General features: G+C 28.6%; 1 protein-coding gene across 10 annotated transcripts; it reads right to left on the minus strand.

The window, feature by feature from the left end:
• Positions 1-5,401: 5,401 nt before the first annotated feature.
• LOC111685494 (putative uncharacterized protein DDB_G0286901) lies at positions 5,402-61,080 on the minus strand. Of its 10 annotated transcripts, none has more exons than XM_046951531.1 (6): positions 58,529-61,080; positions 21,236-21,277; positions 11,501-11,646; positions 7,478-7,703; positions 5,929-6,170; positions 5,402-5,859 (listed from the first exon to the last, which is right to left on the minus strand). In XM_046951531.1, exons 1-6 carry the CDS (start codon positions 59,433-59,435, stop codon positions 5,773-5,775), a joined length of 1,650 nt encoding a protein of 549 aa, XP_046807487.1. In that variant the 5' UTR covers positions 59,436-61,080; the 3' UTR covers positions 5,402-5,772. The 10 variants fall into 10 exon arrangements, with proteins under 10 accessions (XP_046807487.1, XP_046807486.1, XP_046807479.1 ...); XM_046951530.1 differs by having other exon boundaries at positions 5,929-6,185; positions 11,492-11,646; XM_046951523.1 differs by having other exon boundaries at positions 11,492-11,646; positions 58,337-61,079.
• Positions 61,081-116,116: the final 55,036 nt, after the last annotated feature.

The following is a 116,116-nucleotide window of genomic DNA, read 5'->3' on the forward strand; positions in this document are numbered from 1 at the left end:
CGGTTTAATAAAGTGACTCTGTATCCAGATTCGAATGTTGTACCATCTCATTTTGAGATTAAATTTGAGATCCGATAAAAAAGAGGTTGACTACAGTTTCGTAAGATTCAGACGAATCTAGAGCATGTATAAAGAACAGCGAAAATCAAGAGCACTTTCTTTGACATTGACAGGCTTTCAGGCCATAATTAGAAGTGATATTATTCCGGATGTAACATCCCTCACCAACACTGATTGACAAATTTCTAAGAATAACATCCAGGAGTTTCTGAACATCGGACGATAATACTATATAAGGTTTTGTTGTTTACCAACAAAAATTTTTCAATGAAAAGAAGCACTCAACAGGGGCAATAGTGACTTTGGTGTATTTCTTCCGATTTGTTTTGGTATACATCCTTCTATCAACCTATCCTGACTTAACTTCTGGCACGATAGAGAATGTTTTCAGGGACAATAATTGTTAGGTCATCTTTGAAAATATAAAATGATTACTTTTAAAGTTCAAAATTCAGTTTAAAGTCAGTCACAGCATTTTTTTTAAACATTTAAAACATTTAAAAATGGAATGTTTTTAGCTTTGAAATATAAATACCGTTAATGAATCTTATGAGCGAATCCTCTGAGTAAAGTAATTTAAAACTCGATTTCACCGAGATTTTGCGAAAACAGGACATAAACCAAGAAACTAACGTGTATTTCAATATTAATGATTAAAAACAATAAAAAAAAACGTTAAAAGAGGCATAACTTTACAATTAACATATTGCTATACACAATGTATAGCAACATGTTGCCAGGACTAATGTGACTAAATTATGTTATGTTAAAATAAAAAAATACAAAAACGCAATTTTCGGGAGTTTGTGTTTTTTTGTTCAAATTACAATATTTTTTTATTATTTTCTGTTCGGTTTTTCTATTTAACAAAAAAGAAATAATAATAGTTACTTAATAATATTTAAACAAAATAATAATAATTAAAAATAGTTTTAATTAAAAAAGAAAAACATTTCGGTTTTTTTTTTTACTTTTAAAGTTTAACTAAATAAAAATTACTAAAATAAAAATAATATAATAATAATTAATAAAAACAATTAATTGAAAAATAAAACTTTTCTAAAATACAAACTAACAACAAACACTTGCACTACTACTCACTACTTTGATTAGGCTTAATTAAATATTTAATTAATTAATTTATTTATTTATTTAAAAATTATATTTTTTTTTGTTGTAATATTTTTTATAATTGTTTATAAACAATATTTATAATTAAAGAATTATTATTTATTTTGCTTTTCATAAGGAAATCCTTTAAAATTAAAAGTTAAGAAAGAAAATTTTTGCAAAAATTAAAAAAGTTTTTAAAAAATAATTTCAATTCATATTAAAAACTAAAGAAAAAATATTTCTATTTTTCATTTATAACAGAGGTAAACTAAGTTTTTTTATATATTTAATTGTTAAAAAAATAAAAAAATTAAAAGAAAAGTTTAATTATTATTTATTAAAAAAAATTATATATTTGCAACATTTTATGTTTCTTGTATTGTATCGTATTGTTTGTAATAACTAAGGTACTTTTTTTAATTAATATTGTTTTTAGTGTTTCTTTCAACTTGTTTTGGTAAAATGTTGCTAAACATTTGTTCCATGTTTTTTTCTTTTGTTGTTTTAGTAATGAGGTCCTCTACACTGCTAGGCGTTGTGTATGTGTGTGTGTATTTTTTTAATTTAGTTAATTTTAGTTTTTAAATAAAATTAAATTGTTTATAAGCTGGTATTTTGTATTTTCTTTTCTTGTTAAGTATTGCTGTTTTTATGATTTTGTGTTCTTTTTTTGGCAATAAATGTTGCAGCAGTTTGTTTAATAAAAGAAAACGTTTTAAAGGTTAAGGAAAAATTCTATGCAAAGCTATAAGTTTAAATTCTTTTAAACCTGTGTCTGAAATTTATAGTTCTAAAAGTCTTGGCAACATTGTAGCTTTGCAACAAAGTTGTTGAACTTAATTTTAAAGATAAGAACATTTTAATCATCAATATATCTAAACATGTTTTGTATTCTTATTGCAACAATGAAGTTTGATTTTATTCTTCTGGAAACAATAAAGAATATTTAAATTGAAGTTATCTGATTGCTTTTATTTCAAAAACCTTCAGAAATTTAAATTTTCGTTTTGCTAAACATGATGCTAAACATTTTGCTTGTTTAATAAATATCATTGCTTAAGGAATAGAATAATGATATCCAACTAAGAGAGAAAGAGAACATAAAAGAAACATGTTGCTAGTTGTATTTATTTAGCAACATTTTAGTTCTATGTTTAGATTCAGTGTATTGACACAAAAGTTAAAATTTTAAGCAAAAAAATAATGTTGCTGTTTTTTGTGGATTTTTGAAAAATTCTTCTTTGAAACATGTTGCTAAGAAGATATTTAAAAACACTCCTGGATAACAATGCTGCAATAATTTGTATTAAACTTTCAAAAGATTTAAATGTTTGCAACATTGTGCGAATACATTTTCTCGCCTTGTATTTTAGCAGCAATGTGTATAAACATGTAATTGTTGCCAAAAGAGACACCTAGAGAGATTTTTTGATACCATTGTTTTATATAAATGTTGACAGCAATGATGCATGTTTCTAAGCATAAACAGTTTAAAAACTCCAGTTTTAAACAATAATTTAAAAGGATTATTAGAACGATTTTTTTTAAATTTATGTTGTGCATTACTTTTCAGTAATAATTAAAAAATTAATGTTTCGAAACAAGTTGCTGAAACTTAAAAACTGTGCTGTTGTTTCTTTTGGATTAATTTAAAAAATCTTATTTATTTATAGTTTTTAAGATAATTGTTTTAATTTTAATAATCCATACGATTTGCTTTTAAAGCTCTAAGGAACATTTTAATGTTGGCAACAATGTTGCCAATAATTTTGAGAATAAACTATAATTATAACATTAAACAAATGAAAGTTATATTGGAAAATTTCTTAATTTCTCCCCTGATTCATCTTAGCAACATTGTTGTGATGGTGTAAATGAAAAACATATGTTGCTGCAGATGTTGCAAGTTTTACTTACAAAATACAAATGTTATCGACTTTTTTACTTATTTTAGAGACGATACATTAAACCTGTTGCACTACTTTGTTAAATAAACAATGTTGCTGACTTAGTTAAGATGTTGAAAGTTCTACTTATAGAATTAAACTAACATGTATAGTGTTTCTCTTACATTTTGTAGTTTAAAAGTGAAAAGTTGCACAACAAATGTTTCTACACCGTATGTCAAAACCATATTGCAGACTTATTTCAATCTTTCAATCAAAATTGTTCCCATAATCTATGGCTGTTTTTGCAAAATTTTTAGATTTTTGTAAAAAAATTCGCAGTTTTATATCTCTAGCAACAAAGTTGCTCAATATTTTGTAAAGTTTTTAACAGTATTACTTTATTTGCCGTAATTGCTGTAATTTGATTTAGAAACAAAATCATTTGCAAAATGTGACTAACATTTTTGGTCACAATGTAGCTAAACATAAGAAAACCTTAAAACAATACTTGGTTTACTTAAAAGGCCACTATGTGGTTAAATGTTTTTAATCTCTGTTGTTAATATAAAATCAAAAATAAAGCAACATTGACCTTAAGTTTTCATTAAGATGTAAGTTTTTAATATATAGTTTATTAAGCACCTTTTTCAAACAAAATTACTATAATTAATCATCAGAAACTTTAGGAATATGAAGGCAAACATTTGACTTCTGTTTTAAACTTATTTAAACTTTTTATGTTGCCATAGAAAGTTGCTGAAAATTTTTGAAACGCAACATTGTTTTTTCTTTATTTGGCTGGCGATTGTTTTAAATGTGTATGTATTTTGCTATGATGTTGGTTACTATTTAGAAGTTTAAAACTTTAGACTCTTTTAAGAGAGTTGGAAATATAGTCCCTTATACTTTTCGATACATTTCTTTAGCAACAATGTTGTTTAAGAGTTTTCTAAAGTTATTTTCCACTTAAAGTTTAAATAACTTAAATTAAGCTAAAACAAGTTGATAACATGGATTTTAGAATTATTCCTTTCATAATGTTTAACAAAAATGTTGCAATGACGAGTCTTTTTCAATTTTAAATAAAAAACTTTAGCGTTAAAAAAGAAACGTGTTTAGCAATATTATTGCAAATAGTTTGAAACTGGCAATTCCTCATTTTTCTTAAGAAAGGAATATAAATAAAGTTTATAAATCAAACATTTATATATCAACATTTAGTTGTTTTTTAAACATTCATTGCTGTAAATGTTTAGCAACAAAATTGACAAGTCAACATTGAATTTTTTTTTTTTCATTAAACATTTCTTTTTAATATTATTTAGTAGCTAATGTTTAACAGTTTGTTATGAAAGCTTTTACACATGAACTGTTATAATGTTTAGCAACAATGTTGCATACATCATTCGTTTTAATAATATTTAGAAACAATTTTATTAAAGTAGCTAATGTTTAAGGGTTTATTATGATACCTTTTAGCTATAAACTTTTACAATGTTTAGCAACAATGTTGCGGCTTGAATTAAATCCTTAGCTTATTAGAAAATTTCCATAAATATTTTAAAACTGTTTTCTTTTCCACTTATATTTCAATTTTATATATATACAATTAATACACTTACATATATGTTTATATACTTTGTATATTAAGTAACACATGTTGCTGCAACATTTATTTTATTTTTCTTGTTTTTTTTTTCAAATTAAATAATTTTTCAGTATTTTTTTTAAATATTTTTTGCTTGTTTTTTTTTCTTTATTTTTGTTTATTACACTAAATAACTAAATAATGTTGCTGTAGTTTTTGTCTCTTAAGTATTAAATTTTATAATGTTGTTTTTTTTTTGTTTTTTTTATAATAATTTCTTAATTCTTGGTTTTGTTAAACATATACCATAATTATATCAATCAGTAGTTTAATTTTATTTTTAGTTTTCAAAAAAAATGTTTCATCAATTTTATTTATAATTATTTAAGTTTATAATTAAAAACTCCAATTATTTTTTTTGTTAAATTAATGCAAGTTTTGTTTGTTTTCAACTTTATATAAAACCTTTAATGTTTCCAATAACCTTGTTTTTTTTGTTTGTTTATAATATAATTTTTTTATGCATTTTTAGTTTGTGTTAATTAATTAATTAATAATAATTTTAGAATTCATTTTAATGAAACTTGCATTGGTTTTTTGTTTTCTTAAATTTTTATAATTAAACTTATTTTTTTTTGTTTTTAAATTTCTTTAAGTAATTTTCTTAAAAGAAAAAGATTTTAACAAAAATAAAAATAATTAAAAAAACTATTGCAGTTTTTGGGTGTTGATTTAAAAGAAAAATATAAACTAAATTTATAATTGAGTTTTTATTTGTTTGTGTAGCTGGTAATTTACAGAGATGGGGAGAAAAATTATTGCTTGGGGAATATGAGGGGGATTAAAGGGGAAATTAAATTTAAGTTTTAAATTACATAAATTTTTATATGTAAAAATGTTTGTTTGTTTTTGTAAGTGTTTAAAAAATATTATTAACAATTATATGTGTGTGTTTTTTTCTTTTGTTTCTTAAAAAAAATATTTAAAACTTTGTTTTAAATTTAACAAATTTTAGGAGGTGTTTTGTTTTAATTATTGAAAATTAAAACAAGTTTAAGAAAAAAAATGTAATAAAAATTATTAATTATTTAGTAACAAAGTATGAAGAAGAAATATTTAGCATTACACATCCTGGAATTTTGAGAGACGTGCACGTAAGTCCATGTTCTCCTGTTTTAGCTGCTCTACCTCTTGGTGTAATGTAGCATTCTAGTAGCAAAACAAAAAAAGGGTTAAATTAAAAATACATCAATTTTTTTTTTCTAAAAAAAAACCTACTTCTTTTTCCAAATATCGCGCCCTCATGGCGATTTGATTCTCTTTTTGTCGTCTGGCATCTCGTGAACGTTTGGCAGCAATGTTGTTCTTTCGTCGACGGGCCCAGTATTTGTCATCCTTAAGTTCATCTGGAACAAATTGTTTGCGTGATTTTTTTATCATGGGTTGCGGTTTGAGCTCTTCATCGGAAAATGCTCTAGTGCGCGGATCGAAATCCCGCCCCGATGATGCAAAGGAAAATGCTGGAATATCAAATACTAAATGTTAACAATGTTTCACAAACTGTCCATTTAAAAACTAAAATAATTTTATTTTTTTTTTTGCAACTTAAAGAAAACAACAAAAAAAGAAATGCATTAAAAGAAAAAAACAACTGAACTAAACATGAAAAAAGGAAAAGTATAAATGTGTTAAATTATTAACATTTAAAAAAAAGTAAGGAGAGAAATTTCATGAATTTTTAAAAGTAAACATTTTTTGTTAGCAAAATGGAATTTTTAAACTGAAGAACAAAATAAAAGCTTAAAAATTCACTTATTAAACGAGTTTAAAAAAATTGTTGCTGCATCATGTTGCCAAAAAAATATAAAGCAAACTTTAATATGTTTATAAACAAATCTTAAAAAAATCTCTTTAAATCTAATTAAATGGACAGTATTTGTAGCAATTTGGAGTTTGTTTTTACTCAATTTTCCCCGTGTTTTTTTTGCAAAGACAACAACTGTATATTTAATAAAATTTCTTTTAAAAATTCAAACACAAATGTTGCTGTATTACTTTTAATAATATAAAACTCTCTAGCAGCATTTGTTCTTTTTAATAAATGTTGCAGCAACATGTTGTTTAAAACACAAAATATTTCATTTATTTTTTTTCTTTTTTTTGTATTATAATCAAATGATATGGACACAAATCTTTTGGTATTTATGTATATATCCAAATAAAATTCATTAAAAAAACAGTTCTTTTCTTTAAAAAAAAAATAATTAAATATTTTTTTCTCGTCTTGTTTTCTTGATTTTCTTTAACATTTAGCATTTGATTAATTCAGTATATTACTTGTCAACAAAATTTGTTTTTTTTTTTTCAAAACTTAGAAGAACACAAACATAAATATATAAAATATGTATAAATAATGATTTTTTGATTAATAACAAAACTACATATTTAAACTAAAAAATTCAAAAAAAAAAAAATAAATAAAAAAAAACCAAAAATTTTTAAGTTAAAATTAATTGTGTCCATACCAATTATGTTTTTTTCATAATTATTTGATAAGAAAAAAAATGTTATAAAATGACCAAAAATATGTGGGTTAATATTTTTTTAGTTTTTTTCAAAAATTTCCATGAATTTAAAATAAAAAAAATAAAACAAAAAAAATTTCAATACTAAACACAACAAAATTTTCTGACAACAAGCAAAATTTTTAACTCCATTGCCAATATCTCTCTTTTTGCTTAAATGTTAATTTTTTATGTTTTTGTTCTCATTGTTGTTATTGTTGTTGTTGTTCTTTTTGTTGTCTTTTTTTTAAACTATTACTCACTTGATTCAGCTGGTGATGGTGGATTCAAGGTATCCGGACTAATACAATCTGAAGGTGATGGTGATCGTTCGCGTTTTGTTGTTATATGTCCAAGTCCCAGTGACAGACCAGCTGCATGACTCAGGGAATCTGAACGATGACCCAAACTACTTGAATGTCCCAAATGGGTACCAGGCAAGCCATCAGGTATATTATTTTCCGATAAAAATTCATCTAAATCGGCATACTGTGTTTGAAGAAGATAGAAATGAATTATTAAAAAAACATTACTCAATAATTTGATTATTTTAAACGTATTGTCATTTATTCTAGAGAACATGAATTTTGAGTGTAAAACAAAGGCATGCTGCTGTATGTATAGGGTTTGTTTGGGTCTTATAAACTTCTTGGATATATGTACTTCATAACTTTTCAATAGATTTCTAGAAAAATTGTTTGGCAAAGAGATTGTAACAACAGGCTATAAACAGTTGTGGTTTAATGGTTTCCTCTAGGGTATAAAATTTTGAGTATTATGTGTTCTTCCCTAATAAAACATAACCTCACTTTGAGGCAAAACGAAATCATGGGTTTAATATAGACAACGTATAACTGTTTTACTACACCAATACGAACGAGAAGCAAAACTGTTGAAAATCAGGCAACAAACACAAGCCTAAACGCGGAACTACACTCGGGACTTGTTCCCCAACTAACATCTGAATGACGAATGTATATGGCAACATATCAGCTTTAACTTTCTCATATATTGCGTTAGGGGTAATGAATTGAAAACAGCAGACGTGAGTTTTCATGGAAAAGTATTTTCTAAAGTTGGGGACAGCAGTAATCAGACGAACCTATAATGAGTTCAATCTACAACTTATTATAAAGAAACTACTCAATTTTTTGCCGATTAACTTAAGACTGACAAATATTATGGCAATTATATATAAAACAACCTTCACGAGATATCGTGTATCTACAAAAACAGAATCAAATTGCTAAATTTAGGAGGGAAACTCTAAATAAACCTAATCACAGACACCAGCTGTCTCACGTTGAGTCTATTTTCTTATAGAAATCGGTTCAGAACTTATAAAAATATCGATATTTTTAAAAGTTATTTAATTTTTCTTGTTGCAAAAAGCCTTTACATATTTTTAAAGCCCTTAAGATCAAATTCGGTCGATGTAGAGGACAATAGTTGCGGATCTTGAATGTTGACCGAGAACTGAATCTTTTGAGTATGATTTGAAACTGTTGACTCAAATTAAATTTTGACAACGAAAGAAATGGTATTTGGAATGGTAAATTGAAACTTTCTGTTCTGGAACTCTTGCGTTAAAAAATAGAATAAATGTCTTAAGATCTGAGTGGAAATCATATCAATTATAGTTGTTTGATTGTTTTATACCTGTAGCTACCACTACTAGTCATATAGTATCGAAGAGACTCCATTTTGACAGGACAACACTACTAGATATTCTCTGGTTAAACTCTGTAACCGTTAGAAAGCTTAAATGTTCATTGAGAGCATTCATCGTATGATCGAATACCAGACACAGAATATCTCGGAAACTTTGAATCGCTGATCCCAGATAGAATGTCTTGGGAATCCGTTGTTACACGGATGGCTCTAAATTGTGGAATAAAGTGGGCCTGGGATTCTATATTGAAGATCCAGAAGCAGACATATTGCACCGTTTACCAAATCATAACACAAGCTTCCAAGCAGTAGTACGAGCAATAACGGAATGCGTAAATTGGATTAGAAAAAATATTGCGCCCACAGCGCTTAATATATTTACCGACAGCCAGAAGGCAATTAGGGCTATTGTATTGGATGGTAAGAAAGCTTTAACAGAATATTCTCCCAGAGGAAAGGTTCACATCATATGGGTACCAGCCCACTAGGGAGTAGTCGGTAACGAAAGAGCGAATGTAATAGCTTTAAAGTGAAGGGAGCTCGAGACAGTTAAGCTGACAAACGCAAAACCATTTGACGCAACAAAAGCTGAACTAAAAATATGGGTGATAGGATCCCATAAGACTTCTTGGAATAATAAAACAGTGGGTAAAACCACGAAAATCCTATGGCGTGACCCTGATGAGAGCATGACGAAAAATTTCCTCAAAATGAGCAAGTCTGAAGTATGTATGTATTCTGAGTGGACACACAGGAGCGAGCACATTTATGCAATATTGGACGTGCGGATTCAGGCGTATGTAGAGCATGCGGAGAGGATAGTGAAACTCTGGAGCACTTTCTGATTAGCATGTTTATATCTCTCCTAATTTCATGCTATTGCCGCCAGCAACCTCTGTAAGTACGTTTAATAACATCCATATTAATATACGGCAGAATTTCATCGGATACCAAAATATTCAAAGCAAGTCCCGTTCTTTATATCTAGTCCAACAATTCATTGCCATAGTAGTCGTACGATACACATTGTTTCGGCTTCTTTACGATTACGCAATTTCGAGTACGATGTAATGTATCAGTTCCAATATTGGAGGTAATGATTACATTTTCACTTACAATTACATATGAGGTAATTGTAATTGAAATTTTGTCAATTACAATTACTTGTAAGTGAATCGAAGAATTTCCAATTACAATTACATGTAATTATGAATTTCGTTTCATATAATTACATGTAAATTTGTAATTAGTGATACCTTTATTACAATGAAAAGTAAACTTTAATTACAATTAGAAGTAATTGTAATTGGTTATTGCTCAATAACACGTTACTAGTAATTGTTATTGATAACGTAATGAATTTCAATCTAAAATCATTACATCCCAAGCCTGATCAGTACGAGTGTGAAAACTAGACTCTGTACAACTGTGTGTGTACTTGTCCGTCATACTGTCATAACATTTGACATATCTAAACACATTTTTCTCTAAACTTTACTTTAATCGCTAATGTGTGCTAAAAAGCTTTCAGCGATAGAAGAGCTCCTTATTTCGCTACTCATGAGTCACAGAGAATTCATAAAAAAATCAGTAATACTTCTGTTTACAAAATTCACAGAGATCAAGCTATTTCCATATTATCTGATAGTTTCTTAATGGTTTTCAATATAAATTGAATTGTTGAAGGATCATGAAAGAATAGTGTCCTTATTCTGGCTTTAGTGTGCAATAATATATTGGGAAAGTAAAAGCTTACATGATGAAAATTAAAAAAGCTTTTTTTTTAAAAAACATTCTTTAAAATTAACATACGCAACAACTTTATCTCTTGCAACATATTTAGTACTTACTTAACTTACATAGACGCAACTAAGTAATAAATATGTTGCCTGACAACTAACTTATATAAACAAAAAAAATTACTTAAAATTTACATATTTTTTTCTTTCAACAACTTGTTGATTTCATAATGTTTATAAACATTTCATAAGTTAAAATTAATTGGAGGAAAAGATTTCCTTATGTTTTGCCAAACATTTTTAAGAAATAATTAAAATATATCTTTCGCAATATAAATTTCTTTTTAATTTCCAAGTATTTTATAACAACACCCAATCAAATTTGTTGAAATTAATTGAAAGCATTTAAAAAAAGAATTAACAAAAATATATGAGATTAAATGATATTGCCACTACAACAAGCTTTAAATTAATAAAAAAATACAATCATCATCTATGAAAGTAGTAAGTTTTAGTTAAAAAAAATATAGTGTATAAAATGTATGATTTAAGAATCTGGAAAAATATACACTGAGAAAAAAATATTGTAGTATGATTTTTTCAATGAAACACACACAGCCACATACTTTGGTTTGTTTACACTGAAAAATTTATTTTGTTCGTTTGTTTGTTTGTTTGTTTTCTTTTCATAGACTTATTCAGCGACACTTTAAGAATGAAAAATTAAAATTTTTTTTTTGAAAATGTTACTGAATAAATCTAAGAAATGATTAAATGACATTTTGTGTAATATATATATAAAAAATGTAGTTTTTGGTTTTTGTTTTTTGACGCAGCCACTACAGAGCGAGATGATGTGATACTAACTTGTGTTACCTTAAGATCAGCATCATACGGTAGGGCTTTCTCCCATAGATTGGGACCCAAAAAGGCCGTTTGAGCCTCAACATTCCAGAGATCACCTTCTTCTTTGTATTTGTCATCGGGACAAATTACTTCTTTACTATTCGATGTGGATTTACCTGAAAATAAAGAAAAGTAAAAAAAAGTATTTAATACATTTTTTATAAAAACTTTTTAAAAAACAAAATTTATTTATACATCTGTTAATTTTATTTTATATAGTGAATGTTTTATTTGTTTATTTGTTTAATAGTTTTTTTCTTATAAACAATATTTAATATTATTTTAAATTTATTATTATATTGTTTTATTTAAACAACTACAATTGCTCAATTTAATTTAAAAACGTTGACTTCATTTTATTAGGGCTATTAACAGTTTGTGGCAAAAGTAAAATAAATTTCATAGAGTTTGTTTATATCATGTTTTCAAATAAATAAATAAATAAATAAATAAATAAATAAATAAATATATAAATATATTTTTATCCGTCTATTAGATTTCAATTCCCAATTCTTGCCCAAATCTATGATTAGCCCTAATGTTTTCTTATCATTCTTTTTTACAAATCATTCTTTAAACAATTTTAGGCGTCTTTATTATAAATTGCAGTTAGTTATTTTTAATTTCATTTTTTTTGCCCCAAGTGCCGAGGCGCCTTGATAATATATTTGGTATTATTGCACTTGATTAAACATTTTGTTGTAAAAACTAATTTAATTAGTTAAAAAACAAATAAATAATGAACAAAAACAGAAATTTTATTTGCTAAGCATGTGACAAATGTAACTGTAATGATAGAATGAATAGATACTTTGAAATGTTGGGAACAAATTTAAAAAGTAAAATTGAAAATATCTTGACTGCCAAGAACTGCAAAACTTTTATTAGGGTTTATGGGAGACCCTTTTCAGGATAGAGACGACAATATCTCTCACATCTGTTTGCAGCCCGGAAAGGCCTAACTTATCTGGATGTTTGGATTTGAAGAACATGCTTGAACTGACAATCGAACTTAATTATCTCAAACACGGACTTCAATAGAATTTTTAAAGTCAGAGTTCATTCTAGGAGCGAGTGATGTAGGGGCAATCTGTCAGGGAATATAGCATATCTTGGTTCTGGTGTCTTCTGTGAAGAAACTTCCCAATAAATGTAGTGTTTTTATAAAAATTGTCAGGCTATCTCAATATTCGTGGGAACATAGAAATTTTTGACGACAGTCAGTCGGTCACTTCTTTCTCTAAACTAAAACAATAACACTTCCCTATTAGTTAGTCAATACTTTTTCTGGGAAGTAACGACAATATCTGCCATATTTGCTTACAAGGCAAAGAGGCTTAAGTCATCTGTCAAGAACTTATAGACATGCTAAGACATTAGTCCTACGGCCTTCAATCTTGAAGCAATAATCCTACTATATTACCGCACAGATGGATAGACAGCCAGGCGGACAAACGGACGGACATGTCTTAATAGACTCAAAAAATGATTCTGAATCGATCGGTATACTTTAAGGTGGTTATTGGACCAATATTTATGTGTGTTACAAACATCAGCACAAACGTATAATACCTCCCCACTGGTGTAGGGTATAAAAATTTAACAACAAATTTTCTATAAAAAAGTTTATGTAAATAAAATTTATCGGAATCGAATGTTGGCAATCAAAAGAAATTTTTATAAAAAGTTTATTTATAAAGAAAATCAGTCTAAAAAAATTTGTATTTCTTTGCTAAAATCTTTAAAACTCAATAATTATTTTCAATCGCTCTTTATTATAAAACATTTTAATAATAATATTAATTATCAAAATGTCACCATAAATAAATAATTGAAAAATTGTTAAAATTAGACCAGACATAATTATCAAAATTTATAATGTGTAAAATTATAAAAAAAATTGTAAAACATAGTGAAATTGGGTTATAAAGTTTTTCCTAGTTTTAATAAAACAGAAATTAAAAAAACAATGTTATTAAAACAAATAGATAATTGTGGAAAAATAAAACAAAAGCAAAAAAAAAAAAAAAAATAGAAAGAAAGAAAAAAATGCTATAAAAACAATAGTCTATAAAAATAAGTTTTTGCAAAAAAATATTAATAAAAGAAAATTATTATATAAATAAAAAAATCGCAACACGCAAAGTCTAAGTTATAAATAATAATATAATAACAATAAAACAAAAACACATATACAATAAACATACATACATATGTATGTATATATGTACATATTAATAGTGAGTGCATAAATAGTAAAACTTTGTAATAATAGTTTTTTTAAGAGTTAACAATTGAGCGTTTTTTTTTAATTTAAAAATAAAATAAATTATAATTACTTGTTTGAAGTCTTAAGTTAAATTCAATTTTAAATACTTTTTTAGTTTTAGAACAGTAGGCATCACTTTTTAATAAATTTTTTACTTTTTTTGTTAAATTAATATGTATTTTTTACAATTGTCATAAATATGACATGCATACAGACACTCCTCCATCATTGTTTGCCCTCCTCTCTCTCACTAACACTTATCACAACTTACAATAAAAATAAAAACCAACAAAAAAAAAAAACTAAATTACACATGCAAAGTCATAGAAAAGTCACAAAAAAAGTCCAAAAGTCATGAAATTTTTGCACATTATTTCCGTGTTTTACAAAAAAACACATCAAACACAAATGTAAACAAAATAGCAACAACAACAACAAAAATGGAAATAAACCCAATAAAAACCAGTTATTTTAGTGAGTATAACTTTGATAATGTTCACTGATCAAAAAAAAGGAAGGTAAAGAAAGCAAACAACTCTTTCTTGCACATGCAAAACTTCACTGATGTAAAATGTAAATAAACAAAAATACAAATCTCTCATACGCTCTCATACCACAAACAAAAATCCACTAAAATTTGGTTGTGTGTAAAAATAACATAATACCATGAAAAAAAAAAATAACCAACAACAATTTCTTTTAAGAAATTCAAAAGTTAAGTCATCGTCTAAAGATATTTCTTTTTAACAGCGAAAATAAAAAGAAGAACAAGAAAAAGAAACTTGTATATAAAACAAAAAACTAAAAGCGAAAGTGAAATTTTATGTATTTTCTGCTTTTGTTGTAAGTCTGGTTATATGTTTGACCATCTCTCATTTTGACTTTATGTTGGCTTGGCTAGTTCTTTTTAACTGATTCATGCTATGCGCAGTTATCTGTTTAAACGGCAGAGGACAAATGTAAAATTTTTATTACTATTAAAATTTTAGGAAAATATTAAAAAAACTTACAAGAAAGAGTCAAAGTTAAACAACTTTAATTTTTGGATTGGCGTGTGGTTGTAGTGACTTTGTTTAAAGAAAATTTATAGATTAGAAAATAGACTAGGGTTTAGAATAGTCTAGTAGCCTAGACTATAAAATAGACTTTCAAATAGACTATAGACGAGAATATCTATTGACTATTGATTATAGACTGGACTACAGACTAGACTATAGAATAAACTATATACTAGACTAGACTTCAAACTATACTATAGACTAGACTATAGATTAGACTACAGACTAGACTAGACCATAGACTAGACTACAGACTAAACTGGGGATAGACTGTAAGATAGACTATAGACTAGACTATAGTCTAGACTATAGACTAGACTATAGACTAGACTATAGACTAGACTATAGACTAGACTATAGACTAGACTATAGACTAGACTATAGACTAGACTATAGACTAGACTATAGACTAGACTATAGACTAGACTATAGACTAGACTATAGACTAGACTATAGACCAGACTGTATACCAGACTGTATACCAGACTATAACCAGACTATAATCTAGACTATAGACTAGACAATAGATTAGACTATAGATTAGATTATAGACTAGACTATAGACTAGACTGAAGACTAGACTATAGGCTAACGTATGGAATAAAATATAGTGTAGACTATATACTAGACTATAGACCAGAATATATACTACACTATAGACTAGAATATAGACTAGGAAGCAGACTGGTCTATCGACTAGACTACAGACTAGACTATAGACTAGGCTATAGACTAGACTATAGACTAGACTATAGAGTGGACCATTGACTAGACTATAGAAAAGGCTAAAGACTAGACTATAGACTAGACTGAAGACTAGACTATAGACTAGACTTCAGACTAGACTATAGACTAGATAATAGACTAGACTATTGGCTAGATTATCGACTCGACTAAGTACTAGATTGTAGAGTAGACTACAGACTAGACTATAGGTTAGACTCCAGACTGGACTATAGACTAGACTACAGACAGGCTATACACTACACTATAGACAAGAATATTCACTAGACTGTGGACTAGACTATAGGCTAGACTGTAGACTAGACTCTGGACTAGACTGTAGACTAGACTATGGACTAGACTATAGACTAGATTATAGACAAGACTATAGCCAAGACTGTAGATTAAAATAGACTATAGGCTAAACTATAGACTAGACTATGAATATAATGTAGACTAGAATATAGACTAGACTGTAGACTATACTATGTATTAGACTGTAAATTAAACTAGACTATAGGCTATACTATAGACTAGACTGTAGACTAAACTATAGACTATACTGTAGACTAGACTATAGATCAGACTATTACCTAGGCTGAAAACTAGACTTTAGAGTAGACTATGGAATTGACTACTTTTCAATACAAAGAGAATATTTAACAAAAATTTTCTGTAAAAAAAGTTTGTTATTTACGAAAATATTCCAAAAAGCGAAAATTTTCTATAAATAGAATATTTTAATGAAACTTTGCTCACATCTGATTCTTTTTCTTTAAAGAATCAATACCTTTACTTCTATCTTAATCACCAAAAATATTTAACCAGTTTTTCGTAAAAACCTCTTGTGTGCTTATGTTTAGATCTGTGTCTTTTCTCATACCTTGCTAATGATGATGATGACGCTCATGATAACCTGAGCTCAGTCATGCTAAACCAAACAACCTATCCGCCAGTCAAACAGTCAGTTAGTTAGTCAGTCAGACCCATAGTAAATAAGAAAAATGACTTAAGTCATGGCATGGCAGCTTTCATGTAATTTTAGTATCTTGCTGAGATCTTTTTGAAAGTTTCCGCTTTCTTATTCACTCTCACTTTCAAACGAAACATTGTTGTAGTTGTTAGTTTGTCTTCCTCTTTGATGTGTATTGCTTTTTGCATTTCTTTGTTTTTCTTAAGACTGGTAAGAGATTTTGGTTTTTTTGTTTGCCGTGGAGGCATAAATTTATGTACATTTTTATGGTTACTACTACAGTATGTGTTTTAGACTTTTTGAAATTGTTAAGATTTTAATTTTAAATCAATTTTGGATGCAAGTTGATAGAGATAGTGAATTTTCTTTATTGTACATTGTATATAAAGAGAAAAAATAAAGAAAAATATTCTTTTGATAAAGATCGTGAAGATCATGAATTTTCTTCAACGACGAAACTGATAAAGAATTTACTATAAACAGAAAATTTTTCGAGAATATTATTTAAATATAAAACTTATCGAGAGGGTTGATTTAGAAATTTTTATTAAAAAGGCAATTGATCGAGAATTTTCTTTAAAGAGAAACAGAAAAGTGATCGTGAATTTTCAATAAAACAAAGATTGATCAAGAATATTGAATAAATTTGCTGTGAAAAAACTTTAATAAAGTGAAAATTTATCGAGTATTTCATTTAAAAATTATGTTTTTAAAAACAGAAAATGTTCGATGTTTCTTTAGAGAGAAAATTGATCGAGAATTCTCTTTAAAGAGGAAATTTATCAAAAATTTTTTTAAAGTGAAAACTGATCGATGTTTTCTTTACGGAAAAATTGTTTGTGATTTTCTTTTTAAAGTAAAAATTTATCAAAAATTTTCTAGACACATAAAAATGAAATGATCGAACATTTTCTTTAAAGAGAAAATTTATGAAAATTCTTTTTGGAACAAGCTGATCAAGAATTTAATCAAAGAGAAAATATTGATGACATATTATATAAAGAGCAAATTTGTAAAATCAAAAAGTCGATGTAGGGTATTAACTATTTCACAAATGTTTGCAAATATTTGATATTACCACAATTTTGTTGTGGCTACAACAAGTATTCGCTCATATCTATTAACTATGAGTGTGAGTCTATTCATGATTTCAGAAAAAATGCTTTCTTTAGTTACAAACTATTGCGAAATTTAGTTTTTTTTTATAAAAAAAACATATGACATAAATTTATGTTATGTTTGGTTGTTGTTGTTGTTTTTATGGTTGTGCTACCAAGTCTAACATTGCTTTAACAAAAATTTCTTTTTAACATTTATGTTGTCTTTCTTTCTTCTTTCTTTCTTTCTTTCTTTCTTTCTTTCTTTCTTTCTTTCTTTTTAAGCCATTTGTGTAGAATTGGCTGTGTTGCTGACTTGTTTTTTTTTAGCAACAATTGAGTAATAATTAGTATTTTTGTTTTCAGTGGAACGTGTTTGAGGTGAAGTAACACTTTTTGTTGCTTAGAAATGAGGACTTGTTTTGTCTACACAATTTTTTTGTTTGTTTTTATTTTATTTTTTGGCCAAAATGTTACGATTTTTATTGACGTCTCTTCTTTTTGTTTTTGGCATTTTAACACTTTTTTTATTACTATTTTTTTTCTTATTGCTTTTATTTAAATTTGTCTTGTTCTAACATGAAAAAAGTACCTGGTACTTTTGTATGTTTATTTTTCTATGAGTAAATATTAAACAACACGTTTGGTTGTAGTTAATTGATATGGATTTTTAAAGTAATTTGAATAATTATTGTTTTTTTTTTTGTGTAAACTTTAAGGTACTTTGAGTAAACTGTTTTTGGATTGAAATTAAATTTAAAGAATAATTACATAATTTCTTGTTAATTTGAGACGTTATTTGAATATGAGTTTTTTGAATGTTGCATCGATTTCAGTGATCTAGAGATGATTTGTGCAATTTTGAAATGGTTGTGCTACAAGAATGACAAAAATCACTCAGACCAGAAGCAAAGTATCACTGAAATCACAGAAAGATATTCAATCAGTAATTTTAAAAGGTTCATCACAAAGTAGAGTAATATTCGAATTTAAGCCGAGAAATATTCACAAAAAATGGTTACATTACTCTAATCCTAATTGTAAGAGATCGTTAGGACTATCCAATCAGCCGAGTCGACTCTAAAACCAAAAATCCATGGAGCTAAGGTGGTCATTTTGACAAGAAAGTTTAAAATCATTCAGGTTTGTGAAAAACAATTAAAACATCAAAAATTAGAGGGATTGCTCTGGTCTACCAAAGTTGCGGTTCAAACTGAGAAACTCCACACTCCGTATTAGGTGAAAACAGAGCCTAGATTTTGTAGCGTTTTACATGAAATCCTCCCGCGTTGACCTAATTTCACGGTTATACTTTTTCAAACACAGGGCAACCAATTTTTGTACATGGTTAAAGAGAGCCAACCAACTCAATCGACACCGAAGCAATACATACATGAATCTAAGGTAATGCTCTACATGACACTAAAAGCATCCTATACCTGATATGAGAAGCTGAAATCTAGCTCAATCATTACAGGGAATCAATGCTAATAGTCTTAAAATCGAAGGTTGGCAGAATCGGCGCCAAAGCAATATATACTTGATTCGATATATTATGAGCTGCTGAAATCTAGCCCGATCATTGCAGGAAGCCAAAACCGAATGCCTTAAAAGCAAACATTGGCGGAATGACGCCAAAGCTAAGGTAATGCTCTGTCTGTCACCAAAAGCATCCTTTATATTATGCGTTACTAAAATGTAGCCCGACCATTATGGACAACCTAAACTTAATGCCTTGAAAGCGAAGACTGACGAAAAATGCTCAGACTAGGGTTCTATAAATCGATTTTCGATTAATCGAACAATCAACTTTTTGTCGAAAAATGTCGAAAAGTCGAAGTCGACTATTTTGTCGATAACTTAACTATCGTCAGTGAAAAAAGTGGAAAAGTCAACTTTGTAAATAAAAGTCGAAAAAAGTAAAAAAAAAACGTCAAAAAAGTCAAAAAGTCGAAAAGTCATAAAAAGTCGAAGACTCGAAAGTAGTAGAAAAAAAATCAAAAATAATCGAAAATTTTAAAAATGTGGAAAAAATGTCAAAAACTCTAAAATAGTTGGAAAAACTCGAAAAAAGTAACAAATAGTCGAAAAAATTCGAAAAGTCGGAAAAAGTCGAAACGTCGACTATTTATTAAATACTTAGAGTCGAAAAGTCATAAAAAGTCGAAGACTCGAAAATAGTAGAAAAAAATAAAAAATAATCGAAAATTTTAAAAATGTGGAAGAAATGTCAAAAACTCTAAAATAGTTGGAAAAACTCGAAAAAAGTAACAAATAGTCGAAAAAATTCGAAAAGTCGGAAAAAGTCGAAACGTCGACTATTTATTAAATACTTAGAGTCGAAAAGTCGACTTTTATTTAAATGAAAAAAGTCGAAAAATCTACTTTTCACAAAATGCAAAAAGTCGAAATATGGACTTTTTACTAAATGCAAAAAGTCCTAAAGTCGACTATTCGTTTCAACTACAAAACCCTAGCCCAGACATATCAAGGTGAATATTAAATGATGACAACACTCGGCCACATGTTGCAATTTGTCTTAATTACTTTAGATCTCGTTCGACTACAATTTATTTTGATCAATCTACAATGCTCTCTCTATGGGATTCATTTCAGGTTTGACTTGTTTTTGACCCCGAAAGATGAACACTTCTTTGGGCAGAGGGAAAATACGTTTTTTAATTATACACGTCTGGTACCAAATTGACACCAAAATTTTTATAATTTTTTAATAACATCCGTTGTCTTAATGTTAACAAGCTCACTATTGACAAAGTATTGTATCAATTTCTGTGTACAATCTTTTAAAAGTTTAAGCATTCGAATTTCTCCTTCAAATCAAATGTTCGTGTTCTAAAGTCTGAAAAATAATAGATTATGAGCATTTTGGAGACGTAAAAGAAGACACCTTTTTTGAAATTTGTACATGTCATCTGAAAGTACAATCTGTTTAGTAATGATTTAACTTCTTCCTTCTTTCTGGAGATAGCTTAACCTAAAGCTTAACTTAAAGAAATTCTAATGCCAGATTCGAATTCTGCATATATCTTAATACAGTGTTATCCTATATTATACCATGTTCACGCTAATAGTTGTATTACTTAAATTGGCCTCTGAATTATAATAGACAGTTACCTCGTCGTGTGAACGGGGTATTATCAATATGATCTCGGCAGTTTTAGATAAAATTATTATTCAACTTTAATATCAGCTACACTGATGTGAAATGTTAGCAGCTTCTGAATTAGTTTCTAAAACCATAAATTTCTAATAGTTTTCATTTTAATTTGGGAAATTTTTTAAATATTGATTAATGATCTAAACATTAGCTGCTAGCTGCCCCTAAGGGCTGGCGTACATATGCACTTGAAACTAAAGAAAAAATTATTTTAATTAATTTATTTAAAATCTATTAATTTTTAAAAAATTACAACACATATACAAATTTATTATTATTTTTTTAAGCATAGCAAATTATTAAACAAACAAAAGAAAAAAAGATAAATTAAAAAACAAAGAAAATAACACAGTAATAGAAACTCAAACACAAGAAGATTTTTTGTAAAAAAAAGAAGATAAATTTACCGTTTGTTTTGCAAATGAACCCCAAAAATGGAGATTTCCTGCCTGGAAAACAAAAAAAGAATTTGAAAAAAGAAGATAAGTAACGAAAAACAAAATCAAAAAAAAGAAGAAGTTGATGAATTGAATTGGTGGATTTTGTTTTTTTTTTTGGCGAAAAACATAACGGGAGAAAAAAAAAACTGAAATAATGAAACAAATAACGGAAAAGTAACATTAATGAGCGGTAGTAGCGTTAATATTGTAGAAAAAGCGCTTTTTTTAAGCATGACAAGGGATTTTTTTTATAAATATATATAAAGGTTAAAAAGCAATTCACTTATACACACACACATAAAAACAAAATACGCAAAACTTTTATTTTATATCAGAGATACTTTTAAATAAAACAAATACACACACAGACTTTTAAAGAAATGTATTTTTTCAACGAATTTTAAGTTAAAAATAACCAATTGTTTTAAAAATACACGCACATTTTCTGAAATATATATTTATGTATGTATGTGTAGTTTCCAAAAAAACCTTGTTATACTTTTACTTTTAATAACACTTTCACTTGGAAATTAAGAAAAAAAAAGACCAAAAAATAAATAAAATTGTTTTATTTCATTTTTATAAAATGCTTAAGATAAAGATGCTGAAATTTATTGCAAAAAAGATCAAGAAATTGAAATAAAGGGAGCTGGTGATATAATGGAAAACCACTTCAGTTTAATAGCCCTGTAGACTCAAGGATTCCATTTGTCACTTTACCTTCTCTTAGTAAAGTAGAGAGAAGGTACTTTAAATAGTTTGCACCACCTAAGTACTGTTTGTTAGGTTTGTGATGATGTTTTTAATGCACATTAATATTAGTACTAAACCCACTTTAAAGTATCAGCATGGAATAATTTTCCGAGTCGATTTAGCTATGTCCGTCCGTCCGACCGTCAGTTTGTCCGTCCGTCTATGTAAACTTTGTCATCAAACTACAAAATTTACATAGACATCAAACTGCAAGGTTTACATAATTTACAAAATTTTGTGTTTTTTGTTTCTTTTTTTTATATTTCATATTGTTGGGTAAAAAAAAATTGTGTCAAGAAAATATTGATCTTTTGAGGACAAGAACAAATTATGCAAATTACGGATAATCATTTTTGGAAGTTCAGTTCACCACAGTAAGATCGTTTAATATCGATCACAACAAATAGTAGTCTTTCAATCGACAACTAATTGTTACAATCAATGCAGAACGATTTATCAAAGTCTGAAATTAAAGAAAAGTAAGGAAAAAAATTCCCAACTACTTATCTCCCAGAGAGATCATTCAGAATCGATCGCAACAAATAGTAATCCATCTATCCGACTGTTCTGGACTTTAAGACAGGAAAAGAAGTAATTTCCAACTACTTTTATCTAAAAAACTTTAAATGGATATTACAATAAGTGGCCGATAGTTGTAGTTATGGAATATTACTGGTGACATATTCTTGGCGTTTTTCGGTCAATGCTCGATTCAAAACAATCAGTAGATCAGTTCCGTATGATGATCTAGCCAGATCTGTGTATCTCAGAATACACATATAGAAAATTAACTTAGCGTCAGTGTTCAAACAGCATTACATTTCTATTCGTATGACATCCAATATTTCTGCTCTAAGATGAATACTGATCCTCAGAGACCTCTTTAAAGGGCTGTTTAAGCAATACTTTTTTACATGTTTTTTTTTTTGAGTTTGAGAATAATAGAGTAATACGATTTATAATGATTTTTTATAGAGTTTCTTTCACCTGGTTCACACTAGGAAACTTTTGATTTCTGTGTGTGAGAGAAAGAGAAAGAAATATCAACCATCTCTTTCTCTCACACACAGGTCTTTAGAAACTTTTTTATTAAAAGAGATCTTTGATCAGCTCTCTCTCTTTTTGTTAAAGGATTTGTGTTTGGTGAATGAATTTTGAAGAATTTTCTGTATACAGATAGACATATTATTAACAACTTTCTCATTTTTGAATGTATGAAAATATTGTTGATCTTATGATCTTCAATCTTATATTTGAAGTTATTATCTATTTAAGGAACGATTTTTGATTAGATATCTATTTGTTGAACGAACATTAAATCAGTTATCAATTTATTTTAGAACAAGATCCCAGAAAAGAATTACATTAAAAAGTAATGAATTAGTATTCAAATAAAACCTCTTTTCACAACATTTTCACAATCAGTTTAAGTCATTATTTTAACACTGTGATGACATTGAAGGCAAATATTTCCACGCCCGCTTAGATAGTTATAGTAGTACTTGCAATTTCACTTACAAAGAAGTTGTTGAGTATGTTGTTGCAATAAAACAAAATGACAAAGTTGCAATAAAACATAATGACAAAGCCGAAAAATAAAATACAGTTTTAAAGAACATTATTACTAGAGTACTTCAAAGTAATGCAGGCAGTAAGTAATTCAATATTAAGTGGTTATGTCAGATCAATTCAAAAAGAAGTTATTAAGTATGTTGTTTTTATATTGTCATTTTTCTTTTTTAAGTTGCAATAAAACAAAATGACAAAGCCGAAAAATACAATACAGTTTTAATGAACTTTATTCCTAGAGTACTTCAAAGTAATGCAGGCAGTAAGTAATGCAAAATTAAGTGGTTATGTCAGATCAATTCAAAATTTATGAAAAGATTTTGATCAATCAAACAATTCTGCAAAGATTATGAAAAAATTTTGGTAAAATTATTATGATCAGCTGTCTTTATTTAAGAACATTTTAAAAACATTTCGTTAATCGAAAGATTTTCGATTATTTGTTTATTTAATTAAAAGATTTTTAATAAATTTACGTTTTTAGAAAAATTTCTAATCAATTATTTGTTTGTGGAATAAGATGTGATCAAGATTTGTGATCAGTCAAAGTTTTTTAAAGTAAATAGCTTTAAAATAAATTTTTAACAATTTGAAATAAATATCGTTCTATTGAAAATTGTATATGATTTCTATAGTATAGCAAGTATTAAAAAAATTGAAGGGGCTAGGGTCAAATGAGGCCCGATTATAAGAAAAATAGGCAGTATCGTTTAGACTTTCATAAAAATAAGTTTTGCCGATTTTTGTTAACATAATAAAACATTTAACATAGTTATTAGTCCAAAAGCCGTATTTGAGGTTTACGGTAGTAGGGGGGGGAGGGGGGTCTAGTTGAAATAATGGACCGATTTCAACCATTTGCAATAGTGTTCGTTCTTGGGATGAATGAAAACGAATAACAAATGGATGACAGACTGGCAGATTCTGAGCCGATTAGTATACTTGGTTGTGTAGGATCTATATATTTGGGTGTTACAAACATCGGCACAAACGTATAATACCCTCAAAACTATAGTAGTGTAGAGTATAGAAAATAGTAGTGTATAGGGTATAAAAATTGATCTTAACACTTATAACAACCACTGTAACACAAGCCTTTGGAATGACACACCAAAAAAAAGGTATTTTTAGCATTTAAAAAAATCCCATAAAAGCGCGTAGATGGACAACAAAAGAAAATTACAAAACTCCAAAAAGAATTCCACAAAAAAATGCCATTTAAAGAAAGTAAAGCCTACGAAAGAAATACAAAACTGAAACACAGACTTGTTAAAATTGGGTCAACTACTTTGAAATTAAAAAAAAAACAACAACAAAAATTTCATACACACACAATACACAACACATAAACTTGAAGAAGCTATAAGATTTGAAAGAATCTTAATAATTTATGGTTTTATCTTTAAAAGAGATTTTTTTTATTGGTAGCTGACTATGGTAACTGGTTGAAATATAATTGTTACTATAAAAAAGCATTTTTATTTTTTGTTTTTTTTTTTCTTTCTTTCTTTTTTTTTTGTTTTAATAATTAAATATAATTTACATAATTTTGTTAAGCCAGTGTTTTTGTTTTACCGGTTTTATTGTTTTTATTTCTGTTTGTTTTTTTTTTCTAAATTGTTTTTTGTTGTTACAACCACATTGTGTTTTAAAACTGGTATTAGTTTTCACTTTCATTGACTAGAACCGTAAATCATTATTTCTTTTTAGTGGAAATGATTATCATCAACATTATAATCACGATAATGATGATGAGGACTACCTTAACATTTTAAAATGTATAATTTTTGAAAATATTGTCTTATGTCTTTTTTTGAAAATTTTTAATTTCAAATTATTCTCATTATTTTCATGTGTTTTTTTTTTGTAGGTTCGGATTTTTTTTTTTGTATTTTCGGTCATTTGTTTAAATCATTGTTTCGGTTGTTTTTTGCATTAGTATATATATTTTTTGTGTTTATTTGATTTTAACTGAACCATGGCAAAAAAAATGTTTAAAATAAAATTGAGTGAAATAAAGAAGAATGCGGAATTAAACTTTCACTTATTTGGTATGTATATTATTTTCAGTTTCGAATATAAAAAATTTGTGTTTTGCTAATTAATTTATAATTTAGTTTTTTTTCGGTTCAGTTTGACGTCATTAATTTTTAAAATAATAATAATTAGGTCTTAGTCTTATGTTAGCATATTTTTAGTTGTTAGAAATTAATTAATTTAGAAAATTTTAAAAGTTAGATATAAAAAGTTTCAACCCTTATTAAAAAAATACTTTTTATACAAATATAACTTAAAGAAAACGTTACACAATTAACTTTTTATATATAATTTGATAAAAAAAATTCTTTATAAATAGAGAACTAATCGATATTCCCTCAATAAGTAAATAATTGATCAAAATTGTTTTTCCTTAGATAAAGAATCGATCAGGAATCATTCGTTATAAAGAGAATACATTAAAAATCGTCTAGCTAAAAGAATATTCTCAATTCAAAAATCTGTTTTGTATAGAGAATTGATCTGTGATGATTTTCATCCATAAAAGGATAATATAATAAAGAAATAAAAATCTTCCAATAATTAAACAACTGATCTATATATGATCATCTAGAATAGAGAATAGCGGTCTTTTTTAAATGAGCATAGATCAATAAGCTTTCAGAAGAGAGTTTCACACTTTAAAACTCCATAAAAAGTAAATTGATCATTGATATATGGTTAAGAGAGTACTGATCAATAATCTCCAATTTTCCTCTAAAAAGATATAAAAATCATGATAAAAAAGAAAACTGATCTTTGAATTTCATGAAAAGAGAACAGCTTTTTTTAATGAGAGTTGTTTAAAGATCTTCCTGCAACCAGTTTCTCACTATAAAAATCAATTAAATAATAAAAATAAAGAGAGTACAGATCAATGATTTTTTTCTATAAATAAAGAATTTTTTAATGATCTCCAAGGATCTTCCAGCAAAGAGAAATAAACCTCTTGCAACATATAGAGAACTGATCTATGATCTTATGATCTTTGTTTGAATGAGATTTTATCAATAATTTTGTAAAGAGTTTCTCACTACAAAAAATCAACAAAATAATAAATTGATTATTGATCTATGATAAACAGCATATTGACCAATGATTATAAATGGAGAATTTATCAATAATATTCCGTTAAATTGAGGAAATTGATGAAATTATCTGAAAGCTTCCAGTAAAAAGCTTATCAATTACCTAATAGTATAGAAAGTGTTGATCGTTGATCGTTGAACTATAAATAGATAATTTATTAATATTATCCCATTAAAGAAATAAATGATCAAGAATTTTCCTAGAAATTAATAGCTAAACAATGATTTTCTAGTAAAGAGAAAACTTATTAAAACTCTTCCAATAAATGGAGCTCCTAGAAAAGATAAAAATAAGCAAAAATCTTTCTCTAAATGGAGAATGGAATACTGTTGATTCCAGAAAATAATTAATTAATAAAAAATCTTTCAATAAATAAAAATAAAGAAAGAAGCTCAATAATCTTCTAGTAGAGAGCAATATGAGCAAAGATATTCCAGTAAATAGAGAACTTATCAATGTTCTTACAGTAAATTTTGAATTAATCAACAATATTGCTTAAATGAAAAAAAAGAAGAATTGATCAATCACAAATTAATTGACAAATGAGAAAGAGAGACAAATTATTAAAAATTTACCAATTAGTAGTGAACTGATCAATGATCTTCTAGTTATTAGAGGACTGATCAACGATATTCCAGTGGAAAGAGAGAGAGAGAGAGAACTGATGAATGATCTTCCATTTATAGAGAAATGATCCATAAAAAAACTAATTACATACTAATATCTTTCTGTAGGAGCAAAAATGTTCTAATAAATGAATAACTGATCAATGTTCTTGTATTACATATTGAATTGATCAATAATATTTCTCTAAAAAATTTCAATGAGCATTGATCATCAATCAATGATCTGCAAGTAAATAGAGAACTAATAAACCATATATTATTAGTCGTGAGGTAGGGAGAGAGAGAGAATTGAGGAATGATCTTTAACTTATAGGAGAAATGATCAAAAACCTTGCTATAGAAAAGTTATTTCCAATATCTTTTTATAGAAAAGAACTCATCATCCAGTATGAGAGAAATGATTCCAAATCTTGAAATAAAGAGAAAATTGATTACTGATCTTCCACTAAAGAGAGTATCTTTAGTATAGTTAACTGATCTATGATTTTCAATGATCTTCTACTAAATAGAAAAATGATCAGAAAACTTTCAATAGAATCGAAACTGATCGAATACTGATCTTTAAATAAGCAATTAATCAAAAATCGAAAATTCATTAAAATCGAAAATTCATTAAAATATATTAATGTTTTTAAATATACAAAGAATTTATCAAAAGTCTTATATCTATTTGATCGAAAATCTTTTTAGAAATAGATCAATAATAAAAAATTAAAACTTTATTAAAAATCTGTCAATATATGTATGTCTCTATATTATAGGTCAACGTTTTATTTAAAAAATATCGTTATTTTCATACAACACTTTGCGTTTAATATTTCAAACACAAATATTATGTAATCTGCAATGAAATAAAAATCCAATAGAAATGCCCCAGTAGAATGCACCTACTGCACCATAAATGAAATAGAAAGTGAAATACAAACTCACATGCATGTAGAGTACATAATAATCATACTACGTTGCACATGCGCAAAAAAAAGCAAACAATAAAAACATGAACCATATTTTACAACTGAGAATCAGTTGGACGATCGACGATCATACACGTTTAAACGTATGTGAAATATTTGCAATGTACATACATAATAATAAACGTGAGCAGATTTAGCCTCGTTTGCTATCAAGGCAAAGAAAAATTATTTGTTAAAACAACAAAAAAATTAAAACAACAACATAAATAGAAATAATTATAAATGGACTGAGACGACAGGTTAATAGTGTGTGTATACAAATAGAATTGTGCGAAAAGGGGGAGGAAATAGTACTAAATATTTAAAAAAAAAGTACCAGAAACATAACGTTAAAACTTTCTAGTAATAGAGCGAATTTTAAATTGTGATCAAAAAGTTTAGTCTTAGATTTTGCAAAAAAGGTACCAAAATTTTTTAAAATAGTACCAAAAGATATCATGCAAACAAAAAGTACAATATTTCCAAAAGTAAAAAATTTTATCATAAAACAAAGTTGCACTTTTGCAATAGTAGCCAAAAAGTACCAACATTTTGCGTCCCGGTTGCGTTTGAGCAAATATTGCACTTTCATTTGTTGGTCATACACCACGTATGCGTAACATTTTTTTTTCTTTATTTGTTCCACACAATTTCTTTCTTTGTTTTTATTAAAAAAAAATGTGCAAAATAAAAAAAGAAATTATTATGTAATAAATAAAAAACAAAAACAATGTTCAACAGATTTAATTTAATATTATGCATGTCGGTTGTGTTGTTGTATAGTTGTTGCTATTTTTAACATTACTTCATTTCATTTTCATTATTACATTTCATTCATCAACATCAACCAACTGATGCACTCTTTCATTCATTATTGCACTCTTTTAATGCATTACTGTGTGAGTGTGAGTGTGTGTGTTTTGGTGTTTATGTATGAGTTGTTGTTGTTATATTTTAACTCGATTCGCTTGGTTTGTTTTTATTTTGATTTGTCTTGTTGTATCTTAACTTGTTTATTTATTTAACAGAAAGTGTTACACTTTCCTTCATTTTGCTGCTACTGTTGTTATTATTATTGTTGTTACTATTATTTAGATTATTATTATGCAGTTTTTGTTTTTCTTGTTGTTGTATTTTTAGTATGCCATCATACTGTTTAACAGTCTCATTACAATAAAAAAAGTAATGCTATAATCATGTTCAATATTCGCGTCTTTTTTTAATTTCTTCTTTCGTTGGCATAAAATTTATAAATTAAATATTAAATTGCAATTATTCCGCATTTGGTAGGTGTTTAATACAAGTTTTCTTTTCACAGAGATATTCAATGTGGGAATGTTAGAGAAATATACCTAACACCCCTTTAATAAAGGAGTGTTAATCATATAAAACAAGAGGTTTGTTTCTATGGTTAAGAAATTGATCGGTCAATATCTTTCGTAGACCTAAAACCTTTATCAAAAATCTTTTTAAAAAAGACAACTAATCAAAAATATCATCTTAATAAATTGACATTTTCATACAAATAAACCTGATAGAAAATCAATATTAAATATACTGCAGTCTAGATTATTACTTTCCAGACTGAAGTCTATACAACAAAATTGGAATTAATAGGCTCTTCCAGATGTTATATTTTCATCATATGGATATAGAGCCTACTCGGGAATAATCAGCAAGGAAAAACGAAAGATAAAGGGAAGGGAAGGGATCACGAGAAAGTTAATCCCACTGACAATGTATCAAGCGGAAAGATATTTGGTAAAATCACACACCTCGATGTAGAAAAGCTACTTCAGTTAGTTTGATAGAAAATTCTTTGTATAGAAATCTTTCGTCAAAATTTACTGTCTATAGAAAACTTAAAAAAAAGCTAAAATTATGGAAAATTTTTAATATATTTTTTTTTTGTTTATGAAAATATAACTTTTTTTCAAAAAAAGTCTATAAAATTTTCTTTCTTATAGAAAATTTTTGATAAAATATTCTTTCATGGGAAATTTGCGGTAAAATATTGTTTCCTTAGGAATTTGCTTTTTAAAGAAAATTTTCAATAGAATTTGCTTTCCATAAAAATTTTTCGATAAAAATTTCAATTAAATTTATTTTTCTTAAGGAACATTTTCAAAAACTGTTTTATTCTATAGAACATTTTCCTTCTATAGAAAATTATGTTCTATTAAAGTACATTTTAAATAAAATATAGTTTCTGAAAATTTTTTCTATTAAATTTTATTCCATTAGAAATTCTTATGAAATGTTTTTTAATTAAATGTTATTTTTATGGAACATTTTTTGATAAAATTTTCTTACTTTTTTCCATAAAATTTTCTTATTATAGAAAATTTTCGATTACTAGAGAAAATTTTCAATAAAATTTTCTTTCTATAGTATGTTTTCAATAATATTTTCTTCTATAAAAGTTTTCGAAAAAAATGTCCTTTCTATAGAATATTTTCTATGACTTTTTTTCTATAAAAAGTTTTATATGAAATTTTGTTTCAATGAAAGTTTTTCATGAAATTTTCTTCTTTTCTTCCATTTGTAGAATATTTTCAATAAAAAAATTATCGATAAAAATTTCTTCTATAGAAAATTTTCCATGAAATCTTCTTTCTATAGAAATATTTTGATGAAATTTTATAACTTTTATATCGATAGAAGTTTCTTTTAAGAGAAAATTTTCGGTAAATATTTCTTTTTATAGAAAAATATTGATAAAAGTTTCCTTCTATAGAATAAGTTGATTGAAAGTATCTTTCAATAGAAAGTTTTCGATAATTTGTTTTTCTATAGAAAGTTTTCAAATAAAATTTCTTTCTATAGAAAATTTTCGATATAATATTATTTCTTTAGAAAATTTTCTATAAAATATTATTTCTTTAGAACATTTTCAATAAAATCTTTCTATAAAAATGTCTATAAAAATTTCTTTCGATAGAAATTTCTCCAATAGCAATGAAAGTTATTCATGAAATTTTCTTCTTTTCTGTAGAAAATTTTCAATAAAAAAATCTTTCTATAAAAAATTATCGATAAAAAATTCTTCTATAGAAAATTTTCTATGAAATCTTCTTTCTATAGAAATATTTTGATTAAATTTTCTTTCTGTAAAAAAATGTTCGATAAAAGTTTCTTTCTATAAAAAATTTAGAAAAAAGTTTCTTTTTAAAGAAAATTTTGATTGAAAGTTTCTTTTAAGAGAGAGTTTTCGATATCATTTTCTTTTTATAGAAAATTTTCTATAAAATAATCTTTCTTTAGAAATTATTCAATGAAATTTTCTTTCCATAGAATATTTTCATCATTTCATCTTTCTACAAAAACTTTCCGATAAAATTTTCTATAAATTTCTTTCGATAAAAATTGTTCTTCTTCAAAAACTTTTTTTTAATTTTTGATAAAATTTTTAACAAAAGTTTCTTTTTTTACAAAATTTTCGATAAAAGTTTCTTTCTGTAAAAATTTGTATTGAAAGTTTCTTTCAATAATAAGCTTTTGATAACATTTTCTTTCTATAGAAAGTTTTCAAATAAATTTTATTTCTATAAAAAAATTTTCGGTATAATATTCTTTCTATAAAAATTTTCCATAAAATATTCTTTCTTTAGAAAATTGTCAATAATGTTTTCTTTCCATAGAACATTTTCTTTAAAATTTTGTTTCTCTTTAGAACACTTTCGATAAAATTATTTTCCTATAAAATTTCCTTTGTATAGAAAATTATCGGTAAAATCTTCTTTATATAGAAAATAAAAAAAAATTTCTTTTCATAGACAAAAACAATCCTAAAACTTCTACCATAAATCATAAACAACTTCAACTCATTCTTTTCAACAAAAGCTGTTAAGTAATAAATAAAAACATAATTATAAACTTAATTTTAAAATATTGTTCCAAAAATTGCCATTTATAAAAAATGAAAAAAATTCTTTCATAAAATTTGTTCAACAAAAAAAATAATAAAATAAAAATAAACCAAAAACCTCGAAACGTGCTTAAAACACCTTTCGACTATATTTTTCTTTAACTAATTTGTTTTTATTGTAAAACTAAATTACCCAGAACTACAACACTACTTCAGTATGTAAAACAATGAATGTAAGTAAATTTCGAACAAAAAAATCAACCACTTAAATTTCTAAATTGGTTAAAAAACGTGTGAGCAGTCAATAATTGGTAGCTTTTTATTCAAAAATTAAAAAAAAATAAAACACTAACAACATGTATGAGTCTGACGATGATGTTGTTGAATATTATTATTATTTCATACACATTTAACAATGTATGTACGTACAGTAATGGAAGTTACACTGCATACAAATCACTACAAGTGACCAAACATACAGACACATGGACGGACGGACGGACAAACAAACAGACAAGTTATATTTCAAACAAGTACTCACTTAATTCAATACGGTTGCGCAATCGCTAAAGAAATGCAACGAAACGTGCAAAAAACATTAAAATATACAACAACAGCAGAAAAACAATAACAACAGGTACATTTTTATGTTGTTGTTGCAGTTAAAAGAGTAGTCAAGAAAAAAAAGTGACTAAACATCGAAAAAATCAGTGAAAGTGTAATATTTTCGTTGTTGTTGTCTTTTAGCACAAACTAAATATTTATCGGTTTGTATATGCACGAGTAAGTATTTATATGTATACTTAGTTGGATACGATGAATAAATGCAACCATCAACATTTATGCATATTACAACAACAACGATATACCAACAATAATTACAGTGAGTGTCGTGCTTAGTATTATGGCATTGACAAGGCCGTTGAAATTATTATTCTCAAGGGGAGGAAAAGGACTCAGAACTGAACTATTTATGATCGGTTTTATTTCTAAAGTTTAACTTTAAGAAGACTTGTCATTTCTGATCATTTCGTTAAAGAGTCAATGTATGCAAAAAAGGCAGACATTTCCAGTAAAGTCTAATCACCTGCTTGGCCTAGAAATGTACTCTTTGAAAGCCAGTACTCCCTTTTGCACGATAGTCATCTATTTACAGTTCCCAAGTAATCTAGATAACATAAAATAATGTTAAAAATGTTTCATTGCTTCCAGTAGACTAGCTTTCTAACTGTTTCTTTGTAATTCATAGAGTGACGATTGCCTTCCAAGTAGAACAAACACATGTTGTGTCTAATTGGTGGATTTAATGTGGAAGAAAGGGAAGTCTTTAAATGTAAGCTTTTAAGCCATTATATGAAAATTCTGTTAAAACATTTGGTCTTTGATAAATGTATGTAGACTCTATTTTGAAACCAACTTTTACATCGACTTTGACTCTTTCTATAGAATTCATTCCGAAGAAAAAAGTATCAAACAGTTTATTAAATAGATCCGCTAGAGCCAAATTTATATTTTAGACAATATTATAAAAGAGCCATATACCATATACAGCCAGAACCAGAAGGTAATTTTAAAAAATTTGATTATTGTCAAGGCCCTCAGACTTAAACTTCCTCCCAGTAAATGACGGAGTCATTATATATTTTACAATTGATAATGAGAGATCTTTCTATTCTTAGGTGTTACTTTATGAAGTTTAATCGGAAACATTCGTTCTACCACGACACTTTTATTAAATATTAATCGGGAATTTAATATTTCCGAAAGCCCTCAGATCTCGGAATCTATTTTAATATATTTACGTTAGACCTAGTGAACCAGATTTTTCACGAAAATATTATTCTAAGATTACGTACTTGTGTTAAACTCGCTGACGGAAATGAGCGAATCATAATGTAGCCTTCGATTTACGACATAATTTCGCCTAAGAACGACAATTTGATTGCGCATCGCGGAATGTCACAGAAATCAGAGTCTATTATTGAAACATTAGCAAATGCAATTGAAAAGTCTCCAAGACCTTATTATGTTGGATTTAAATGTTCTTTATGGATGTCCGATTATCCATTAAAAAAATAAGTTTTAAAGAGTTAGTTGTCACATTAATCTGTTCGACCGAAAGCGACTTTGAATTCTGTCAAACACATTTCTATAGAGACAATGGGATTTGTTAGAAGAACTTAAACTCAAATACTTTTCTAGACTATACAGACTTGTTAACAAAACATTAGATACCCTATTCATTAACCCTATTCTTTAACTGGAAAGCCATTTGATGTTTATGAGAGGTCTTAAGCTTTAGTATATCTAGAGCTTAATAGACTGTAGAGCTTCGTCAATACTGAAAGGCAAGTTATGTATGAAAGTGCTCTGAAGTAAGTACACGTCATAAACTTTATTTCACCATTTTGATTACCTACTGTTAATCCTATTTTGAGCAGCTAAAGAATACGGGCACAGTCTCTAGTCTGTTAGTGGCTTCTAAATGCTCTGTTCATTCTACTTCGTTTGGCAGTAACATTAAATCCAGAGATAAAAGGCGTTAAAATGCAAATGTTTACATACACACTCGCATTTTGAGTCATTAGAGGCAAGTACTTACCAAACTCTCCTACAAATACCGTGTTAGGTAAGTACTTACTAAGATCGTCTGCAAGTAGGGAGTTAAGTAAATAGTGTTGTTTCTGAAAACAAGTGTTTACGAGGAAATGTCCACTGCATCTAAGTAATACAGACGGTATGTAATAGTCATTAAAAAGTAAGTAGTTAAATAAGCACGGGCCATTGCCATGCTTTTGCTGTTTTACTAAAGGACTAAGTTGTACTTAATTCCAATCGGTTATTAAACTGATTTTGACAGTTTGGACTTTCAGTCTTAGAGCTGTTAGAAACTTTGAAATATGGTCAATATAGGTTTTGTTTTTAATCTATTAAGATACGATATCTCGAAAAGTTTACATTAGCCTGTTAAAGTTTTGTTGCTATCTAAAGAGCAAAAGCCTCGGGTAAGTAAGTGTTTAGTGTTCTAGTCGGGTAGATCTGAGGTGATGAGTTCGGTTCCCTTCGGAGGCACTGGTTAAGGCCCGATAGAGGCCTTAAGTAAGTGGTTAGTGTTCAAATTACTAAAGGAGTGTGTCGTGCTGACTCCAAGTTTGTCATTAAACTGATATCAACAGATTGGACTTACAGTTTTCGAGCTTTTAGTAACTTTAAAATATGGTAAGTAACCTTTTTTAATCCATTAAGACACGATATCTCGAAAAGTTTATATTGGTCTGTTTAAGTTTTGCTGCTATCTAAATAGCAAAAGCCTTCGGAAAGTAAGTGGTTAGTGTTCTAGTCAAGTAGACCTGAGATGGTGAGTTCGATTCTCACCTGGTACTGGTTAAGGAGCGCACAAGAGGACCGATAGAGGCCTAGGTGTACATCATCGGATTTTAATCTCCTTTCAAACTCACTGTAAAAGTTTTTTGTGTTCCTCGATAATAGAGCAAAGTAAATATAACAATTTGCCTATGATCCATGATTTTTATTTAATTTAAATCTTTCTAATAACTCGACCATCCACTGTCCACAGGGATGTTTAAAAACACACTACACGTATCAAATAAGCTGGATTTTAGTGTTATTTTATAAAGTTTTTTTTATATTATTATTTTATTTAATGTTAATACCATAACGTAGTTGTTGTAGTTAAAAACAAATTAAATGTTATAAATTAAACAAAGCACGTTATATATAATTTTAACATGTATGTATTTTTTGGAATTTAAAAGAAAATGCTTAAATCAAATGACAGTTTTTAAACAAATTTTTTTTAAATAAAAATAATATAAAACAATATAGGTTTTAGTGTTGATGGATAAGTCACACGATCGGATGGATAAAATGAGTCTTAAAGTGATAATTTTCATGCCAGTTTAATTTTTTTCTGTTTTTTTTTTTAATTTATAATAAACATATTTATACGAAAAAACATGATAAAAGCGTTTTAATGTAAAAATTATAAAACTGACGCTGACTTGGTAGTTGCCACCATTTGGCAAGCAATTTTTAGTTTTTTTTTCTTTGTAAAAAATATATTGGTCACTTCCTTATTTTCTTTTATTTTTATGTTTTATACTCGTAATTAGTTTAGTAAGTTGTTTTATGTTTTATTTCTTTCTTCTCTAGTTTTGATTTTGATTTCTTTTACAATTTCTATTTTAATTCATAGCGTTTTGCTTGAAATCAAATTATGGTTGTTGTTAAATTTTTTTTATTAAAAACTGGGTTATTAAGTTTTTTAAGTTTTTTTTTTGTTAAATGTGGTTATTTTCTTCTTCACTTTTTAAGGAATTAAAATATGCTGTCTACTACTATATTACGTTTACGAATTTCATGTTGTAAAATTTTAAAAATTTTTTATAGATTTATTAGAAATTGTAAATAAATTATGACGTAATATATGTGTTACACTCATGATCATGTGATTGGTAAATTTCCTTAATTTTGAAGATAACAGTAGGTTGGAATAGAAAATCAGTGCAGTGAAAGTGAAAATATCATCTTCTACTTTGTCTTGGGGGAAGGGAAACCGATGGAAATAGATAATAGATTTCTTTAAATTCTATCTAAACTTCAGATTGATAAATTTGACAATAATGTATTCAGGAATCGGGGACTGATGCCAGTTTTAACATATTATATGGTCGTATATAGTATACGTCGTATTTTTATACCCTAAAGTACTATAGTGGGGAGGATATTATGTGTTTATGCTGATGTTTGTAAGATCCCGAAAATATTGATCATACACGCACCAATCGGCTGAGAATTACTTTCTGAGACGTTTTAGCTATGTCCGTCCATCTGTCCGTGTATCTGCGTAAACCTTGTGTGCACTCTACAGGTTGCAATTTAATTTGATGGAATATTGCATGTAACATTTTCCATCAAATTATCTTGAAAATTAACCCAATAATGAATGAATTGAAAATAATTAAAATCGGTTCATTATTTCGTATAACCCCCATACAAACATACTCCTTTTTAAGAAAAGTCAAGACATGTATTCATTCTTGTAATAATGCATTTCGCGCCATAAGAACAGATCATTTTATATAGACCAAGAACGAATCATACTCAGAGGATCTGGTTCTATTTCATTTTATAAGAAAGGTTAATACATTGCATCATTCTGGCTTCCGCGCCAAAAGAATTGCTCATCTTTAAAAGGCGAAAACCGAATCAAGAAATTTTCATATTCCCGGTTCTGGCTTGAGAAAGTATTTTGCATTAATCGAAACAAAGGGTTCGGCTGTACTTCGGAATAGTTGTAAATTTGACCGGTTATAGAAAGGTCATGATGAAATATTAATAGTTTTTAATTGACCGAAGTTTTTAATCCCACCGCCGGAAGTTTTATCTCCACCGCTTTATAATCGAGACGTTGCCTCTGACTGGTATTATTTCTTTTATTTGTTTTAATGCTGAAATAACACAGCAAAAACTCGGTACCTAATGGCTTGTACTATATAACCACTTACTTTTTAATAACTGCTTGCATTACTTTTAAGTAGTATTATAATGACTTACACATAATCAGTTAAATAAATACTTTATTTTAAGTTAACCAGTTCTTACTGCACATTCAATTGAAATGCGCTCTAACAACTGTTTTTCACACACACACATAGAAAGATAATAGAATTTCTGTGAAATCCATTATTGGACGCACAATAAAATAATTAAGCGGTGATGTTGTGAGTAATACTAACTAACAAGGAGACCAAGTTCATATTCTGATATGAGCTTTTTTTGTGTTTTTAAAACATAACAACTTTTTAACTCCCTATTTGTAAGTACTTATATAAGTAGTTATTTGTTAGCTAAAGTGGTAAGTTCTTAACTCCAATAATATCACCATGTTAAAATTAAGAGTATAAATGCTAATGAATAAGTATAAAAAAATCGGCTTTTAAACATAATACTCTTCAACTAAGATCGAAGCATTTTAAAAATAAGAAAATTAATAAAAAGTTTAAATGAGAATTTTTCAAAAATTTTACACAATTCAATAAAAATGAATTTATTACTTTTTTAAGGAATTTCAAACAATTTGCTCCACAACTAAAACTAACAGACAAACACGGAAAAGGAGGCTTACAAGCAATAAAACGTCATAAATCTTATCAAATTTTTGTTTAAAGTTGTATTTTTTGTTTATTCCTTTTTTAAAAAATTTATATAAAAGACATTAAATGAGAAATAAAAATTTGCCAAAAAATAGTCATAAACATTAATAAGTTACTTTCAAATAAATGATTATTTTTATATTTCTTTAAAAAAAGCAAGAAATACGAACTACGTACATATTTAGTATGTTGTTGTAATAAAAATAAAAAAATTGGATAAAAAATGTACACAAATATACACACACACACACATAAAAAATTGCCGAAAAAAGTGAAAGTTTCACGTAGTTTTTTTCTTTTATTTAAAAAAAATTGTTACTCTTGAGCAGCATTAAAAAAAATTTAAAAAATGATACAAAGTCTGGAAGACAAACAGACAGACAAATAGTCAGTCTGACAGAAAGACGAATGAATAAATAAATAAACAAACAAAATAACAAATATTTAACATAAAGCAAAGATAGATAGACAGACGGACAGGCAGGCAGGCAGGCAGACAAGCAATGTCGGGGAAGAGGAGTGAGTAAAAGAAGCTTTTTTTAAGCCGGCAAAATTTTAAATAAAATAAAACCAGAAACGACAACAACAATGTTTAAATTACGATCAACCAATATTACGTCGTCTACATAGTTTTTGTTTACGTTGGAGTGAGTACGTGTGTGTGTGTGTGATGATGACAACGATGACGTTGTTTTGTATCTTGTTGTATTTTAAAACCCAACAAACCAAAGTGTTAATTTTAAAGTGAAAGCTTGTGTGTAATTTTTTTTTTTTTATAGAATAAATGTTTTATTTTTTACTTTTACTACAGAAGACCTTGACCCAGTTTGTGTGTGATTTAAAAAAAATTCTACGATTAGAATTTATAAGAAACACATGTTTCGTTACTTGAACGAGGTTAAAGTTTAGTTTAATGTGTTTTTTTCCTGTAAATTGATTCAATGAAATATTTGTATTATCTACAAAGGGCAAACTTTTGTTTTAATTAAAAATTAATGAGACAAAAAAAGTAGAAAAGAATTTCTATAATATTTCTTTTCATAAAAGATTTTCTTTTAAAGAAAGTTTTTGGTAATATTTTTTTAAAGAAAATTTTCATAAATTTTCTTTTCATCGAAAAATTTTCATAAATCTTCTTTTTATAGAAAATTGTCCAATTATCTTTTATAGAAAATTTTCATTAATTTTCTATAAATTTATTTTATTTTTATTTATTTTCTATAAATTTACGATAAATTTTCTTTTTATAGCAAATTTACGATAATTTTTTTTTATAGAAAATTTGCGATAAATTTTCTTTTTATAGAAAATTTGCGATAAATTTTCTTTTTATAGAAAATTTGCGATAAATTTTCTTTTTATAGAAAATTTACGATAAATTTTCTTTTTATAGAAAATTTACGATAAATTTTCTTTTTATAGAAAATTTACGATAAATTTTCTTTTTATAGAAAATTTACGATAAATTTTCTTTTTATAGCAAATTTACAATAAATTTTCTTTTTATAGCAAATTTACGATAAATTTTCTTTTTATAGCAAATTTACGATAAATTTTCTTTTTATAGCAATTTTACGATAAATTTTCTTTTTATAGCAAATTTACGATAAATTTTCTTTTTATAGCAAATTTACGATAAATTTTCTTTTTATAGAAAATTTACGATAAATTTTCTTTTTATAGGAAATTTACGATAAATTTTCTTTTTATAGAAAATTTACGTTAAATTTTCTTTTTATAGAAAATTTACAAAAAATTTTCTTTTTATAGAAAATTTACGAAAAATTTTCTTTTTATAGAAAACTTACGAAAACTTTTCTTTTTATATAAAAATTTACTATAAATTTTCTTTAGAAAATTTACGAAAATTTTTCTTTTTATAGAAAATTTAAGAATTTTTTTTCTTTTTTTAAAAAATTTAAGAAAATAAATTTTCTTTCTTTAGAATATTTAAGACAAATTTTCTTTTTTTTTAATTTTCTTTCTTTAAAAAAATTCCAATAAATTTTCTTTCTTTAGAAAATTTACGATAAATTTTCTTTCTTTAGAAAATTTACGATAAATTTTCTTTCTTTTGGAAATTTACTACAATTAAGTTTTCTAATTATAGAAAATTTATGACAAATAAGAAAATTTATGATAAATTTTCTTTCATAAGAAAATTTACGATAAATTCTTTTTATTTAGAAAATTTACGATAAATTTTATTTTCCTTGAAATAACTGAAACACAAGGGACTCGAGAATGTTAATCTGCCAAAAAGCATGGACGAGACAATCTCAAGCGTCCGTTTGGAATAAAAAATGAGCAAGTCCCACGATTGTATGATGTTACTGATTCTTAGGAAACATACAGAATTACAGACATAACTACGCAAAAGCGAAGGAACGGAATGTAGAGCTGACGGATAGGACAGAAAAACTCAATAACAGATTATTCGTCAATGCCCGTTTTAGGTCAAAATTAGATCCAAATATCGGAAGAACGATGTTATTCTAAATTTAACAATCCTCCGGAACACTGATAGTTCTAATGAAAATGTTAAACAAAAATCAATCAGTTTTCTTATTAAAGTATTTTTTTAAATTTCTTCTTAGAGAAAAATTCTAATAAATAAAGCCTTTTGGGCTATTGTTTGCTGGGTTAAATTTCACTTTATTTTCGAAAAACGTTTCATTTAAACATTAATGAAAGTAAAAATGCTGCTCACATTGAGGAAATTTTCTTCTTAAACATCATTTTTGAAAAAAAAAGTAAATAAAACACTGGCATTTAAAAGGGAGAAGAATTACGAGGAATTATTTAAGTTGGAAGCAGTGCTGCTCAATTGGCAGCTTAAAAGAAAAGACAGGTAAGTCAACACAACAATAACAGAAACAATAATGACGTTTATTTAGGTAGGTTAAGTTGAAGTTCATGTTAAAAATAAAAGATAGTTTTTAAAAGATAAACAAAAACCAACAAAAAACCTAAACTTTTAGTGATAAAAAAGTATAATTTTGTTAAAAAGTAACAAATGTCAAAAATGACGTTTAATATGTTGAAAAAAAAAAAATAAAACTATATATTTAATGACAACTACAAGATCATACAATTATTGACACTAAATAAACTGGCTCAACATGAAATAAAATCGAAAGTTGAATTTTGTTGTTGTTGTAGTTGTTTTCAAAACGCCAGTATTTATGTGAAGAAATGTGAAGTGAATTTTGTTGCTTGTTCGTTTGTTCGGTTGTTATAAACCCTTTAAATTTTATTGTATCAATGAATGACTGGTATGACTTTCTGTCTGTTGAGTTGAATATTTGCTAAATTTCTTTTAGACCATAATTTTTGGGTGTTTGTTTATTGTTGTTGTTGTTGTTGTAGTAATTTTGTTTGTCTATGAATGTTGGGTTGACATTTATTGGTTTATTTTGTTAAAAAAAAATTAATTTAGTTTTATTGGTAAAAAAAAACAATCCACCAACAATATTATTCCCCTCAAAAGAAAGAAAAAAATGTCATGGCGAAGGTGATTGTTTTAATCTTGGTTTCGGTGCTTGTAAAAGTAATAAACTACTTTTCGATTGTCTGTCTGTCCAAGTCTGTTGGGTTTCAAAAATTGTCTTTACATTTGTTTAAACCATTATTTTGGCTAAAAGACATCTGAAAACATTTCTTTTTTTATTGTTTTTTGCTCATATTGTTGTTGCTTGATTTCTGTTACCAATAAATCAATTTAAGCCTGTTTTGTCTTTGACATCTATGTATGTTGGGTAGTGAAGGTTTTTTTCAGTATTTTTATTTTCTGCATGTTTTACTTCCCGGTATTAGTTACATTGTTAAGTCAACAATTTCTTTTTAAAAGGTTTCAAATAAACACTTACTGGGTAATATTATAGAAAAATTGAGGAAATTAATGTTTATTAATTAAAAAATGAAAATAATTATTGAAATCATTAAGGATTTTTTTATCTTTATCGATTTTGTAATAAATGTCAGATTATTGCAGTCGGACAGTTGTCAAACTGCAATCTGTCGATAATCTGAAATATTCTGTAATGTGCACTAACGATAGTTACCACTATTAGTTAACCGACCGATCTCGTCGTATTATATTCAATAGTCTTAACCATAAGATATCGTAAGCCGATACCTTATTAGTCATTAGCTTGAAGCATTAGTATTCCATATATGAACTTCTGCAGTAGGTGTCAGAATGAGAATGAAGATGAGATTGTAGCCCATCTTCGCTGTAACTGTCCAGCGCTGGAATTGGCTCGAAATCGAATATTTCAATTATCTATCGAATGTTCAATCAGAACGATTTACGGTAATTTTGAATCTGTCCAAATCAGTCAAACGCTCACTAGACTGAAAGTAGTCTTCGCATAACGTCTTTATGTCAATGATATGTCTGTCGTTTCTTCTCTCTCCTTCTCATTTAGTTTCTTGAATCTCTCTTTTCATTATTTCTATTATTTTCTGTACTTACAGGTATTCTGACATTGGCAACCTGTTAATACCTAACGTAGTTATTGGAAGACCGAGAGCAATACAATCCGACAATTACTAGTGTCGGATTGTATTTCACAGTTAGTCTTAGGAAATCATACGTAGTCGTATTTCCACATAATTAGTCTTTAGCCGACCGAGAACCGAAGTATTTACGTTGCCGAATTTCAGTTGTAGTTTTCGGATTTAGAGCTGAACCCAGAGTGTTTCAGTAGCCAATATTTCTCTATAATACCGTAAAGTATTTATAATGCTAGATTATATTTTCTGAGTCGTCTTATGAACATCACTTCCAAAGAAGTGATTTTTCATAACATGCTATAGAATACGTATACAAGAATACTCAACTGATAAACAGGAACTGTCCAAACACAGTTTCAACTTTAAAACTATAAACTAAATCCAATTATGTTAAAGTATTTCGCATGCGAACCGCATGTTTATTACTTCCAAAGAAGCAATATTTCATTACATCTTATGAACCCAATATAAATTGATTTCCAGTGTAAATAAATCTTAGAAAATATAAAGTTCATAAACTTAAGTAAATCAAAAGAATTAGAATAAATTTAAAGCAAATCGCATATTCATTGCTTCCAACGAAGTACTTATGGAATTAAGTAACTGTTTTAATTTCTCCTACAGATTATTATAAAAGAATTTTTCGAAAACATTGTAATATCTGAAAAAATATACCTTTGCCACGATTTTTGCACTTTTACCAGAGACCCTGGTGGGAATCGAACTCAGGATCTCCGGACTGAAATACTAGTAACTTGTCTAACTAATCTACAGGAAGCAAACATCACAAACTTAATGTTAGTTAACAGCAAATCTTAAAAAAAATGTATTGAACATAATAATTCTTCAGAGATCTTCCAGTATGGGAAAACCTTTTAACTTCACTGCTTTGCAAACGATTTCTATGTAGCATCGTCTTTTGGACTGCAGTTGGTGATTAACAAATTTTTAGTTTTCATTTCAAACCCACATCCCATCTTTACTATTCTAATCATACCATTCAAATAAGAAGCATGTTGTTTCCATAATTGTTGCACTTGAAATTGAGTCCAGCGATTGTTGTCCTCTATACTATTTGCTGTAGAATTTTGATTCACCGTATTATTTAAAGCATTATTAGTTAAATTCGTATTATTGCTGATATTGTTGCTGCTGTTGTTGTTGTTGACATTATTTAAAACACCCACCAGACCATTGACAATATTGTGAGCCACCACATTGTCACTTAAATGTGTGGCAAGATTGTTATTATTTGGTGTGGAGGGATTGTTGTTGTTGTTGCTATTCAGCAAGAGATTATTATTGTTATTGCTGGTGGCAGTATTATTGTTGCTGGGTGAAGAACTGTTGCTGTTATTATTGCTGTTGGTGTTATTGTTAAGTTGTACATTGGCTAAATGTTGTAAATGATGTTGCAACAATTGACTACTGGGTGGTAGAGAGGAAACCAAATTATTACTTAAATTATTAATGGTTTGTTGCAATTGTTGATTGGCATTTGCCACATGTTGCATGGTATTACGTAGTAAAACATTATTACTCGTACTATTATTGTTGTTATTATTGTTGGGAGTATTGTTGGTGAGATTTGTATTAAGCGATGAATTATTATTGTTGTTTGAGTTGTTGTTGTTATTGTTGAGTGCGGAGGATGTGTTGTTTAAATTATTATTGAGTATATTTAAATTATTAATATTTGCATTATTGTTGTTGTTGTTGTTGTTGTTGTTGCTATTATTACTGCTGCTGTTTAGCGTTACGGCATTATTGGCCAATAAATGTGGCAATTGATTGACAACTTGCAGGGGTAGACTACTTAAAGAGGGCAATGTTTGCTGCCCGCCAGTCATGTGATTTAACAACTGTTGTTGCTGTTGATTATTCACAAGTTGCTGTTGTTGCTGCTGCTGTTGTTGCTGCTGCTGTTGTTGCTGATGATGATTAAGTTGCAGCAGCTGTAATTGAGCATTTTGCTGTTGATTAAGCTGCTGTTGGCTTAGTGCATTATTGCTGCTGTTCATTAAGCTGCCCACCACTGCATTGCTGGCCAACTGTAAAGTTTGCGGTGGCAATTGATAATCCATTCTCATTGATAAATCACGCACATTCATTCATTTAATTAATACCAGAAAAACAATAATTACACGGAAATAAATTTCGTATATTGCAACATGGAAAATTCATTCATAAATAAAAGACACGTTCAATTACAGATTCTTATTTCTTTTGTTGTTGTCTCAATTGCAAGTTATTTGTTGCTTTTTATTCTTTTTGACAAGCTTTAAGCTTTAACAAACTTGTAGTTTTACACTTTTTAAAAAATTTATTTTTTTTTGTTTAAGAAATTCTTAAATTTCTGTTTCAAGTTTAATGTATGCACAGATTTTTTAAAACTTTTATTCAAAAGTTTAACCTTGATTGAAACAATATTTAAAAAATCAAATTTAAGTAGAACATTTATTCGGGTTTTATTTAAAGGTGTCTACTTTTCTACACGGCTCTCAAGCAAGTTTTGAATTTTAATTTTATTTTGTATATCTTAACGATTCTCTTAGAATTCTAAACACTTTTATTTTTGTCAAATGATTCGTGATTAATGTATTTTTTATATTTAAAATTTTGCTACAGATTGTTTAAAATATTTCTAATGTTAAATGAGATCATTATTTTTTATCTATTTGAATTTAATTCTATAAACAACAATATATCACTTTTTTATAAAATTTTAATTTTTATCAAAATTTATTTAAAAAAACTATTCTAATCACACGTTTTTCTTTTGCTTAAAAAACTTTTCTTTTGATTATATCTTTGCAAAAACGTTTCTTGCTTTTTCAAAAATTTGAAACCACGATATCGTTATTTATTTTTATTTAAGCGGGTTAAAAAAATCCAAGTCCGTTAATAACACCGGTAACGTTGCTAAACGCTTTAAGAGTGAGTGTCCATATGTTGACTAAAAACGCTTAATGCTCTTCATTCAGTTAGACAGCCAAACAAACAAACAACCAACCCGTCAACCAGCCACAGCCATTTAGCCCACTATAGTGTGCAGAGGGTATACGCTTTGAAAACCCAACTTAAAAACAAAAACAAAACAAAAGCACAACAAAAAAACACAAAACCCAATTGTAAGAAAGAAAGACAATAACAACAACTAGTACGAAAAAAAGCGCACACAAAAATCCAAACGCTTTATTAATACCGCTGCTGACTTGAGTGACACACACACACACTCAAATTGTCTGAAAAATACACAGAAATACACTCACCAATTTATCAGTCAGGTCTTCTTTCTTTTCGGTTTTGTGTTTTTATTTCTCCCGCTTTTAGTTTGTATGGCAAAAGAGCGGGGTTTAAAGGAGTTATATCGTTCGATATAAATTAAGCTTAAAAAAGCTTTTTTTTTTAGAGAATTTCCGAGTTTTGTATGGAAGCTCCCAATACCTCAAACTAATAAGAACCGTAAGTTAGTTTCAAAGAAGGTTGTATATACATTAAATGAGAATATATACACCAAGATCTTTATCAGGCCTGTTGTGCGCTTTTAGACCAGTGGTTCAGGTGGGAATCGAACTTACAAACATCGGTCTACCAAACTAGAACACTAACCTACCATAGCCGGAGGTTCTTTTCTGATTTAAACAATATGATTGAGAGACAATTGTTAAAGCTCTGATCTTTCTTTTCATGTAATACTAATCTTTTTTCCATGATTTTGTTGAGAAGCGTTATTAAAGCATTTACTCCGCAATTCCTCCTTATCAGAGTAAGTTTTTAGCGATGACTTATTACTGTGCATTCTGATTCGTAAAGAGAACAAAATATCAAACTAAGAATGCGGCATTTCGCGGCCTCCCTGATATGTTACTGCTGAACCTCAACGGAATATCACGGATCATCATTTGGGAAACGTTAAGCTTATTCCCAGTGAAAACTATTCTAACTCTGACCGCCGTCTCGAGGCCTTTTTACATTATTAAAATGATCTCACTTTAATGTTATTGTAATCATTAGATATAGAGGTACTGGTAGTATTCTAAGATTGGAAGGGTAAAAACGACTTATCTGATCTATTTGAATGATCTTCGGGATTAATGATAAAATTCTGAATCAAAAGGACCCCAAAAAATATTGGATCCGGAGTCAAAATATATTGAAACTGGGTTGCTTTTACAAGAGCAACATATAGAGCTCTTTATAAGTGTGTCAGCTTTTGTGATAGGTATCAATGCAACTTGACTCAAGAAGTTATTTATGATAAGTTTCGGGTGCTGGTGTTGAAATCAACAGGATTCCGAATCAACAGGACCCCAAGTTGATTATACAAATGCAGGATGTAGTTTGCGTAAAAGATGTGGGAGCTTTTGTGATAGATATAAGTGAATCGTGCAAAGATCTGTGTAATGAGTTTAATTTCTCTTCATTGATCAAGTATGTTCCTATATTTCCTCTACTCATACCGGACCTAACGTTTAAGGCGTTGCCTTTTTTTGATAAAGATCTTCGGTTTAACAAATTAAACTCTAGGTTCTGTTGACAAGTCAACAGGGTCCCTCCTAACGGTGATGGTGTGAGTATGTTGTAGAGAAAAAGCTTTAGATAAGAACTCAATATTCTCGGATATTCTAACACAGCACTAAAATGAGTAGCTTGTAAATCTTCTCTAGCTAACACTGTGAAAAAGACCACCGTGGACATAGACCGTGGACTAGTCTCATTGTCCACGATCTATGTCTAAGTTATACTTATTACTTTGCGTAACATACGAACGGGTAACTGTGAGTTTTAAAATTTCAAAACATTTCTTCCCTTAAGTGATTACATTCCTTTTAACTGCTGCTTTAGACCAGTAGTTAGTGTGCATTTCTTTTCTTTCACTCAGCACGATCAAAAACAAAACCAAAAAAGAATTCATTTTTTACTCAGGCTACTGCTTTTGCTTTTGGCTAAAATAACTATTATTAACTGAGTTTAAGCTTTTACGCTCTCTGTGTGTTGGGAAACAACACACTCACACATACACCATCCCCAAGAAAATTGTTTGTTCATACTCGTAATAATTTTAAGCTTTTTGTTTCATGCTTCTTCTGCTCAACTATATAGTGGCGCTGTGCTGTGCTTTACAAATCATTGTGGGAAACTTTTTTTCTCATTCGTTACTATTACAGCAGCCGTAGCATGCGGAAGCATTTGTTTTTACGTATGAGTGTTGGTTTATCGTGTTGTATGAGTGTGTTTTCTGTTTTTTTTTAGTAAATATTACGTTACTTTTGTTTTGGTTTTTAGTTTAATTCTTTTTGTTTGTTTTGTCTTAAAATTTATAGTTTTTAGTTGCTATTAAGAGTGAGAGTGAGTGTAATTTTATGTTAACTAGTTGTGAGTGAAAGTTATTGTTGGAAGTACAAAAAAAGTGAAGCTTTCTTTATTGAGTGATTTCTTAAGCTGTTTAATTCGGCTCTTAAATTGAGTGTGATTTAAGCGTTTTTTATATTAAATTAAAATTTTTATGTTTCAAATCCTAATTTTAAAGTTTTATTAGTTTAATAATTAGTTTGATTTTTTGTCGGTTTTAGAAATTTTTTATTGCTTAAAATTTAGTTTTAAATTTATGATTTTTTTGAAGTTTTCATTAAAATTCAAATATCCGTAAATGTTTCAGTTTAAAATAAAGTATTTCATTATATTTTGAAATTAGGCAAAAAAATGTTTTAAAAAATGTAATAATCAGGGAAACCATAATATGCAAATGCATGTTTTTTGTGGTGCGTCGTATGGACTCGTGGATAAGATATTTATACGTTTCACACCAATTTAAGAATTTTGGCATCGATTTGTTATAGCATATTTTTGCATATTTTACCCATAAGAGCATAATTTTGCATGATTTGACTTTTTTAGCATATTTAAGGCATATTTTCGAGTTTTTAGAGCATATTTTACTCTTTTAGTGCATATTTTGATGTTTTCGCTTTTTTTCGTTTTTGTACATTTTCAAAACTTTATTTAAAAAAAATAAAATTTAATTTTTTATTTTTAATTTTTCAGCCTATTTTACAATTTTGAAAAAAAATTCGTTTGTAGAACTTAAAAACTGCAAAAAATACATTACTCTCACGAAAACCAATGTTATAGTTTTGTCAGTTTAGAAGCTATGAATACAATTGGTAGAAATGTGTCAAACTTTGTCGTTTGAAGTATGTTTTTTGGGGTCCAAATGGTTTCATGTTATTTATTGGTTATCTGAACGTAAAACGGAATTCTATTAAACTAGTTCTTCAAACTATGAGATGAATCAATTATAAAAAATCGTACAGGATGAAATATGACACTAAACATTTATTATTTCATTACAATTTCTGTCTTTTTGAGCTTTTCAATGTTAAAAAATAATAAAAAATTTTATTTTTAGAGCATATTTTTTAAATTTTAAGAGCATATTTTGAGTTTTTTTACGGCATATTTAAAGCGCTTAAAACACTTTTTTTAGAGCATGTTTTCGGTTTCCCTGGTAATAATGAAAGTGAATTTATATTAATTAAAACAAATTAAAAATTTTCTTAAATTGTTAAAAGAAAATATTTTTCTTAAAATTCTATTTAAATGATGATAACATTAAGCTTATTTTAAAGATAATTAATATACATTGACACAACAAAAAGTTCTTTTAAAATTTACAAATTCCTTTGCTGTTTAATTTGATTTTGTACAAATTTTTTCATAAAGATATTAGTAAAAGGTTTACAAAACTGTTATCTTATTACCCAGTCTAGTTGGTATTTTCCTAAGAAACACTTACCGCACTTAAAAACTTATGGTAGCTTTTTTAACGAGGAAAAAAACGCGAATTTTTCTGTTTTTTTTACCACAATATTACAAATGATGAAACAAATGAAAAACATATATAGGAAGCCAGGCACATAGTATGTGATTTTAAGGATATAGACAAAATGCTTACCTGAAATGAAAGTAAAAGAAGAAAGAATTATTAATTATATAATATATACAATAAGATAGAATCATTATTACTAAAATTTTCTTTAAAATATTGAATAAATTATAAGGATTTTGAAGATTTTTTTAAAATATTATATAAGGTTTAAGTATTTTTGGTTGAAAATATGCTTGATATTATTAATTTTTTTGATTCTATATTTTATACATCAATCATCTAAGAATTGGAATATCTAAAATCTTTGGGAAAATGAAAGAACACTGATGGTTTCTGAACTGCAATAGTTATTTTTCTCCATTAGGTTACACAAGGCTTTCGAAACTTGCCAAAGGGAAATTTATATCCTGAATAAGAACGAGAGAAAATAGAGAAGTTAGTTTGTTCGGCTGTGTTTCATCACTCACACTAGGTATGAGAAAACTCTGTCCATACCATATTCACCACAGTCTTTACTCTGTGAGTTAGAATAAAGTCTTCAATATATTTGATTCGTACTTCGGTTTCCCGGATACATTGTGATATATAAGTACCTTTTATCCATCACCCTGCATAATTCTCATTCATCTGACACACTCATAAGAGAACAACACAATCACTCCAGGTATACGGGCGGGATAGATTCGTTTACCCCTACATTCATCCCTTATAAATATCCTGAATTATAGACTCCACCGTGTAAAAAAGAATTTAAATCATCATTTATAAGAGTATAGCAGGCATAACTGTGAAAAATGCCCATCAAAGACACGGTAATGGCTTGAACCTTAATAACCACTTACTTTTCAAATACTACTACTTACCGTCCGCATTACTTTTAAGTGCTCCTATAATGTATTACTAATAATCAGTTAAAGAAGTACTTTATTTAGAGTTTTGCCCTTTTATTTGCACATTTTATTGAATTGCGTGCGCTAGCAACTGTTTTTCACACACACACACACACACAGAAAGAAAATATCATTATTGAACGCACATCATTATAACAAAGAAGTGGTGTTGTAAGTAACGAAAAAGAAGCAAAGGTTCGTATTCTGTGTGAGTAATTTTTTAAAACAAAACAACTTTTTAATTCTTTATATAGAGGTACTTATTTAAGTAATGATTTGTCAGGAAACGTGATAAGTCCTTGCTCTCAATATCATTAGAGTGTTAAGGCTGATGAATTATTAGTGAAAATTCTTTACAATGTACTTCAAATAAGACAATGGCTTTGACAGCTACTATTACCATTTACCCAACATTTACCAATTATCCGGCTCATAGACTTTGGTATGAGTGTAGAATGAGATCAGTACATTCCAGATTCACTCTATATACTATTTCTGTGTTATCAACTCTTTCTCAACATTTAACCTTAGAGTCATTCTTCTAAGGGGCCTAGGCAACAGTTGCAAAACTTCATTAAGTCCTTTTTCTGAGAGCCATAGGCAATAGCTCAGAAACATTATAAATCTTTAACTAACTTTTACTTTCCGCGGTCCAAAATATCCCTATTGTACCAAATAGTTTATGTTTTTTTGGTAAGACCACAAGTGAAATAATTTCATGAGCTTTTAGTCTCGAGAGACTTAAGGTATTGGTGTCATAACATTCCTCCTGGGTTAATAACACCAAGGTGAGGGTTTATAGAACATATTTAAAAAATATGGATATATTAAAGGATGACTTAGACTAACTTCTAATTTTAAAGATCAATGAATTGTTGTACTTCTTGCTTTAATAATTACATTAGGAAATGTTTAATTCGTTGTAAAACTTTGATTTACTATTAATCTATTATTTTTCTCATCATCATAACCGTCACCATCATTAACAAAAAAACACCCCCAGAGAAATTTCTTTTTTTTTCATTTCATTTTAAATTCAACACTTTCAACAAATATGGTAATTTTCTATATAGTAAATTAAACAAAAAATATAATACGATGAATACCAGAAAGAAAAGGAAAATATTTAAATTTTGTATAAGTTTATTTTTTGTAAAATAAAATAAAAATAAACCTGCTATTAACATGAATTTCACCTTCAATGATGGCATCATCAACAGCCAAACTCTGATCATCACTTCTGATAATGATGATGATGATGATCAAGAGCTGAACAACAACATGATCATTAGCAACATCGTTATTAAATAAATGAAAAAAAAATACAAAATTAAGTTTTTTTTCATAAAGAAACAACCAGTATTAAACAACCACCCACACACTCTAACAAAAACAACACAAATCCAGAAAAAGAAAATAATTTGCATTAATTTCGCTACAAAAAAAAATTAAATAAAATATTTAAATATAAATCAGTATCCGAAACATTATAAACTATATGTATAATAAAAGCTCCATTTAAAACTTGTGTTAAAACAATAAAAAAAACAAAAATTTAAAACAAAGAAAGAAACAACAACAAACAGTCTTCCAACAACCAACCAACCAAACACCACAATCAAATGACTTCGTAAAACAACTTAAAGAAAAAAACCATCATAATTCTTCAATGGTTTTTTAAAAAGACAACACTTCACTGTTTACAATAACAACAAAAATTTTGTATCAAAAAATATAAAAAAAAAATTAACAAAAATATACAAAGAAATAAAATTAAAATCAAGTTTGTTTTAACTAAACAAAAAACATAAATTTTTGTGTTTTTTTTTTATTATGGCCATTTCTTTTGTTTTTGTTTTAACTGTTTTTTATTTTATTTATTTTTTGGAGGGTTTTAAAATTTTTAAAATGAAATCGAAAGCATTTCTTTTTTTTGTATTTCTTTCTTTTATTTATGAGTATTTTTTTGTTCATTTCTTTTTTTATTAACGCTGAATAACTTTTCACATTTAAGTTCGCTTTTTTTTATAAGATCAAATATTTGACAGGCAGCTTTTGTTTTTTTTAAAATTAAAATAACTTTTAACCTTAATTTTGGACTATAAGTTTAGACTCAGTTATTCCTTAGTGGTTTATCTTTAGGTCCATTAAGTTGTAAATAGTTTATTTTTGGTTTATTAAACTGTTTCCTGCTTTGAACCTTCAATAATTTTATTAATAATACAGGCCGACAAATTCTTAACCCAGAGCCCAAAGTATACTTTTTCTAAAGGACTGAGTCCCGCTGAAGATATCTAAAAGAAGAAAGAACCTTGTCCCATGGTATTCCTTTATTATAAAGCTAATATAATGGACTTTCAATTGATATACAATATTTTACAAACAAGTTGTCTTGGCGTTGTTCTCAAATTTCAGAACACGATATCTCTAATCTCAGATACAGCGCTGTGCAAACCTTTAGAAACGTCTTAATGGTTTCAGAGTTTGACTGTCGAAGTGCTTTACGTAAATATCTGTTGTATTGGACTTATTTCGCGGTGGTCTTTTACAACCACTAGATGAGCTTATGGTGACGACTCACCATCGCTCCATTGTGCTTCTTATATACAAGTGGCATTTTACGGTACAAGATATCTAATATCTGACCATTGCTGCACCGTTGCTTAACCTCCGAGATGCAAAAACATCACTTCCGTTCACCAACTACGCAGATGTTGAGTCGGCAACAGCACTCAACTTTATTCTTACTCACAGAGAACAGACTGTGGTAAATCTGGTATGAACAGAGTTTTCTCTGAACAAAACTGGACAATGGTATCACTTGTATAATATACCTTTCATCCATCGTCGCTAACCCAACACACTCACTCTAGGGTCTTGCCAGCCACCGTATACCCCTTCATTCATCCTACGCCATTTACATTTAACACCAACGACTTATCAACACAACCACTTCTCTGTAGGATATCTGTTGTCTTTAGGCAACAGTACCGAACTTATCGCTAAATATACACAAAATCGTGCATCAGTCTTTTAACTGCAACTAACTCTTCACGCGAATTTGGGCTTAAATTTTGATCCCAAAGAAACCTCAACCAACTGACTAACCATGATATAGTCCTAGCCACTCGTAGTACAAGATAATGTGGTTCTCTGATTCTACCTTATGTCAAATTATTTCAAGTAAAGTCAGACCAGAGGTACTGGTAACGGAATTGCAATAACACCAAGATGAGGTCTTTCATCAAGATTTCCAATTACTACTACTTACCGTCTGCATTACTTTTAAGTTATCTTATAATGAGACAAGTAAGTCTTGGTGTTGTGAGCAAAAAAAAACGAAATAACGAACGAAAGAAGCCCAGATTCGCATTCTGTGTGGAAACAACTTTTTAACTTCTTATTTATAAGTACTTATATAAGTTGTGATTTGTAAGCGAGCGTGGCAAGTACTTGCTTTCAATGTCATCACCGTGTTTAGATAACGGTTCAATTATTCTGATCCGATTGGTATACTTTAAGGTGGGTATATGACCAATATTTTTGTGCACAGCACAAACCCAATATACCCTCCCCACTAAAGTGTTGTAGGGTATAAAAAACATTATTTTACACATTGCATATTTCATGGCTATACTTGAATTTCTTAAAGAGTTTTGATAGACACTTGTATGGGGGCTATACGAAAACGTGGACCGATATTGTCCATTTTCAATATTAAACAAACCTTACCCATAAGATATATTGGTTAAATCGTCTTAGAATTTGATAAGGGCCCAGAATATATATATTTTTGTCTGTCTATGATCAATGTTACTCAAACGAATGCCAAAATCAATAAAACCCTCCATATTTTTTGATGATAATAAATGAATAATAAATTTATTTGTGGAATTAAACTTTTTGCATTCTCTTTTGCTATTTCCTTCTTTTTTAAAGTGTTTCTTGTAATTTAATTCAAACGTGTGGAAAATCTACGGATTAAATGACACGAGGCTTTTAAAAATAACAACAAAAAACAATAATATGTAAATTTATTTTTTTTTTTAACAAATTACAAGCAAATAAAGAAAAATGGAATTTTAACGCACTAATTAGGTTAGTTCAATTTCTATATTGATTTCTGTTAAATAATTTAGAATTTATATAGACTAAATGGCGGACCCTACAAACTATCAAATTAAAAAGGGAACTTTGATTTGAAAAAATGGCAAAAAAATTTAGAATTCACTTTTTATATAAAATTTGTGTAGTAAATTTTAACTAAGGGGACTTTTTGACCCTAATTACCATAACCGTGCCATGTATTTAATACAAATTGCAATTTTTCATATGTATGTATATAGCCCCTCAATGACAATACACCTTCAGCTGAAATATCTACTGAGAATGTCTATATACATATATACATATTTTACAATATTCTCTGAGAATAATTCTCAACAATTGAAACCCCATTTATCGGAATCTCTTTTAAATAATAACAACCATATAAAAAATCATATTGTAAAAGTATTTGTGAGAATTAATTTGCTCAGGTTTGTTGATTAAAAAATCTGACGTTAAAGAAAAAACGCAAAAGAGTGCAAAAAAACAAGACTATAGTGTCAAGTTCATGATCAATAATATAAATTTACTAACACTAAAGAAGAAAATAATTCAAATGCATTTTTAATTCAGTATCTGTGTTTTTTCTGTAAATGCAGTAATTTTAAAGTGTAAATTTAATAAATTTTTATTATTTTTTTGCTGACGTTATTTCGATTTTTTTTTTAATTTTTTTCGCAAAGACCTACATCAATATTAATTATGACTTTCGTTAAATAAGAACAATAATAAAAAATACATTTTTTTAAACCATGATTAATTACCTATTAATAACACTATATATTTTGAAAAGTTCTTAAGAGGTCCTACGTTGTATGCAATTTTGTGATTAAGAACTTTTCTTTAATTTCGCTTTCAAATCACCACTTAAATAAGTACTTACTTATGAGGAGTTTAAAAGTAGTTTTGTTTTAAATACCGAAACATTGCTTACTCGTTAAATCGTTGTCTTACTCACAACACCACTACTTAGCTATTTTATTGCGCTTCCGATAATGATTTTCTTTCTGTGTTTGTGTAAAAAACTGTTTTATAAACTTATCTGTCATTAAAAAATAATTTAAAAGTAATGCAAACAGTAAGTAGTAGTTATTAAAAAGTAAGTAGAAACTTTTCGTGGGAAAAAGAGTGCGGGAAACCCTTATAAAATTATTTACATATAAAAATAACTACCAAAAAATGTCCAGAAACTCAGTTTTCTGGGAGTAGTTTCTTTTAACTTTCCAATCCTTCTAAAAGATGTAATATCTTGAATGTGATTGCTTGTGGATTGGCTAATGTGGTCGGTTATGACTCTCATACAATCCAATTTGCTTTTACTTACAGATCTACCCCGGGAATATTACCGTCTTGGTGTTATTGCCATAAGTAGAAAAAGAGGTGCTACTAGTACCTCTAGTACTCTAGGACTATAAAAGGACAGTGTCAAATGGAACTGAGTTGGTGTCAAGTGTATAATATACCGTGGACCTCAACCTTTTATATATTTAGATTGAGTTTGTAGGATGTTTCTCTCAATGATTGTGTTGGATAAATAAGAAATGTGCGGCATAGATGGCTCGAGCACTTGAGCAAAGTTATCGTGCATGTACCGGCAGAATTATGTACAAAAATTGCCTTCGACATTTAAAAAACAGATGGGGTGGTGGTGAGGCCACACGGAAGGTGTTAACTCTTTCACGCACAAAACTAAATCGCTGGACTTTTTATGCATATGACTTCACCACTGGAGTGCTAGACGTAAACTAGAATTTGGCTAACGTATTCAATGTTGTTGTATTACACATCAAATCTGAAGAAAAATATCTAGGAAATACGTGGTACTGTTGTGCACTGCTTGACCAGAGTTTCTGTCTAGAGCTACTGTCTAGATGATACTAACCTACCGGAGTAGTAATATATTTACTGGCAAATTTTGATGCAATTCTGCTGATCAGTTTGGAACAGCATTAAGAAAATTAAAAACCGACATCTTTGAAATTATTGTATTGTATGCTTTAAATTATACATAAAACGTGAAAATATGGTTCAGATCTTTCTATCCTTTAATAATTGGCATAACGTATATGTATACGAAAAAGTTCATAGTACCATGGCAAGACCATTTCTGTATATGTGTTCAAACTAATTTTCATTTTCGGTAATCAAAAAAAAGTCATAATAGGTATCACATATCTATGAATTTACACTGGGATACAATAAAATGGGACTAAAATAATATTTTTTGTTATTCAATCAGTTTATTTATGACAAATTTAGGTGAAAGGTAATGAGGACTTGAAGCTTTTTTATATAGAAACTAACATTGCAACGACATCTAATTTGTATTTGGAAGCTTTTTTATTGAAAGCTTTTCTTATTAATTATTAATATTAATTCCTGATATACGATTTTTTTAAAGCCCAATAATTACTGAATATTACTAACTACTCGCTGGATTATATCAGCCGGTTTCAATTCATGTTAACTTCAACATTTTAATCTACTGTCATGATAAGGGACGTTCTATAGCAGCCAACTAGATCTCGAATTGTAAAAGTTAATCCCATTAGACCATTTGAATTGAGCTTTCTTGAAAAAAGTTCAATCTGTAAAAGTATCAGAGAGATATCAGTTTAATCTGAAAAAATGTCAGATATATATCTATAAAGGCATAGATTGCATTCGTCTGCTATTTAGTTACTCTGACATTTATATAATCCTAGATTAGTTATCATAGAACATTTCGCTATATCTTTAAAAGAACTTTAAAGAACCCAGATTTCTTATAGCGGAATAATGATAAAATAAAGATGCCAGCGTTGTCTTCTTGAGATTCTGGTATTGAGACCCTATTCAAGATCCAATACCTATGCAGCCAGACCGTGAATCACAAGAGTTCAATTTATTTGTAGTGATAGTGGTTAACAGTGGTTATTTTGCTTCCCCAAAATTGTTTCTTTATTCAAAAGAATGACAGTGTGTATATCAGTTCATATAAATGATGTCTTGATTTCTATATTCAATAACCAAATGTATCATTTTTTGTTTTTTTTCATTACTGGACTTTTGCTTGTAATGTGATTAGTTTAGTATTATTTTTTTATATACAAAAGGATCATTTTACCATGTCATTGATGGCCAATAACCAGAAAGTTAATTGAAAAAAAAATTCACTCTAGTTAGTGGTTATTGAATTAAAAAAGAAAAAGTTATAAAAAATTAGGTAAAATTGCTGAATTTAATGCTTCATTCAAATCATTGGTCGACAGCTGTAAGCATTAGGAGTCCAGAACAATAATACCAAAGGAAACTTATGTCAACGATATTCGTAAAATCAAGCAAATACGAAACAAACATTACCATCTTCAGCTTTGTAACTTTCGATAAAATGCAATATCTGTAAGACGACCACTGATTAAAGTCTTTTTAAAAAGAACCTAAAAATTTTAATAATTTCTTAATCAATCATTTCTCACTGTTTTTTAATTTCTGATCTTTTAAAATTACCCTCAGTAGGTCTCAAATTTAAAATTCTTTTAAATTAAAAAAAAAAACTTGAACTATTTTTTGTGTCTCTCTCTCTATTTCTCTCTACAGATGGCACCCACCTGAACTTGATGGTAGAAAGCGTGTCTTTAAGTTATTTATATGATTCTGATGTTCGTTGGCAATAACGGCAGCCGCTACAGCATTTGCCACATGTTGTACTGTTGTTGCAGCCGCTGCGGCTGCTGCTGTACTAGCAGCAGCTGAGGAAGTATTACCATAATTTAATGTATTAATGTTATTATTGTTATTACCATTATTGTTATTAGATGTATTGTTGCTGCCACTGTTATTGTTATTGCTGGTATTATTGGCAACATTTTGTGTCACATTCGATGAGTCATTGTTATTATTGTTGCTGTTATTGTTATTAAAATTACGTTGATAATGAGCATTTTCATTGTAGAGACGTTGATAGCAGGAAAGTGATGGTATGGACCAAGAATTATTGGTTTTATAGTGGAAATTTCCGGAACCGAAAATTGAATGGGGATTTGTGGTTACCGAAGCAGCAGCCGCCGCAGCTGCTGCTGATGCACTGGCAGCAGCTAGATTTTGTTGTAAAGATTGGCTAAGAGCGGCTGATAGTTGTTGATGTTGTTGTTGTTGTTGCTGGTGTTGTTGTTGATGCTGTTGATGCTGCTGTAGTTGCTGCTGTTGTTGACTATTATTATGATGATGTAAAGACTGTTGATGTAAATGCTGATGCTGTTGTTGTTGGTGTTGCTGAAGATTATGATGTTGTTGATTATGATGCTGTTGTTGCGGCTGCTGGTTATTATGTTGTTGCTGCTGATGATGCTGTGTTTGTTGCTGTAAATGCTGTTGTTGTTGCTGCTGCTGTTGTTGCATACTTAACCACTGATTAGTGTTGCTGTTACCATTTGCTGCTGTTATCACTCCACTACTTCCTCCACTGCCGCTGTTTCGACAAGATTTCGAGGAATCAGTACTACTAACACTACTGCGTGTACTATCGCCCGAGGAAGTACTTCGTCCCGTTAAACTGCCATCATTGCCGCTGTCACTGTTACTATTAGCCAGATTATTAACAGTGACCGCTGACGTTTGAGAATTTAACTGTTGAAAATATTGATTAATGGCGGCCGTATTTGCATGATCCTGGAAAAATCCAGTACATGAACTGGCTTCCGAAGTCATGTTGTATATGAACTTCTATGTATGTGCGTGTGGTTCTGTTTCTTTTTGTTTTATTAAATTTTTTTAAGTCTTTATTTAATATCTTTTAGATTTTTTGTTCACTTTTGCTTTTCTTTAGGTATTTAATACTTTTAATTCAATAAAATTATATTTATTTAACTGCCACAATAGTTGTAAGATGTTGTATTGATTTGTTATCATTGTTAATTAAAGTTGTAAGAAATTATAAACTTTTTAGGTTTTGTTTTCTTTTTGTAAATTGGTTTTACTTTTATTTTTAAATAATTTCTTTATTTATTTTAATACTTTGTAGAAGTTTTTATTAAAATTTTACCATGGTTTAATCTGGAAAATTGTGTGCTTTCATTTCAAAATTGAAATACGTTAGTTTGAGAATAATTTTGTTTGGATTTAGGAAGGTTAGTAAGTAATGGGAGTTTTTCTTTTAAGGATTTTATTTCAAAATGTTGCCAATTTTTCCTTTTTTTTTATTAAAAATTGATTTAATTTTATTAAGGTCATTGGTACAATAATCAATTTGAAATTTATGATTTTTAATGATTTTTTAACAAGAAAAGTATTTTTTTGACAAATGATCAAAATTTGAAGAATAGGTGTAAAGTTAATTTATAATAGTTGACACGATTTTATATATCTATCATAAGGCAAGAAAAGTATTTATTAATTAGAATCGATGATGATAGAATAAGTAATATTTATCAGAAGATATTAATTGTTACAATTAAAAATCTAATTGGACTCTTGGGAGGATTTCTTGGTCGTTTATCGTTGCTATATAACAAAGTCTAACACTTCTTTATAATTTTTCAATTACATTCGTTGTCAAAATATGTACGGATTGTTGTCAAATAAATAACAAAAATTCAATTCATTATCAAATCTACAAAAAAATAATACATGATATTGAGAAATCATAAACGCAGATTCGATCTAGAACTGGTGGCGACTAGTTGAACATTTAAATTTTTTTTATAATATTTATTTATGTGGAGGATTACTTTTTAAAATGATAATGATTTGTTGTTCAACAGAACGTAGCGTTGTCAATATAACACAAAGCATAATCGAAATGACAACTTTAGGTTGTCGCTATGACAACGGTGATTGTCCAAATTAAAAACTGGTAGCTGACTTTTCACAATGGATTGTATCAATTTCGGTTCTTTTGTACGTGTTTTTTTCTCTCTGTATCGAAACCTCAAATACCCTTTCGATGCGGAACGTTTTTTTCATCAAATTTACATGCAAAAATGGATTTTATTTTCAGGATGGTAATGGCTATTAATAGTGCTATGGTATTTCACCGCTTACAAATATTTATAATCCTACTCTACATATTAAGAACAAATATAAACATTGCATTGTCGAAATGACAACCCCCGGAGGCATGTTACCTTGGTGAAGCCTCCGCCTTGGTATTATTGCAATCCCGGGGTATAAAGAGGTGGCCAATACCTATACCGTTACTAAAATAATTGGTTACAGTCTACTGTTTGGCTTAGTCCTTGTATGGATTGAAAGAGGCCAGATCAGAGCACCACATAATCTGGTAAGTACTACGGACTAATCTGGACTATGTCCTGGCTGGTCAGTTAGTTGATGTTTCTTCGGGATCCACGTAGTGGTTGTGGTTTAAATCCAAATTCGCGGGGAGAGTAAGTGGCGGTCAAAAGACTGATGTAAGGTAATGTCAATATTTCGGGATAAGTTCGGTGCTGTTGTTGGAACAAAAGATACCCCACAGAGGAGTGACTGTGGGACTAAGCGTTGGAAATGAGTTGGTATTAATTGTATTTGGTACGGTATGAATATGGGGTATGGCGGGCCTCGCCCAACCGTCTACCTATAAAAAATGTGTCGTATTTTTTTCTCTTATAAATGTTTCGTATGAATAAGATGTGTGCTGGGTCGAATGATGATGGAATTGAATTGAATTTTCCTTCCTTGTCCAGATATGTTCAGAGTATACTCTGTTCATATCAGAATTACCACAGTGTGTCCCTGTGGGTATGAACAATGTCTTCGGCTTATTGATGGATCGTACAGAGGCCATCAATGGTCAGAGATTAGATAGCTCGAATACTCCAGCAAAGTACTTGTGTATAGAACGGTCAAAGCCAATGTACAAAAATTGCCACCTGAGTTCTTCATTAAAGGATAAAGGGGCGATGGTAGACCATTCTCAAGTCTACCCAGTGGATGAAATAGACCACCGTGAGATAAGGCCGTCAAGGCAGTTGCTCACGTTAAATCTCTCGACAGTGATGTCGAAATGACAACATTGCGTTGTTGCAATGAAAACGGTGGTTGTCTAAATGTTAACAAATGTGGTAAGCTAACTTCTGACAACGGATTGTTTTAATTTCAGTACTTTTCTACACGTTTTTTACCTCAGTGTGTGAATGGTGTTTAATCGTTTAAAAATAATTATAATACTACTCTACATAGTAGGTCCATATATCATATCAGCCATAGTATTCGATTTACTACTTTCTTCTGGAACATTGGTGGAATAATTCTAAGGAACTGCGCCTAAAAAACATCTTCATCAGGCACTTTATAATGTTTTTGCCACAAACATTTTCATGTCAGAAAGCACACAACAGTCTCGACAACGGCCTAGGTTCCGATCTGATGTAGTGATTTTTAAATAAACACCTATGCCAAACTGAGAAACTTCTCTCTCTCTCTTTTTCTCTTTTTTTGTGCTTAGTTTTTGAGTTTAAGCTAATCTAATAGCGAAGAGTGCTATTTACAAATCGCAAAGAGTCAAACTATTTTAAGTCCACGAAATGTGAAGAAGTTTCTTTAAGATCGGCCAATCAATCGGCTAAATGCTTAAATATCTTAAAAGATAAACATTTATAAGTATATATAATTACATGTTATATATTTTGAGAAGTAAATACAACACTGCGTAATAAAATTCTAAACTACCGTCGGAAAACTTTTGTGTTTTTTCGTTTTGTAAATAAAATCTTATCTTAAAATATTTTAAAATATTATTTAAATACAGAATAACATTTCTCTACTCTCTTACATTTGTTTAATATAAATTTAAAAAAAAAAGTCGTCATTAAACTGATAAGTTTGTAGTTATATATTTTTAAACAAATACATTTACAACAAGAAAAAACTAAAACACTTAAAAAAAATTTCCAACAACAGCACACTATTATAAATTTTTTTTTTATAAATTTTCATTAAATGGTCACGTTGCAAATAATACCTTTTCTTGTTAAACAAATGAAAAAAATGAAATAAATAAATATGTGTTTTTTGTAGTTGTTAGGTTTATATATAAAATGACTTGTCTAATAATAATGCAAATATATAAATTAAAAAAAAATATTTTATATTTTTTGTGTGTGATTTTTTTTATTAAAATGGAATGAATTGTATTTTTTTATTTTAACTAAAGAAAATAAATATTTTTAAAAAAATTTGTTTAAAATGACATGTAGAGGAAGTAATGAAATGTTTAAAATATTTTTGTTAAAAAAAAATATATTAGTGTTAAATTAATTATTAATTAATAGTGAATGATAACAATTATTATTTAGTATTTGTGATAAGTTCCATAACTTAGGCCGCTTTAAATGATGACTTTAAATTTGTTAAATTTGTGCAATTGAAAACACATTTATTTTAATTTTTCTTTGAAAAAAATCTTGTTAAATATTTTCAAAACTTGAAGTTTTGAAAAGTTTTTGTTATTATTTTTTTTAATATTTTTTTATAATTTTATTTTCTTTCTTAAACACTTTGTTGTTTTATTTTATATGAATTTCTTTTTTATTTTTTTAATTTTTAAAAATTTTCACTTCATATTTGTTTAATTTATAAAAAAAAACTTTATAAATGCGTTCTAATTTTTTTTAAACACTTATGTTGTTGTTATTGTTGTTTCTTTCTAACACTTTTTTATTATTAAAATTAATTAAATTATTTATTTTTTTAATATTTGTTTTTTATTTATATATATTTTTTTTTTTAATTTATGCAAAAATTTTTTATTCGAAATTTTGTTTTATTTGAATATCTTTACTACTGCGCTCCGTTATCAAACGGCCTAGTTGAAAATGATTTCCCGTAACAAATATTCTCCGGTCCGTTTAAAGCGTAGCGATCAAATGCTTGAGACCGGCATAAGTAAACTTCGTATCAGTTGTGAATATTATTTGCCAGTACATATGCAATGTACAGCAAAACGTGAGCAATTTTTTTTATTTTCATTTTATTTTTCAATAGCCTTACAAAAAAACAACAATATTATTAGCAATACTAGCAGTGGCAGTAGCAGTAACAGCAGCAACAACAATTGCAGCTGCAGCAGCAGCACCACCACCAACATCAACAACAGGGTAGTAAATTCTTAAACATTTCAAATTTAACGAATGCTGCTTTACAAGTTGACTTTGCTGTTGAGGCTATTTGTTGTCGCAGCCACTGCGCTGTCGACTATTTGTTATTAAATTATTCTAGTTAAGAATATTAGAAATACGTTTGTTTTGGTCATTCTTTTACTATTTGTTTATTATTTTCTAATTGTGTTTGTTCTTTAAAGAGAGCAATATTTTTTTAAATGGATTCGTTGCATTCGTCTTTTTTTATTAAAAAAAAAATGACGGAAATTTTTAAAATTTTTATTTCAAAACGTGTTGCATTTAGAATATAAAGTGGATCGTGTTGAAAACGTTCAATTGAGAAATTTTTTTATTAAATGTTTATAACGACATTGCTCTTCATCATAAGCAGTAATTTATATCTAATAATTATCGCCATTACTACTTTAAAGGGAGCAATTTACGATGAATTTGTAACAAGAAGCTGTTAATCAAGTCTTAACGTTTATAGTTAATCTCAAATTCTTCTTATATTGGTAAGTTGCACTTGTATCCGATATCATTTCTGAGTTCCTCTTAAGTTTGTTTAGCTGATCGTAAATTGAACTCGTATTCTAATGTTTTCGAGATATAATGTCATCAAAATAAAAAAAAAACTTTTAAATAACAAACGATTTTATCAAGAAGTTTTGAGTTGTTATAGTTACTCCGGTTTTTTAATGTTTATGGCACAATAACTCGAAAACTTAATGAGATAGAGATATTCTGCTGTAGAGTAGAAAAAATATTATGATTTGACATAATTAGATCTAATGAACATTCTTAGGAGGACTATTCTGTCCAATTCTCAACAATCAATATCGTAATGGAGAAGAATATGTCGTGAAGGGTTTTGGGTATATAGTCGTCGATTTTTTCCAACATTTTTTTTAGATTGTAATAATATTGAGAATAAAAATGCAATTTTAAGAGTTAATCTTAATGTCCTAGTGGATGCTACCAATACCTAGAGTTTGTCACAACTAAAAATTACTTTCGTTATTTGACTCATCGGTAGATACTTGGAGTCATTTGATTTGGGGCAGAACCAGTGAACCATAGTTGTTAAGGCCCTAATGGGGTTGATATAGTGACTTAAACACTAACTCGAGGGAAGGAAAGTTTTTTGGAAAAACTTTTTGTTTTTCGCGCTTAGGCCACCATTTACGTTCATAGGTGCTGCTGCTACTCAAATAAATCATTTCTGTTTAGTGGTTACTCAGGATTTAAGAGGTCAGGGAATATAGCGAAGTGGATCTTTAGATAATAAGGATCACATTTTCAATAATACATTCTTTCATGCCATCAATAGTTTGTTTTCACATAATGTTGTGCTCGCCCTTTCTATAGGCTGTTGATAGCCTTTTCCTTGTCGAGTTTTGAAATAGGAATTAATCTCATCTTGTCTGTCATTCCATAACGAGACAAATATGGCAAAAGATGAAATATATCCAGTACTTGAGGACAAGGCTTGTACATGGACCATCACAGTCAAGTACACAAATTGCCACATTACGGTTCCTTACTGAAGAAACTTAGTGCTGAACTGTCCACCGTCTATAGTCAGTGGATAAACAAAGCTGTTGTAAGATAAAGCCGTGATGGCAGGCACTCATGTAAACGGCATTGAAATTCTTGTAATGACAAATTCGTCCTGCTACATTTTTATCAGTAACGATCTGCATGCAAAGCGATCGCCAAAATAGTTAGTATAAAGTCTCGCTATATGCGAAAATTTCTCTCAAACTTACGATCTCATTTTGAGGAGACTTTCACGAAACTCGTAAGCTATACATTAGCAGAGTCTATCATTTCGTAGAGTCAAATAATAATTTAATTTAATCTTCCACCAAATATTTTGAGAAATAACTTAGATCGTTTGGAACAATATAATACATTTCTTTCTAAAGTGTTAATTTACTTCTTCCCAAAGAACTAGAAACTACTACTATTAGCGATGGAAAATTTCAAGAAGAAAAAAACTTACAATTTTATTGTAATTATAAAGCTTTTAATGAAACGTGACAATAATTAACACTAATAATTTATTAATAATTATAATTAAAGAAACACTTTATTGACATCATAATGTACGTAGTATTTTGAAATCATTAAAAAATTATTTGTTCTAAGAATAGATTAAAGGAGCTTTTTAGAAAAAAATAGTTTTCATAATAAAAATAATGAAAAAGATCACGAATTGCACCTGAGAAGTCTATATATTTACATTGATCACTAAAGTTAAAGTTAATATCAATTGGGAGAGTGTAAATTTTAAAGATCAGTTAATAATTGAAAAGATCGTTTGCTAATAACTGGTAAAGATGAGTTAAACATATTTTTATGTCTTGCTCATTATAAAGAGATATTAAAAGTCTTTATTTTATAGAAAAAAGATAAGATCTATATTTCTCTGTCTTATAACAACATCCACTTCTCAATCTCTACTTCTCTCATACACTCTCTCACTCTCTTTATAATTGTATAACTAAATGATAAGTCCAAATTGATTAGAATTATATATATTTATTTTGATTTATAAATTATTTACATTTCATTCTATATAATCTATGAGAGAGGGTGTCATCAAATGTGTTTGATGATTATGAGCACATACACACACACACACACTGTTTACAGATTTATTCCCAAAGTAATTTACATTTTTAAAAACAGAAACATCATCACTTCCCTTAAGTAATGAAGATGCGAGGGTGAAGTCAATAAAACTCGTGTAAAGTTTTGATTGAATTGCGTTTGTTTGTAGGAATTTTTTTAATAAAATTATTGCAAAAAAATCCAAAAGTATACATTGAGTATGAATAATAATAGGTGATGTCAACTGCAAGTCATCTCAAGATTTGCATTTAATAATAATTCGAATGTTTTTTTTTAGAATTTTAAAATTTCCCAAAGTTTAAGAGGAAATCCCTTCTAATGCACATAAGATCACTTTATTATTTTCTACAAAAAAAAGATCCAATAGTCTATTAGGATGGGGGTAGTGAGTTCGATTCCTAGCTTTTGCAGTAAAACATGTGAGAGCCCTAGGTGCGTTTAAGAAGCTAAACGACTTTTTATTACAAAATTTATTAAAATAAAAAATAATGTTTTTCTTTTGAAGCAAGTTTTCAAATAGGTCAGGTTGATAGGATGTATACTACATCAAATCCGAAGAAATACTCCTAGACCACAATCGGGACTGTTGTGCGCTACTTATTATGAGAAAAAAAGAAACTGAATGAATTATTTTTCAGTGTTCAGAAACTCAGTTTCCTGAATGTAATTCCTAAGAATCTTCCAATAAGTGTTAGTCAGAAATGTTATTTCCGGAATAACATCACTTCCAAGATATTTGGATCTAACTTTGACGAAAGCCTGGCAGTGGCAAAGTAAGTGCTCTAGAGTTTTACTGTCCTCTCCACAGACTCTACATACGTCTGAATACGCACGATCAATTTTGCATAAATGTGCTCGCAATCCTGTATGTCCACTCAGAATATATACTAACTTCAGACTTCCTCATTTTGAAGAGATTTTTCGCCTTACTCTCATAAGGGTCACCCCATAGGACTTTCGTGGTTCCAAGAGGTCTTATAAAACTCTCTCACCCATATTTTTGGTTCATCTTTTGTTGCGTATAACAGTTCCCTTCCATTTAAAGCTATTACATTCGTTACCGAATACTCCCGAGTGGGCTGGTACCCATATATGAATCCTATTTCTGGGAGAGTATTCAGTATTCAGCAAATTATAAAAAATCGCGAAATTAGCCTTACTGTTCTCCTAAGAATGATTCCATCAGTATCTGTCATTCAATTAGTTTATCAATTTTAGTTTTGTTTCACTTATTATTTTCCCATTTACGATTTCTATACTAAAATCATATTTATTGGACGAAGACCATTTCGTTTCAAGACCCCTTCGTCGTAAAGTCAAACGACAACATTCGTATTCGTTGCGGTCTAACAAAAGTGTGTTTAAATTACAAATGTTATTCTAATAAGCTGCTGCACTCACAGTGATGGGAATATTACATTTTTTTTGGAATGCAAAAAAAAAACGAAAATTAAATCAAACTAAACGAAACCATATTTTTTCCATACAAGCAAATGCATTAAACAAACAACTATAAAAAAAAAAAACGAATATAGAAATGAAAAAGAAAAATAGAAAAACGTTAATGGAATCAAACAAACAGGTAGCTAATGTTTGGATACAGCTATACAAACTTTTAAACACACTATTTTTTTACACACAAAACTAATACACCTTCATATGTTAACTTACACTCACACACACACACACTCTCTGCATACATCCATATATCTATCCAACTAAATTTGTTTGTTGTATGTACATTTCTATATATTATAACAAATATAAATAGTTTTGCACGTTGGCATCGCGTAAATAAAGTCACGCGGATCTCAGTATGACCTAAAGCCCACTGTCTACCAGTGTTCTAAACACGTGTTGTTGCCACACTCAAATGACAATAACACAAACAACAACAATAACAACAAATAGCAGCAGTAGTAGAAGCAGAATCAATACAATAAATAATACTCATACGTACACTGAAGAAATTTTTTCGTTATTGTAATTAACCACTTTTGTGGGGAGTGTTGACTCCCAAAAATATTGGTTCTACATTCACCTTAAAGTATACTAATCGGCTCGGAGACACTTCCTGAGTCGATTTAACTATGCACTAAAGCCCGAATGTGGCTTTTGGACTCATAATTATGTTAAATGTTCTATTATGTAAACAAAAATCGGCATAATTTAGTTTTATAAAACTTTAAATGACACTAAGGAATTTTGTAATGATTGGGCCTTGTTTGACTCAAGGCCCCAATACAAACTCCATTACAAAAATGGCTCGAAGGTCAAAATTCACTTAACACTAATAACATAATTAAATTCTCCACAAATAACTTTGAAGTAGAAGTAAGTTCCACCGTCAACATTTTTGAGGATAGGACCATATTTACCCCTACTCCATTATAAGTCTTTTTCAGAAATCCTCTCTTTTGTCAGCATTAAGTAAAAATATTCCGGAATTAAAAAAATAATCCAAATTTTTAACATACTGACTGGTGTAGAGTAGCCATCTCAGTAATGTGGTTGTGGAATGCACTGGAATGGGTCATTAGATAATGGGGAATGCATTTTGGGTAATCACCTTCCGGTTTGCCGGAAGATCCCATGCTGCCAGCCATTCCGCAACATGGCTACTATGTCAAGAGATTAGATAGCTCGAGTTCTTCAACAATGTGCTTGTACATGGACCGGATCAGCCATGTACAAATAGTGCTACCTGAGTTCTTCATTGAAGAATTCAGGAGCTCATGGTAGAACGTCCACCCAGTGGATGAAAAAGACCAACGTGAAATTAGGCCGTCAAGGCAGGTGTTCACGTTAAACTCTCGACATTCGTGACTGGTATAGAGTATTATTCATACTTGTTTATACATAAAACAAATTTCGATCACTGGATAGCCTTTTCTGATTAAACAATTAAAAATTATGACGTATTAGTAAAAGCGGGGATCATATGTCCGTTTACGTCGATAGGAGGGTGTATACTACAACCAAGACCACTGTCTACCAGTGACAGATCTGTTTAGCTCTTCTTCATATAACAATTATTATGGGCTTTGAAAAAATTATCGTTCGATATTCAGAAACTCAGTTCACTGGACATATAATATCTGAGAAGTTTTAAAACTGTGTTTTTAAAAGATGTTCCTTATTAGATTCTTAGACGATCTAGCCATGTTTATATGGCTGTTGAAAACAAAATTTGACCTTAACAAATGGAATTAAAGGGCTAAAATCATTCATATTGAGAATTGATTATCATTCGAAACAAAGTTTTTTCAAAATCGCCCGCAATCAAAAATTAAAACACGGTTTCTCATCTAATTTTCTTTCAGTGTACTATTACAGAATTAGTTGTAAATAACGTTAGAGCTGTAATGTATGGGTTTACGTACACATACAATTATACATCTCACACAGATATATACCTCCATATATACAGTATATGATTGAATGGATGGTTGCCTGGATAAAGATATAAATGTACATACATTCATACATACAAATATTTTGAAATGAATGGCTAATAATATCTGCGCACACACTTACAGATATACTTTGGCAAACTATTCACATTCACAGTTTAACTCACCCTGTCATGAAAGCAGTTTTTAAAAGAATGATTTTATATTATATACGAAATAATAATTACACTGACCATATTTCGAAATTGATCAGGTTGGGTTGATAGGAGGATGTAACTATATCAAAACTAATGAAATATACATAAGTCACTATCGAGCCTGTTGTGCGCTCCTTTTCTTGGAAGAAATTTGTTTTTTTATAAAAAAAATTTCACTAATTTATAATCTTTCAATATTCAGAAACTCCATTCGTAATTCCTAAGAATTTATCAAACAATATCCGGAATAATATCACTTGCAAGATAATTGGATCTATCTTCGACGAATGCTTCACAGTGGTAAAGAATGTGCTTCAGAGTATCGCTTTCCTTTCCACATGCTTCCTTTATCTTCGTGACATCATACAAACCTCAAACTTGTTTATTTTGGTGAGATTTTTCGTTTTGTTCTCATCAAGGTCACCCCGATACTCACAATCATATTTTGAATTCAGCTTTCGTTGTGTCCAATGTTTTTTCATTCGTCAAGTTATCTTCCTCGAGTTCCCTTCTATTTAAGTCTAATTCATTCGCCCTTTCGTTGCCGAATATTCTCGATCGGCCTGGTACCTATATCATATAAACGTGGCAGAGTATTCAGTTAAAGCTTTTTTAGATTTAACAATATCATCTGATATCACCCTAGTTGCCTTCTGGCTTTCGTTAAATATGTTCAACACTGTGGCCGCTAATGTCTTCAGAAGATCGGCCTGGTACCTATATTATGTAATCATGGCAGAATATTCAGTTAAAGCTTTCTTAGATTTAACTATATCATCTGATATCACCCTAATTGTCTTCTGGCTTTCGTTAAATATGTTCAACATTGTGGTCGCTAATTTCTTTAGAAGTATTATTATTTAATTCTTTGTGAAGTCTGATAAAAGTCAAACATATACCAACACAAAATGGAATTGATACTAAAGCAAAAAATCCGTATTTACAATTTCGGTGCTATGAATACAATTTTGTTTTAGGTTTTCGAAACTATACACGGGACATGATTGAAAATTATTTGTTGGGCTTTGCAAATCTCTGTAAACATTCGTCAAATTATTGAAAATGATTTCTTTGCAAACATACTTTTATATTGATCTATTTAATTACTTTAAAATATGATTTGATGTCTCTATAAATATGTTTGACGAAAATTTCTTTTAAAAATAGATACAAGGAAATACACGGTTTTTTTCAAACTGAATTAAAATGTATATTATTGGGCTTTCAAAGAGCATAATAACGAATTATTTTCATTCTAACGACTATTAGTTATAAGAAAGTTAATTTTTAGCTAAAGGACGCTTCTTAATATGTAATTAAAAACTGGCAAAATTTTTAAATAATTTTTGATAAAAATTTTCTTAATAAATCATTTATTTGGAGTTTTAGTACTGGTATTAGGTTACTAGACTATTTCATATTTAATTATTTACTTATATGAGCTACATATTATTTCAATAATATATGATTATATGATTTTTTACATAAATCCTATATTAATTACAAAGTCTATATGTTTAGAAAGACGTAGTATTTGCGGCAGTCTGTCTAAAAGATTTCCAAGTAAATTACATAAATATTTTTATTATGAAAGTTTTTTTTCAAATCTATTTCTTTTTCAGTTTTCGAATTGATTTCATTATATCGTACCTGCTTTGTTTAGAGGTCCTAAAATATGACTTATTTCAATGCAGGAGCAATATGTATACGTTGTTAATTGAATATTAGGGATTTAATATTTTTTAGTAGATAAACGTTTTAAAATTTAGACCTTTGGTATTTACCGATTACATTCAGTCCCTCGAAGCTTTCAAAGCTAAACCAATTGTTTTGAAATTTAGCTTAAGCTTTTAATACATCGGGCCTTCGCAAGAAAATTAATGGTCTTAAGATCGTAGATATCACTTTTCAGACAGTTTGTCTGAAATTTAGCTTACCTCTCAATTATTGATATCAAATTTAATACATATTCGTTGATTTTATTAATAAGCAATGCTTACCTGTAAAGAAAATAAAATTTATTTAAATTAGATAAAATTAACATTAAATTTTTATACATAATCAGTTATAATGCATTTATTAATTAAAAAGTGGGATTTCGAACTATTTATAGTTCAGATTGTTGGCAGGACATATCTGTGATAGATAATTAATCAATTTTGTTGAAATTTTATGCTCCACTACAAACATATACTGCTTATAACAGAAAATTTTAAATAAATCGTTTCAACAACAGAAAATTAAATAAAACAACAAAGGAAATAGAAAAAAAACTTGGTATTATTATTTACATGTCTGTACATGTAAATAATAATTAAAACTAAAAAACAACAACTAGTTGTTTAAATTGTGCATCAGTTTCCTTTCGTTGAAGTAAATCTATATGTTCTAAACACAAATCACATTTTTTCATCATACGCACGTTTTCTCATCGAACCAAATTCAACAACATCATCATGAATTATTTGCATTTACATTAATGCTACAAATGTGAAATATTTTCTTCATTGGCAGTGCCGTCAAAAGCAACAATTACTACAGTAATAACGGAGAAAAAGGTAAAATACTTTTTCATCTATTCAGACAGACCAATGAACCCCATACTTTCAAAGAAATAGTAGAAATGTAAGGCAACAACCAATATTTCGTTTTGAATGGTTACGAGGCAGTGATGTAAAGGGATGTTTCTTTAATCTCGGCTTATCTCGACGACTAAATTTCTATTTCTTTAATCCGAACATCTCTTAAAGCTATAGATAAAATCCGGATTAAAATTTACAATAGGCAAGTTTACAAACCGGAGACCGTTAAAGTAACGAACTTAGTTATCAAAGTGACTAAATACCAAACTAACAAACTATCAAACTAACAAACTAACAAACTAACAAACTAACAAACTAACAAACTAACAAACTAACAAACTAACAAACTAACAAACTAACAAACTAACAAACTAACAAACTAACAAACTAACAAACTAACAAACTAACAAACTAACAAACTAACAAACTAACAAACTAACAAACTAACAAACTAACAAACTAACAAACTAACAAACTAACAAACTAACAAACTAACAAACTAACAAACTAACAAACTAACAAACTAACAAACTAACAAACTAACAAACTAACAAACTAACAAACTAACAAACTAACAAACTAACAAACTAACAAACTAACAAACTAACAAACTAACAAACTTACAAACTAACTAACATTAACAAGTAAGAACGTATAACAAGTAAGAACGTATAACAAGCAAATATGGATCACCTCTAATACCATTGGAACTGGTTGTTTGGTTAACGTGGTAGTTCACTGCTCGCGAACAGTCTAGTTGAGTACAAGAGACTCCATTTAAAACGCCAGATGTATTACTATATAATATTAATCGTGAGAAATCTGAGAATGTCATTAAGCTTGAACCCAGTTATCTTATCGAGTTTAGATATGAAGGGCCGCCAAGAATGCGTTTTCTCGTAACAGCTAGAGCAGGCCATTCGCAGAAAAGATGGAAGACCATTTCTTCATTTTCTCTGTCTTTGCAACTGCGACAGTTGTCATTGAAGGGGAGCCTCAGCGGGTTTATAGGTTATCTAGTGTGTCAAACAAGAGTAGTGTCGGACAGGCACCCAGCCTTAACAGATCCTTTTTGCATTGTCTTACTAATAGGGAATTAGTAGTATAAGAATTTTGAGAGAGCAAAAATTCCTATGTTGCCGCAAATATTGAGGTCACGTAGTGACCTTCATGCTGACATTGGATCTACGTTTATACAAAGTGAGTGTGGAACCAAAATATGCATATAAAAATGTCATTTACAACTAGATATTTATTTATGCTAATTTGAATAACTATAGGAATGAATTCATTAGGAATTCGAAGATTTCCACTTCTTGAAACTCAAGAAATTTTTACAACCTACTAATATTCACATTGGAATTTAGAAAAACAATAGAATATCTTAACATACATTTAACTTAGATGTCGTCACATGTCCAGTTAATCAAAATAAAAGATTTCAAAAAAATAAAACCAGAAACATTGTATTTCTAATACAAAGAAATAACAGTCACAGCAGTCATAGAAGCACAGATATTCTTACCTTACCAAAGGTAAATCAAATCTTGCTGCTTTAGTTAACGTCAACGTTCTGTTAGCTTCTTTAGCTGACGCCATAGTAGTTGCCTTAGTTTCAAACGTCATCAAAGTTTAGCGCAGCAGCAGTAACAGCATATATTGACGTTAACGTAGCTTTAGGTATTTTGTTGTTGTTGTTTTTTTCTTTAGTGAGTACATAGTACTTTGTGTTGTTATTATTATTTTTTTCGTATGCTTAGTGTGTGTTTGTTGTTATTGCTGCTGTTATTATTTTTGTTTTTTTTTCTTTTGTTGTTTACTTTATTTGTAGTGAATTTGTTGTTATCACGTTTGAAAACACGTGCTTTTTTCTGTTCCAAACGAGAGTTTGATTGTGAAGAATAATAAAAACAAAAATAGAGAAAAAAAAATTGAAAAAAAAAACGATTTATAAACGACGACTTATATACGAATGCACTCTCTATGTTAAAACAGCAACAATAACATCATCATCGCCGTCGTAGCTGACACAAACAACAAAACGTATGTTTAGTACTGGTAGTGCTCGAATAAGTAAGTATATGTGATGACTTGCTAAGTAGCAAATTGTCATACGTACTGCTAGTCTGATTGACATTTCGCCTAACGGGTTGCCTGACTAACTGACAGTTTGTTTGTTGCATTGCTTGGCTGGTTAATTATAGAAATTTTAAACCTGCTTACCAGCTCATAACTACATAAGAGTGGGGTTTTATAGGTGGGGGAGAAAAGTTGTTCAATGTTTAGAAGTATGTGTGAGTTTGTAAAATCCCCACTTAAATGGATCCCGTACAGTTTTTTTTTTATTTAAACTGCCAGTATCAGAATATTTGCCGCCTCTTCTTGGCTGCATTTGTATTATGGATGAAGATTTGTTTGCGGTTTAATGCAATTTTTCCACAACGATAATATAAGTAAATTTTATTCATGTTTTAAAAACGAATTAAATTCTTATTTTAATATGGAATTTTTGACTCTGATTTATAGCAAATATTTACCAAGATTATCATGAATGCTGCGACATACCATAATCAAACTATAAATCGAAATCCTGAAAATATCTCTGAAATTACTGAAATATTAATACATTATATTTTGTCCATGGACGGACTTGCTAAGGTTTTGCATACAATGGTTTCTAATCACTTTTTGGAGTAATCAATAAGATCTCCTGAGGATGTAAACACTGTTATATGATGATGTAAACATTGTTATATAGCCTTAAAAATCTATATTTAACTCTATTCATTAATATTGAATATTAGATAAAAAACTTAATTAAAGTCTAATAATAAATATTTCCTAAAAGGATTGAATTACTTTGCAGTAAAATGGACAAAAATAGCTAATATTGATAATGAAATGAAGGTTTGGGAAAATTTTCAAACCAAATTTGACTTGATTTAATTATTTTTAGGTGCTGATACCAATTTGTTCACATAAGTATATAATTACGGAAAATTTATATAATTATAAAAATATATTTACTTTTAAGGGACAATTTTATTATTTTCAGTTTCACTTAAATTCAAGGAAAAAGAATTACTATTCCAATTAAGTTATCAAATATTGCATGGCTTGACTTTGATCTTTGCAGTTTCTTAGTTAAATTATTCGATTTTTAAATCTTAGTCTAGTCTATAGTCTAGTCTATAGTCTAGTCTATAGTCTAGTCTATAGTCTAGTCTATAGTCTAGTCTATAGTCTAGTCTATAGTCTAGTCTATAGTCTAGTCTATAGTCTAGTCTATAGTCTAGTCTATAGTCTAGTCTATTGTCTAGTCTATAGTCTAGTTTAGTCTATAGTCTAGTCTATAGCCTAGTCTATAATCTAGTCTATAGTTTAGTCTATAATCTAGTCTATAGTCTAGTCTATAGTTTAGTCTATAGTCCAGTTTGCAGTCTAGTATATTCTTTTATCTAGTCTATAGTGTAGTCTATAGTTTAGTCAATAGTCTAGTCTAGTCAATATGTTATTCCCAAAAAAGTAATTTTATTGCTATAAGAAAGCACTATTTATCATTTTTACAAAGTGAAAAACAAGTAGGTTTTTTAAAACAAGTCACATGTTTTATTTAAAATAATAATTTTATTAATTATTTAAATTTAAAAAAAAAAAAAGAAAAATAAAGAAATTAAATCACCTTTAAACACTCATAAGCTAAACAATATTTCCCAGACATTATGCGATTTATTCGGATTTATAAGATGGATGATGAGTGAAGTCATTCATAGTTAGTTAGTTGTATAAATGAATAATTTGTCTGAATTAATTTTATAACTGTCATTCATTTAGCTTTTTTGTCAAATACTCTCTGCTTCTCTTCTAAATAATTTGTTTATTTCTGTTTTATTTGCAATTCTATTGTTTTGTAAATTTTTTCCCTTTACACGTTTATTTATTTAGTTTTATTTTAAATGTTGTTGCTGTTGAAGTGAAAGCTTTTTTTACTCGTGACTTGTTACTCTTTTTTTCCCCCACAAACGGAATAAAAAGCTTATTTAGTTGTTTTTTTACTGTTTAGTTGCAATAGTTACCGTTAGAGTGCGTTATTTTAAAAATATTAGCGAGAGCTTTTAAGAGAGCCACAAGATAATAAATACTAAACAAAGTTAAAAAGGGTGTTGCCATTTGTTGCCGTTAAAAAAATAGTTTTAAATTTAAATTTGAAATTAAAGGGAAATGATGAAAAAAGAAGAACTACAAATATAAATTAAAACATGATTTTAAAGAGAGAAAGGAAAAGAATTCTGTGTTTTTTATTTTCAATTAAATTTTAGAAAAATTTAATTAGTTCTGTCCATTTTTAACACAAATCACTGTACATTTAATAAATATTATCAAAATTTATATTTCAACACATTTCTATGAATAATGATTGATTACAATCAAATAAATATTTGCTTTCTAGCAAAAAAAAAAAAAATTATAAACGTAATTTCAAAATCTAATAAAATTTTTACATATTCATGGAAAACATGTGTTTTTTTAAATATTTCTATAAAATTCTCTAAACAAACAAAACAGAAAATATGCATAAATATTTAATTGATGTTTTAATAAAAACACAAGTAAAACTAGAAAACTACTTCAAATATTTGTTGAAAGAAAAAAAAATCAAAATGAGAAAAAAAATTATATTCAAAATTTTATTTGAAAATACAATTAGACCGCTTAGCGTAGCCAAATAAATTGTGCGTTTGTTAAAAAAAAGAAATTTCATTCAGAGAAAAAAGAATCAACATTTTAATAAAAACACCTAAAATTGAAAAAAAAAAAAAAATATTAAAAGAAAACATTAAAATATTTTCTTATTATTTCAAGTGGATATTTTAATTTTGTGTGTGTGTTTTTTTTTAGCAAAACTAAAATATTCTTTTGAGGTAAAAATAACAAAAACATATGGTTCTGCTTAAGTAAATTTAAAATACATTAAATTAATTATAATTACAACAAATGTATTGCTATCATAATTTTTATTTAAAAATTGTTTATGGATTTTAAACACGTTTTTTTGCGCTTAATACCAAATAATCCCTTTGTGAAATTATGGCCTCTTAAATTGTTATCATTAGAAAAATGTCTGCTGCCCAAAAAAAAAAAAAAAACTGAGATATTTTTACAAACGATCTATAAGATCTTTAAAATTTATGATCATTGTATTTTAGTTAAAATTTTGAAACATTTGCCAAGATTTAAAACAAACAACTAAACACTGAACAAACAACTAAACACTGATCGTATTTTAGAAATCAAAAGATATGAGATCCTATTGATCTCATTTCTGAAATACGATCAGGCCGAGTAAGTAAGAACTTCTAAAGAAGCGAAAAAGAAGTGTAATTTACTCCATGGAATTACTGAAAAAACCCTGAAGAAATGATGATTTGAAGATAGACTTGTCATAGGAATGATGACCTTTTTATTTGGTTCCAAATTCACTACATCTAAAGTCATTCTGAGGAAGTAATTTTTATGTTTCTTTTTTATCATTTTCCATGTATCAATCAAATCCAAAATCCTATTCAAAAATAGTTTTATCATTGTCTATAGCATAAAAATATGCTATAGACAATTGACTAAAAATTACATTCAAAAAATTAAAAAAATCTCTATTTTATGATTATTGAACTTTTCATAAATGGTGATCCAATAAAAGATCCGTTATTATCATTATAATTATAATTTTAATGAGTCAATTCGACCGAATCAAAAATTTTACTTTACTTGACTCAAAGTAATAAACTAGCTGATCTTGGGAAAGGTGTAAAAAAGTTAACTAAGTTTTGCTGTAGATCCACATGGATAATAAATTAAACATTTATGTCCGAATTGGTTATCATTTAAATGAGTTTTATTCTTAAGTAATTAAGACCAAATTGACTACTTTTACTTAAATATTTAATAATTTTATATTTATAGAATAAAAAAAAATAATGATAAAAATTATAAAAAAATAGATTTTGAGCAAATTTTCCTCTTCATTAACTATCCAGACACGGGTGTTAATCGTAATTAACAAACGATCAATCATGACTTTTGTTAATTATCTTTAAATTATAAAAAATAACGTAATTTTTATAAAAAAAACTTTTTATTATAAAAAACTGTTTTGAATTTAGTTGTTGATTACTTAATGATAAGATTACCTTGCGTCAAAAAAATAATAATTACACCATTTCCTTTAATTATAGAGAAATATTATATATTGATTTAAATTTTTTTCAAGATTTTAATAAAATTTTTAAAATTTCTCCTGACTGCAGTCCTCTGACATTTCACTCACCACTTTAATTATTATTATTTTATAAAATTTTCTACATTTCTTGCTGCTTACCTGTAATGAAAAATAGAAAAAAAAATATTATTTAATTAATATGAAACGTGCTACAGATAGATAAGTATAAAAATATGCTAAATTTTATATATAAATGTTTTTTTGTTTGCGAAAAAATTACTCTTTGGTTTGTTGGCATTTAATCGTTTTGCAACATCAAATATTATTACATGTACTAGATTTCTTTTTGCTTAATTTTAATTAATTAAAGTGTGTAAAACATCACCCTTTTACAATTTCTTTCATTCATTAGTCTAAATTTTCTATTTACAGTTGAGTTTGGGTACGATTTGTTAATAAATTTTTTTGGGAATATTTAAAAATTTTTTTCTAAAATAAAAAATCTTGTGATCAAAGATGGATGTTGCAGGAAAGGTGAGTGAATTGAAAAGTTATTGAAATAAATTTAAAGAAATATTATTGGGCAGTAATAGTCTTGTACTATAGGGCAGAACATAGTCTGGCAGAATAAACTTTAGTGTAGACTATAGATCGGACCATAGAATAAACTGTGGACTGCAGAAAAATTCTAGTTTGCACAATAGAATAGATTTTAATCTGGACAATATAATAGACTTTAGTTTTGACTATAGAGTATACTGTAGTTTTAATTATATTGTAGCCTAGGCTATAGACTATAGTCTGAACTATAGAGTAGACAATAGTATGGACTATTAAATAGACTATAATTTGAACAATAGAATATACTATAGTCAGAACTATAGAGTAGACTATAATATTAACTATACAGAATATAGTTAAAGTCTGGACTATAGAATAGACTATAGTCTGGACTATGATGTAGACGATAGTCTGGACTATATAAAAGACTTTATTTAGTCTGGACTATAGAATAGACCTTAGTTAGGACAATAGAATAAACTTTAAACTTTACTATAAAATAGACTACCGACTGTACTTTGGAGTAGACTACAGTCTGGACTATAAAATAGACTAAAGTCTGGACTATAGAATTAACATTAGTTTGGACAATAGAATTTAGCATGGGCCAATGAAAATACTACAGTCAGTACTATAAAAAAAAAATAAACTATAGTCTAGACTATAGAATAAATTATAGTCCGGACTATAGAATATATTATTGTCTGTACTATACAATAGACTTTAGTTTGGACTATTTAATAGAATATAGTCTTAACTATATTCTAGTTTTGGCTAAAGGGTAGGCTATATTCTGAACTGTAGAGTAGACAATAGTCTGGACTATAAAATAGACCATAGTTTGAACAATAGAATATACTATAGTCTGAACTATAGAGTAGACTGTAATCTTAGCTATATTGTAGTCTGGTCTATAAAGTAGACTATAGTCTGGGCAACAGTTCCCCCGGGGCATGTTTCCATGAAATCTCCATCATGGTGTATTGCAATCCCGGGGTAATACCTCTAGTCTGCCGGTGATGTCAAATGTATCCTTGGCTTCGCCTCGGAATGATTTGACATGAGGTCCAACCAGAGCACCATATAATCTGGCACTACGGGTGGCCAGTTGCCCGCAGGACTATGTCCTGGCTGGTCAATTGGTTAAGGTTCCTTCGGGATCCACATAGTGGCTGTGGTTTAAAACCCAAAATCCTAGGGAGAGAATGTTGGTTTAAGGACTGATATATCCTATACCTAATGGGTTCGATAATTCTCTCTTCGAACAGGTCTGTGTACAAAGCAGCATATGCTGGATTCCTAAACCCGATCGGTATCTATTACCGTTCGTGTAGTGGGACGCCAGTATATGCTGGGGAATAGTCAGGTCAGTATTCAATGGTTGCCTGTCATCCCGTAGATCGATCTTTATGATCATGGGAATGGAACTGATGCTAAAATTGGTGAAAGATCGGGAAAGTCTTCATATATTGGAGATTAGTACTGATTTAGTATGCTTTTTTACACTTCGGGAAAGTTCTTCGGTGCTGTTGCCATCTCAACAGGATATATTGATACATGCTGCGCTACTATTTGTTGGGGCAATTATTGGAATTAATCGACATTCATTTGTCTGGACAACAGAATACACTTAAGTTGAGACTATAAAATAGACTTTATCTGGACTATATAATATAATCTAGTCTACACTTTAGAATAAAATAAAGTCTGTACTAAAGAATAGGCTAAAGTCGGACTATAGAGTAGTGTAATGCCTGGACTATAGAGTAGAATATATTCTGGACCATAGTAGAAGTAAAGAGTATATTATACTATGTACTATATAGTAGAACTATAGGACTATCGACTGGAATATGATCTGAACTATAGAGTAGTTTGGACTATAGAGTAGTCTGGACTATAGAGTATATTAAAGTCTGGACCACAGAGTAGACAATAATATGGACAAAATTACAAAAAAGTTTGCTATATTTAAATAATTTCTAATACTGTATACATTATACTGTTTATAGCCTAATTAATTCTAAATTCTACCACTTATCTGAGTGGTTTATAAATGACATCAAAATATTTGTCATCTGTGATTTGAATAATTAAAATAATTTTAATATTTAAAATAAATTTATGAGATATTTTTTGCTTTTATTATACAAACTTTTCTTTTTTTCTATATATGTAAATGTTTACATGAACATATACAGATAAATATTACAAAAAAAAAAAAAATAAATTGCATCGACATTTATAATTTGGTGCATTGAAATTTTCTTTTTAACTTAACAGATACATACATATTTATAAACGAAACAGATACAACACAGATGTAGAATTAGTTTTGAAGGCAAAATTTTTGCCGAAAAGAAGAAAAAATCTAAAAATGCATTTAAACTTATTGACACACAACAAACCAAAACTCATTACAGGCAAGTAATAGAATAAAAAATATAACCCAGCGAACAATTTTATAGCAATAAAACAAGCTTTGATAGAATTTTAAAGTATGTAAAGTATGAAATGTTAAAGTTTGTTGAAATTAATTTGTAAAGTAACTATAGATTTCGCATGCCCTTTTGACGTAGTAAGGTAGCTATATACATAAACTTTTTGCTGGTTGCATTATGTGGGTACAAACTGTATTAGTATTTGCATTTAAATACTAATGAAATTGTAATCATATGGTTTAAATATTTTTTCGTTTTTTTTTACAAACATGACAAACAAAAAGCAAAACAGCTTTTTAAAACTAAATTTGAACAATTGCCAAAATATTCACAAATTATACAAATAAAATCATGAGATGAGAATAAAATAATAATAATAATAATAATAAAAGCAGTAAAAGAAATAAATAACAGAAAAAGTTTATTTTTTTATGGTTCTAAGTTTATGTATGTATGTCCGTCTGTAAGACAGTCTAACCGTCTGCCTGTCACTTTTGTTCAATGTATCTGTCTCCCCAACCGAATGTTTGTTGCATGTGTAATTGTTGTACACGTTTATAGTTTTTGTTATTTTTTTTTTTGAATCTTCTAGTTTACATTTCAAACTAAAATGTCAAAATACATATTCAAACGAATCGGAACAGAAATAAATAAAATGTAATTACAATAAAATAAATTAAATTATTTACAAATTTCTGTTAAACACAATTATTATTTGAAACAGTGTGTATGTATTAGTTAGTTGTTAATAGATTAATTACTTAGAAACAGAGATCTCTAGAGTTTGGATTATGGAGGTGATCATAGTATGAACTGTGAATAGTATATGGTATATACTATAGAGCAATTTACAGTTTTATCTATAGAGCAGAATGTAGTCTGGACTGTGGAACAGGCTATAGTCTCGACTATAGAGCAGAATACACTTTCGACTAAAGAATAGACTACCGTCTGGATACTATAGCAGACTATAGTATAGGATGTAAAGTAGACTACGATATGGACGGTAAAATGGACTGCAGAATATACTATTAGATAGACTATGGAATATATTATTATGAACACTATAGAGCAGACTATAGTCTGGACTAGAGAGGACTATAGGCTATAGTCTGGACTACAGCAGACTATAATCTGGACTATAAAGCAGACTATATGCTAGACTATAGTCTGGACTACAGCAGACTAAAATCTGGACTATAGAAGATTATAGTCTGGACTATAGCATACTATAATTTGGGCTATAGCAGACTATAGAGGAGCCTATAGTCTCGACTTTAGAGCAGCCTATAGTCTTGATTATAGCAGACTATATTCTGGACTACAAGTAGACTTTAATCTGAAATATAAAGCAGACTGTAGTCTAGACTATAGCAGATTGTAGTCTAGACTATAGCAGATTGTAGTCTAGACTATAGAAGATTATAATCTGGACTGTAGCAGACTATAATCTGGACTATAGCAGACTGGCCTGTAGCAGACTATAGTCTGTTCTATATAGTATAATATATTTTAGACTATAGGAGGCTGTAGAGCAGACTGTAGTCTGGACTTTAGAGTAGAAAATATATATGGACTATAAAGCAGACTATAGTCTGGACTACAGTGTAGGCTACAGTCTAGACTATCAAGTAGAATATTGTCTGGGCTATAAAGTAAACTGTAATCTGGACTATAGAGCATATATAGTCTGAATTGTAGAGTAGAGGATCTACAGTATTGTTGACTATAGTCGCGACTGTAGTAGAGCACAACTGTAGTGTAAACTTCACTTTAAACTATTTTACCTCTAAAACTTTATCCTCAGCTTTTCGAGAAAATCAAACAAAATCTTCGATAACTATTGTTAAAATTCTGAAAATTTTTAATTAAATTCGATGGTGTGGCGTTGAGTGAAGGGTTTCTGTAAAATGTTGCATTCTAATTACTATATATTTTCACACTTTTATTGTATGTGTTTTAATTTAATTTATTTATAATTTGGTAAATTCTTAATATTTTCATTGTAGCCAAACACATGTATTGTTGTAATAAAAAAAATTAATGTGATTTTTATTGGCAACAATCAATCATTCGATTGGAAGTTTAAAAAAATGTAATTAAACTGTATCCAAGTGCTCAATTGTTTGTTGCGGTTTTTTAATTTAATCAATGAAAATTAACCCTTTAAGGTGATCAGCTAAGTGTACAAGTGTTACTGATCATTTGCCAATTGGATTGTGATTGTTAAATGAAAATAAAAAATAGGTGAAAAAGTTGTGAGTTAGAAAATGACTAGTACAATTAATTGTAAAAATAAAATGAAATTATTTAAATTTTAAATCTATGAAAAAGGAAAAAATATATATTTTAACTGTAACTGTAACAGTTTTAACGGCGTTGTTGGAAGTTAACTTAGGCGGTTGCAGTTTTTAACTGCTTTAACCAGTTAAAAGTAAAAAAGTGTTTAATTTGTGAAATTTACAAAGATTTTGTTAAATGTTTTCATTGCTATTTTCAAAACAATAAAAATTGAACATTTTTCAACGGCGCAACTTGTTAAACTTCAACGACGGCCAGATTCATGCAACTTACGGCGAGCCGTCTACAATTTTCATGAACATTTTTCTGTCAACGCTGTAAGATGTGACAACTTTTTATTACAACTTTTAGCTATTAAAATTTATATTAGAATTATTTTAATAAAAATATTTTGTATTATTTTGTGTTTATTATTATTAAATGTCGCAACATTTTACTTTTTTTATTTATTTCAAACGTGGGTGTATTAGAATTACAAAAAAAGTATTATTACGTTTTTTTTTTTTTTTGTTTTCTTATTGTTTAAATATTTTTTATATTATAATATTGTGTATATAATTTTATATAGCTAAAGAAAAAAATGTTGTTCTAATTGTAAAAATATATTCATAAGTCCATAAGTATTCCCCTGTCAGACGCAAAAGAGGTTCAGTGAACGTCATTGAACAAAAAGACAATTTATCTTGAATGTTAAATTTTTTTTAAACATTAGAAATATTTTATAAAATATTATATATTTATATATATAATTTATAAATATATTTTAATAATAATCCTATTTTTTTCAAAATATATTCTAACAAATTTCTAATATTTTTTCTTCTTATTGCGAACACATTACTTTTATTTTCATTTAAAATTTATTTCAGTTAATTTAAATAAGAATTTTTATAAGAAATTTTCATTTTTATTTTCTATGACAAATCTGACTCAATTAATTATGGCGTAAAAATAAAATTTTATTTTTAATTTTTCGTGTTAAATTTATTTTTTTTAATTTAACTAAGAGACTAAAACAAATTTACTTTTAATGAAAAGAATGCAACAGAAATTGAAATTTTACAGTTTTAATTGTAAAATAAATGAACAAATTAATAATAATTGAAAATAATTTGTTAACTGGAAATAAAACTTTATAATTTAATTAACAATTTTAATGAAATTGTATTTTTTTTTTTTGAATTAACATCTCTAAACAATTGTTTCCACAATAAAATTAAAAGTGGGACACGCCCACTTTTTTCTATTTCCTTAAAAAAAAATTACCACATAGTGATAAATAAAACCCCCCAAATGACCCATTTTCTTTTTATACCAAACAACAAAAATTTCTTGAGACAACTAACAAAAAAAATGAAACTTTTTCCTCAACAGCCATTAATTTAAAATGGCATTAAGAAGAGGTGAAAGATTAAGATCTTTGTATTGATGTCACAAAAAATATGTATATGGAAAACCAAAAAAGAAAAACAATATTGTCAGGTCTTTGATTTTCAGCAGCAGCAACAACAAAAAAAGACACACAACAAACAAAGAAACTACAACTAAAAATGAAACAAAAATCCGTAAAAAAATTATGAGATGAATGACGTCTTAATGGTTTTGAAGGTTAAGACAAATGAGATTTAGCCATAATAACTACAAACAAAAAAGAAACAAAACATTTTAGACAGTGCATAGCAAAATGATAAAGATAAGTAAAAAAAATTGTATGTATGGAAAACATAAATGCCGCCTAAAAAAAAACTATAAATGACAAAATATTTTCTTGTATTAGGATAGCACTTAACAAGCAGTGAATGTTTTCCATTATACCTTAGTCCAGACTACAATAAACTAGACTACAGTGGATATTTAAGACTAATAATATAGCATATACAAAAGACAAGACTATAGTCCAGACTATATACTAAATCACAGTCTAGAACATAAACTAGACTATAGAACATACTATAGACTAGACTGTATTTTAGATCAGACAATAGACTAAGATATATGCCTTACTAAAGTCCACACTATGGACTAGACTACAGTTATGACTATGGTCTATAATATAGGCCAGGTTAGGTTATCACATGTAGCCTATTTTGGCTTTACTTAGATCCATGTTGATCCCTTTGTAAAAATACCTGTAAGATAACAAAAAGAAGAGATAGGGGAGTGTAGAAAACAGAGACAGTAGCAAAGCGGTAGAAAGGAAGATTGCTGAGAATGAGAAGACCAGACCAGTGGCCATGGATAAAGAATCTAAGTAACATGTTCACACCCATTCTAACAAATTTATGAACGCCAGAAGACGTTCGTATAGATCGCCAAAATAGGTCGATACAAGCGCCCGCCAGAGCAGGACACATCCTCATTTTGACAATACCTACAAAAATCGTTGAAAGGGATGCATCTAGCATGGTTATCAAATTTACAGTGGCCAGTAATAATAGATATCAGCCTACATAGTTGCGGTCTTTGGAGACCAAGAAGATATTTGGATCTGTGTGGGTTCATTTGTGGCCACAGCCCTCTAGATGTTCATGCGACCATTTGTCACGAGCTTTGGAGAGTCAGTTTTCAGAGATCTGCTTCTGATTTTGCCAAGGTATAAGCAATGTCCTTGAGATGTCATTGAGATTCGCCCGGCAGCCATGGAAAATTCTTGATGTGAAAAACACATCAATTAGGGATTTAATAGCAGCTTGACTCTTCACATCGCTACAAGATGACTACCCTTCGTGAAGGCGGGAATATAGTGCAGACTTTACAGTATGTTACAGTGCAAATTATAGAAAATATACTAGGCCATAGTCCAGACGATAGACTAGACCATAGTACATTCTATTGACAAGATATACTAGACAATAGTCTAGATTAATATCCAGAGTATAGACTAAACTTTAGTCCAGAGTTAATAGTTTAAGAAACATAAGACATTATAGTCCAGAATAAAGTCTGGAACATATTCTAGACTAATCTATAACACAGTCTATACACTAGACTATAGATTAGACTAGAGGCTAGAATATATATTTGGTCTCGACTATAGACAAAACTATACACAGGACCTAAATTATAGACCAAACTATAGACTTGGATATACCCAACACTATACACTAGACTATAGATTGAACTAAAGACCAAATTAAAAACTAGATTATAGACTAGACTTGACTATAGACTACACACTAGACCATACACTAGACCATAGACTAGATCCTTGAATAGAATATACACTACACTATATACAGGACTGCAGATTAAAATATAGACTAAACTATAAACTAAACTATAGACTAGACTAGAGTCTAGACATGACTATAGACTAGATTATAGACTAGATTGTGGACTAGACTATAGACTAGGGTATAATCTAGACTGTATACTAGACTACATTATAGACTATAGACTGGACTAAAGAACTAGACAAAACAAAAGACTAGACTATAGACTTAACTCGACTATAAAATAGTCTATAGGCTAGACTATAAACTAGACCACAGACTACGTACTAGACTATATATAAGACAATATACTAATGTATAGTTTAAATTTTGGACTAGTCTATACACAAGGCTCTATATTGGAATATAGATTAGACTGTATACTAAACTGTAAAGAAGACCATATACTACAGATTAGACTATAGACTAGAATAGCCTGGACTATATAGTCCTTACTACTGTCTAAAGTATATTTTTAAATATACATATGGATATACCGATGATAGGCTTCATCATAGTCTTGACTATAGACTATGATGTCTATGGACTATAGGCTGTAGTCCACACTCCTGTCTAAAGTATCTTTCTAAATAGGGACTTTTAAAGCTATATATTAAGGATCAGCCTATTATACACATCTACATATATGTATATACCTCATAATACTCAAACAAAATATAGAAAAAATCAAATGGCAGAGATTTATTACATAAAGCAAAAATTTTAATACCCTGCACTGTATACATACATACATACATACATCTAACATAAATAGCTAAAGATTAAAAAATACATATGTATATGTATATGTACAGGGTAAATCTGAAAAGTTTGTGGTTAACTGTCTAGCAGAAAGGTTGTTCATATATTTTGGATGATAAATATAGAATTTTGTAAAAATGTTTTTGAAGAAGCACCACCCTAATGTTTTGCCACTAAAGGGTTTTAACGTTTTTATGTTTCTACAGTGATTGTGTATAGAATTTTTTTTTTTTAAATTTTTTTACAAAATTCAGGATACAGTTGACATGTAAAATGAAAAACAAGTTAAAGTTCTTATTCATAAACTTTTATCAAAGGTCTATAAATGAAATTTTCATACAAAATTTGTTCTATAAACCTTTGATAAATGTTTATAAATAAGGCAGTAAAATACAAAACTAAATCGAATATTTGATTGATAGTGATGAATGTGAAAAAAAAACGTGAAAAAGTATTACTTTAATTTGACTAAAGTTTTAAAATAGCAAAAAAACGCAAGGACGTCTATATTTTATCAAACGATGTTTAATTTTCCAAATATTTGGCGAGATTTTACTTTGCTACATTTTTGAAGTTCCCGCTAAAAATTATTGTTATTAAGGAGTTAATAAGTGGAAAATTTAATTGTTAATAAATATAACAAAATATTTTAGCAAACAGAAAAATTATTTTTTATTTATTTTTTTTTATTTAAAATAAAATGTTTTCGTTACGCTTGTTCTATTGTTGAAAAATCGTATATATTTCGAGCATAAAATATGGCTGCCAAAAGTTTTTTTTCCGGTGACTCATTTAAGTAATTTATTTTAATGTTGTTTTCGTAAATCATTTCTACTTAAATATTTTCGGGGTGATTTTAAATATGCACATACCAATACACATACAAATATTCCTGTATGTTTTGTATATTTTTGTTTAATGTCAACTTAAATTATTAATAAATTTAAATAATTTTTTTTTTTATAAAAAAAGAAACCGAAAATAAATTTATTTAAAACATAACAAAATAAGTAATTTTTTAAATAATTTAATTATGTGCAAAAAAACCTAATTTTGATGGTAGATTTTCTAAAAAAACCCATTTAAATTTAGGTTAAACAAAAAACACACATACTATAATAAACACTTAAACAATATTATTTCCACCACACACATTCAAACGTGCCACGACGTAAATGTAATGAGGAATAATTATCTGAAAATCTCATTGTAAATGCCAAATGGTTTAAGGCAAAATTAATGAAAATTAAAGGAAATTGTACACATTTTTCTGTAGTAAGCATTTCTTAAGGTTTTAAATGTGTTTAGGTTTTTTGTATACCCCATACCACTATAGTGGGTGGGCGTTATTATGCGTTTGTTCTGATGTTTGTAACAACCCAAAATATTGGTTCTACAATCACCTTAAAGTGTACCAATCGGCTCAGAATCATTTTCTGAGTCCATGTAGCTATTTTGGTGATATCTTGATCCGAAAACGCCTAGGGCTTTTAAATCCATAATTATTTTAAATGTTCTGCAAAACTTATATTGATATAAGTCTAAATGATATCACCAGTTTTTGTAATAATCCGGTCTTTTTTTTTAATCCGGTCTGAAAATGACTTGAACTGTAGTAGGATAGAAGGAGGACCATACGCCACTTTTCTTTTGAGGCGGCCTAAAATGAAAACCACAATACATGTTCTTAATTTTTTTCTTGGTTCGGATACCTAGATATGTTGGCTTTAGTTTTATTCTTTTCAATGTTTCCTAAGTTATCCACATGTACATATTTTTTAATTTTTCCATGGGCTAAATGCGCCAAGGGGATGGGACAGATTTGTCGTTAGTAAAATAAAAGAAAAAATTACTAAAATAAAAACTTATTTTGCTGTTTTATACTTTAATTCATTAAACAAAGTTTAATAAACCAAAAAATTTATTGTTTAATTCACAAAACTTAACAAAATAATTAAAACAAATTTTTACTGATTTTTTCTATATTTTAACCAAATTTTGTTCTACATCACAAGCATTACATATATTTGGCGCATGTGCGCCATGGGTAGTTCTGGGGTTTAGTTTCAATTTTTTTCGGGCTTCAAATTATATTAACGAAAATATTATTGTCTTATTGTTCACTATTATTGACGTTCTAATACTGACCAATATATTTTTTTCTATCACAAAAACTAACAAGTAAGAGTGCTATATTCGGCTGTGCCGAATCTTTTATACCCTTCACCATAGTGTATTTTAAACATAATTGATCTTATAGTCTAGTTAATAAAAACATTAAAAAATTTGAGTCGATTTAAGCCGAATGTTTCGGCGGCGGCTCAAGCAACTAAATATAGTTCGGCGGCGGCTAAGCTCCAACTCGAAACCGATCGACTTCGACCTCTGATTCATTGCTGGTAAACATTGACGAGACGTAGATTTTGTTTTTGTTTATCGTAAAAAAAATTGTTTTAAAAAGCACTTGGAAAAAAATTTGTGTTAGTTTTAAATTTCAAACTTACATTATTCGCATAAAAATTATTGTACAATAACTCACAATCTACTCTCATATAATTGAAAACGTTTTAAATACTTTTTTCTATTCATTAAAAAATATATTTGCAAAACAAAAGGGAAAATTAATTTATTTTAACAAAAAAATGCAAATCATATTTTTTTGCTGTGTATTTTTACACAGCTGAATAAAACCAAATACATCTACATACACACGTGTACATCTTTTCTATATACAGTGTTTTTGTTGCTTTTTTAACAATTTTTTGATGAAATTTTCAGAGGTTGTCTCGGATTTTTGCTCAAATCTCCGTTATTTACCGACCGATTTTGCTGATTTTAAATAGCGATCTTCTCGAAAGCATGTCTAATAGAATTATTGAAGATTCGGATCTCGCCGATATCTGGGGTCCTCTAAAAACTGATTTCAACAGACAGACGGACAGACAGACAGACGGACATGGCTTAATCGACTCCGCTATCTATAAGGATCAAGAATATATATACTTTATAGGGTCGGAAAATTATATTATAGAAATTACAAACGGAATGACAAACTTATATATACCCTTCTCACGAAGGTGAAGGGTATAAAAAAGTTAGCACAAAAAGTTCACACAGTGAAATATTTTCACAGCCCTTTGAAAAACAATTAATCATGTCTGCCTCCCATCATAAGTAAAGTTAATGTTTCAAATTTTCAAGGATGATAGATAATCGATAAACGAAAACAAAATTTTATAATGCGATAAAATCGATTACTCGGTTATGAAGTTATTCGCATTGACAAATGTGCCCCTATGGCGTATCATCCCCCTTTTATCACTATTAAATTCTTATTAAAAGTAGTCTTTAATCCCTCTACCAAAATTTATAAGTATGGGATCATATTTACCCCTGTCCATATACACGCAGAGAAAAAACATGGTTCGACATGATTCCTACAACTTTTATATGTTTCAAAATAAATTTGATTTCGTTAAATATTTTTTTAAGAAAATTATGATCACATTTGTTTGTAATATAGTCATGTATAAAAATATTATGATAAAATATTTCAACTGTATTTAATCATAATATGATATTTTAAAATTTTTACAATAACCATAATATGTTTCTCTTAAAACATTGGATAGTACTATAGTGATGTATAACAGTTTTGTGATAAAATATTTCAACTGTATTTAATCATAATATGATATTCTAAAATTGTAAAAATAACCATTATATGTTTATAATACAATTGTAATATTAACCATAATATGTTGCTCTTACAACATGGTTATCACAACTATGTTTTTCTTCTCTCTCTTTTAGAAAATCTCATTTTTTGTCAACAAATTATGAAAATATTTCGGAATTAATGTTAAAACCCAAATTAAATATAAAAAAAGAAATCTTTATTTGTAACATACTCTCTTGAGTAGGATGTCATAAGGTCCACCATGCCCCACTACTTATTCTCACTTGTTTTTAGTTAAAAAAAAACAAAAAATTAAGTTGGGACTAAAATTTGACGCATTCAACGCAAAAAGCATTAAATAAAATGATTTCATCAAAAAAGAAAAAAAAAAAAAATAAAGAAAAGAACCTCTTAAAAGAAATATGGCGTCATCAATAAATTTTTCACTAAATTGCAGACTAAGTATATTAAGTCTGCCACATACCTTTTCTTGTTCAACAAAAAAAAAAATAACAAAAAAATTTTACAATAACTATAAAAAGTTATTCTTTCTTAATCGATATTTCTACAATATTTTAAACATAAAAATATTTCTTTGTTATCTTGCATTTTGTGGCATGAGGCAGATTCTACGTAGAGTTTTCTACTTTTTTCCCGATTTTTTTTTTGTAAAAAAATCTCTAGTCTGCTTAACAATACGAAAAAAACACATGCAATTTATTTTAATGTCGTCTTGGAAAATGTCCTATGAAGTTCATAATATTTGTTGAAAGGCAATGTACTTATGTAGTAGTTATAGAAGGAAAATTCGAAAACGTTTTTTTTTGTACTTTTCGTTATAGATTTGTAATGATAATGTTTGAGTACTTAACATTATTATTATGTTTTATGGTCGAGGTAAGAGTGAGCACAGAAATTATAAATGTCAGACTATCATACACAACAAAAATGTGCTCAATTTTGGAAAACTTTATCGAAAAAGTTGGGTACAGAAGAAGGGAATGAAAAGTTTTACACATATGGGAGCTGCCTATCCTCCAATTCTTTACCCAAAATTTCAAAAAGTTATTAAACTTGTTTGTGCAAAATTGAAAAATTCTAGTTATATTATAATAATATCTTATTAGTATGGTGACACGCCCTCTATTGATAGTCCTGCCCTGTTCTTATTCAATGTTTCTTGTGAAGAATTCGAGGTTTCTCTCTAGTAGTTTTCCAGATAAATGGCTGTTTGTATTTAATTCATATGGTAGATGCCACGCCCTCTATGGCTTATCAGCACATATATTACCCAAGTTTTTACAAAGAGGTCAAAGTTGTCTGTGCAAAGTTTGAGAATTCCCTCTCGAATAGATTTCCAGATATATTTATTTTTTTATTTTTTTTTTTGATCAGCCTATCTATTGCTTATCAGTCTATATATTACCCAAATTTTGACATGGTTGTCAAAGTTGACCAGGAAAAAATTTAACATTCTTCCTCTAATAGTTTTCAAGATATATTTAGTTCAAATTGGACGCGCCACGCCCCCTATTTCTAGTCTATATATATTCATCCAAATTGTTTATATTGATTTCTATGATGACCGTATCAAATTTGAGAATTCTAGCTCTGGTGGTTTCACAGATATACGAATTTTTTTATTACATTCATTAAGGAGTTATCACGCCCCCTACTTTTAGTCTGCCAGTTTTATCTTAAATACTGATACTACATAGGCTTCGTAAGGATTTTGCTATAGTTTCGGTTATATTTTTTGCGATATATTGCTTTCATATTTTCTTTATTTGGGAGGTGCCACGCCCACTCTAGCTAGTCCGCCTATTTTTTTAATTCGAGGACTCTATGGTATCACGCCCACTTGAAATTTCGTAATTTCCCAAAATTTTTCCTTCCAAAGTAAGTTTGTCCATTCACACAAATACTTTCAAAATGCTCGACTTTTACAATGAAGATATACCAAAGACCAGCAAAGGTACCAAAGAAACTCGCAATAAATCTTCGGGTCTTGAGCTATGAACACAAGGCAGTAAACCCATCATGGCCATCCAAAAAAAATACCACAATTTCCTAAAAGATGAAAATGGATCAAGTATAGAGGTAATATTGGCCTCTTGGTTTTTACTTCATTTTGGGTTTTCAAAGAGAATTGTAATATAAAGATCCTAAATTAGACCGTTATAGAAGATCTGCGTGTGGAACATTATTAAACTGAGATTATATATAAGATTAAGTAGATTTATCACATCATGACATAAATTGATTTTTGATGGACTTTGTTATTATATATGTGTCTTGCTACTCAGAGACAGGCGGAATATGATAAAATCATATACAATCTCAAACTCTTAACTTAACAAAATCAAAAGTGGACCCTGAAATTAAAAAAACAGGCTTTTAAAGACAGATTGATATTTTACTCTCGAGATAATACAGAGAGGACTACGACATCGTAGGTGATCCATGAATAATGGACCTTTCGAAAAAAGGTGTTATACACAGTGTTGTAAACTGGAAATATTTTTGAAATTAATATGACATTTCTGAATGGCTGATCCGTTTGGAACATGAACAGGTTTAAATGATCCTGATATTGATCAATAGGAGAGCTTAAATCCTGCAAATTTTAATGATTAATCCAATATTTATAACATTTATACAACTCCCAGTTAAGGTACTAAAATCTCAAAGCCGAAAATAACAAAGTGGAAACAATTTTACATAAAAACCAGATATTTTCTAATGCCTCTAAATTTGTTCGTAAATTTTACTCCCCCATACCACTGTGCATTTCTTTCATTAAAGAAAAGGAAATGAATAGAAATATTCGGTGTTGTTGTGTTATTTTTTTTTTCATGTTCTACTCTTCTCTGAATTGTATTTTGTATTGTTTAATACTAGTTGGCCAAATGCCAACAAAATTCTGCCATCTTGTTGAAGTAGCATTTTAGACTAAAACGCCAACAAATAATGCAAATACAGCAACAACAACAACAACAACAACAACAACAACGAGAACAAGGTATGTTTGTATAAAGACATGTCGCCAAAAATCGGAAAAGAACTAAAAAAAAAAAATATTAATTGTTTTGTTTGAGCACCACAAACTATTACTAAAGTAAATGTTGGCCAAATGTTTGAGTACTTTAAACTGCTGTGTAGGAATATTTCTTTTAGCTGTATCTTCTTTATACTTTTTAAACGCCCAATAAAACTATTTTTTTTGTCAGTAATGGGCACTCCTTTCAGAGATAGAAAAAAGAAAAAAATATAAAAGTATACATATAAATAATATGTATGTAATATTAAAGGTATTTGTTTAGTTTAATTTAAAATATTTTTCGCTTTTTAAGCAACATTTTTTATTATTTTTCTTCTGCCAGTGGCAATTTCTATATATTGGCGGCAAATTAAACCTCCTCAAAATGACAATTAACATTTGCCAACAACACTTTCTATTTAAAATAATATAAAAAAAAACAACGAGAAAAGAAAATTAGAAATAAAAACATTTAAAATATTTTTTTGTTAAATGAGTTCGTAAATGTCAAGTAAAAAAAATATGTTGCTAAAAATTGTAGATTCTTTTCTATGCTTTTACTAAATCCTGAAATTTTTTTTTGCTTTTTTTATTTAAATTATTTCTTAATTTAATTGTTGCAAATGTGTGTTGTTTTGTTTGTTTGTGTGTAGTGACCATTAAACACCTTGTACATGAAACATTATCAAATTGGAATTTATTATACAAAGTTGTTGAAAAATTTATAATTGTTTAAATTATTTATTATAATTAAATAAAATTAATTTAAAGTTAATTAGTTATGAAAAAAACATTTTATTTACATATAGTATATAGTACAGTCTGTCGAGAATTGTCGAGAATAAAGTCCAGACTATAGTTTATTTAATAATTCGAAACTATAGTCCAGTCTATAGTCCAAAATATAGTTTGTTCTATAGTCGAGACTACAGTCTATTGTCCAATATATAGTTTATTGTTAAGTCCAGACTATTGTCTAATCTATAGTCCAGACTATTGTCTAATCTATAGTCCAGACTATTGTCTAATCTATAGTCCAGACTACAACCTAGTCTATAGCCCAGACTACAGCCTAGTCTATAGTCAAGACAGTAGCCTAGACTATAGCCTAGTCTTTAGTTCATAGACTATAGTCTAGTCTATACTCCAGACTATAGTCTAGTCTATAGTCCACACTATATCCAGACTATATCTATAGTCCAGACTATAGCCTAGTCTATAGTCCTAGTCCAGACTATAGTCTATAGTCCAGACTTATGCCTAGTCTATAGTCCAGACTATATTCTATATATAGTCTAGCCTATAGTCCAGACTTTAGTCTAGTCTATATACAGCTATATTGCAAAGTATAGCACAATCTATAGTCCAGACTCAAGCCCAGTCTAAAGATCAGACTATAGTGCAGTTTGTAGTCAGATTAATAGTGGAGTATTTAGTCTAGACTATAATTCAGTCTCTGGTTCAGACTATAGTCTATAGTTCAGACTATAGTAGATTAAAATGTATATCCCAGATTATAATTCAGTCTATATTCTATTCTGTAGTAAAGACTATAGTCGAGAATATAGTCTATTCTATAATCCAGACTACTTTTCAGTCTATAGTCCAGACTATAGGCCACTCTATAGTATGGACTATAGTACAGACTATAGTTTATTCTATTTGTTACTATTGTCCATATAGTTCAGTCTTTAAAGTAGTCTTCTACAGTCGATTCGTTAGTCTAGATTATTTTTCAGATTCAGAGTAGAGTTTAGTCTATCATTCAGATCTATTAAGCTGTTTATAAACAAATTTATATTTAAGTCTATAGTGCCATTGTTCAGTTTATAAGCCATACTATAATCCAGTTGTTAGTACAGACTTCAATCAAGTCATAGTCATGTCAATGGTAAAACGTTTTTAGACCTAAATATTCCGTGATCCGTAGAATGAGTCTATAGTTCAGTCAAGTCCAAATTGTCGAGTGTATACTACAAACTACAAACTGTATCAATGTATCAAACGGCATATCGGGGGAGGATTTGTATGGGGTCTAGTTAAAATTTCTGGACCGATATTGGGTAATTTTTATACCAAAACTTTAATAAAAGGTATTTGTTTGTTGAAAATTCTACCGTTTGCACCCTGACCTGTATTAATTAAACTGCTTATATCATCTTAAAATTTAATAAGGATTTAGAACGTAATTCTACTGCTTATTGCCTATTGGGACCTTTATTGAAAGTGTATATATATTTTATATTACTGCTTTTGTATATACAGCTGGCAGCTCTAGAATTGTGTTTGTTGCATATAATGATTTATGTTTTGCTGAAGATGTTGGTTAGAAAATGCAAGTACTTTATCATCATTTGTACATCTAAAGAGCATTAAGGGATTAAGTTGAAATATTAAAATCAAGCAGCCAACTAAAATGAATTCAATTTGGGCTAAAATATGAAACGTATTCAGTTTAGCAATTGCAATTGAAGAAGAAACTAATAAATCATAAAAGTTGAACTAACTCTAGGGAGAGAGAGAGAGAGAGAAAGAGTAACAAAATCACCAAAATGCTTAAAAATACTTAAAAAAAATTGAAGGACTACTTATTACTTTTAACATGCTTGAGTAATGATAGCGCATTTTAGATAGCATTACTTTGCTACTTATAATAATAATTTATGTATTTTTTTATTAGCCATAAAAATTTGCTTTAAACTTACTTGTTATATTAACTAATTAATATGTATGGAACCCATTATTTGTAAAACTAAAACTCTTGCTTACCTGCAATTAGACGAAAAAATTAAAATAAATTATTAGTAATAATTGAAATTTATGGACTATATATACGTGTTTTTCAACTTAAAAATCATAGAATGTATGAATATTTGAAACAGTTCTATTTAATTTTAAATCTATAGAAAATAATTTATTATTATTTATTTTCAAAAATGTCATCTCTATTTTGATGTGTTCAAAAATTTTAAATCTATTTTAACTAATTTAAAATGTATGTGAAAAATGTTTATGATTTTTTTTCGTCAAAAAAAAAAAAAAATATTTACAGATGATTTATTTTTGAAATTGTCAGTGAGTGCATTTAGTCTTGTGATCAAATTAGTGAGGAAAAAAATATCGCACATTATTCTGTTTTAAATGGGTGGCTTGATTTAAAAATAAACCTTAAAGGTGATGATGATATACCCTCAAGCAGCTAAATGCAAAAATGACGTAAAAATCTTGAGAATTTTACATGTGATGTACTTATACATACATGTATGTATGTATGTAGTTGATAAAATGTGACCAATTAAAGGGAAAACAATGTTGAACCTCTTCAATGATGTCAGTGTAGAATATAATGTAAAATTATTTTAATTTTTAAAGAAAAAACAAAATGATTAAAATTTTACAAATTATAGACTTCTTTTAAACAGAAAAATCTAATTAAATTCTTAAGCTTTTCATTATCAGATCATAAAGTTATATTATATTAGTTTTCTTTATTTAACGCATGTAAATTTTTTAAAATTACACTAATTATAATTGTTACAAAAATTTCATGAATGTTGTAGAAACACGCTTTTTTTCGTTTCAATGCTTTTTTTATAAATATGCGCCAAAAGTGACACAATTTAGTTCAACTGCATTTTAATTTAAATAAATATATTCAGGTGTTTTTATCTAATTTTAATTAACGATAAGGTGTAGTATACTCTTGAAATGAATGCAGTAATTGTCAATAAAGCCGTACAGTGGAGTTAACGAATTGTAAACCTAAGATTGTCTATTGTCTGATCTACATTGTCTATAGTCTAGTTTATGGTCTAGTCTATAGTATAGACTAGATTATGGACTTGACTAGACTATAGAATAGAATAGACTTCAGAATAGTCTATAGACTAGACTTTAGACTAGACAATAGACGAGACTATAGACTAGACTATAGACTAGACTATAGACTAGACTATAGACTAGACTATAGACTAGACTATAGACTAGACTATAGACTAGACTATAGACAAGACTATAGACTAGACTATAGACTATACTATAGACTATACTATAGACTAGACTATAGACTAGACTATAGACTAGACTATAGACTAGACTATAGACTAGACTATAGACTAGACTATAGATTAGACTATAGGATAGTCTATAAAATAGACTATAGACTAGACTACAGACTAGACTATAGACTATACTATGGACTAGACTATAGCCTAGACTACAGACAAGACTTTAGACTAGACTAGACTATAGACTAAACTATAGACTAGACTATAGACTAAACTATAGAGAAGACTATAGACTAGAGTATAGACTAGACTATATAAGATTATAAACTAGACTAAAAACTAGACTATAGACTAGTCTAGTCTGTAGACTAGTCTATACCTTCGGCTATACTAAAGACTGGACCATAAACTAAACTAAGGAATAGGCTAAAGGTCAGACTATAGATCAGACCATAGACAAGATAGTCTATAGATGTTATGCTATTTCAATTTTGTTTCTATTATTCTTTGACACAAAATCTTTCAAAGTTTATTAAATAATTTTTAATATATTTTCCCTAAACACCCTAAAAATAGCTAACAGCCTAGAGATTTAACACACTTTACCAGTACGATTAACCAAATTGCAAAAATAAAAAATGTTGTTCATATTTAATGGCCCCATAATTTTTGTACACGCGATACAAATTTTCCATGTTTTCTATTTAGGGGCCAGAGCAAACTATTTGCCTGTCAACACGTACATATGAATCCTCAAAAGAGTTTGCCCTTTCTTAACATAAAAAAAACATACATATTCCAATGACGAAAATTTTAAGTTGTCACAAACATGTTGACTAAAATCTATAAAAAAATAGTTTGATAATAAAAATAAAAAATTCAAAAATAAAATATAATTTATTTATTTTATTGTTGATTTTTTTTTGTGATTTGAAATGTATGAATGGAAAATAGCAAAAACGCAAAATAGCCAAGGTGGGCACGTTTTTTCGTGCGTCAGCAATATCAAAATTTTCTGATACATATTTTTTTGGATCGATATAAGTAATTTGGTTTAGATTAAAGGAAATAGTTATATTGTTTGTTTTGAGGCTTAAAAATAAGATATACATAGTATACAAATTCATATAAATGTTCAAAGACTAAAAAGAATAATATGTCAGCATGACTTAGCTCTTATAGAAAAATATGGAAATATGTTTACAGCTGATATCGGAAAAGTGAGTTTTCTTGTTTTGAAAGGAACCTACACAGAGGTAAAAATAGTAATACGAACCTGGTACCAAATAGACATCAAATGTTTTATAGTATATACATACGTACGAAAAACACTAAGTAAAGTTGACAACATAACGTTACCAACATTGCAATAATTTGTTGTTGAAATCTAAATTTTATATACATCCATTGTTGAAATGTTAACAGACTAATAAAATTAGTAGACGGGCCCATGTAGTATATATTATATTTTTATAAAAAAAAGTTTAAAAGAAATTAAATTTTGTTTATGTGGCAACTCTTTTTTAAACAACATTATCAAAATCTATGTACAATTTACCCCATTAGCTAGTGGGTTTGTCTTGTTGGTCAATCAAATGAAATTAATTTAAAAACAAAATTTAGTTCCTTTGCTATTAGAAATGATGACGCTCATTAAAATTATATAGACGTAAACAAATATAAAAATTCATATACACAAACACTTACACAGTTGTATTTTCAGATTTTTTTTCATGCCCTGCAGATCTTGACAACATTACTCGCATTAATTCATGAAGATATCAATCGCTTATTTTAGGTTTTTTACGATTATTTTCCAAATAAAATTCCTACAATAAGCCATCAAAAACTTTATTAAGCATTTATTAATATGTAGTCTGGGATTAGCATTTAATATTAATATACTGCTTGCGAATTAATTGGTGAAAGGTAATGAAAATGTCACCAATAGTCACTTTCAACATTATATTGGACTGAAGAAGTAAGTTAGGTTGTTAGGAGGATGTATACTACATCAAATCCAAAGAAATACACCTAGGTCACAATAGGGCCTGTTGTGCGCTCCTTATCATAAGAAAACAAGGAAACTGAATGAATTATTTTTCAGTGTTCAGAAATTCAGTTTCTGAACTTAATTCCTAAGAATCTTCTCATCAGTGTTAGTAAGGTATTTTATGTTAGGGTCACTCCATAGGTTTTTTGTGGTTCTACCCGCTGTTTCATTATTCCAAGAGGTCTTATGGGATTCTCTCAGCCATATTTTTAGTTCAGCTTTTGTTGCGTTGAATGGTTTTGCGTTTGTTAGGTTAACTGCTCTTTCTTTACTGACTACTCCCGAGTGAGCTGGTACTCATATGATGTGAACTTTACCTCTGGGAGAGTATTCAGTTAAAGCTTTCTTACAATCCAATACGGTCTTAGATTTAGTTCTATCTCCTGATATCGCTCTAATTGCCTTCTGGCTGTCGGTAAATATATTAAGTGCTGTGGGCGCCATATATATTATAATCCAATTTACGCATTCCCTTATTGCTAGTACTTCTGCCTGGAGGCTTGTGTTATGGTTTGGTAAGCTTTGGTCTATTTCTACTTCTGAATCTTCAATATAGAACGCCAGCCCTACTTTATCCTCCAATTTAGAGCTATCCGTTTAACAACGGATTCCTACTGGTATTTGCTCTAATATTCCGTTTGACCAGGATCAGCGTTTCAAAATTTCCGACATATTCTGTGTCTGGTATACGATCAGGCACATCCGATGATTGTGTATAACAATCCAATGTGTCCAATATACTATGTTGACGTGTCCTATAACCGCTTTTGGCCAGTTCACATAAAGTAAAGAGCGTTCGGCTATAAGCGCCGGCTCATATCTTCAATATGTTTCCATTGGTGGAATATCTAGCAACGTTTCCAGAGCAGTATGTACGATGGACTCCCTTTAGTAGTTTAATATTGCACTTTTTATATAAAGCAGTCCACCAGATTAAAGAAGCATAAGCTAGAATTGGTCTAATTACACTTTTATAAAGCCAATTTGTCATAGTAGGACTAAGACCCCATTTCTTGCCTATAGTTCTCCTACATATCGCCCAGCACCGATGTGCTTTGTTGATCCTATCCTCTATATAGTGTCTTTTTTTAATAACAGCTAAGGATTACAGCTAAGTACTTAACTTTGTCTGTCACTGGTATTTTCTTGCTCAGGAAGCAAGGTTCGGTTTACGTAGAAATTTTTGTATTTCTTGTGAAAAGGCCTCTCGGTTGACCCTAGCTTAAGGACGTATTTAGAGCCTCTTCAGCTCTTCTACACAAGAAGTTACTAAGAAAAAGGGGGTTTCTAGAAGAGTCTGAGAAATTATTGAAATTCGTAGAACAAGAACTTTTGTACATTTGTGACAAGTGTTGCCTTTAAATCTGCCGGGTTTATTTCATTAAAAAAAGAACTAAACATGTGTCAAATGTATTTCAGTTTTATCAGTTCCTTAAGTATATTTTTTGTAATACTTTCATATACAGTTATGCGATATATTGAAAAAATCTTAAGGGCTTGTCGAGCAACGTAACGTAGACTTTTTCTGATAATAATTTTGTTGTCTTTTATGCTTAAGTTTTTTCTTTAGTGTTCTGTAAACAATTCCAATTTCAAGGATTTCCTGGCCAGAGGTTTAGTTTTAAAATATATTACTTTTTTTAAAAAATTTTAAACTACAATATTGGTTAATAAAATTTTCATTTTATACAAAAACATGAAAAACTATTTAAAAATAGTGAAAGAAAACTAATAAAATAAATTTAAAAACTAAGTAATATACTTTGAATACAATAAAAAGAAAAAAACAAATAAATATTCATCATCGTTGTTTGAGCAAAAAAAATAAAAATAACCAAACTGACAGACAGACATACAGCCAATACGTTAGACTGCTCGACGAACCAATGAACCAACCCCCCATCACCCAACAATCAGAGACGACAACAATGAGACACAAACCATCTAAAGCCAAATGGAATTCAGTTGGTCACATGATTTCAATTTAATTATCACACAAAAATTTAATGTACTGAAAAAAAAAACAACAGCAAAATTTAATGACGTTCTTCTAGACTTTAACAAATAAAACAAATAAAAATATTGCAAAAAATGTAAATTTATTTATTATTAATACAGAAAATAAGAAATAAAATAAACGTAAGTAATTAAATATTTATAATGCAGTCGGTATAATTCAAAATAAATAATACAAAACAGAAGAAAACAATTCTGAAATAATGCTGTAATACTTGGAATAATGGAAATTATATATATTTTTTTAAATTTAATTACACAATATTTTTTATATTGAACTTTAGATTTCATATTTTTCCAAGTTTCAATTGAAACAAAGAGTTTTAAACTATAATTTAGTTAGAGCTGCAAAGTTCTAAAGTTTAAGTATTAGAATAGAAGTGTAAACTTATATACCGGGTACTGGTATCTTTATTCATTAATAGAAAACAATCATTTATAAACTGAAGCTATGTATACGCTTGTATACATATTACCATGTTGTCAGAAAAATGTTCAGAAATGTTTAACAATCATGACAACTTACAACTTTTGTCCAGCAACATTCTTAGAAATGTTTTTTTCTTTCTCTCGGTTGTTACACATTTTCTGAACATTTTTTTGCCAACATTGTAAGATCTGACAACCGTGTAATATATACTTGTGGTTTTAAGATTTTCAAAATATTTCCTTTCCTTGCTTTATATCAGCGATAATTTGCAATTATAAACCACAAAAACTGTCATTGTCATTCATCGATGATTTTGTAATGTATTAATTATAAATTTGATCTAAACATTTGTACAATATTTTATAATATATTACAAAGATATTTTTATCTATAATAGGCGAATGAAATTGAAACCCTCTTTTTTTAAAACGGCAAAAAATATCACGCTTTTTATAAAATTATTTGTATTGTTATTTAATAAACAAATATAAAGTGCTTTTGGTTTTTTAAATAAATAATAAATTTCTAGTGAATTATCACATTGTATAATTTAAAGTTTGTAACTCCCCTTAAGTTCGGTCGGACTATCCCAAACTACCTATTTAACTTACCACTTAGGGTTACTCCTAGCTTACTCCAATCACTCCAGGTATCTAACTATTTTACCATGTCCCTATCCTGCAAGAACGTCAGTCATTATCCTATATATTACAAAGAGACAGACGAAAAGCTTAATGCTCGCTTAAAAACGGGACACTAAAGTCACGATTATCTTCACCCTAGTTTACAAAGGGTACATCCGTGGCGATATACAAATTAGAACCAATCAGATAGATAGACGTTAGTAGAAATCTTTGTCTTTTTCGGATGCATTGACTCTTTTTCAAACTGCTGGGACAGTTTTTAAAGGGCCAGCTATTGTCGACAATAAGACATAGCTTTGTCATGTAAATTTAAGAATAAAATTTAAGATCGCTAGAGAAAAAAGTAGTAATCGTAAACTTTCTGCAAAGAAACTTTACTTAATGGCACTTTACACGATCACATTTTTTGCATGTCTTCTAAAGAAAATTTTGACAAATCATATTACTTGTGTACTCGTGTGAAGCCGGCTTTAGTGATTTTCATCGCCAAATATTTAATCTGTTTAGCAGCTGGATTAGTTATTTAAGTTCTAGTTCAGTTCTAATTCAGTTGTAGTTCAGTTGTAGTTCAGTTCTAGATCAGTTCTAGTTCAGTTCTAAATCAGTTCTAGTTCAGTCCTAGTTCAGTTCTAGTTTAGTTCTAGTTCAGTTCTAGTTCAGTTCTAGTTCAGTTCTAGTTCAGTTCTAGTTCAGTTCTAGTTCAGTTCTAGTTCAGTTCTAGTTCAGTTCTAGTTCAGTTCTAGTTCAGTTCTAGTTCAGTTCTAGTTCAGTTCTAGTTCAGTTCTAGTTCAGTTCTAGTTCAGTTCTAGTTCAGTTCTAGTTCAGTTCTAGTTCAGTTCTAGTTCAGTTCTAGTTCAGTTCTAGTTCAGTTCTTGTTCAGTTCTAGTTCAGTTCTAGTTCAGTTCTAGTTCAGTTCTAGTTCAGTTCTAGTTCAGTTCTAGTTCAGTTCTAGTTCAGTTCTAGTTCAGTTCAGTTCTAATTCAGTTCTAATTCAGTTTTAATTCAGTTCTAGTTCAGTTGTAGTTCTAGTTCAGTTCTAGTTCAGTTTAAGTTCAGTTCTAGTTCAGTTCTATATCAGTTCCAGTTCAGTTCTATATCAGTTCTAGTTCAGTCCTAGTTCTGTTCTAGTTCTAGTTCAGTTCTAGTTGAAGTTGTGTTCCGTTGAAATCGTGTTCCGTAAAGCCTAAATCCGGCTGCCCTCAGGATTTTAAACTCTTTCCATAAATGAGTTGCTCAATGGTAAAAAGCCTAAATTTAGTCTGTAAAAGGTTAACCTGGTAACACTGATTCTGGTTGTTGTATTTAATAAACTATCATTACATTACATTTTGTTTAAATTGTAAAAATTAAAACACATACATACAATTTTGTAAACTAATCTCATTTGAAAACGTTATTATTACAGTGTTAATATCGTTTAGTTAGAACAAATTATATGTTAAGTTCAATCATATTATATTACAATTGTTTAAAAGTTTCAATTCATTTCATATAAAACTTGTTAATTTATTATTATTTGCTAAAAAAATACAATTTTTAATTATTATGTACATATGTATATGTACATATAATGAGTAAGTTCAAATAATAATACAGAATCTAATTGTACCTATTCCAAAAAGGTCATTAGTTTAGGAAAATTTGAATGAACCAATTAGAAATGGGATTGACATGAAAATTTAGTACAGAGGCAACTCCGTTCAAATTGCTTAGACTATTTTCTAAAATACATGTTAGTTTAGCTAGAAAATGGACTTTAATGTTTTCAATCAAAGTCGAGTTTTGGTGTGTAATGAAAGCCAGCACAAATTTCAATATTTTTTGCCTTGGGCCTCTGAAATACATCTACATCAGCGGCTACGTTTAATCTGGAAAGAAGACGGCGACTTGGAAAATATTACTGGCGGCTAGCCGCCGCCGATTTGAGACGTATCGGCTTGTATCTCTGATTCAAATACATAAGTTTCAGTTAAACATAACTTCTTAGACTAAAGTTAGTACTTTTTCTTATGTCGCTGGGGCCTCGAGTTGTACACTAAAGTACCAGTCAGCATTTGGAATTTGATATTCCACATATGAGAGTACATACATATATTTTCGTATATCACTATAAAGAGAAGTCAAAGTCGAACTGATTATATTTGATGTACTCTGGCACTTAACAAATACAAAACGAGTCTGACTGCCAGTCATATGTACAAATTTTAATGATTTATTGATTTTATTTAATTTTTAAATAATTAAAAACACTTTACGTATAAAAATTACAAATAAAAACTGTAAAATGAAAAAGATAAAAATGAAACCCTTCTACAGCACCGGATTTTAAATCTTGTTTATAATGCTTAATCCCTAGAATACATATACGGGAACCAGTTTTTTTATCTCTACAGTGAGGAAAGTATTATGTGTTTCAGGCAGATGTATGCAACATCCCGTCGGAACATTATCAGTCTATTAAGCAGTTCGATATATAAAGTGATTTCCACCAACGTCTTACAAACTGGTTGACTCTCAATCGTCTATTTAGTGTCTCCTTTGTAAGCGAATATGTGGACACTAAAGAAAAACAAACTTAAACCTTTTGTCTATCTCTTCGTAATCTATGGGGTGACGATTGACTTCCTAGTAGAACGCACATTTTAAAAGAGCTAGTCACTTCAACAATCGGTGGGTAGTTATGATAGTTAGTTCGAGACTGTCCGACTTTGTATGAAATAGTATCATGATTTCACTTATATTACCCCTCTGTAGTGGAACCTTTGGAATAGGGTATAATTCGAACGTTTATGACTAACCAAAAATGTTTAACTTTTAAATATTTATGTTTATTTTGTTTTAAGAAATTAAAAAATATATAAACTCGTGTTTGGTATTAAAATAATCATAAATATTTAAGGAAAAATACTCAAAAATAAACAACAAGAACGTATGAGAGAGACGACCAGAGAAGGGGGAGTGGAAGGGGGTCAAAAAACAAATAAACTTAAAGCAGCATAATTAAATTAAATGCAAAAAAAAAAACTAACAACATGAGACAGGTCTCATACATGAATTTATGCATATGAATACAAATGCAGGTATTATGTACGAATGTATATAAATTGAAACCCAGGGTTGGGATTTATAGATCTTTACAAATATGTATTCAAAAGTTTAACATTCTTTAGGCGATTTCTTTATAGTTTCCCTATTCCTTACGTTTCATAAAAATATTCCAAAATGTATACGTTTTTTCAAAATTTACCATTACGATTTACATTTCCATCTCTGCTAGTACGTACATACATACATAACTAATTAAGTACGACAATAACATGAACATTATTTTAATAGACATTGTTTTTCTCTTATTTGTACGCTACTCTCTATGTTTTAGTATGATGATTTTTTTTGCTGTTTGTGTTTTATTTGAAAAAAAAAAAAACAAATTTTCAAGGTTAACAACACAAAAATTTAGTAGTAATTTTATGCTCAAAAAATTTACATACAAGCATGAGTTCGCATGTGAAACACAACAACAATGTTGTCAATGTTGATGGAAGATTAAAAAAGCTATAAAATTTCAATCTAAAATAAAAATGCAAATTCATTTTATGCTATACATTGTGATAAATTTTATTAAAAGATTAAAAGTACAGTCGAAGTTGGGTAAAACTTAACATAGTTCGATTGCAGACATACTGGCATAGTCGATTAAGTTCTGTCCGTACCGTATACTTTCAGGACTGAAATGTTCAATAACTATATTATGTTCTTTCTCATTCTTGTTCAGTTATTTAAGAAACTAAGCAAAATTTAATAATATAACTTATAATAAATATGAACTTTTCCCTCGACAATGTAAAACTGAAAAAAATTTAAATATAATTTGGTTATAACATCGATAAAGAGGCGGAGCCGTTGAACCACTTTCGGAAAGATTAAGAAAATTTCAAGCCATCTCGAATTGATTACTTTAAGTTGATATCGTATATGCGATTGAAGAATTTATCTACTAACTTGGATTTTTCTATGAAATATAAATTATTGGGATGCACTTGATCCCCTCGGTTTAATGGAATATTATCAGTATTATATTCGACATAGATTTGTATACAATTTCATAAAACTAATATTTGCTTTTTAAACAACTTAAGATAAACCTTTTATTTTCTGACAACCCCGATTTCAGGCCAGATTTGCTATTTGCATTGTACAGAATTTTAAAACAAAGATATTCGTAATGCCCAAGTTTAACGGTATATCTTGCAATGATTTATACAACCTAACGGAATCTCTTCTTAAACGCGGTATCTATCTATCTATCTATCTATCTATCTATCTATCTATCTATCTATCTATCTATCTATCTATCTATCTATCTATCTATCTATCTATCTATCTATCTATCTGTCTATCTATCTATCTATCTATCTATCTATCTATCTATCTATCTATCTATCTATCTATCTATCTATCTATCTATCTATCTATCTATCTATCTATCTATCTATCTATCTATCTATGTTAAAAAACGCTTAATTAGCCACATCTGACGTAAATATTCATATATGTACGTTATGTGTAACCCCCTCCTTTAAACATGTATCCCCAAGTTTTAAATTTATGATTTTAGCAAAACAAAATCCCCTAAAATTATAAAATACTATAAAGATTATTATTATTAACCCTTTAATAAGCGTAAGAAAAAACAAATTAAATTTTCTTCTTCCCCCAGAAAATAATAACCCTAACAGGCCGTTGTAATCATAATTAGTTATTAGCTTGTTGTTGTAAATTTTTCTACACAATTACCAGAGAAATTTTAACACCTAACCTCCTTTCCTCCCCAATTACTAACACCTCGCCCTACAAGAAATTCTAAAAGAAATTCAGAGAAGGTACAAAAAGGAACGGAAGAATAATTATGGGGTCTGCTTAGGGTATACATCAACAAATCTAATCACAATTTGTGTTTCTAACGTAATTGAGAAAACGAAATTATTTGAATCTATGAATGTACGTTTGTTAGTGTGTAATAAAATAATTGCCGGCATAAATGGCAAATGTACACACAACAATAACAACAACCATACAACAAATTGTTTAATAATTTATTACAACATTTCAAATACTCATACACAGTTTATAATATTAATAATATTAGACAAACACACATTTTTACACAATTTCAAAAACACAAAGTTCTCTCTTTCTCTTTTAGTCTCTGACATTTTTTTGTCTCTTTTTCGGTTTTGTTACTCATTTCAAATATATTTGCCAAATAGAATATTTATTTTTATTTTGTTTTATTAAAGCGAACATGAAAAAAACAATAACAACAACAATTACGTTTCTTAAGAAATTCGAACATAATGTTCGAAAATACTATAAAATTTTCGAACATTTTGTGTGCGAGTGTGTATTGCTATTAAAGAAAATCATGCGCATTTTAAATTCTAACACTTTTGAAAAAAAAACTTGTTTAGAGCGCCATTAAGGCAAATGCTCTCTATAACACACACTTAAACAGAAACTGAACTAAATAACAACAAAATAATAAAATTTTCTCTCAAACTAAAACACTTATCTCTCTCTCTTTGTATATTGTATATTGGTAATTAACAATAAAACTGTTATAATGCTTGTTTGTGGATGCTATTGAGAGTAAAAACATATGTTTATTGTTTGTATTTTGCTTTTTCTACCCACATTATAACGGGATTTTCTGTCATTATTTACTTACTAAAGTATAGGTATGTTAATAGGTATGTATGTGTATGTGTGTGTGTGTGTGCTAAAATGTTGTAATATTCGAAAATGTCCTTCGAATTTCCGGGTTTTATTACTTTGACATTTGCATGTTGTATTAGTGTTGTTGTTGTTTAAGTATTATATTCTATATTTTAGTTGTTGTTGTTGAGCAGTAAATGCAATAACGCTAAACAAACAATAACAACAACAACTACTTGACATATTATTTTTATATTCTTGGTAAATTTTCTTTTGTTGTTTTTATTACTTTTCTTTTTTTTAGTTTTCATTTTGATACAATTTGCCTTTTATGGCCACATTTACTGTTTGTTCGTAATATTGGGGTACTGTATCTTCCACTTCCTTTTCCTCTTCTTATCCACAACATTGTTGTTATTGTTTACACCTACACAACTTGCTACTTTTCTGCTGTTTTTTCATGTTGCTGCTACATATTTCACTAATACCCATTACCTAGTATGTTGTTGTTGTTATTGTTTTGCCTGGATAAAATATTTGTGTTACTTTAATTCTGACTCATACTGTGTTGAGTGTTCAGTTGTCTATATATGTGTGTGTGTGGAAATGCTTTTTTTAAATATGTTTCTTTTTTTTATTATTATTGCATACTTTTGTGCTGTTGTTATTCCTGTTGAAAGTGCTTCTGTCTTGTTTTCAAACAAAATAAATTGCAGAAAAATGTTAATGTAGGATTTGGAAAATGAAAAATTTGAATTTAAATTGTTGTTTAAATTAAAGAAAGTATTTGAATAGAACTTTTTACTAAAAAAAAGTTTTTAATGCATAATTTAGAAAATTTTTAGCAATTTTCTAAAAGTTTAGAATTTTTAAACTGAACAGTTTTTTTTTATCTTATTGTGAAGGAAAATTAATTTTAATTCTTAAGAAATTTTTGAACTTCCGAAAAAAGAAACAGAAACAGAAGACTATGATTAAACTCGATCTATGATTAAACTTAACATCTAATAATCAGAAACACAGTTTCTTGAATGTAGTCCTTTCCAATTTTTTATTCAATTTAATCAGTGCCAAGAAATTTTGTCCAGTCCTATAGTAATTTTCTAAAGACAAAAGCGCCTAGAAAAAATTTCTCTCATATTTATCACTTTATTAAAGTCCTTATTCCTTAATACTTATTATTGTCAGAAAATTTATATCATATTTTTATTTACACAAAACATGACATATTTTCTTTGACATTTGTTTATCACAAGATAAATTTATTCTCATTAATATTGACAATTGTTAACATGACCATTTGCCATTAGACGTTAATATCATTTTTTTTAGCTCACATTGCTGTACATTTTCGAAGCCTAAACTAACTGACATTGACACAAGTGGCTTTAATACTGAAATTAATCTTCATTATAAAAGCAATTTTGATTTGAGAACACTTTGTATGAAGTACTTGTAAGTTAAGAAGTAAGAACGATTGAATATAGAGAATTCCCAAAAATGAGATAAAAGCTACTTAAAGTTTATACATTTTAAGTTTAATTTGAAACTGATATGGAAAATTGTATATAATTGTACATAAGCAAAGATAGCATATTAGTCCAAAGACTAATCAATTCAAAGTAAATGTTATTAAACATTTCAAGTAATTGAAATTGAGCAAGTAATAGCCTATTAATGCCATGTAATGGTAATCATTACCCACCTAGTCTGATACAAATAAATATACATCAAAAACTAGATTATAATCCACAGACTAGATCAATGATAAGTCTACAGACTAGTTCATAGATTAGTCAATTGACAAGACCACAGATTAGTCAGTAGAATAGTTCATAGACTACTCCATAGTCTAGTTCATAGACTAATTCAAAGCAAAGTTAGAGTAGCCCATGGACTAGTACAAACAACAGACAATGAACAACGTCATTTACTGGACCATAGACTAGTCCATAGACTTGATAATAGATTAGTCAACAAATTAGTTTATATCTAATTACTACTTTATAGATTAGTCCAAAGACTAGTTAGACTAATCCAAACATTAGTTAAAGTAGTATATGGACTAGTAGTAAACTAGTTCAAAGACTACTTAATAAAGTAGTCCATTTAGTATTCCATACATTATTCTATGGATTGGTCCATATAACAAACTATTTCATAGAATTGTTTGAAGACTAGTCCATAGACTAGTTCATTACCTTGTATTTAGACTAGTCTTTTTCAATTCCAAAAATATCACATACAGGTCCATATACTAGCTCGCTCATAGGCTAGTTCATAGTCTAGTCCTAAGCAAACTATTTGAAAGACTGATTAATAGACTATAATGCATAAAATAGAAAACTCCAGTCCATAGACTAGCAAATACATAGAATTTCGATTAACTCACCGAAATTTCGAAAACGATTCTTAGGAATAAATTGACTTGTGCTTACCTGAAATGATAAAAAAGAAAAATAAAATATTAATTAAATTACGAAATTAAGTTAAAGAATATTTTTAAAAAATTATAATTACAAAAGAAGCGAGTAGATACATATACAAATATCATTGTGGATCTAGTGAACATAGTGTCAATAAAATAGTAGTTAACTTATAAGAAATCGATTATATTTATGAAGTTTATTAAAGCTCCAATCTGTTTTCGTATTTTTTTTTTTTCAACGTGAAAATTGTTGTTAATGCTCAGCACCAACTATTATTACAGTTTCTATTCCTTTAAGGTCATTTCTTTTTTCCAAAACTCTGTAGCAAAAATACTTTTAATTTGTATGTGTCGTGTACAAGTATTTCCTAAATTATTTGGTAACATACTGTTTAGCCCTAAGGTTTACTGTTAAAATATTACCACATCCGATTTCCTGTTCAGGTTTCTTTTCCACTGTAATCAAATCTAACAAAAACAAACAATTTGAGACCATACTACAGTAGTGGAGAAGGTATAATATGTTTAGGGTAATGTTTGTAACGCCAGGTTAACTTTAAATGTTTAGGAACATGAGATTTTATTGTAGAAAACTTGTAGATAGATAGATAGATAGATAGATAGATAGATAGATAGATAGATAGATAGATAGATAGATAGATAGATAGATAGATAGATAGATAGATAGATAGATAGATAGATAGATAGATAGATAGATAGATAGATAGATAGATAGATAGATAGATAGATAGATAGATAGATAGATAGATAGATAGATAGATAGATAGATAGATAGATAGATAGATAGATAGATATATAGATAGATAGATAGATAGATAGATAGATAGATAGATAGATAAGTAGATAGATAGATAGATAGATAGATAGATAGATAGATAGATAGATGGATAGATAGATAGATAGATAGATAGATAGATAGATAGATAGATTGATTGATTGATTGATAAATTGTAAGTTAGTTAGTTAGTGATTCTGCAACAATTGTTCATTCTTCGGATATTACTCCCATATCAGCTTATGAACGAACAACAGTTAAAATTCTACTTTAACCTTCATATTTTGTTGATTGTTGATATTTTATATACATATTAATATTATATTGTATATGTATTTTTATACATATTTACCTAAATGACTTTTTATAGATTTTTGCATTAACAAAAGGCAACAATTTGTGAAATAAAAATACTTAAAAAGCACCTTCTTTCAGCAAGAAAAAGCAAATAATAGCTGGCATTAAATGAAAAATTGTAACAGAAAAAGTAAAAAATAGAAACATTTCATAACAATATGTTTTTCATTTTCATTTCTTTGCTTTTCTCATGTTGGTTGTCTCGGTATGTGTATAATTTCTCCCAAATACAACATCCGGTTTAAGTTAAAAAAAAAACAACAAACAAAAGACTGAACAAAAATTTTCAAATTCCTTGATAGTAGTATTGGTGGTTTTACCACTAACCCCAATTTAATATACACGGAAGGAAAAAATCCAAAAAAAAACTATATAAAACTTTGTTTTATAAAACAGGGAGACTGCAAAGCTCCACACATGTGTTGAAAAGACGAATTCATTTTTTATTCAAATACATAGAAAAACTTCTGTTTGTGGGGAAATTATTCACATCCTGTGGTAAATTTGAAACTTTTTGTTTTTTCGGTTTAATTTTTTGAATATTTTTTACAATATGCGATTGGTTAAAAGTGTAAAAGTGAAGAAAGTTTTTAAAATATAAAAATTTAAAAAGGAAATTTAATACTTCCGTTGTTGAGTTTATAATATTTTTAAATTAAGATTTAAATATTAAAGCAGGTAATTAGCACAACAACGACTCTAGCTGTTTAGCTAGGAATCAAAATAAAAAGGATCAAAAGTAAATCTATCCGTTCGATTTACTTTTGATCCTTTTATTTTTAAAATTACTGATAATAGGATAATAATGATCATTACAAAGTTCTTAATTTAATTTTGTTAAAATTCATGTAAATTGTCTTAAAAAATTGCCTTGAATGATTTTAATAAAAATTTGTTTTAATTTTTAGAAGTGTAGCAAAACAATACAATTACAAATAAGGAACCCACATACTTAAAATTACAAACACTTACAAAAAAAAAAAATGACTGACACATACACTCGAAAGAATTTCCTGCAGTTCGTAATGGCTGGTGACTTCACCTATCATTACGATTTAGCACTAATTAAACAATTAGTTTTGTTTGTAGATTAAAAAAAACACATTTTAATTAAAAAAAGTACATACAAGTCTACTTAATCAAATAATGGTACATTTGAATAAAGCTAAAAATAGATACATTGACTCCTAGTAAAACTGCAGGGTAATATTTTGTTATACTTTCAAAAATATGCTGCCCCCAGGTTGCTCAACAAAAAATAGCAAAAACTGTATCAAGAACAACAACAATTACAAACACATTTACATGTAAACAATACATTTAAGTATTTGTATGTGGAAAAGAATACTCAGACATACATACTTTCATATGAATGTGGAAGATTAGGATAGCTTTTAAAATACTTTAAATTGAATGAAAATTCTCAATTTATTTTTAAGTTTAATCAATTTTAATCCTCAAGGAGGAGCTATCACCATGTAATCCAGAAAGAAAAGTTTTCGAAATGGCCAACACCAGACTTTGCTCAAATATGTTCTTAAGCTGTTTTATGTCTGATCATAAAAAAACGATTGATCGGTTAGTGGTTAGCTACGCTGCTCAAATGAGCTCACCTTTGCTTAGTTCTACCCAGTGGAAAAATATTCAAAGCTGTTAAGGGCTGCTTACAACTAACCTCGGAAAATCATCCTCACGAAGAATCGCCCCTATGTATGAAAATTGCTGACAGCAGACTTTACTCAAATAGGCACTTAATCTATCTTATTGATATTTAGTGGATAAATATTCAGAGCTGCTCTAAGGACTTTAATGTACATCGGAGCAACATCTGAACGAGGAAATGAAAGTCGTCACGGTCAAGGAACACAATGTCATGTTAATTAAGCAGTTCCTTCTAGTATATTCCTGGACCTTATATGTCGCCCAACGACACTAAGTTGAGCACACAAACATAAAGGAAAATCGCTAATAAATTAAAAATTAAGGTATTACAACTCCATTAACTTCTCAACCAGCTTCAAACGACACTTCAATCATTACTCCATTCTTTCTTTCGACATCTCAGCAGCCACAGCACAGGATCCCTCTCCTCCATCAGATACAAGTATTCGATGAATCATTCCAAAATTTGCATTATCAGCTCAATTTGAACATTTTATTAAACCAAAACCCTATGGTTAGTATCGCACTGAAACCGTGCAGCAATCCCGGGGTCGCAGGATACCTCATGTTTGTCGCAATTGCACATGAACACATAGCAAACATAGAAGAAAATCTGCAGCGAAAAATCAAGAGTAGTTCTGCCGCAACTATGATCGGAATAGAGCAACAACAGGCTTAATGCCATGAATTCCAGTAATTAACTAACCACATTTCTCTTTGGTAATTTCCAAAGAAATATACGTTATTTTTGAGACTTTGATGCTTAAAAGTGTAATATCCTGCGATATCCTTAGAAAACACTTTTTCCATATTTCATTAAAAATAGTCCAGCAGTTTAGTTTTGTGCGTGAAAGGGTTAATGGACACAAACAGTTGAAGTAACACATTTCTTAGGCGTGGACATTAAAGTGAAACCTCCCATCTAAATGCATGAATAGTTCTGCTGTTACAACAACAACGTACCAAATTATTTGATTCTCAGGTCAGTCCCTAACAAAGACTTTATCTAGGAGTTGCAAAAACATATGTATATTTCAAAGTAATCGCCTAAATTATCGGGTCTCCAAGTCATTATATTTCTCTTTTAAGAAAATTTGTAGAAAATTTTAATTAAAACTTCTTTTTTATAAAAAACTTTCAATA

Source organism: Lucilia cuprina, chromosome 5 (assembly GCF_022045245.1).
Source record: "Lucilia cuprina isolate Lc7/37 chromosome 5, ASM2204524v1, whole genome shotgun sequence".
NCBI lineage: Eukaryota > Metazoa > Arthropoda > Insecta > Diptera > Calliphoridae > Lucilia > Lucilia cuprina.

Bases quoted from the DNA above. Each gene is read 5' to 3' on its own strand.
- LOC111685494 (XM_046951523.1), bottom strand. From the start codon at position 59,435: ATGACTTCGGAAGCCAGTTCATGTACTGGATTTTTCCAGGATCATGCA. The intron at 7,704-11,491 runs GTTAGTATCACA...CTTCAAACACAG, and splicing joins CTGATCTTAAGGTAACACAA to TATGCCGATTTAGATGAATT. The intron at 6,171-7,477 runs GTGAGTAATAGT...TTGATATTCCAG, and splicing joins ACCATCACCAGCTGAATCAA to CATTTTCCTTTGCATCATCG.